The sequence below is a fragment of the Gadus morhua genome, chromosome 17 (genome assembly GCF_902167405.1).
Source record: "Gadus morhua chromosome 17, gadMor3.0, whole genome shotgun sequence".
Taxonomy (NCBI): domain Eukaryota; kingdom Metazoa; phylum Chordata; class Actinopteri; order Gadiformes; family Gadidae; genus Gadus; species Gadus morhua.
Window position 1 is genome coordinate 16,502,445 of NC_044064.1, and position 135,000 is coordinate 16,637,444.

At 46.0% G+C, this 135,000-nt stretch overlaps 6 protein-coding genes, 1 long non-coding RNA gene and 1 other non-coding gene across 12 annotated transcripts in view; 2 read left to right on the forward strand and 6 right to left on the reverse strand.

Moving 5' to 3' along the window:
• Positions 1-11,031: 11,031 nt before the first annotated feature.
• vax2 (ventral anterior homeobox 2) lies at positions 11,032-34,573 on the reverse strand. Its single transcript, XM_030339132.1, is given in 7 exon segments — positions 11,032-16,054; positions 28,086-28,231; positions 28,234-28,272; positions 31,233-31,266; positions 31,268-31,320; positions 31,323-31,631; positions 34,534-34,573. Coding segments are annotated over 7 exon segments (1,134 nt in total). The 3' UTR covers positions 11,032-15,541.
• A 9,800-nt stretch (positions 34,574-44,373) lies between these two features.
• On the reverse strand, positions 44,374-67,253 carry adisspb (adipose secreted signaling protein b). Of its 4 annotated transcripts, none has more exons than XM_030338009.1 (6): positions 64,305-64,472; positions 59,232-59,326; positions 52,364-52,512; positions 49,664-49,793; positions 48,195-48,320; positions 44,374-47,292 (listed from the first exon to the last, which is right to left on the reverse strand). In XM_030338009.1, exons 2-6 carry the CDS (start codon positions 59,248-59,250, stop codon positions 47,192-47,194), a joined length of 525 nt encoding a protein of 174 aa, XP_030193869.1. In that variant the 5' UTR covers positions 59,251-59,326; positions 64,305-64,472; the 3' UTR covers positions 44,374-47,191. The 4 variants fall into 4 exon arrangements, with proteins under 4 accessions (XP_030193869.1, XP_030193867.1, XP_030193870.1 ...); XM_030338007.1 differs by having other exon boundaries at positions 59,232-59,350; XM_030338010.1 differs by lacking the exon at positions 64,305-64,472 and adding an exon at positions 67,179-67,253 and having other exon boundaries at positions 44,378-47,292.
• trnan-guu (transfer RNA asparagine (anticodon GUU)) lies at positions 65,406-65,479 on the forward strand. The gene has a single exon. It is a non-coding gene; the product is annotated as a tRNA-Asn (tRNA).
• A 14,091-nt stretch (positions 67,254-81,344) lies between the features above and the next one.
• LOC115529903 (uncharacterized) lies at positions 81,345-83,995 on the reverse strand. Of its 2 annotated transcripts, XR_003973670.1 has the most exons (3): positions 83,244-83,992; positions 82,696-82,828; positions 81,357-82,188 (listed from the first exon to the last, which is right to left on the reverse strand). XR_003973670.1 is itself a non-coding variant. In XM_030339051.1 (2 exons), the coding sequence occupies exons 1-2, from the start codon at positions 83,807-83,809 to the stop codon at positions 81,436-81,438; spliced, it is 1,215 nt and encodes a 404-aa protein (XP_030194911.1). In that variant the 5' UTR covers positions 83,810-83,995; the 3' UTR covers positions 81,345-81,435. The 2 variants fall into 2 exon arrangements, 1 of the variants encoding a protein (XP_030194911.1); XM_030339051.1 differs by lacking the exon at positions 82,696-82,828 and having other exon boundaries at positions 81,345-82,188; positions 83,348-83,995.
• A 15,775-nt stretch (positions 83,996-99,770) lies between these two features.
• On the reverse strand, positions 99,771-102,968 carry LOC115530021 (uncharacterized). Its single transcript, XR_003973683.1, has 6 exons — positions 102,735-102,968; positions 102,563-102,649; positions 102,332-102,437; positions 102,083-102,160; positions 101,796-101,969; positions 99,771-101,704 (listed from the first exon to the last, which is right to left on the reverse strand). It is a non-coding gene; the product is annotated as an uncharacterized LOC115530021 (long non-coding RNA).
• A 445-nt stretch (positions 102,969-103,413) lies between these two features.
• On the reverse strand, positions 103,414-104,842 carry LOC115530022 (uncharacterized). The gene is made up of 2 exons (XM_030339193.1): positions 104,472-104,842; positions 103,414-104,384 (listed from the first exon to the last, which is right to left on the reverse strand). The coding sequence occupies exons 1-2, from the start codon at positions 104,829-104,831 to the stop codon at positions 104,001-104,003; spliced, it is 744 nt and encodes a 247-aa protein (XP_030195053.1). The 5' UTR covers positions 104,832-104,842; the 3' UTR covers positions 103,414-104,000.
• Positions 104,843-111,747: 6,905 nt separating this feature from the next.
• si:cabz01076231.1 (calcium-binding protein 2) lies at positions 111,748-118,211 on the forward strand. The gene is made up of 8 exons (XM_030338513.1): positions 111,748-111,979; positions 112,299-112,382; positions 112,888-113,017; positions 114,487-114,517; positions 114,634-114,777; positions 115,076-115,185; positions 116,106-116,253; positions 116,413-118,211. The coding sequence occupies exons 2-8, from the start codon at positions 112,300-112,302 to the stop codon at positions 116,439-116,441; spliced, it is 675 nt and encodes a 224-aa protein (XP_030194373.1). The 5' UTR covers positions 111,748-111,979; position 112,299; the 3' UTR covers positions 116,442-118,211.
• Positions 117,227-135,000, reverse strand: part of tdrd7b (tudor domain containing 7 b) — a 26,383-nt gene continuing 8,609 nt past the window's right edge. The window contains exons 5-21 of the mRNA XM_030338514.1: positions 133,613-133,692; positions 131,552-131,751; positions 131,358-131,464; positions 130,985-131,201; positions 129,753-130,090; positions 128,576-128,759; positions 128,142-128,253; positions 127,463-127,665; positions 126,958-127,092; positions 125,786-125,869; positions 125,069-125,203; positions 123,325-123,435; positions 122,839-122,999; positions 121,936-122,171; positions 120,474-120,657; positions 119,454-119,614; positions 117,227-119,124 (exon numbers count right to left, since the gene is read on the reverse strand). Coding sequence (XP_030194374.1) covers positions 118,904-119,124; positions 119,454-119,614; positions 120,474-120,657; positions 121,936-122,171; positions 122,839-122,999; positions 123,325-123,435; positions 125,069-125,203; positions 125,786-125,869; positions 126,958-127,092; positions 127,463-127,665; positions 128,142-128,253; positions 128,576-128,759; positions 129,753-130,090; positions 130,985-131,201; positions 131,358-131,464; positions 131,552-131,751; positions 133,613-133,692 — 2,869 coding nt within the window. The 3' untranslated portion in view covers positions 117,227-118,903. The remainder of the gene's footprint in view (positions 119,125-119,453; positions 119,615-120,473; positions 120,658-121,935; positions 122,172-122,838; positions 123,000-123,324; positions 123,436-125,068; positions 125,204-125,785; positions 125,870-126,957; positions 127,093-127,462; positions 127,666-128,141; positions 128,254-128,575; positions 128,760-129,752; positions 130,091-130,984; positions 131,202-131,357; positions 131,465-131,551; positions 131,752-133,612; positions 133,693-135,000) is intronic.

Genomic DNA, 135,000 nt, shown 5'->3' on the forward strand with positions numbered 1-135,000 from the left:
AAACCGATGCACACAAAACAAGCGCTTCCCATGGTCCCGCAGTGATGACATCACAGTGGACATCAGCGCCCTGCCAAAGCCCCTCAGAGAGAGAGAGAGAGAGAGATAGAGAGAGAGAGAGAGAGAGAGAGAGAGAGAGAGAGAGAGAGAGAGAGAGAGAGAGAGAGAGAGAGAGAGAGAGAGAGGGAGAGAGAGAGAGAGAGAGAGAGAGAGAGAGAGAGAGAGAGAGAGTGAGAGAATACATTGAACTGACGCCTTTTGTGTGAATTCAACGCCCCCCCCCCCCCCTCCCCCTTATTACTGAGGGTCCAGCCAGGCACACCTGGCCTTCGCAAATTAGCGCCGTAGAGCTGGGGGTAGAGGAGGGGTGGGGGGGGGAGCTGGGTGGGGGTCAGTGTGGGAGGATTGGTTGTTTGGATGGATGAATGGACGGATGGAATGGGCTTGAAGGTGGTTGTTTGGCCCTTTGGTGGGTTGGCTGGGTGGAAGGATTTGTGGACGGATGGATGGAGAAATAGTGGATGAGTTGGGTGATGGATGGATGGATGGAGGGATAGGTGGATGAAAGGATGGATGGAAAGATGGGTGATTAGTTGGATGAAAGATGGATGGTTAGATGATAGATAGATGGTTGGATAATAGATGGTTGGATGATAGATGGGTTGATGACGGATGTATGGTTGGATGATAGATGGTTGGATGATAGATGGGTTGATGATAGATTGTTAGATGATAGATGGTTGGATGATAGATGGGTTGATGATAGATTGTTAGATGATAGATGGTTGGATGATAGATGGGTTGATGATAGATGGATGATTGGATGATAGATAGATGTATGGTTGGATGATAGGTGGGTGGATGATAGATGGTTGGATGACAGATGGATTGAGTGATGATAGTTGGATGATTGGATGATAAAAGATGGTTGGATGATAGATAGATGTATGGTTGGATGATAGGTGGGTGGAGGATAGATGGTTTGATGATAGATGGTTGGATTATAGTTGGGTTGATGATAGATGGATGGATCTTGGATGGTTGGATGATAGACAGATAGCTTGTTGAAGGTGCAGCTCAGTCGCGGGGAACTTCAGTCGGCGTAGCGAGAAGTTAATGACGGCTCCATTGTGTGGGGCCCTGCCTGGCGGAGGAAGGAGTGCTGAAGGGAATCAATGCCTGTACCAGTGAGCAGACACAAAAGAGGGCCGGCCGATGTTCACCATGTGGCCTCTTCCATATTTATATCGCTTACGTACTCAATTTATCCGCCAAAGGAAGATCTCCACTCAAGATCGAAAAGAACGTTATTATTCATTTTTTATTGATTGGGTGTCGAAATGCTAACCGCAAAGCAGTGAGCCTGCAGCTTTTACAGGAAGAACAGAAACTGACAAAAACACCCCCATCACCATCCCTGCGCAACCTGACATCACTTCCTGTGATCTCGAACACCAGCAAGTGAAACAACACAGGTGAGGGATCGTAGGACATCTTGATGTGAGACATGCAAGAAATCAGTCCCTGTTCTCTCTCTCTCTCTCTCTCTCTCTCTCTCTCTCTCTCTCTCTCTCTCTCTCTCTCTCTCTCTCTCTCTCTCTCTCTCTCTCTCTCTCTCTCTCTCCCTCCCTCTCTCCCCCTCACCCCCTCCCTCATCCCCTCTCTCCCTCTCCCCCTCTCTCTCTCTCCCGCTCCCTCCCTCTCTCTCTCTCTCTATCTCCATCTCTCGCCCTCCTTAACTCGGCTCCCCATAAAGGGCGGCCCTGACACGCCCGCCTTCCCTACAGGCTCTAATGCGTGGTGACAGCTTCCCTCCGTAATTGCTGATCACACGCAGATGGAGGGGTCCCTAATTTGCCGTTCCCAACACAGCCGGGCTGCTCAGGCGTTTGGGTGGGGGTGGGTGGGGCCTGGGAGGTGGTCAGAGATGGAGGGATGGATGGGTGGGTGGGTTGGTGGGGTGGGGGGGATAAGGGGTCAGTGGGGCTGGGGTTGTTGGGGGAAGGGAGGGACGGAGGGAGAAGGGGTGCCATCGTTGATTTGTTGGTTATAGATACAAGCACTGTAAACACCCTGGACTGTGAGCTGACAGTTTGGCCCAGCTTTTGTTCACACGTCGGCTGAATGAAAGAGGGTCCCCCACCCCCCCCACCACCCACCTACCCCCACCCTCCCTCCTCCGCCTCTTTGTCCGTTCTCCCTGTTGCTTCCGCACATCACCACTTCCCCTTACCACAGACACACACACACACAAGCACACACACACACACACACACTGACACACACACGCACACACACACACACACACACACACACACACACACACAAACACACAAACACACACACATAGCATACATTCAAGCTCACACATGCACGGGCTCAAACACGTGCACACTCACACACACAGACACACACTCACACACACAGACACACAAGGCTTTATGTGGTATTTCTGACCCGGAAGGATACAAGCACTGAATGCCTATTGGAGGACTGGACTGCAGGGCAGTAATGAGGAAGTTAGTGTTATGGGAACAGAAGTGTGTATGTGTGCATGTGCGTGTGTCTATATGTGTGTTTTCCTTTACTCCTCATCATTAACTTCACCATATTGCGGGAGCCCTCCTCAACGGGACCCCCCCCCCCCCCCCCCCCCCCCCCCCCCCCCCCCCCCCCCCCCCCCCCCCCCTTCTCCCAAAGAATGGGTGCTGTAAGGAATCAGGGCTCCTGGGGTTATAGGTTCTGAGACCAGGGGTCGCGGACATGATGACGGCCCCTGTGTGGTCCCGGGTGTTGCAGCTCCATCAGAAAGGCCGACCCAGCTCAGGGAGACCCCCAGGTCTCTAATGAGGGCCCCCTCCTGTGAACCGCCCCCCCCAGGCGTGGAGGGTCAAGCCTGCCCGTCCCCGACACAAGACGGCCACCATCTTGACAGCCTGACACCTTGCCCCTCCCGATACAAAGCCACACGCAGGCCGACCGGGAAGGAATAATTAACTAATTATGGGATGTCCATCAGCGAATGGTCTTTATCCACAAAAGTTACTTGAAAAATGTGTTCGCTAAACGCCTTCTGGTAACGTCGTTGTCAAACGTTGATAGCAAACTATACTTACACAGCTGAGTGACATCTTGGATTCAGTTGGCCGATCCAGCGTTTTTGCTTCTCTCTCAAAATGGAGGCGTTGTGTTTTGAAATGAAGTCAATGCGTGGTAAGGTTAAGCCAGGCCCAGAACACAGAGCAGCAGATTGATCCAGATACAACGGTGGAAGAAGCCCTTGCTTCCTCATTTATGCGTCCCAACCAGTGTGTGTGGCCATGTTTACCTGTTGCTCCCGCCGAATGATTTTACGATAAGTTTATGAATAAAAACCTGCTGACTTATTTATTCAAAAGATAAGTGCCTTTAACCTTTTTATGAGACGAGCCAGACAAAAGGAAAAACGCACGTCATTATGGCACCACGACTCATCGTGCGACTCCAGAAAACGATACAGATTCATATTCAAACATTTCTTCTTTCACGTTTCATCACGTTTCCCCTCAACTCTTTAAAAATGAATGACTTATCTCTGTGGCATTTCCTGTTATCATTAACTGTTTTCTAAAGGACTTAACTATGCCTCCCTCATGTAAACTGAATGTGTAAATGCTTAATTCTAGTAATTATCAGACAGTGCTGAAAAGGATATTGCTACTCAATGTCAACTAGTAATTACCAGTGTTGGACCGATCATGCTCAAGTTTAATTGCAAAGTGACTTTGCATGTTCAACGCCTTTTGTTTAAAGACTTTAGCCAGATGTAAGGATGTCACAACTTCCAGCACACAACCACACTTCAGTAGAGAGAGAGAGAGAGAGAGAGAGAGAGAGAGAGAGAGAGAGAGAGAGAGAGAGAGAGAGAGAGAGAGAGAGAGAGAGAGAGAGAGAGAAAGAGACCTTTAGAATGAAATACATATAATTTGTCTGCCTCTTTGTGTGTGTGTGTGTGTGTGTGTGTGTGTGTGTGTGTGTGTGTGTGTGTGTGTGTGTTTGTGTGTGTGTGTGTGTGTGTGTGTGTGCGTGTAGGTGTGTTTGTGTGTTTGTGTCTGTGTCTCTGTGTGTGTTGCAATAAATTGGGAGAGAGAGAAATGCAGGAAAAACATGAAGTCAATGAAAAAGATGCTTCAAATTTAGTGGAACCCTGAATTCTGTTTGCTACAGATAATGACAATAAAAGCCCCTGTAATAAACCGCGCTGTGCTCCCATGGTCAGACGCAAGTGTCCTTGAAGAAGGGCAGCCATTTGCCTGTGAAGGCCTAGGTTACTTTGCTCCCGGGAATAGGAGGGGTGAGGCAGAGAGCTGGTCGACAATCGTAGCAAAAATAAAACCAATGTTTTTAATGCAAGGTTAAGCAGAGGAACATTCCCTTCCATTAAAGCCACGGCCTGCATGTCTTTGTTTCCACCTTTTCAATTCCCCCCCACCCCCCCCCCCCCCCCCCCCCCCCCCCCCCCCCCCCCCCCCCCCCCCCCCCCCCCCCCCCCCCCCCCCCCCCCCCCCCCCCCCCCCCCCCCCCCCCCCCCCCCCCCCCCCCCCCACCCCCCCCCCCCCCCCCCCCCCCCCCCCCCCCCCCCCCCCCCCCCCCCCCCCCCCCCCCCCCCCCCCCCCCCCCCTCCCCCCCCCCCCCCCCCCCCCCCCCCCCCCCCCCCCCCCCCCCCCCCCCCCCCCCCCCCCCCCCCTCACCCCTCCCCCCTCCCCCCCCCCCCCCCCCCCCCACCCCCCCCCCCCCCCCCCCCCCCCCCCCCCCCCCCCCCCCCCCCCCCCCCCCCCCCCCCCCCCCCCCCCCCCCCCCCCCCCTTTCCCGCCCAAGCGACATCAACGGGCTGCAGCGGGCGGTGGACACATCTACACAAGATCCGTTCACCGACTGTCATTATGCATGGTCGACCTTGTTTGGTATCATATCACAGTCTGGCTTATCTAAATAGAGACTAACCAGCCGCGTAATGAGAAAAAGGTGAGGGATAAATGTGTTTCCTGGCCTGAAGCGACGGGTAAAGGGTTCAGGGTAAAAAAGGAAGGGAAGAGCACTGTGGATGTCCTTGAGTCCAGCGGTGACAACACAGACAACGGTAAATTGAGGTCTTTGAGTCTTTTAATAGGGGGGGATTTATCTGGCAGAAGCTCAGTTATTACTGAATGGGGGTCACCATCAATGCCAATAGTACAAGGGCAGAGTACAATGTCTTCTTGCCTTATGTGTCTCTTTGTCCTGACAGCGAAGAATCCTTTACCTTTATATCCTTTCTCGCTCCAAAGTTTAGCTAATTCAAACAGCTTTTGGTAGTTGGACCACTGTGTGTGTATGTGTGTGTGTGTGTATGTGTGTGTGTGTGTGTGCGTGTGCGTGTGTGCGTTCGTGCGTGCGTGCGTGTGTGTGTGTGTGGATCAATATAGCCTGTTTGCGTGCAACAAAAGCCTCAAACAACACTGGGAGGTTGTACATTTTTATTTTATACCTTTAACTTCTTCCCATCTGTGGGAAGAAGGGGTTTGAAATCATCGCAATTCAAATAGAGAATGGGGCCTTTTGTTGACTTTCTCATTCATTTCATATGTCAACAAATGACAGATCAATTCATCTAAGCGAGGGTGTTCAGAACGACATTCTCATCCGATGAAAGACGTGTCGGGCCTCCATCAATAAAACAACAAAGTATGATTAATAAAGGTTCACAAGGTCCTACAGGCAAATACAACCACAGTTTCTCATTTTGCATAAATATTCCCATGGATGTAGCGTACCTTTAGAGGAGTATGTTGTACCCACATATGTACATCAGGGCTAAAATGTGGTCAGGGTACACAGAGGGGTCAGGGCTAAAATGTCGATCAGGGCTTACATGGTAGACCAGGGCTTATATGGGGACCAGGGCTAACATGGTGACCCTAAGGCCAAGGCTAACATGGTAGACCAGGGCTAACATGGTAGACAAGGGCTAACATGGTAGACCAGGGCTAACATGGTAGAGCAGGGATAACATGGTAGACCAAGGCTAACATGGTAGAAAAGGGCTAAAATGGTAGACCAGGGCTAACATGGTAGACCAGGGCTAACATGAATACCAGCGTTGACCCTAAGGCCGAGGCTAACATGGTGACCAGGGCTAACATGGTCACCAGTGCCGTGTTCCAATATCCATACTATCCGTGCTTACTAGCCTAAGTTTGAGTACGTAGGGCGTTCCGATTCAGATCGGGCAAAAATAAGTGTACTGAAAGGACCCGGATGGTGTACTCAAAACGGTCAAATTGCGAAGTGTGTGGCGATGTACTCTTTTCGTACTCAACGGCAGCCATCTTAGCTACGTAGTGGAAGAGGGCGGAGCCAGGCTCAGCCAAAGTCGGCCAAAGTTTGTCCCAGGCCTGGACAGACGGAGGCCCACTTCAGCCTCAAAGTTATAAAGGCTGGCTTTCAGGTGAAAGAAGATATCCCTCGGTCTCCGCTTGGATTGAGTGGCAGCTTCTGAGTGGGCAGTTTGGGTTGTAGGGTGGGTGGGGGATGAGCTGGTAACGAATGTCTTATTGAAGTCCCCCGAAACACATGTCCACTTCACGGCCATTTTTGTGTTTCCCCTCCCTCTAGTCTCCCTCGTCTTCTCCTTCTCCTTCTCTGCATCGCATTAGAATTAGAATGTGTTTGGGTGTGAAGTTTACCCCCGGTTTGGTTTTATCTTTTGTCTCACGCAGTTTGAAAATCATGACTCAGATGCACTGTCTGAGTTTGGAAACAGTCAGACAACAACATTACTTATGTTCCAGATATTTCTCTGATATTTATTTACATCAAGTCTGTTGAGATCACTTCTGAGTGGTTGTGCTTTGAAAAGAGATCGTCATTTTTTTGGCCGATGCCTCTGTATCACAAGTGAGTTTGGTGCCTTGCTCATGGTCCCACAGTGAGTGGGGGACACTGATGAACAAGTATGATATTCAATGGTAGAAGGCATTGCTGGCTATATACTGCAGGTAAGGGCTGGAACAAAGTAAAGATACAGTCAAACAAACACTGAGGCCAACACCAAAAAGTCAAAAGAGATAAAGGGGAGGCAATGTGTGCAATGATTAATTTAATTCCTTAAAGGTCAACTATAGGAGACATTTTTGGTAGAAAGATGGAAAACCTTACAGAGCTGCCCTGAAGCCAGATTGCAGTCTGTAGTGAGTATTAACGCAAACCAATTTTAACAGCGTTAGAAAATTTTATCGCGCGATTAACGCTCTTTTGACTTCATCTGTTGTCTAGCAACAACTAGTCACGTTAGAAAAACTACAACACCATACTGGATCTAGCTACACCGGAAAAAACAACAACAAGCACGCCGCTCAAACTTGTTGGGGCAAGCAAGGATACGGAGCGGGTGAAAAACTCCTTAAAAGTGTGTGTGTGTGTTTGTGGGTCACTGTTCGAACCTGCTGCACGAGAGTTCTTGCGTTGAGAGTTTGTGAGTGTTGCGTCTGTTGAGTGAGTGAGTGAGAGGTTGCGGGCGCAAAGCTCAGCTGCCGGATGGCGCTCCAAGGAACTTTTATAAACGCAATATTGTTATCCCGCAGTAATCATCCCGACAGTATGTGTGTGTGTGTGTGTGTGTGTGTGTGTGTGTGTGTGTGTGTGTGTGTGTGTGTGTGGTGTGTGTGTGTGTGTGTGTGTGTGTGTGTGTGTGTGTGTGTGTGTGTGTGTGTAGGCGTTATTCGATAGCCTGGTAATGTGTATAGGCCTACGTAGGAATATTCACACTGGTTTAAATAATAAATGCTAGTATTTCCCATCTTTGCTTAGCAAGAGTTTTGTTCGAAAGTTCAAGGGATCAAGGGACATTTAGAATAGAAAGAAATGTGCGATTAATCGCGAGTAAACTATGACATTAATGCGATTCAATATTTTAATCGCTTGACAGCACTAATATAATATATATGGCCTATATTTTGTTATTGCTCTGCCCATTTTTAACATCATTATGGAAATCGTTTCGCTTTAAACTTTTCTAAATGCTTCACATTTTATTTAAGTGGTTGGCCCGACAGCAGACAACATTAAGCCAGAACTGACTTTCTAATAATTTATTACCCAAATGTTTTACCCTACAGGACTATTTACAAGTTGTATACATAAGAAGGGGGTAGTGCTCGTGATAGTAAAGTTATGCATAGGCTATTGACGGTTTTCACACCGCACCATAACATCCACATTCAACCCCAGGTGTCCTCCAGCGTAAGGTTATCCCCTTGTTTCATAAATTCACGAAACGCAGCGTCTCTTACCTTATCCACAGGTAGGCCTACAGACTCACTGCACATTTTAATCTAAAATAATTGGTTTAGACCTATCGTTGTTACCAATGTATGTAACCCTTGCGTCAATCACCGATAAAGGCTACAGTGGAACTAGATGCAAAAGTTGATCTTCGCACGCATTGGGGTATTTTGACAAATAGGCTATCCAATGAATGTGACGTCACTCGTTTAGTGTCGTCAAGATGGCAGCTTCATTTAGGCTCGCACAAATATGAACCTTGTACTGCCTACCAAATAAACGAATCCCATATACATTTGGGATGTATCTTTGCATATATTTAAACACAAAAAGGGTAAACACAACATCATTTGGAGAAAGATCAACGTAAACGTTTTAAGAAAAATAACAACAAATGAAGAATAACACCAATTGATTTTGTTGATTTTTTTATTTGAATCCCGGATTGTCGCAAGAACAGGACCACCACTATTTCTTCTCAACCCCTCCCTCCCCATTCACCAGCCCGCCCCTGCTATGCGACCCTTGACCCCGCGCACCTCTTTCCCTGTCACATGACCGTGCAGGTGTGGAGGGGTCCCTGCCCTCTCCGACCCCTCAATTAGTGACCCTAATTAGCGAAGAGGCTCCCCCGTTGGGCCACTGAGCTGCTTTATAGGAGGAGGGAGGGGAGGGGGGGCATGCCTCAACGCCATGGGAGTTTGGACCATTCACATTGTCAGCACGCACGCATGCGCGCCCACACTCACACTCAAACACAAACGCGCATGCCATTTTGTTGCACCACTGTAATTTGTTTTTTTTCTACGGGATATTTAGATTGGAGTTGTGCATATTAAGAGATGAGCCAAGAGCTGTTCAAAAATGTTAAAAAACATATGAAACCCGCATGGATAATTTTATGTTAGGTCTACTTTTAGTAATACTAAATGCTAATTTATCTTGAATAACCAAGATACTAGTTAAATTATTAATGCTTAAATTATTTTTCGGTTTAATCATGTGGGTATTCAGTCATTCAGAACTAGTTTTGATTCGTTGGGCCGTCATCCCTTCTTTCTACAGTCAAATAATAATTCGGCGATTTCAAAAGGAAATCATATAGGCCTAGCTAGAAAATTTGCAACCACAAGGCAATGCTTATTCTGAAATATTATTCAGTTCTTTCTGAACGCTTTATCTAAAGGTAGGCCTTATATTAGCATGGCATTGGAAATCATGGTATTATCTATTCTAAAACCTTTTTGTACTTTTTGTTAAGCATTGAGGTAATCAATAGTGAGACCCATTGTTCCTTAATATAAAACTAATCCATGTTACGGAATGAATAGGGTCAGGGAAATCATAAAAAAACTAAAAACAAACAAAAATATAAACTTTCACATAAACATCGGCTCAACAAATACATATTCATTTTCCGTTCATCCGTTGATGAGGTTTTTCATTTTAACAACTAACTGATATCCTTAGGTTTAACAAACGTTCATGTGGCCTTTTTTCAGCCCCAGAATGCAGGGACTGTGGTTCAGTCGCCGGAATGAACCGCCTGATGAAAAAGCTTTCTGCATTGAAGAGCAGGCTTGATCAGCCCTTTATTACCTCCTCCTCCATCACATTAAATGGCTGCAAACGAAAATTTACATCAAAACTTTGAGGATTCCACTTTAAGACCTATATTTGATTAATTTTGGGTTTTTCATTTGAGCGTTTCTTCCCGTCTATTCAAATGAAAGGATCATTTTGAATATGTTCTCACTGTATTTGTGGGCCACGTTTCTTTAGATGTCTAAATGTGAGGCATTGCATTATTTATGTTATTCTTATTTTAACACCATGTCGACTTCTGAAACCCAAATAATGAGCTTAATGTTATCGCAACACTTCCCTCTCGCCTAATAGCTGTTTACCCTCCATGGCTCCGGCCTCCCCGCGGGGCAGCCCCGCCACCTCCTCCACACGCACCTCCCTTCCTTCCTCTTTCTCCTCCTCCTGCTCCCTCTCCTCCAGAACAGGCCACCCATCTGGTCTCCCTTTCTGCCGGTTCTCTCGCCTCCTACCCTTGTTCCAGTAAAAGGTGCCAATCACGGTAATTGCCCCCCTATGGCGGCTTTGTCCCCCCCCCCTCCTCCTCTATAGCAGGGCTCTGAACCTGGAAGGAAAAGTTGTGGCGACTCCATAGTTCAGATCTTGTGGCTTTAGAGGTCATTTTAACCCCTAATTGAATCTGGGTTTTTTTTGTAAATACAACGATTTTGATTCATGCGGAGGAAGATTTTTGGTGAAACTAGGCTCTTCAAGGTTTTTTTCTTCATAGATTAGCCAATTCATAATGTTTTTTAACCTCAGCATTGGGTTAGCCACCTACGGTGTGGTCCAAATCACACACCGTTTTACACACACACACACACACACACACACACACACACACACACACACACACACACACACACACACACACACACACACACACACACACACACACACACACACACACACACAGAGACACAGTTGTAATTGAGTGATTTGTCTCTCGTTGCAGCATAAATAAGGCGAGCGTCACGTGCGTACAAATTTGTGGTAGGCTACATAACCTCATCGCACACACGCATTCACGATGCAAACTAAGGATTTCCTCTTACAAGTGCGCCACAACACATAGTCTTTTATCCAATCAGCCAGGCTAGGGGATTCGGCTCAGGAGATCACGAGAAAAAACACACCAGAATCGAATCAAATTACATAGACATATATTTTTGTATGCATGAATAAAATACATATTGTACATTATCTTGACTGGGCATCAACAGAGCCCTCTGGAGCCAACAACAGAACAAAAAATACTCTTCAATAAGTGCAAATGGTTAATGAGAAAATAATAATTATAAAGCATATATGAAGTCTTTTTTTCTGTCCTGTTCATTGAATGTTTTTTAAACTTGTGCAAAGATCCATATAGATACACATGTCTACACCTATGTATACATATATGCAAATAGAGCTTTTCGTTGTTTAAAGTAGACCTATAGCAGGTGCTGGACATGAGGGAAAATAACAAATTACTGCTGCAAAGAATGAGCTATAGGAAAACGGTCCTATAAGGTCATTGCTGAGCATTAAAAAAAGAAGAGCAAAGCATATAGATTTCGTTTGTAAGAAATAAAGGAACTTTTCACCCAAAAACCTAAATTATTCTCGGCCAATCCGAATGCAGCGCGGCCCCGCTCAGCGCAGCGTTGGTGAATAGTCCGCCTTAATAACGTCGATGTTTAGAACAGCAAGCCTCCCGAAGTAGGATACGATTTTTCAGAGGAAGCGATTTTACTAGCCATTCTTGGAGTAAGAAAACCCATCGCTGTATATTCAACGATTCAATTGCGGATGGTTTTAGAACTTTATTTTCCGAGGGAGCGTGTGTGTGTGTGTGTGTGAGTGTTTGCTTCCATTAAGTGAAACCGCCCGATTGATAATGTTATAAAAACAGGTTCAACATCACAAACCATATTACAAAGGGGAGTCTCATGAAAATGTATTTCTTTAAGTATTTGAGTATTTGTATTAAAGGCTGACTTTAAAACTCTCTGGTGTACGCCTGGGCCTAGATGCACAAGTCTCCAAAAAAAAAAACCTACGGAGTGATCGCAAATATCCATCGTTTACTTCTGTTGACTTGGGGAATTCTAACCGATGTATTACAACTGCGGTGTGTTCTCTCGGTAGACTCAGTGAAACGAAATAAATCATGAAATATTCAAGCATAAAAGATGAATGGTTTACAGTGCGTAGGGGCCGAGGCCTTGATACTTATCTTTTCTATTTTTTTTGACAACATATTTAAGATATACTAAATACAAGCCCTTTGAACTCCAGGGGGACCTGCTTTGTGAATTTCAAAGCATTTTTTATCCGAGCCGAATGGAAGATATTGAATAAAAAAAAATGAATAAAAAAACCACCAGTGAGAAAGGGTGGCCCCCTTTTACACAACTGCGGGAATAGCTCTCTGACCTCTCGGCTCCATCTCTCTCTGCTCAATATTTGATGCCAAGGCCTTTGAATTATGTATGGTGCTTATAGAAAATAATACCGTGTTCAAGTAACCAGCGCGAGTTGTACCGGCGTGAAAAGAGAATAAGAGATAACAGGGGCGTTCGCCGCGCCGCCGGAGTCTGTACGCCACAAAGCTCAGGCGCCCATAGAACGCTTACAGGGGCGTAGAGGGGAATGGGCGGGGGCGGGGCCGGGCGGGCAATTCAGCACGAGCATCGCAGACCAATAGGCCTACACGGTTTAAGAAACCAGGGGTCAGGATCCTTTTCATACACTGCTCTAAATTTGCTTGTGGCTCCAAGGATATATGGTGCTGTTCTAAATTTACCTTGACCTTTCTCTTGCAAGCCACCGGAGGGCCAATATTAATTGATGTCACGCTGAACCGGCTTTTTTTTTGTAATTGATGTCACGTCACCTCCCCTGAGCCAAGATGGGCGAATGTGGGGGATTTAATAAATAAAAACAATGAGATGAGACACAAAAAAGTAAATACCAGCAGCACCCAACAGGTTAAAAATGTTAGGAAAAGATTGGGAGAGGGGCCCCTTGCGGACCCCACACACATTGAGGCCAAAACAATGTGGGCCTGCGATGGAGGTTTGGTTCTGATTCCAATTGGACAAGCAGTGCATACAAAAATGAGTATTTGTCACTTTTCCGGCCTTTTATAGAAGACCCGCTTTTTGGTGCCGTTCTTCCCGGACTATGTGGGCGGAGACCAGAACATGGCCCAGCTACGGGTTTGGAGTCAATCCAATTTCGATTTCAATTGATTCCTATTGAAAGCTTAAAGCGAAAATGTAAAGGAGAAATAATTTGCAATCCTTGCAGGTGAAGGAATCTGACTAGTGGAAATTAAAATGACACAAAAAGTTGATCTCGAAATTTAAATCAAAATAGAAGAATTCTTGAAAAGTGATAAAAATGCGGGGGAGTGTGGGCGAGAAATGTGACCACAAAGAAGGCATATGTTGCAGCTAATGCAGGGGTTTAATTAAAATGTTTCTCAGTGCTGAAGGCTGGGATATTTTATGTTAGTGTCAAAGGGATGGATTAAATAAAGTTATAGGGAAGGGTGAAGAGGGTGGAATGTAAAGTCTAGAGATGCGACAACATAAAGTGCTTTCAATCAATAGGTAACAAAGGGGCATGGTCACACTCAGAGAGGACTAATATTTGGGGAGCAAACATCGGTGTTAAATAGAAAACAATGTACATAAAGCAGGTGCCCGACACAATCTTTTTTGTTTGTTTTTTTTTAGGAAAATACAAACACCCTTCAAAAAGAAAAGGAGAAAAAAGCTTATAATTTTGAGGCGAAGTATCAACCGTCCCAACACCCCCTGCCTGTTGCAACCAAAGCATGTGCATAATAGTTTACTGTACAAAAGACATACGCAGGCTCCATGAGATTGTGAATTTGATGTGATCCGTGACGAACAGCACGCTTCCATTCACCCAAAGTGTGCTGAGAAATACCTTGAGAAACCTAAGATGTAAACAACGTTAAAGAAATAAACAAAAGAAAAACAAACCCGAAACACTCAGAACGATCGAAAAACGACGACGGCAACGTCCACGTCAACAACAACAACACATTATTTAGATGAGTCCGCAGTAGAGCGGTTCGCCAGTGCTTGTACGGTAAGGGAATTTGTAAGGTACTGAGTGGAATCTCAATGTGTGTGTGATAAGACACAGCCTGCCCAGGGGAAGATGTCCCCCCCATGTATCCACAATGAAGTCCGCCTGCACTACAATGCTGCTGGTGGGTACAGGCGTTGCCGGGCAACTGAAAAAAAAAGATCCCACAGGGGAAGACATAAAAAAAAATAAAAAAACGTTTGAAACGTTTAGCGCCCACATAAAAAACAACTCGCTTTTGTGGAGTTTACCGCTCGAAAACGGTTGCGTCGTTTCGTTTTCGTTTTTTTGTGTGCTGGAGACGTCGGGAGGGACGGGTGTTGTATTGCAGACAGGTAGTGTCGGTATGGCTGGTGAGATTGATGATTGAAGAAGTACAAAATAAAAGGGGTCCATAGATGTCTCCTTCCTACTGAGGTAATGGGAGGGGAACATTTTGGGAAAAGGGAAAAGCCTAGCACCGCCGAAGAACAACGTGAAAACCCAGGAATACTTTGGCAAGAATTTGTCTACCCAGTCATCCGCCTCAAAACAAACCTTTCCTTTCACAGTCGTTTTTCGTTTTATAAAACCGGATGCTTGATCGAGATCCATCGACAGATTTTCCGATACACAAACAACAACCAAATGAAGGCATTTTTCTAATCAAACCACTATTCCACAACCTGGACAGTCTGGTATGAGAATGCTATGATTCTGTATTTTTTTCTAAGTATTTCCTCCCGGGGGAGGGGGCTCAAGAACTATAATGGTCGTTAGCGATGAATCACATCTGAAAATGGGTAAAAACGTGCTCGTCAAGATATCCCAGGTCCTCCAAATCACACAACTACACACCGCCTCAGTCTAAACTGAACAATCAGGTTTGAGTTTTTTTCCTTCCTTTTTTTTGACCTGAATGGAAAATCAAAAAGTCTATATAGATAAATAATACAACACTCACAAACACCATCAGACACGAAAAAAGTGATACAAAAATCCCAGTCTTCCGAAAATCACGCAAAAAACAAAAGTACATATAGTTATTTAAAAAAATCACAAGCAAGGTTTGTGTAAGTCTGGGTTTGTGTGTGTGTGTGTGTGTGTGTGTGTGTGTGTGTGTGTGTGTGTGTGTGTGTGTGTGTGTGTGTGTGTGTGTGTGTGTGTGTGTTGTGTGTGTGTGTGACCACATTCTGTCCTCACAGCATCACTGAAACAGCGGTTGAGAGATTGAGCCAGTGTGAGATGACATAGAACAGTGCTGCTTCTACCCTCCGCTTTTCTATTATTTTTTTCCTTCTTCTCTTCTCACTGTTCAGTCGAACTCCCTAAGCTCCGCCCACCCTCTTTCTCCCCCTCTCTCTCACCCTCTCTCTCCCTTGTTAAGTCTCCAAACTATTTTAGTAATATAGGGGGGGGGGGGAGATGAAACAAGCAGCTCCTTACCTCCATCACCCCTTCTCTTCTAAAACTCCTTACAAAATCAACAAAACAAGGGGTGGTGGTGGCGGTGGCGGTGGTGTGGGTGGTGTTGGTCATGGGGTTGGTGGGGGGGGGGGGCTCTCACTTAGGACACCGTCTTTTTGCCGCCCAGGTCGGCCTCTTTCCTGTCCAGGCGCATGTAGGGCTCAAAGGCCGAGGAGCCACACCCGTAGGCTGAGGTCAGTTCGTGGTGCGGCCCCCCCAGCAGCGGCATGGAGAAGCACAGCGGGTGGGGGGGCGGGACCCCCAGGCGGGGCGGGGCCCCGTTGCCGCCCAGCGAGGCCAGCGACAGCCCGAAGCCGCCGCCCCCCGACAGGGTGGTTGTGGGGTGGGCCACGCCTCCGCCCATGCCCGACGAGGTGGTGGTGGTCATGCCCCCGCCCAGCAGGGAGCCGCCGGTGGAGTGCGGCGGCAGGTGCCCCAGGATGGAGTTACTGGAGGTGGGGGCGTGGGGGCCCGACAGCAGGCGGCCCTGCTCCAGCAGACGGAGGATATTACACGTGGCCAGGGACTCGGAGGTGGAGGAGCCCCGCTTGTCCGAGTCCTTGGTGGTGTCCTTCTTCTGCTTGGTGCGGCGGTTCTGGAACCACACCTTCACCTGATAGAGAGGGGGGGGGGGGGGGGGGGGGAGAGAGAGAGAGAGAGGAGAGAGAGCAAAAACAGAGAAAGCAGTGTAAACACATAAACATCGGATCTAAATGCCTGCCTGTGGTTATATTGCAAATATCACTGTGTTGGGATTCAGGGTTTGACTCAATACGATTTACCATCCATGAAGGCGCATGTAAAAACCTGTATATACACATAATATATATGGCAGTATAATGAGTAGGAGTACCACATCTGGAAGAGTGCTATCAGAGATGTACCCTCTGTCATTAATATCACATACAACAGGCTCTGCTCGTCCTGCATCCATTAGAGCAGAGAGATTACTGCGGGAGACCGTCAGGGCCAGCCTTCCTCGCAACGCCATCCATTAACAAACGCTGCCACCTGGATTATTGTTCTGGTGCTTCTTAGGTATTTTAGCTAAATAAGCAGCTTTTTATGCGACATGTAATATATCTCTTTTTTGTTTGCGGTTATATACATTTAGAACACTTGGATCACAGAACATGAAGCTACCGTTAATCAATGGTCATTGTGGTGAGAAACTTAACTGCTTTCTCGGCATCCTGATATAAATGACATATATACTAATATGTGATATGTATGTACGTATATAATCGAATTACAATCGAGAGAGAGAGAGGACAGAGAGAGAGACAGAGAGAGAGAGAGAGAGAGAGAGACGAGAGAGAGATGAGAGAGAGAGAAGAGAGAGAGAGACAGGAGAGAGAGATGAGATGAGAGAGAGAGAGAGAGAGAGAGGAGAGAGAGAGAGAGAGAGAGATGAGAGAGAGAGAGAGAGACTGAGAGAGAGAGAGAGGAGAGAGAGAAAGACAGAGAGAGAGGGATGCGGTTATCCCCCGACACAGCTCATTGGATCAGCTCCCGTGGTCTTCTCAGCAGATTTGATCCCGGTTGGTTCCGTGCACTTTACATCTCTCACACATCAGGGCCCTCACAGGGCTTGGAGTGCACAAATGGGAGAGGACAATGATATCAGAGCAGGGACGCAGTGTGCGTGACACTGAGAAAGGCCAACGCGTAACACACAAAGGCGTTTCTTAAAGGCCCGGTAAGCGATTGTCGTATTGGTAACTTCCCGGAAGCGTCTATCGCAGTGGGCACATTCCCCTCCCTCCGACTCACTGCACCATTTCTTATTTATTTTCTTGGTTTTTCCTTCGTGTTTGGTGTAAGTATTTAGAAGCTTCACCTGTCTTTGCGCACAGAGATGGACCACCTCTTTGTGGTATTCTCGCTCCTGATTGGATCAAGTGGGAACGGGTTACCAGAACATTCGCACTATCACTGCAGGGAGGAGGACTGTGAGGACTCCGGGTACTGACAAAACACTCTACATCATTGATGGTTGTTTGGGTAAATACTTCAGCGCCGAATAAAAAAACAGAGAAAACGTAAACATTTATAATCTTCTCCCCAAAGGAACACGTAGGCCGGAACTGCGAGGGTCAAACCAAAGGAAGAATCCATTGTGGTCATCATTATCATCATGCCACGTGCACATTATCGGCATGTGCATCGCCTTCTCTCCCACAGCAACCTATGGCAGCGCAGCGTCGTTGCAAAGCCCATCACAGCGGCCCACAGGGGATTAGCAGGAGATGCGCATTGAACTCTGCTTGTCCTTGTTGCTCATGTTAAATGGATGAGTGCAGAGCACACACAGTACCATTTGATTTGAATTGTATAGGTGTGTGTGTGTGCGTGTGTGTGTGTGAGAGAGGCAGAGTGTGTGTGCGTTTGTTTATGTGTCGTGCGTTGGCGGCGGTGTTGCATCAGGGCATGCCTTCTGATTGGACGGCAGGCAGAAGGGGTACACGGTGGGGTCGGATCGCGGGGAGGACAGCTCTCACAGTTAGCGCTGCGCTGAGAGCAAACCGCGGCGCATCAAATATGCATACGGCCAAGACTGACTTACGAATCTCTCTCTCTCTCTCTCTCTCTCTCTCTCTCTCTCTCTCTCTCTCTCTCTCTCTCTCTCTCCTCTCTCTCTCTCTCTCTCTCTCTCCCTCTCCTCTCTCTCTCTCTCTCCTCCTCTCTCCTCTCTCTCTCCTCTCTCTCTCTCTCTCTGCCGGGTCGGAAAACCGACCACGGCATGACTACAGCTCAGTAGGAGCTGTGTTTTGCCCTTCCTCGCTCGCACATTCCCATCTTTTTTGCAGCACTGTAACGTAAACCATCTATACTCTCAGAAATACACTCGTTAATGAATGCTGCATTTCGACCCTCCAGTCAGGTGAACGAGCTTCGTTAGGACTTCTAGGTTGTGGAGGACAGACTAGTCTCTGGAGACATCCCAGTATTTCGTACCAATCACGACACAGTGTGCATGAAGACACACCCACCTCGGGGAACCAGAGCAGGTGGATGTATCATGACTGGTCGACATTCCTGGATTTCCGTATCCGGTGACTATAAAACGTTTGGCTACATAGTACATGCCAGAATGGTAAAACTAAATGGTGCTGTTTAAATGTTTGCCTAGCATGTGAACTTTGCCCATGTACAGTTAACACATCAATCACATGATGTGGTGGTGATTCAACGGTCAAAGTCCAATTACTCAATCACTTAGTTTAGACTTAATCAGGCGGTTAAATGTGCATACCCAAAACGCATTTTGGCCACAATATTCATTTACTTTCGTACTTAAAGGCGATCGCTTCTGGTCGTGAGAGGCGGTCTGACCTAATGAATTGCACAGCCACGGTCTGAAATAAAAGGCTTTCAAAAGCTAAGGGTTCATCGTCTGGCCCAAGAGCAATCTCAATAGTAGCTGGAGGCTGTAGACTCTCGGATGGACATCTCCGGCAGTGATACCTGAGTTACCTGAGCGTTCTCGCCGTCTCATGTCTGATCTTTGGTCCCCTCTTCCTCTGTTATCAAGTCGAGTGCGGTGGTTAACAATCAAGTGAACTTGGCGTCTATCCTCCCCAACGCTTAAATACACACACTCACAATTTAAAGTGCTGTGGTTGGCTTGAAAAGTGCAACGTAAATGCGATGAACCATAAATTGTCTCGGACCGTTCCGGTAGTCAGATCGGCCCATTGTACACGAGTTCTAAAGGTCTTTCCAGCTAACGTCTTTCCAACCCGTTGTGGTAACTATATTGTCTTTCCTTGATGATAAGCCACAGAGTCGAAGCGTTGTGGAGGTTAGGTGAAGCCCAGTCTGGCAGTGATCACTGTAGACTCACATCTCTACGCATTCATCAAACAGGGATGCCAAGTGAACGCCGAGATAAAACGCTCAGCCTTTCACGTGTGGCCTTGGAAGAACCTCCGATCTACATCCACAGTGCTCTGCTTTGTTCTTACCACTGACGGGGAATCCCATTTACTAGGCGCCACCCAAGGTGCTGGGGCCACTTGACATTGCATTTACATATAATGACTGTTTGCGTATTCCTTCACACAAAAAAACACCCGCAGTCAGTAATGGAAGGCCAGCAGCAGCTGGTCTGAACACAATTCAGGGTCAGGTGGTGCCGTGTCCAAGATTTGAATTGAACGATTGAATTTATGTTATGGTGTGTACGTGTGCAGCAAACACAGTCGAGTCCCGTATCCTATAGAGAGCTTTCCATTCAGCATTTGTGTACTGCTATAACGGCGGCGCATGCGGTTGTCCACACGCAGCGAGGGAAGCTCCCGCCACGTCATTCCTCTCTACCCCACGTATGGACAGGGGGCGCCCTCGCTCATGGGGAAGAGGCGTGCTTGTGGCGCTGCAGGGATTTGAGTAGCGGCGTGAAACAGATGAGGGGGTTGGGAGGGGTTGGATGATGCGAAGAGAGGAAAACAAATCTCCCCTTACATATACACTATTGGAAGTAAATCCTTTTTAATGGGATCCTGGGGGTCAGGGCTGGGGCAGAGATTACCCAAGGCAGCTCTGGATCCGCGGTGACCTGCATTTGCACTTGCTGAATCCTCTCTCTCTCTCTCTCTCCTCTCTATCTCTCTCCTCTCTCTCTCTCTCTCTCTCTCTCTCTCTCCTCTCTCCTCTCCCTCTCTCTCTCCTCTCTCTCTCTCTCTCTCCTCTCCCTCTCCCCTCTCTCTCTCTCTCTGAGCCAGGGCAGGGCCGGGCCAGTGAGGGCCAGGGCAGGGCCGGTGTCGGGCTGATGGCAGCGTACAGAACAACTTGACAGGGGTTACGAAAGGGGGCCAGCGGGGTTAGGCGACGAGCGGCTGTAAGAGGATTGGGTGGGCAGGGGGCAGATGTTAGGGTCAGGTCGCAAGGACAGAGCTAGCTATGGTAGTAATAGTCCTGAATAGGGCACATGAACTGGGGAACGTCGCAAAAGAGGCGCTTTTAAGGCAGTCTCTGCAAGGCGGTTGTCGGGCCCTCCGGATTGTGTGTGAGCGGCTCTTCATTAGACTCTGCTTTATTAGAAACTGTCCACCAAAGATCTGCTGGAAATGGGTTTAGGCTGATGTAGAGTTTTTTACTGTACCTAACCCTAAACCCTATTCCCTTTGGGACCATGGCTCCTTCGGTTACTTTTGTTATCCAAACCCCTTTTAGATTTTAAAGGGGTACGGCCGTCCCAATCGGACGACTACATGTCCAGGGAGTGACAGGTGTAGGAGTCGTGTGCCCCATCCACACTCTAGCCACGGTCCCATACAACCCTTGGCTCAGCTCTATGAACACAGAGCCTCACAAGGGATGCTAAGCTGGGTTACGACCTTGCGGCGCAGGTCGGCCGTGGGTCCATATGTGTGCTAAGTCAGCTAAGCTACACTATTGCGGGGCTTGGTATCGTCACTGTGTTCCTAACTCACCTCGATTTCGTTTCATCCCGGTTTTGGTGTGTTTAACGTTTTATCAAATACATTACATAAGGGCCATTCCACAATAAAACACAACAGCCAACAGGACAGGATACCATCGCCAATACCATTTGGCGATGGTATCCTCCGAAGGGTAATAAACTGGGCGACCTTATGGCAATGCGGGTGGTTGAAGTGGTCTAGCAGTGTTAAACCCTTGTTAAGCAGGACACCTGGTAACACTTTCTATGACCCATCGAGCAACTTAATGCTCAACCTTGACCCCGCTCCCACCCCTGAGCTGAAGCATGTGACCGGGCCCACCAACACAATGGCTTCCCTTCTCCCTTCCCCGTTTCCCCTATGTGCCACTCTGAGGTTTCCAATCCCAACCGGGCATTATCCAGCTGCTAGTTACTAAAACTAGTAAATAGTAACTAGTTACTAGTAATTAGTAACAAGTTGCATCCCAATGCAACTACTTCATTCCACCAACTAGTAAGTAGTAACTAGTAACTAGTCACTAGATACTAGTGAGTCAGTTACTAGTCACTAGATACTAGTGTCTAGTTACTCGTAATTATTCACTAGTATGTGAAGACTAGAATGCGAAGACCTCCACCAAAAGGGACTACCCCGCACAAGCTGTTGTTTTTTTCTGTTGTGTTGTCAGTTGTTTTTTCCGACAATAAAGAGCCATTCAATACCCGAGGTGATTCCATAGACAAATGATCTGAAGGAAAACGTGATAAATCCTGGCAGGTATAAGCAGGATAGTAAAGAGACCACGGTGACTCTGGCAGGGGAATGGGAACTCTAAATAATCAAGGGCAAGGGAAAGCGCTGAAGAAATAATCCTTCACACCTTCTTTTGTGCTGGCTTTGAATGTTACGCATAGGATTGAATATTCAAGGGTTTTAATAAACCGCATCCCATCATCATCATCAACAACACAACTACACGAATCCCCCCCCCCCCCCCCCCCCCCCCCCCCCCCCCCCCCCCCACACACACTTTATCGTTCCCTCCTTAAACCCCGCCCTATCTTCTGACGGGACGCCCCCCTCTAATCTGTCCCGTGTCTGCATTCCCCTCCATACTATCCTCATTATCATAAGCATCCTCTCACTCCTTATCCTCCGCCATCATCATCATCATCTCAATTCACCCTGACCTCCTGCCCCCGACCCTCATTCCCCCACCGACCCCCCCCCACCCCACCCAGACCAATGCCAGGCCATGGCCCCGACCGGAGTTAAACCCCCGATCCAGGCGGGTCGTGGGCGAAGGGCTGCGGCAGCAGAAGCACATGTCCAGCCAGGCTCACCCAGGGGTTAACCCCGTCTTAGGGAGTTGCTGGTAGATAGGCTCCCTAATCCCTCCTTAGCGCAAAAGCACTTGGGATGTATATGAGGCCCACCTTTCTCTCTCTCTCCCACTATATGTCTCTCTCTCTATCTCTCTCTCTCTCTCTCTCTCTCTCTCTCTCTCTCTCTCTCTCTCTCTCTCTCTCTCTCTCTCTCTCTCTCTCTCTCTCCTCTCTCTCTCTCTCTCTCTCTCTTTCATCCCTCTCGTCCTGTCATCCATTCCATTTCCATCCTTTCATTCATCCTACTAGAGGCCAAAACGCATTCGCAAACAGAAGTACACACTCGCACAGACACAGAGACACAAACACACATATGCACACAAAGGTTTTGGACATGGCGATGGGAGGATTGAAACATTTGTGTGGTGGGTCACTGCCTAGCCCTGTACCCGCTCTCTCTCCCAACCTGTGTTGCCCATGGTGATGGACATGAGCAATGCGAGCAGCCGTCAGGGAAAACTCTGTGGTTTGTGTCTTTTCAGTCATGGCTCGCCGTCCGGGCCAATCAGGAAGACCGGTTTCGCCTCGGAATGTTCCCATGAGCCAGACAAATATTATCTATTTTTCCTTTCATATAAAATAATAGCTCTTATACACACAAACACAAATACAAACACACTTCCTATAGAACGTGATTCATTAAATTATTTAAAAGAGGCATGAGATATTAACGCTAAGAAAAAGCTTCTCTAGCAAAATTGATAGGATATATTACCATGCACCTTACACATATTACCATACACGCACACGAGCACACACACACACACACACACACACACACACACACACACACACGCACACGCACACGCACACGCACACGCACACACACAACCACACACACACACACACACACACACACACACACACACACACACACACACACACACACACACACAAACACAGAATGAACTGTAATCGCCACCACTCTAGGGTCTGCCATCCACCCTACATGCCCACCATCTCCATTCATTCTACCCGCACGAAAAGTGTTGGTTTCCGGGGGTCAAGCGCCCCCCCCTGGTTCCCGGGGTGTCTGACTGCTCTGCTTCCTACACTTCTTTCTGAGTATGTCTGGACTGACCCCCCCCAACCCCCCCCCCCCCCCCCCCCCCCCCCCCCCCCCCCCCCCCCCCCCGCCACTATGTATGCCTGCCTCTGTCTCCGAACACATCTGGACGGGCGCAGCATCCCGGGTTGGTACTCTGCGGTGCTCCCAGACAGAGCAGCCAGACGCCGTCTGTCTGGGCGCTCATGGAGAACAATACACACAGCGAGCAGAGATACTCGCTTACACAGACACAGCTAACAGAACCACTGTGTCTGTCTGTGTGTCTTTGACCGACAGTGAGACAGACGCACTCATTGTTGTTTGCACGGAGAAGGGCATTTGTTGAGCTGTCCACCTTGAGCTGGAGGAGGCCGGGCGACGGACCTGTTGTTCACTTCGATACCGTCACTCTAGTGGGAACTCAGCGAGTGTTTGTTTGAATTGAAAATAACGTAATGTAATCAAACGCTACTCGTCGGTTCACAGCATAAAGCCAATCAGAAAAGTAAATTGTCTCTGTGGTTTGATTCGTCCTGCGGACATGATGTTGGATCTTGGGCCACTTTGCATAACAAACGCTGTTCTTCTTGAAACATACATTATACTGTGTTAACATTCCTCAAGATGGGGCGCTACCATCTCGGACCCTGTACCCTTACAGAAGGCCCCCTCTACCTCGACTGGTCGATATTCATGATGAGTTTGCTTTTCACAACAGTGGCACGAGCCCTGGTTCATTGAGACAGCAGGGAAGGGCATTATGGGTTGTCAGAGTATCCAAACAGAGGCCCTTGCTCATCAGCATAGCGCACCACTCCTGGCTGGGCATCGTATGATTAGGAGGTTGATCCAGTGGAATTACTCAGAGACAGTGATCTCATCCGTCTCACAGGGACCAACAGGCTCACTGTTCTGGCTCCCGTTTGGCTATGTGTTCATTGTCTTACGAAAAAACTCAGCTTGTTGTTGGCTGACAGAAACGTACAAGGTAATCAGGGAACATACCGATAACGAACGCGAAAGAACGATTAGAGGGAATGTTATTGCCGGTTTTGCGTGCAAATGATTCACGGTTTATTCACCTGGCTAAAGACCTCAAAGAGGAGATTTTGGAGAATGCTGCAGCTGTACCGGTAGCTGAAACGAAAACTACGTTTCCCATTAAACCTGTAAAGTATTCTAATTTTTGCTGTTATAAAAAAATAATAAGCTCTGTATAAATGTTTGTGGTTTTGTAGAATGGGACAGTGTTTGTGTTTAAGCGTACGTGTGTGTGTGTGTGTGTGTGTGTGTGTGTGTGTGTGTGTGTGTGTGTGTGTGTGTGGTGTGTGTGTGTGTGTGTGTGTGGTGTGTGTGTGTGTGTGGTGTGTGAGAATGAGCGAGAGGGATTGAATGTGTGTGTCCCTGTGCGTGAAGTCTTTTTGCTTCAATGTTCGACCTCGCCACTGGCATACGGGTGAGGACTTGCAACTAACTCACACACACACACACACACACACACACACACACACACACACACACACACACACACACACACACACACACACACACACACACACACACACACACTTCATGTAAGTCCCACCATCTGGGAATAAAGTTTACAAAACTATAGGAAACATTAAATAATCCCCAACGTGTTATCATCACATCATATAATAAACATAACATTTTAGACACTGCGTATTTAAATGCAACTGTTTTTTAAAATGGATCCCGGATGTGTTGGACTCTTACAGAGCTACCTGCTTCTCCATCTTCATCATCAGGCCCTTCTGATCAACATTTACACCCTTGTGCCGAGTAAAGACCACAGTCCAATCAGGATGTGCGGACACACCAAAAGGTTTCTGTATTTTTGACTGATCTTCTAAATTAATTTAGTTTTCAATTAAAAAAATAAAGGCATTGGCACAACAATAAATGCTGGGATTTTAGAGTTAGTTACTTTATTGCTGTTAAGGCAGAGTTGTGTTCACATGTATAAATAGTCCTATAACTTCAACTTTCTTTGAATGGATAAAATCGCAAAAGCAATTAAGGTCTTTGCATGAAAGCCTTAGTCATAGTCACAAAGTTAATATAACGAAAAGTTTTTAAATCCAATAAACATTTCAGGCTTATCTCATGTGTGCAATGGTTCGCGTGCATATTAGAGGGAGGGGGGCGAGAAAGCCCCCTACCGGGATGACGGCCTAATGGTGACCCCTCGGACACATTTGGGTTCAGCTTTCGCACGTCTTTTTTTGTTTGTTTCCGAAACACAGGTCTCCGTTTGACTCAATGGTGGTCGTTGATGGTCTAAAGTTTAAACCATACCAAGCAATGTTTAACATCGTAATGATATGTTTATTTATAACAAATAAAAACATTTTTAAACGAATAAAGAAAGTAAATAACTAGCGTTAGTGTACGTATGTATGCGGGATCCTTCTTAAAAGGCCAGGCTGACGGCACTAATCTGAGTTTCACCTATGGGTCATGGGCCGCGTTCCGAAAAGTTGCAAAAAGTCGCTCGCGTAAAAGTTTTAATTCCCAAATCTAATACTTAATTTGCATGGCTATCTGTATGACGTGCACCAATAGTGTTTGGCCTCCAGCCATCAACATCCTAATGTGCCAGGGTCCTGAATAACATCACTGGTGTAATTTATGTATCTATATTTTACAAATGCAATATATAGAGGGGCGTCCCTAAGAACGAATTGGAACAGCAAAAATATATGTTAATACATAGCAGGCTTACGTTGTAGAATAGGTGGCCCACATAGAACATGAAATAGAAAACGTGCCTATAATAAAGTGAATGCCTTTGCATAGCTTTGATCTGAATTTCGAGCACCACAAAACGGGGCAGAAAGGTAAATGTGTCTTATGCACCCTTAAAAGCATCTGAACAAGGTTACAAGTGGTCAAATGTGTTTTTACAACTTATTCGGCACGACTGGCGAATTGCCTAGCCTCAAGCCACAATACGCTGCATCGTGCAAAAAATGTGCAGGTATATTTTGACTGCAGGCTTAATTCTGATGTATGGCTCCATTTAATGAAGCTATTATCACGCCCTCGCTTTATGTCGTGCCTTAGAAGCACAAGCAGAAACCTCCCGTCTCTCCCTCTTACACCTGGGGTCAAATCAACCGACTTGCACACAGTGGATCTGGTGGGTCTGGGGTTCTGTCGTACTAAATCTGCGTGAATTCTCCTGGGTGGTCCACAGTTTTCCTCTTTAAGTCTACACATAGTTATTTATTTTATCGAATCTTGATTTATCGAATCGAATTATGTTTTGCTCGGAGATCCTCTACCAGGCGTGTCTTTTATGAAGATCGATGTGCCAATGCAAGACTAGAATGTCTGTGATAAACGAACGGATGCCATTACCCTACTCATTCAAATCACTCTGGTCATCTTTATTTCTCAAGGGAAGTGGTTTTGCTGTTTAACTTTTGTTTATGTTATAATCCCCAAACTACTATTGTCACCATGATGATACCATAGGCCTACTAGGCCTACTAATAATAATAACATTGATCCCTTGACGCAAACGCAGGCTACACGCAGCTCGGTGTAAAAGCTCATTCAGTAAATTATTTGTTGGTATTATTATTATTATTAACATTCTTATTATTATTGTAGAAGTAGGTATTGATCATTATTATAAATCTTGAAACCAACATAATTAAAACAACAATAAATATAGGTACTATTGGCCTATTAGGCCTCCTACTACTACTACGACCAATACTAATACTAACCTATTCTCTTACCAATATTCCAAATATTAGGAATACCAATAATGATATTAATAATAATAATTTATAATCCATCAAATAAACATTGTGCTTAAAGGGCTAGCCTATATGAACGGTCATTGCATGACTACTCAAGCGTCCCGAGTCGGAGGCTGCTGGAACGGCTGAAATGTCAACGAAAGCAGATTTCGTGGAAAGCATGTTATATCCTAAGATCTCATTTCTCCCATTATACAGCTCTGTATGGCCTCCAGGTCAGAGGTCAGCAAAGCAGCGACGCGGAGGGATATGAATGTATGGATTTAGCTGTAATGATTCTCGACGAACTGAATATTAAAGGGAGAGAGACGCAGGCCGGGATTTAGGCATTTAAAAAACATAGGTGTATCACATGGCTATCAGCATTGCTATAGTGTTTAAACGTGCAGGCCTGCATCTGCTATTGATATGTATTTTAGGTGAAGTAAAGGGTTAACTTATTTCGTTTGGCTACTTGAATGGACAGGATTGGCCCTACTTCATTTCCCCCGAAATATTTCCTTTCAATACATCCTCAATCCCGAGTTTAATCCACCCGAGCTCCCCTATATAAAAAGGCAGTGGTACTGTCCAGACCTCTGAACGTGGTGTATAATTCAGTAACGGTTTGTCTTCCCGTGTTGCACGTTTCGTCGCGCGCTGTTCCAAAATGACGTGCAAAAGGGTTTCCGTTCTCCTTCTAGATCAGTGAAGCAATCGGCTCACAGACAGTCGATTTGTGATTCTGAAAAATACATTAAAAAAACATCCCCTCGATCCAAACGTGTTCATGTATAATAGAGAGGCAAACAAAAGGCAGGAAACGGGCAAATGGACACAGTGAGGCCTCGATAGGGCCTAGTCTTGTGAACGAGCATGATGTTTATTGGCTGTTTAAAAGTATGGATATATAAATAATTGCATACCATAAAACAAACAAGAAAGAACCCCAATAATAGTTGAAGACACATTATATATCTTGGAAAAAGTTTTTAAAAAGAAGTAAGCATTCTCGTGTTAGGCCTACCTGGGTTTCAGACAGATTCAGCTGCCTCGCGAGCTCGGTTCTTTCGCGCCCCACCACGTACTGACACCGCTGGAACTCGAGCTCGAGCCGGTACAGCTGCTCCGCCGTGAAGGAGGTCCTCGTGCGCTTCGGCCGGTCCAGGTCGAGCCCTTGGGCAGAACGATCTCCCGGATGGTGCCTTTAGCATCTGTTCACAACGACACAAACACAACAAATAGGTTCACGTCGAGTTTGAACGATGGGACAGTGTGCAACGAATTCTTGTAATATCAATGTAATGCAATGATAATTACGCATCACTCGAATATAATTATAAGAAAATAACTTTCCATGAAGCTAACAATTGTATTCTGTTGTATATTTCTGTGGTTTCGTTGAGTGATGTGGCCTCTCTGGTGTTTCTCCGTGTGTTTAACAGTAACCGGCAATAGGAAATCCTCAGGAGTCAGGCCTCTAGGCACGGGAAACAGGGAACGGTTGAGAGGCTGCAGGCCATCTTTAAAGCTTCGTCCGCGCTGGGAGCTACTTTCTCACGTGACACCAGATTCCACAGCTGCATTCACCAATATTATGGTTGGGCTTTTTACAATATTATACTGTTACTTCCTACTAAAGAGGCAGGCGCATTTCATTAAATAATTTCAAATTTGCTAATAATATTTTCAAATGTAACTTCCTACAGGCCACCAGACAGCTGTATAGGCAAAATAAAAAATATGTATCGTCCGAGCCTCGGTGACTGACGTAGCCTATAAATGATGAGTAGCATCGAAGCTAAAATGTCTCGGACCCCGGACCTCCTATGATGTAGGTCACTGATCTGAATTTTGCTAACTGTTAGCGCTCATGCACGTCAGAAGAGTGAATAATGAAGCCTAAAGGCGGTTAGTAGCATGCGTTTATTGTTCGTATTGGGTATTGTAGGCTACATTGCAAATTGTGTGTTGGATTTGATTGTAGGCCTATTAAAAGTCTTTAAAACAAGTATAGCCCAATGTATTGGGATTTGTTTGAATGAACATTTAAGGATATTTCCTTCGACAACCCAAGCTTCTGGAATTGATTTAAATAGAGGAAGTATCAAAGTGTAGGCTTATCAAACATGTCGTGAACAACAATCAATGAACCCCCCTTATAAAGTTAATAAATGTAGGCCTTTATCTGCAAATATATATAAATATAATCAGCCTTAAAACAAGGCTATTTAAGGCCTAAAGTAAGCATAATAATGTGGTAAATGTTATAGCCTACGTACAATTTACAACAAATACGAGTAAAAACAATGTTTATTAAATCTGGTAAATATAAGCATATAAATATAATAATTTTTTAAAAGCCACTTAATAAGAATGCATTATCAATATGTTTATATTTGTCTTATGGATGTGCATGTGCGCGTGTGTGTGTGTGTGTGTGTGTGTGTGTGTGTGTGTGTGTGTGTGTGTGTGTGTGTGTGTGTGTGTGTGTGTGTGTGTGTGTGTGTGTGTGTGTGTGTGTGTTTGTGAGAGAGAGGATATATAGGCTATATTTTTATATATATAATATATCCTATATGTATAGGCGAAATATATATTTATGATTAAAGATCCCTGGGGCAGCGGCCTAAATACGGATTCAACCAGTAGGAAACCTCAGCAATTAAAGCGGAACATCGGCTGTTCGCAGACGCGGTGACCCTTCGTTGACCCCTCCACGCAACGCAGAGTGCATCCAGTCGTCGGGATGAAAAACAAACAGTGACGTGAGGCTGTGCGCTGCAGCGCAGGCAACTAGAAAAGCCAGCGACTATTATTATCATGTCCACGCTTTCTCTTTTTTGTCTGGAGCAGGTCTCGTGCGCGAGTGGATTTACACAAAACCACAACAGGCCGATGGCTAAGGCCTATAGATACATGTCATTCTGCGAAGAAAATTGCGGCGTAAATTGTTTATATTCCTCCATCATTTTCTAACTGTAGGCCTACGACCAAATCTGTGCTACTGTGCTATTTCTCAATAGAAGACAATTACCATTTGGGACAACGTTTGTCAATAATTATAATGCCCCGCATTATACCATTTAGGTTGACTGTTCCCTAACAAACATGTCGCCCATCCATACGCAAAATCTCATAGATTTTTCGATGAGACAACAAATTTGACAGCAGTCTTCGTGCCAAACAGCTATTTTAATGAATACATATAAATGTCGTGTTAATTCCACATTTCAACTGGAAGCCAACTGTTTAATAAATATATATATAGATAATTATAAGCAATAATGACTCCCTTTAAGATCGATTTTTAAGCATAGGGCAGGCTACCAAATAAAGATCTACAGATTTTTACAATTGCCACAGGTCTATCTTAAAAGCGAATAAAATGTTATTTCATGGCAGGATATTTGTATACACTGATGGGTGAATTATTTACTCCTACCCTATTGAAAAATAGAAAATGGTTTAAATCGGAGCTCTTTTCGTCACTCTGGGCCTGCAGGCCTGCTCAGCGAGATAAATAACAGCAATTATTATAATAGCGGCAAAGTATTTTAATTAAAAAATAATCTTGTTTAAGCTCTGACTGGTACGCCTTATTTACATTTATTTTTTATTTCGAAGCAATTTCTGTTGTGGCCTCAATTTCTAAGCTGAGGCCGATATTTATGAGGGTAGGCTATATATCACATTTTATTGATTCACATTTGAATATGGGACTATCTCAAACAATTGACAAGCTTGTCAATTGTTAAGAGAAATACTGAATAACGTCTTTGCATTTATTTATATTATTAAATACCTATTCGTGTTACAATAAAGTAGGCCTAATAACATGCAAACATAGACCTACTACTCATAGTTATTAGGTAGGCTATTATTATTATTATTACTATTATTATGTAGGCTTAAATGTTCTGTTTCAAGTTATTACTATGGCATAGTAAAAAGTAAAAACGACTAATAAAAGCAGCAGAAGCCTACAGACCACAACAACCAACCACTACGTTGCTCAACAGTGGTATTTTCACAGCCGATCCGAAAGCCTCGACGACACATTTTGTGGCCTCAACCATCATCCATTATTGCCCGACTTCCCCTCGCGCTATCCGGTATTTACATCCGCAGTTCCCCACCATCCCTTAAACACTCGCAACCCAACGACACTCACCCCTTACGAGAATCCGGCGACAGTAATCGGGGTCCCACCCCTAAAAGTTTGTCGTGGCCGTCCTCGCTGGAGGACGTGGGCGTGGAGGAGACGTGCCCGGGGTGTCCGTGGTGGTGCTACTGCTGTGCGCTGGAGACTTGCTCCCGATCTCTGCGCGGCACTTGGAGTCCATCATGCGTTCCGCGAGCGACGAGTTGGAGCCGCAGTGGTGCCCCCTCTCCTCGGCCATGGCGTCCCCCATCCTCGTTGCCTGGTCGAACCTCGGAGCGAGCGGTGGGCTTGTCTCCTTCTTCTTCTTCTGCCAAACTGTGAGCGAGAGTAGTCTTCTGGGGGTGGGGGGGGGGGGGGGTTTGTAGGTTTGTTGTTGTTGTAGTGGGGGTGTTTCGCGTCTAGGCCTTACTAACCCAGAGAGATATCACGCAATTCCTCCGCCAGGTCCAACTTACTACAGGGGCCACGGTGTGTCTTGCATGATGCTGCGGTCCCAAAACGCCTGCCCCCCCCCCTCCCAACCCAAGACAGGTGGGCAGATGAGGTGGGGTGAGAGGTGTTTCGTGGGAGAGTGGGAGGGGTGGGTGGCTGAGATGATGACTGAGTCCGTAGTAGTCGACCCTCCTCGGGTTTATTGGATCAGGAGCTGAGCAGGAGGAATGCATGGTACCACAAGATAGGGGGGTAGCACGGGGACTGTGTGCAAGAGGAGGAGACGGGGCGGTGCTACAAACAGAGTTCACACACTAGCGCGTAGATCGGACCAAGAATCGGTCACAGGTCACTGACAACAAACATCAAATAAACCCCAAAAAAGGGGGTACAAAAAAAAATTGTACAGCAACCTCACCAAGAAAAAACTTTCTCTGAGCCAAACTGCAGCCAGGCATCCCCCGATGACTTCCCCCCCTCCCACCCCTCAACTCGGATCGCGGTTGGGGATCCTCGGATCGGATCCTTGCATTGTTCTGCTGGCTCAGATGTGGTCTCGATTGCTCCCCCGGGTTGGTGTGTGGCGAGCAGGCTGCAGGAGCGGTGTGTGTATGTATGTATGTGTGTGTGTGTGTGTGTGTGTGTGTGTGTGTGTGTGTGTGTGTGTGTGTGTGTGTGTGTGTGTGTGTGTGTGTGTGTGGGGGTGGGTGTGTGTGTTCAAACACCCCCCCGGTAAAGTAGGAGACCAGTCAGGTGGGGCTAAACGGTCACGTCTCGTGCAGAAGATGGTCCTGTCATGACTCGTCAGTCGTATAATCACCACGTTCTCACACGATTCTCTCGCTGGTTACTCTGACGCGTTTGTTTTGGAGGGGAGTGTGTGCGGCGCTCCAGTCCGCTGCAGACCGTGGATGTGCGGGTGTATTATTCCGAGTGGGACGGTGTAGTGTGTTCACTTTGCAAAAGGGTTGTAACCTTTCGCGTCACTTCCTGTCTAGGCAGTGCCCGTTGGTGATTGGCCGCGCGGCGCCGGGGCAGGTTTGGACCGGAGGATGAGTGGCACAGCAGCCTGAATAAGTCATGGAGATATGAGATGATTGTTCCATCATCGGACTCTTGTGTTTTAAAGCCATGGGTGTGGCAAGGATTCAAATGGCAGCTTGCGTTTTTACAAACGTAAATCTAATCATCCTAGAGTCCAGAATGAAAATAAACAGATTTGAGAAAATCACAGATTTAATATATCCATTATTATTTATTTATTCGTTTATTCAAATGATTATTATTTTTATACAATTTTTTTCTATCTTACGTTTTTTTTTTTTTTAAGATCTATATGGCCCTCCATTGGTTTTCATGCAGACATTACAGTGTGGCCATTTAAACTTAAAATAGTTAAAATAAAGATCAAAAGCCTTCAAACGTGACCTTACTCCAGGTAATGGCCTTGTTTCCACACGAGCGAATTCAGCCTGATTTCGTTGTTGATATTGTTTGCGTTTTGTTGGGGGACTGTGAGATAATTTCGGTGGCATGTAACGACAACAAACATAGTGGAGTTTTCCCCTTTCCATGAATGGCACACCGATTAAATTGCCTTTGGTGGCGCAGCGAAAAGCATTTTTCATCAGGATTATATAATTATAGTTTTTTCGCCGTGTGTGTTTTTCTGTCGTGGGCCGTAATTACTCCACACAGCCACGGGCCATTCCTCCCTCTCTCCAGATGAACTCATCTCTGAGAGGGCTGAATAGGAGCTGTCAATCACCACCTCCACTCAGCAGCAAGACAAGAGGGGACTGATTGCAGCTGTAACACACGCACACACAGGATCGCATACACACAGATGCACATAGACAAGCGCGTGCACAAACAAATATTCGCACACGCATACACACACACACACACACAGGCCCCCACACACACACACACACACACACTCACACACACACACATATTCGTACACATACACACACACACACACACACACACACACACACACACACACACACACACGCACGCACACGCACACACACACACACACACACACACACACACACACACACTACACACACACACATGCACGCAGAGGGAGCCGGCAGCTCTATTATTTTGCTGCCTCTCTACAACTTTGACACATTTGTCCCCACACGTTTAAGGATGCTGTCCTATGACATTATTCATAAACATGTTTACCTTTTTTCTTATCTTTAATAACAGAAAATAGAGGATAAATAGGGCTATATGATGAAAAATAAGAATGAATAATAAATACATCTCGGCCTAAGATTATGCGTTAGCAAGCAATAAGAAAAAAAACATGAATTCACGGACCGAATAAACAAATGTCTGGCTGATCGTCTTTTTGTCTGTCTGTCTATCTGTCTGTCTGTCTGTCTGACTGTCCGTCTGACTGAATGAATGGATGTCGGCCGATAAATGGTTAGCCTAAAGGAACTCGTATTGTTGGGACAACAACGATCATGCAGACGAGGCGGGACGGAACCGCGGGAAACATCGATGAGCGGACCACCGAGGGGACTCCTCCCGCGGCCCTCGTTCAGCCGCTCCCGCAGGCTGCGCGGTGCAGACCCGGCCTCGAGGAGACGGATCTGATCAATCAGATCAATCAGCAGAGATTACAGTAATCTGAAAGGTCAACGGCCGACCACTGGGGCACGCAGAGTTCACACACACACACACACACACACACACACACACACACACACACACACACACACACACACACACACACACACACACACACACACACACCACACACACACAAGCTCGAGGCAAATCTGTCCAAGAATTTTTTATATCCCCCATTCACCATCTCTGGCCTAGGCCTGTCCATGTACGGTCTGCATATAGGTACTCGTGCAGTATGGAGGCCTGCACTTAGCGGGGGTCCCCATAGTTCCCCATAAAAACACACGCCGTTTTAAGATTGGACTTTTTTTTTTTTAGGGTCTAGATATGGACTTATATATATATATATATATATATATATATATATATATAGAGAGAGAGAGAGAGAGAGAGAGAGAGAGAGAGAGAGGAGAGAGAGAGAGAGAGAGAGAGAGAGAGAGAGAGAGAGAGAGAGAGATTTGGAGACAGACAGATAGATGGGGACATATATATAGACAGATTGATGCATTGATCAATTGATACAGTGATAGATATAGATTGACAGATAGATAGCTAGAAAGCAGTGCAGTTAATGTATTATTTATTATTATTAATGTAGCCTTTTATATGAAATTTGTAGTATACTTTTAGTAGAATAGCTACAGTAGGCCTATATATATATATATATATATATATATATATATATATATATATATATATATATATATATATATATATATATATATAGTTCAGTGTAGGCCTACTGTAGCTGTTATATATATGTATAAATATATATAAAATGAAGTATAAGCGTAGCAATTGTTAAAATAATACACATTATAAACTAATAAACATAAAATATGTATGTATTTATTAAGACTATATTTATTATCTATATATATATACATTAATACATATATACATACATACACATATTATCTATATATGTATATATTAATATATATATATATATATAAATATATACATACACACCAGTGGAGGCTTCTCCATTGAGGAGAGGGAGGAAGATCCTCCCTAACATTATTGAGAATAAAAAATGTAGATTGCCCAGACTATTGTTATGAATTAATGCCCTTAAATATGACTACTTTATTGCCTTTGAATATATAATGTTCGTTTCCCTGGGTAAAGGGATATTAGCACCCCCTATCACCTATTGACAATTACTTCAGGGAGGAACGTCCTCCCTCAGCCTCCGTTGACTCCCATTCATTTCCCCGAAAGTACTGGCGGCCGGTGGATAACATGGGTTTCAATGGGAGAGAGGAGGAAAATCCTCCTCTGAGTGGGTGGGACCTTAAGGGGTATGATTTGCGCAAAAATCTATCCGTCTGCGCTATGAACCAATAAGCAGGATCCCTGGATGTTGAGCAGTGTTGCCAGATTGGTCAGACTTCCCACCCAATTGGGCTACTTTTAACCATGTTAGGCTGGAAAAATTATCATTGGGCGGGAAATCTGCCCAATATGGCAACGCTGTTGATAACAAAGCCGGTCTGCAATGCCGCGGTGTTCAGTCATAGACGCAGAGCAAGTGAAATCGGCGATAGCGAGATCCTAAATGCACAATGGAAGCATTGGAAACGGAGGACATTGTTAACGTCTTATTACAAAAAACCTTCCATTCATTCAGTTACAGTGCTAAGTTAGCGACCAAAGAAAGAGGTAGACTACTTCCCAAAATCAAGGTCACCAGAAGTAATGGCAACGTCAGTGTTGTGAGTGCTACATGGTTTGCTAGGTACGCATGGCTTACTGGTAGCATTACAAGCAATCGACTTTATTGCTGGCCTTGTTTGCTTATGAATAATAGCAAATCTCCAACGTGGGCTGTTCATGGTTTCACTGATGCGAAAAATCTTGATAGGGCAACCAAACGCCACGACAAGTGTGAAGATCACGTTGGTGCTGCTATCCGACTTTCCGCCTGCGCACAAACTGCTTTAGCTCACGACGAAGTGGCCCATCCAGCACATGCTCCACAAACTGATCCCGCAACAAAACCTCTGCATTGGGTATGCCACTGGGTGCACGCTGCTTCACAGAGGTCATGAGACCCATCAATGCGAGGGAAAACTCTAGTAGAGTCTCTCCCTCATGCTGTCGTCGGGAGAAAAATGCCTCTTGTAAAGCTACATATGACTCTGCACACCCATAAAGCTCCTCTAATACCGCAATTATCTTAGATGGGTCTGACCGCTCTTCACTGGAGCGGTACTTAATTTCCTCACGCGCCACCCCTCTAGGTGGTCAAATAAGAAGAATGCCTGATCGGATGCAGACAAGTGGCGTGCTCTCATACAGGCTTGCACCTCCTCCAACCATTCAGCTAACCCTATGCCTGACCTTCCCCTAAATGTGGGACATTTTCTGTCTCTAGGTACAAAAATCAGTCTCTCCGTTGAAGGAGCACTGGCACTGGAGGATGCAGCAGGCGCAAGAAGAACTGGGGGCGCTGTACTATGGCCAGGCATGGCTGCAACCTGTTCCTGTCTCAGCCCCTCGTTGTCTGCCCTTAGCTGTGCGACTAAATCCCTCAGTTCCTGCAACTCTGCCTCCATAACTAAGCCTATACAAGCTACAACCTTCTCTACCGTGGAGAAGAGTCCAAAGGCTGGGTCACGTAGCTCCTGTGCGTCTATTTCCGCTTCTGTGAAGTGATAGGGCTCACTTGGATGTTGCTGCTGGCTGCGCGCTGCTCATCGATACATAGCCGATGCCGCCCACTGAACTGTCGCTTTTGTATAGCGTCCCGTTCCCTGCTCCACGCCACGTTGGCCGGGACTGCCCGATTGGGTGGCCGACAGTAGCGGCGCAGCGGCGGCCAATCCACCTATAAAAACCACTGCTGCTTTGCTTCCACGTTATTACCGCCTTGCCAGGGCCAGCTCGGACCCGATCGCTTTGCCGTTCATTCGGCTAGCGATAGTTTGTTCCTTTTCCTGTTGTGTCGCTATCTCTTTTGTTTAGTTGGTGCAACTACATCTTAAAGGCCCACTATGCAACTTTTTTAGCCAAAATTACATTAAGTATGCAGGTTGAGAGTTATGCTGATGGTTCTGCATCCATTTCTGGGTCGATTGGTGGGTGTGTCATTTACCCATGTCGCCTCTCCAGTGAAAAAGCGCATATGCAACTTGCTCTGTTCGGACCGACACAATCCGGATGTGACGCAACGGAAGTATCCTCGAAAATGTAGTCAGATTGTAGTTTCGAAAATGCTTTACGGCACAGACACACACCCAAACATGGCACCGGCTAGATATAAACAGCCAGTTGCGAGGCAATTGTTGCATTCATCATGGATCAATCGACTATGGTACGGCCACACCAACCGCGTTACGGTGCGGCCACACCAAACGCGTTACTCGCGTTCGATAACGCGAGTAACCTGACGCTTGATCATTGTGTGGTGGGTTCAACGCTTCCAACGCGTCAACGCAGCAAGATGAGTCCATGTCCATGCAAGTGAACGGAGCGTTCCCTCTTCGTCATAACTATCAAACCAAACATCCTTCACATTCACCGAGCGAGTATTATGAAAGTAAAATGCACATTTCTCGCTAAAAATGTTTCCATAAACGCATTTAATGGCGTAACTATGTTACTATTTCCACCCTGAATAAAGATAGTTGTCGGCCGTGGCTGCGCTGGAGTCCGAGGTAGGAAACACAAACGCCGCCGTGTTTGGGTGATAGAGCTTAGATCGGGTTAGATTAAATAATCTCTTATATAAATAACAATAATCGGGTTGAATAACTTCACATGGTGTGTCTGGTGTGTTTCCAGCATTCGTAGTGTTGATCAGGAGAGAAATAGTCCGCCAAGACGTTGAGGTTGCTTAGCATCCAGAGACTCTGTCCATGCAAGTGAACGGAGCGTTCCCTCTCCGTCATAACTATCAAACCAAACATCCTTCACATTGACCGAGCGAACATAATGAAAGTAAAATGCACATTTCTCGCTAAAAATGTTTCCATAAACGCATTTAATGGCGTAACTATGTTACTATTTCCACCCCCAGAATAAAGAAAGATGTCGGCCGTATGCTTCTGTGCAAGGGTCACTACTCTCTGTCGGTGATGTCGGGTCAAGCTCCACGCTGATTGGCTATCGTGGCTAAGCGTCACACGTTGGAGCGTTGAAAGTTCTGAACTCCGGGCGTTGGTGCTTTACGGCACAGACCCCCAAACGCGGAACCGGCTCGATATAAACACAAGTAACTAAGGGATTGTTATATTCATCATAGATCAGCCGACTAAAAAGAGACAGAGAAACCCAATGTCGGAGGAACAGAAGAAGAGAAAAGGGAGACTGACCGACAGAGAGGCCAGACACGAGTAAACGTTGAGCAAGCTTTTCAGGAATAGCGTGAACTGAAAGAAAAAGAAGACTGCAAATCAGACGCCGACTCGGCCGTGTTGCTTTTGAAATTGAAAGTACCTTTGGGTGATCTTTGTCTTCGTGGTATTCTTGATGTTGATAGTCTCTGTACAAATGTGTTTGCTCAACCATTTTGTTGTGAGCCCTGTAAAAATTGTTTTCTCGACCGCTTTGTTGAGCCCTGTATGTTTCTAGCTTGCTTGGTTGCAACCATATAAACACCTTTGTTTCCATGGGTGTTTTGCTGTTCGTCCGTCTCGTCCCCCAGATACAGACTGAATCCCCGAATCCAGGTTCTTGTTTATTTAGATTATTATGTTGGCCAAACCTCTTACACTGATTGTTCTGTTCAACCTAAGATATAACAATTATAATCTAGGATATACATTCTCCCCGTCAACTATAAAAAAGGATGGATTTATGTTTATTGCAATACAAATACACCTTTTTAAAAATGTATAACCTTGCCTACACTTTATGAACATCTACTTCGGACATGGCTCCACGCATTCGCCGGCTTCTTTGAAAACAAATGCCCATGGCTCGCGTAGAAGTGCATGGGGAAGGGTCGTCAACGAGTTGTTACGACAGTGTTGTGAAATATCTACTACGAAGCTGTAGGGGGCGCTGTGTAGAGAAATGTGCGTGCCAAAACCAAGAAAACAGCCAAGAAATGCCCGAAGTTGCATAGTGGGCCTTTAAAGTGTGTATGTTATGTTATGTAAGAGTTTTTGCTGATTTCTCCTTGTGTTTACTTATTATAGATTTTGTTTATTTAATTAATTTCTCTTATTATTATTTTGTTTCCATAATGTTTTCTAACTGGTTGCTCTGCGATCCCCCTCAATTCAGGTGCTGAGCCTACGGTGGTGGACTGGTGTCCTGGTCACGGTGTCCCCTTTGTATTGTGTTTGCATTTGGTTTATTTTTCATTTGTTTTACGTGTGGTGTTCCTGGGATCCCCTTTCCTTTGGATGCAGGTGTTCACAGTAGGTCTCAGCACTGATTGGATCTCAGCACCCAATTTCCCTCCTTAGTGAGTAATTCTTTAGTAGGCTAGTCTTAAGAACAGACATTTTCTATAAATAAAAGCATTTTTGTATGACCGAACTGCCGTCTCTGCCTCATTGCATAACGGACCTCAGTGCCTTTCCTTCATTTGGGCTAGTCCACTTAAAATAAATCTCTGGGTGAAATTCCCAGGGTGGCGTTGTCTGGCAACAATTAATACTATCGAAACTGCCTTAAGAAAAGGGCATCACTCCATAGCTCGTGCTGCCACACTTGCTAGGCACCATGCCTATAGATCAGGTTGTAGATGAGGGTGTGCGGCTGCAAATCCAACAGCACAATGCTAAAGTGCGTGGCAATAGGGAGGTGGTGAAACGTCTGTTAGATGCAACAGCTTACCTGGGCATGCAAGAGTTGTCATTTAGGGGGCATGACGAAGGGGAAAATTCTAACAAGGGAAATTACAGGGAGCTTGTGGAGGTGATTGCTCAGTATGACCGCGTTCTGGCAGAACATATGGAAAGCTCGACTGTCTTCACAGGCACGTCAAAGACATTCCAAAACGATTTAAACGCAGCCATTCACAGTTCGATTAAAACAGAGCTTAACAGGACACCATTATTTTCTTGGCAAATCGACGAGACCACAGACATAAGCTGTCATTCACAGCTGTCTGTCATCTTGCGCTATGTTGATGACTATGGTACCATTCAGGAACGCTTCTTAGGCTTTTTTGATGTCCGATGGTCGAGATGCTAAGTCATTGTTCGAATTCGTGCAGGCTGAGTTGTCAGGTTTCAACTTCAAGGATAAACTTGTCGCCCAAACGTATGGTGCCGCGGTCATGGCCTCGCACTTGAATGGCCTGCAGGCTAAGGTGAGAGAAGTGGCACCCTGTGCAACATTTGTCCACTGCTATGCACATCGCTTAAACCTAGTTTTAAGTCAGGGTGTTAAGGCCATTCCCCAAGCAAAGTACTTCTTTGCTCACTTGGGTGGCTTCACTTATTTTTTCTCCAAGTCAAGCAAGAGGGTAACTTTTCTCGAGGAATTCAGGTGCGCTCGGCTGCCCCGGAACGCTCCGACTCGCTGGAACTTCTCCCGAGTAGGCTAGTGAATACGGTTGCTTCTAATTATGACGAGCTACACGACATCTTCGAGAATATTATTGTGCGTCCAACAATGGACGACGAGACTATTCGTTTGGCTGATGGGTTGAGGTGTAAGATGAAAGAGTTTTGAATTTGTGTTTTTTCTCTTCACATTTGAGCAGTTGTTTGCACACACTGACGTGGTCTTTGACATCTTACAGCACAAGTCAATGGATATTGCTTTCTGCAAACGGCGCATTGAAAACCTCCTACAAATAATTGACGAACTGAAAGTAGAGAGTGTCTTCGACAAGATTTACACCAGGGCTGCCACTCAAACAGAAGACCCTGATGTATCTCACAGGGCAAAAAGAAGGCTGCTAAATCCCCGTCAGGCATACAGAGCGCTTTATGATGCCATCCATGACAGCATGCTCTTCTAAATCTCCCCGCGCTTCCAACACCTCGATCGTTTGGGCTTCTCCGAGCTTTGGGATGAGGCTAAATTTGAATCTTTCAAAGTCTCATTTCCCACGCAGGCACTGGCGAATTTGATGGAGACATATTAAAAATTGACACAGAGATAAACTCCACACGAAAACTTTGTGATGCGCTCGCCTTCATGAAATCCAGCGGCCTTGATGGAGCGATGCCACAGCTGTACAAACGTATGTCTCTGAGCTGAGCGAAGTTTTTTTTTCTGCCTGAAACGAATTAAAACGTACACACGGAATGCGATGGGGCAGGAGAGGTTAACAAATATGGCCATTATTTCGATTGAAAAGAAAATGCTGAAATCACTTAAAAAAAAAAAAGATCAAGTTTGGTATGACCAGGTCACTGATGTCTTCGCAACGCAAACAGCAAGGAGGATTGACCTGATCTATAAATGAAGTCCCTCAATCTGAATAGTTAGGCTTACAGCCCATGTAAATAGTTTGAAATAATGTTCTTGTTGTTCTTTTACTAGTTTGTTACTCTGACCGCTCTGTTTGATATTGTGGAAAGGGTGTTAGTGAATGATTCAGAGCATGATGCATTTTAAATGGCATCACTTTGGTTCTTGAGTCTTTTCTTAAAACAATTGTAACTGAAAATAAACATAGCTAAATAACTTCAGTCAGTGAGGGCAAAAATAGGCCCAATGATTGGCCCAGATTTTTTTATTTTTTTTATTATTAACAAATCAATAGTAGGCCTGATTTGACTAATATGCTTTGCATCCTTTCCTTCTCAAATTACAGTGATGCCACTGGTGGCTTTGTATAAATTTTATTCACATAACTCCCTCCCTGCTATTTTGTAGTTCACCAAAACACCCTGAAACAACTTGAGTCTCACATTCTTATGCCACCATACACCAACAGTGCAAGCAGGCCAATGGCAACCAAGCGCGCACTCCTTCCTCCCTCACTTTAAAAACCACCAGCCACTGATACACACATATGCATATAAAAGAACTGTGATTGAAAGACCCATAGCTAAACTTTCCCTTTCACTGCTTGAAGGTGCAGAATAATGTATTGAATTTTGGAAAGTTCACATATGTCACAATTAATTGTATTTTATTATTATTATTATTAAGGCCCTCATTTATTTATTTAAGTAATCGTTGAAACATTTTAAAGTTAAACACCTTAAAGTTAAACAATTTAAACAAAGTTGAACATTTATTTACTTAGGAATATATTCACTTTATTAACTTTTCAATTGACCTCAAGCTGTGGTCTGTTTGAGTTCGTTACTTCTGCTTTTAGTTTCAGCCCCTCTGCAGCCAGCAGGTCTTTAAGAGGTTGAGGGGGTTTAGAGGAGCCAACACCTCGCTCACACACAGCGGGAGAATCCTTGGTTTATTAAACAGTATATCAATTGATTCAATCTACAGACTACACTGCACTTCTTCAACGTAAGGACTTACGACAACATTATGGCACATTGCGTTTGAAGTCAAGGACAAAACCATCCATGAGAGCGCTCATTTCAACCTGGATAAAGAAATAACAAACTTTTCAAAATAACCCATACCCATAGATGTTGTTGTTTTTTTGCATCACATTATCCATTCGTTACCAGGTACGTATTCAAGACAATATAACATGTATGGACCAAAAATAAACGCAATGCTGCGTTATTCCTTCGTTATTAAAACACTTGAAATGATGACTCGCTTGCTTGCTTGCAGCATGGACGCATCGACTGTATCACAATACAAACAACCCCTATTTTTTTTACTTATATCTTTTGATTGGAAGACTCGTTTGTAAAAGCCTTGATTGCCTATTCGACATTTCTTTCGTAAAAAATCGATGGGATTTGTAATAGACTTGCAGTACAATGGCACGGATGGAATGGACGAGAGAGAAAGGCCTACAAGAACGCCTCGTGACAGGAGGGCTATTCTAGGCCTTTTCCTACTTTTTTTTTTTTTTCTTGAAACGAGATAGGTTGCGAAAGTGGCACAGAGGTAAGAAAAAAAGTTAAAAAAAAAAGTGAGGAAAAGCACAACATGTTATAAACGCTCCATTTTATTATTAAAGTTCAATGCATTAGCATTGCTTCAACATGTATGATGTTAAACGATAAAGATCAACTTAAAGAGCTGGGCATGAGTTGTGAGTTCGATTCCCACTGGAGCCACCACCTGCTTACAATGGAGGACGCTATAGGATAAAATGATTCACCAATGGTAAATGGCAAAGGCAATCAAAATGCTAATCATAATAACATCACTTTATTTTATTATCTGTACGAGGGAAACAATCTAAAACGGACAAACTAGGCCAATGCAAATCGGCTACAACTAAAGACTTTGACACATCGAGTTAGTAGACCACACACTAAAATATGTATTTGGTTACATTCATATTTTAGGCCAACTGCCGCAAAAAACGTAGTCATTCAAACCAAATATATATCACAACACTGACTCAGGGTACATGGACGGTTAACCCGTGGTGTACAATGCATGACAGAACATGGGTATACTGGTCTACAGCGCACTCTAATGGTACAACTGAGACGTTGCTGGCAATCTCTCGGTAGGCACCTCGCTCTATTCACTTCGCTCGCTGAAGAGATCAGTCATTTCTTCAATTAGTGAAGTAATTTTATAATAAAAAAAAATGTGGCTTACAAATCAATGTATTATAGTACATTCTAACACATTATACAGTCGCTTTTAATTAGGAGCTGGAAAAAATAAAGGTATGCATGGTGCCTCAATTATAACTTAATAATATATTTTATATTTAGATTAATTTAGGCGTTTTGTTCATACTATACTACGAAGCCTAATAGATTATGCCTTCGGTTTTTTTATGGTGCTTCAAGGGATCCTATTTCTACAATGTTATTTGGAGCCAAGTTAGGCTGCTGGCTTTAGTATATCGTGTCTGCCCCCTAGCGGAGAGCCTCGATAAAAACACATGATGTAAGTTCAACAACAAGGTCAGTATAATATTTACAATAAATTCAAAGAATAATAAGAAACATAAAACATATTATTAAATATAAAGATAATCTTTTTAAGTTATATCCATATCCGAATACTATATAATAAATATAAGTTAGAAGAAAAAACATTAATAACTGCATGTTCTTTTATTGATATACGACATGACAAAATATTAAAATAACAAATCACACACACACAAAATGAGCAGGTTTATACAAAATTCAACATTCACTAATACCTATACATTCAGTACCTATTGAGTTGGCCTACCTGGATATTAAGAACGAGCTAACTTAACTTTTAACTTAGATTCTAGATTTTTATAAGAATGTAAGACTGTTTGTGATCCACAATCTTATACATTGGTCCAGTATTGTGCAAGATGGCCTAACCCTGGTGTTGCAAGATGTGAGAATGTCAACTGAAAGGGATCATTATTTGGCACTGCCAGGCTCAGACCCAGGCCACACTGTGGCAGTGAGAGGGCATTTAACCAGTCTGTGGAATAATAAGCCATGAACAAGAATTAATCTATGCCTCTGCAGTCCTTCAGAAGTAGAAGTAGAAGAACAAACATTTAACCTGAATTGAGCCTTTTAGGCCTTCAGATGAAACAATAAAGTGTATTATGTTATCACTTCTCATGTCGTTTTGGTCTCATGTTCATGTGCCCAAAACAATAGATTCTTTCAGTTGACAACTGTGATAGGCAGGGTTGAACCAAAATCAGACTTTGACCGATAAAGAATTCTCTAGAAACTTTGAAAACCAATCTAAATCCGGCTCGCGCTGACGCTTCAAAATCAAATATACATAAGAGGGCAAAACATAAAGAAGCATTTCATGATATGCAAAAGCACCACGGTCAAAACTCCCCAAAGAGTCTGTGGGAACACCTGGCGTACAATAGGTGACGACGCAGAAAAAAACAATCATTGCTTATGACTCCATTGACACAAGATCTTAACAGACCTTCAAAGTTAGTTACATGCATGCCTGGCATTCCGTCCACAACTATCCAACCTTTGTGATAGGTCCTCATAGAGTGAAACTGGTAAGTTTGTACGTTGTGGGAAAAAGAGGAGGCAGGGATGATGAGGCGGAGGAATGAAGATCTGTGGTACAAACATCACAAGGACATGATGTGACACTTTATGAAGGACTGAATTGGTGACTCTACACTAGGGCTTTGACTTCGAACTTCGTGATTCGAATATAATTCGAATATCAAAAAAATAAATCAAAATTCGAACGAATATTAGGCAGCCCTTAATATTCGAACCTTTTATGGGCAGGCCAAGAGGGAGAGACGTCGGAGAACCCGATGCAGTCTATTCATAATATTGTAACGACCACGGAAGAGGCAGTGAATGAAGTATTGATTAGACAGGGATTTATTAGAAACATAATAAAACCGTTGGAACACGCAAGAGGCGTTCTACGCATAGCTGTAGAAGACCGTTCTAGGCGTTCTACGCATAGCTGTAGACCGTCAAGTAGTAGACATAGACACTGAACATAAATAGTATGTACTAAGTATTCGGATTCAGCCCAGGTATTACTGAAGGCATTTAATGGTCAAAATATTATTAATAAATATTCGAATATATTCGAATATTAATATTAATAAACAAACGAAATTCGAATATGATTTTTGGGCAAAAGTCAAAGCCCTACTCTACACCCGCCGACACCCCGAAACATCGCCTGTCCTTACAAGGTATCAGGCCGGTGATCAGCACAAGCAAAGTTCAACATGTGTGGATAACAGCGAGTGAGTTGAAATAGTGATTGTGATAAAAAAAAAGAAGGCACTTGTTGAAAGGCGTAACATTGCAAAGCTTACAAATGTGATAGCCTGAGAGTTGCCAAGGGAAACGTAGGTCTGGGGTATGAGGGTCTCATACCAGGACCTTCGTCCAGGGCAGATGCCGACCAACAGTGACGTTCACGTGCACAATGAGACAAGCCTTTTTAGCGACATAAATTTAAATCTACAGACCATTTCATTATAGGTGACATTTTGTACCACCAGGTGTGAGTGTGATTAGCAGTTACACACCCGGTGGTATAATGTGTCACCTTTAAGAGAAGACATCCCTGTATTTTGATTTGGAGGCCAGAACGATTCAGCAACCTTTAGCTCCCTCTAGTGGGCATGACACAAAAAAGACAAACAATAGACACACAATAAAAAGAAGAAAGTTTCAAGAGAATGATTTGGACGCTGTGTCTAGTCTGCTGAGGATGACGACGACGATGATGAAGATGAGGAGGAAGCCAATGCATTCAGTGGGGATGGTTGATTATTCGTGTAGGATGTTCTCTGAACGCCAGGGCTGGCTGTACGTTCCCTTGAAGGTCCCCCGATCCCAAGGACGCTAGCTCCTGGCAACATCAATTACGAGAATGGTATGTGCGTGTGTGTGTGTGTGTGTGTGTGTGTGTGTGTGTGTGTGTGTGTGTGTGTGTGTGTGTGTGTGTGTGTGTGTGTGTGTGTGTATAATATTGTCAATAATATATGGACTATGTCATTTACACTATTTAGAATGTGTGTGTGTGTGTGTGTGTGTGTAAATAAATATGCATATATATATTATCTTATTTGCTTATTAAGTCTCCCTTTGGTTCCTAGCATTGAAATATTCAGAGTTTTGTTTATATTATTATTTATATCCATCAGAACTTTCAGAAAATGTCCACTCCATTCAATTACATTTTTCTTTGAACTAGAGACAGATGACCATGGAGTGAATAAATATTGAACTCAACAAACCAATTGTCTTTTTCATAATAAGATGGAGGCTGGCGGAGAGCTCTTAATGTGTGTGTGTGTGTGTGTGTGTGTGTGTGTGTGTGTGTGTGTGTGTGTGTGTGTGTGTGTGTGTGTGTGTGTGTGTGTGTGTGTGTGTGTGTGTGTGTGTGTGTGTGTGTGTGTGTGTCGTCTAGTCAAATCCTTGCCAGTCGCTTTGTTCCGAGTCGTACTCCAGCTCCACTCCGATACAGCGCACTCCCTCCAATAACATGGGCGTACCGTGATGGCGATCTATAGACAGAGAGAGAGACAGAGACACACAAACCGACAAAGAGACAGACAGAGAGAGATAGAAGGAGAGAGACAGACAGACAGACAGACAGAGAAATTACACTTGAGAGACCATCACATCAGAATGTCCCCTGTCCCCCTGGATGGATTATTGCATTACAGCCGGTCATGTTGATGGTATCTTGTGCACCGGCAAGAGACTGAATATATGTGAAGTTTACCAAAGCCGTGTTCAGAACCAGTGAGAATGCAGCCATGGTTGATAGATTACAGGATCAAAGGGAACAAATGAAGTCCTGAGTAACATACAAGCCCTTTCTAAGTCATCATGGTCAACACTTAGTCCCATTCAGTTCACTAAAGGGAGGCGTATTCATCTGATCACTAAGAAAACTAACTTAATAATATAGTGTCATTTATTACATCCTTCCCTGTCTATGTTGCTTATCAGTAATTTTATATTACACCGTGTTCAATAACTCAATTCAAGTAAAACTAAATGCATTCACCAAATATGTTAAGAAGTTAAGATTAGGTTTAAGTCCACCGTATTATCTTGGTTAGAAAGATAGAGGGATAGATTTCGATTGTCTACAACATGGCAACCTGTCTTGGGCCTCCCTGAGGATCGGTAGAACCAGCAGGATAAAATACGTTGGCAATCACTATTAACATTTGGCAAAAGTGACAGCACTCCAGACTGCACGTTTTAACCCATCGGTACTATCTCCTAATGGCAGCAGGGACAAAAGAGCTTTTAGAAACGCTGCCTTCTGCTCTGGGCGGTGTGTTCATGAGATGGGTAAGTCATGAACCAAACACAGCATCTCCCTTGCCTTAGGAGAAGGATAGAGCCTGCAAAAAGTGATCTTGGTTGATTTTATATAAATTATTCTGGTTACCCATGACTCTGGCGTGAACTTTGACCGTGACACACACGTGGTCGTTGGCCTCACTCAGGAGCAGCAGCTCCTCACAGAGCACCCCCTCCTGCTGGGCCATGTACTCACAGGTCACCCTCAGACCGCCTGCAGAGAGGCATAGAGAGACAGAGAGAGAGAGACAGAGACAGAAACAGAGACAGAGACAGAGAGAGAGAGAGAGAGAGAGAGAGAGAGAGAGAGAGAGAGAGAGAGAGAGAGACAGAGACAGAGAGAGAGACAGAGACAGAGACAGAGAGGCAGAGAGAGAGACAGTGACAGAGACAGAGACAGAGAGGCAGAGAGAGAGACAGAGACAGAGAGAGAGACAGAGACAGAGACAGAGAGTCAGAGAGAGAGACAGAGACAGAGAGGCAGAGAGAGAGACAGAGACAGAGACAGAGACAGAGAGAGAGAGAGAGAGAGAGAGAGAGAGAGAGAGAGAGAGAAAGAGAGAGAGAGAGAGAGAGACAGAGACAGAGAGAGAGACAGAGACAGAGACAGAGAGGCAAAGAGAGAGACAGTGACAGAGACAGAGACAGAGAGGCAGAGAGAGAGACAGAGACAGAGAGAGAGACAGAGACAGAGACAGAGACAGAGAGTCAGAGACAGAGACAGAGAGAGAGAGAGAGAGAGACAGAGAGACAGAGAGACAGAGAGACAGAGAGAGAAGGCGAGATCAAACAAGTTAGAAAGAAAGAATATGAAGATAAGAAGACAAAAGCAATAATGAAGAATAAAAACAGAGAGAGACAGCCAGACGGACAAGATAAGACAAGATAGCACATAATTAATTAATTCCAGACCGGAAGTTGCGGACAACCAGTACAGATCGGACCGACATAACAGAAGAGGTGGGGGGAGGGGGGGGGATGGAGACGGAGAGATTGCATCCAGTTCTTCTCTCCTGCCAGTTTGTCCTCCTCCATATCCCCCACTCTCTTTCCAAAGGTCTCGTCTGGTGTGCTCAGACCCGAGGTTAATTCTGACCCTGTATATGTCTAGGTGTAAATTAACCATGATTTTCCTTCATTTTTCACTCTCATGGTGTATGCACGCTCCGAAAGCGGGCTGTTGGTGAGCCATCAACAAATTGGTCCAACCTTTTGTAATATTGTATTGGAGTAGAGTGGATGTAAACGGCTTCGCCAACTGCCTAATACACTGCCGGACGGGCTTAGCTGAACAATAACAAAAACTATGAACCTGGGGTTGAAGCAAACATGACGAATCCTATGCAAAAGAGGGAAGGGGGCCAGGGGGGACACACACAAACGCACACACAAGCACATACACAACAGCTGCTCAGATAACAATGAACAAGCAAAAGACCCAAAGCCTCAAAATACAAAATACACGATAAACGCGTTGTATTGGCCAGGATCTTAATCAGCGTTGTCCTGTCCCAGGCATGATCTGAGGAAGGGCCGGACACACATTGAGTCTCTTACCGTCTGGGAGGAGGGTGAGGTCGGTGGTCCGCAGGTGGGGGCTGGGAACGGGCGCCGGACACACGGCCTTGCCCAGCGCCGGCAGGGTGAAGACGATCTCATACCTGTGCTGGGCCTTCAAGAAGCCCACCTGAGAGAGAGAGAGAGAGAGAGAGAGAGAGAGAGAGAGAGATACTCGTAGAACTTCTTGATTGTACCTTTTATTTCCATCCTTCAGTGCAGAAGTAATTATTTTGGAAAGTTAGGAATACTTTAATAGCACTTAATTTCAAGTGTCGTGATGTCAGAATAAGACAGAGCTCTGGAGAGGGAAAGAATTGAGAGACCAGGGGGTGCAAAGAAACAAGAGAGAGCTTGAGAGACAGAGAAGGCACAGAGAGGGCACAGAGAGACAGAGAGTGTGACAGAGCGAGAGAGCAATGGTGAGAGCCAGAGAGAAAGAGAGAGTATAGAGCGGTGAAATTAGCAGAATGGGTGGAGGGCTGGAGGGCTGGAGAGGAGGAAGAGTGGGGAGGAGGAAGGCTGGAGAGGAGGAAGGGTGTAGAGATGGAGGGGTGGAGAGGATGAAGCCGGGGAGGGATGAAGCATCGGCACAGAGATAAGACACAGGCTCTCTCTTGGCTGCACTTAGGAATAAAAACGACAGCCCTGTGCGAGGCTGCCAGCTTATTTGGAGGAAGCACAGCAGGAGGCAGTCGACAAGGGACGAGGATTTATACCCGAGAACACGAATGCGATCCCAAGGGCGGGTCCTCCGCTAGTTCACAACCTCGCAGAGTGGAGTGGAGGGCCGCAAACACACCATAGAGAATGGGTTTAACCCTCCGAGTGGGGAGAGGAAACGCACTCGCTGTGACCGTAACATGGCTTACGGTCGTTTTTAATAGACGTTTTAGACCGGTCTGTCGTCATTGTGTGTCAGATTAGTCGCTAGGGAGCTGTCAAGGGCTTTCTATTGCAGAATTTGGTTAATTTTTGGGTTTTTGATTTTGATTTTTTTGATTTTTGAATATGTGAGGCGTCACCAAGTCAATCAACTGTACCGAATTAAACCTTCCTCAGGGTTTTATATAATGGAAACATAACAAAACAACCAAAACAATAAGCTTTTCTTTCAAAAGAGACAGGGGGAGAGACGGAGACTGGGCGAGAGATGATGAGACTGAGAGACAGAGAGACAAAGAAAGAGAGAAAGTGACAGAGGGAGAGATACAGAGAGAATGACAGCAATAAAGACAGAGAGAGAGTCATACAGAGACAGAAAAATAGAGAGGATTTTTGATGAGATAGATGATTGGAGAGACACAGAGAGACATAGCACAAGAGAGTCAGAGAGAGACAGAGACAGAGACAGGGAGGGAGAGCGATGGACTGATCTGTCCGCATGCATTCACACAGTGACTGCATACTGATCACTCACCCACGCACTCACAACCCAACGGTATTCTGGCTACAAGAACTCAGCCCCCCCTCCCAAAACCCCCTGCGCCTCCTCCTCTTCATCGTGGATCCCCATGGCAACCGTCACTCAGACACAAGGCAGAGATGGTCCACTGTGAGCTGTCAGAACTCACTGCCCACTGGGGTGGTCTCCCCAATCAAAAGGCCTTTTGAGAACCATGTAAACATGACGTGTGCACACACCCACGTGCGCATGCGGAGGCTCAGGCACGCATACAAACACACAAAGCTGTAACTCGACGACTGCAGCAAACATAGAAAATAATAAACATTTCAACCTTAAGTCCAGGTTCTAGAGCTAATGTACATGCATGTAGATGTTGGTTGTTGTTGGGGTTTTTTCGGGGGGGTCCAGGATAGGCTTCTGGTTAAGTGATCCCACTGTTTAGTATTAGGGGGATTCCACTGGTTAGTATTAGGGTGATTCCACTGGTTAGGGGTGATTCCCAGCTGAAAGGTTCTGGGTTCAGGCCCAAAAGGTGAAAAGCCTAACCTGGAGGCATCCCTGAGCAAGACGCCAGAAACATCCCCTCCTGGCTCCTGAAATTCTTTACTTACCGCTGAAAGCGTAAGTAAAGAGCCAATGAGTAGTGGATGAAGAGATTGAAGGTATTATCATGTTATGGGTGAATGACAGAAAGAGAGGGAGCCAGAGAGAAATCAGATCTTATAACGGAACATTTTTGGTATCCTTTTTACGCAGGAAGTAAATGTTTGGGGGCGGTTATGGTGGAAAGATTGAATTGATTCCACCAATGATTGAATGTATTGGGAAATGATTTTATTCATGACCAGCTCTAACTTTGGGCCACTTTTTCTAAGGACACTTTGAGACGTGACTCAGCTCAGGCTTCAACACCTATGACCGTCCCACTCGGGAATAATTTATCTAGTTTGGACCCGGTAGTCTAATCAATCACTGAATCGCTGGTGGCGAGATTGATTTATTCTGTGGTTATTTCTCTTTGCCTCTTAGATCACAACTTATTTAAGTGTATCAAAGTACAGAACACATTTTTAGCTCATATCTCGACACAGTCTCACTTAGTGGGATGACCTCCATAACTGACAATTTTTCCCCCAATATTTATCTGAAGACGGACTGAAAAAGAAACGTAGTAGTCTGTGCCAATTGTAGAAAGTTAAACAACATACAGTTGTGGAAAAGTAATAAGGAAAAGGGAGGCAAGGGAGAGTCTCCTAAGTGACTCAGGGAGCAATAATGTTGATGATCTGAACCTTGACCAGGAAATTGCCGTTGGCCTCCGGGGTCACCATGACGACCGAGTCATGCAGCTTCTCCTCAAAGTGAACGTGGGAGGCGGCGGCGGCGGCGGTGGTGGCGTTGGGCTCCTCCGAGAAACGCACCCCGCCCGTTTTCACAGTGCCTGGATAGGGGGAGAGTAACGTCATTTTCATAACCTCATATCTACAAATCTTAGTTTTATCATGCGAAGAATCCAATATTGCATACTTTTATCTTGATGGCACATTGCTGTGGCTGGGTTTCCACATTGCGTATGGGTTTAATTACGTAGTGGTTTGGAGATCATGATAGATGGAGGTCACACCAGGCCAAGATGGAAATAGGATTTCACGGTTCGGACTTAGGAAGTGACGGACATCCATTTCGAAGGAAGAGGCGTCAGTGAAGAGGGCCAGGATTTATTCCTGACACTTCTAATCTGTTAGAATCTGAAAAGAACGATCCGATAATAAAACCGGATTTAACACTGAACTGTATGTGTTTGGGGAAGTGTTTGGATAATATTAATATTAATAGAATCAAGCCATGTGAAAGGAAAACAAAATCATTTTCATGGCCATGGACGTTTCTATTGCCTTTGTTCACATCTCTGTGAAATTAATGAGCTGAAATACGGCACATGAAAGTATAAAAATAAAGAAAAAACACAGAAGCAATGGTGTTAGTATCGGCTTACTTCGTAAATATATGATCTCCCTTTTCACGCAACTGAAAAGAAAATTGTTATTTATTGTGCTATTTTATAACCGTGTGACTGCTGACAAAGCGGACAGCGTCTCCAGAACATTCCACAGTGGCTGGGAAGAACAGAAAAATGTACATCATTGTCTCCCTCAAAACGTCTATAATCGTCTTAGGCCTAAGGTCTAAGGCCACAAGTTATTTGTTGCCGTTCTTTCCTGTAAAGGGTTTTTAACCCTTGAGGTTCTCAGAGCTTTATGAAAAAACAAAACAATAACTCTTGATCCTAATTCTTCTTCTATTCTTCACTAGGATTACCCTGTTGTTCTTCCCTTCCTCCCCTAACGAAAACCACTTTTCAATGAATCTTTTAATAACCTTTTCCTAGAAAACGGTTGCATTAGTTCCATTCTTTAATAATCACACTTAATGGTGTGTGTGTGTGTGTGTGTGTGTGTGTGTGGGTGGGTGGGTGGGTGGGTGGGTGTGTGTGTGTGTGTGTGTGTGTGTGTGTGTGTGTGTGTGTGTGTGTGTGTGTGTGTGTGTGTGTGTGTGTGTGTGTGTGTGTGTGTGTGTGTGTGTGTGTGTGTGTGTGTGTGCTTATGAGATTATAGGGAAAGTGCTAAAAGCTTTGATTTAGTCTGACTGGAAGCCAAAGGTACTTTACAAACCAAGGAGTCTGAGTCAAGGAATCAATCTGCTCCAAAGAAGTGCCTGAACTGGAAAGACGGTACAGCATGACTATGATCAAGAAATAGGTCCATACTTGAAAACATGCAAGATCACAAGCACAAAGACCTCTTGAGCTAATAATCACTGACCCGGCTGACAAAGCTGGGGTCAATTTATATGAAAAAAAAAACAACAGGCGCGATTGATTTGAAAGAAGAATGAGAACATTGGGGGTCCGATGTTGAGACAGTAATCCAGAACAAAGTCAGCAAGTATCAAATGCAGCCCGATGTCTGTGTGTGTGTTTTAGGTGGTGTCTGATCTCACCCTGAGGGTATACCAACCAAAAAGGCCAAAACACTTTGTGTGTTCGATAATCCCATCTTGGTCAGGAAAAACAATACAGACTTTGATCAAGTTTGTTGTTTGCCTTTGAATTGAAGAGGCAATCTGATGGAATCTGACCACAATTGATTTTTTCGTTTACTGATTTGTGATTACAAGTGCAGTGCCCGCTCAAGTCGTGCCTGGTCAGAACAAGGCAAACACTCGCAGCTTTCTTGTGAACCGCTCATCTGAACAACTTCACACTCCACACTGCAGCTGAGTTTGATGTCAGATGAACGTTGGTCGGGAGAATCGACGGACAGGCCTACGTACAGACACTCCTCTGATACTGTGGTAGTTTAACATTCGTCTTCAATCGAAGTCGATCCATTAAATCAGGCGGCCAAACAAAAAAGGGGATTTCTAGACTGATAAGATTATCAAGCAGCAGTGGCTTAGCCATGCATATGGTATCCATTTTATGGGGTTACAGGGTTACATGTACCATAAAAGCTTTGTTGTGCTCTCTTTAGGTGCTGAAAGAGGCTGCCAACTTGTAAGTTAAGACCCATTACCACTGAGCATCTTACAATTACTACTACATTCAAATAATACAACAAAATAGTTAAATAATAAGCCAATATTCAATGCCGTTACACAGGGCTCTCTAAAAAAGACTGCTGGACACATCCAACTCATCTAGAATGCTGCTACCAGAGCTTTAACGAAGACTAAGAGAACAGGCCACATTACTTCAGTGCTAAATCACAGCACATAATATCACTAATAGTTTTCAAAGCACTAGCATCGTTTAGGATCAAAATACGTGTGATCTGCCTGCGTGTTATGAGCCCACCAGAGCTTTTAGCTCACCAGGGACCGCCTCCGTTTTCTGTGTTTTAGTTAGGGCTGTAACGATACACAAACTCACGATTCGGTTTGTATCACGATTTTTGACCCATGGTTCGATACATCCCACGATTTTTTGAAATTTAAAAAGCATTTTATTTAAACAACACTTATATACCAATTAACTTAATGTAACATTTAATAACAAATAATTTGGAACACTGAACAGATTTGAACAGAAAGAATACTATTAAAGTATAGCTAAATGAATAAAGAAATAACGTGTGGGAGGATGCTTTTTTCAACTGTTTGGTTGGTTTAGTCAAATATACTTATTAGCACTTCTTATTAGGCTATGTAGCTTAAATAATGACATAATCAGGCCGTATAGAATGCAACATGTTTAATAGCCTAACTTTCAATAGATGGATAAAAACCTGAATGTCATGAACGTCGCAATAACGAGGCGTTACGAGTAGCATATGTGTGTGCGCCAGAATGGCAATGTGCGTATGCGTGTGTGAGTGAGTGGACGAGCGAGGAGAGCGAGCGGTAGCGCGTGTGTCTAGTGAAGAAGCGAACGAGTCCGGTAGAATAAAGTACCCATCCTGTCAATAATCGGTGGCCGCTTCATTCCAACCTATAAGCAGACAAACTGCCAGTCAAATCACACAAAACACTAGAGACAGGATCACACAGGCCCCCTCTGGATAAATGTCGTTCATATCGCATATGAGCACTTCGACGGCTGTGGAGAAATGCGATCCTCCGTAGCCACGGAGGATTGCAGTCGCATACTTACGGCATCGATAGGAGGGGGCGCTGTCAGCAGACTATTATTTAGACAAATTATTAGCAAATTTCAATCGGACAATTTGACCGCAGAGTTAGAAAGGGCGTATCGCGCTTCTGCCTTCTCACACCGCGAGACAGGTTCGTGGCTTTGAGTATCGCGATTTTCGGTTTGATACGCGTATCGTTACAGCCCCGATCTGAAACAATCTCAAGAACACTCATCTGCCACTACATATTTCGAAATCCTTCCGTTTCAAACCCTAACCCTTTCAATAAAAAATGCATGTCTGCACGACATATACCTGTATTCTCTTCCCAATCATACTTTCATTTTGTAGTCTTCCTCTTTTTAACGATCTTTCAACGATATTCCTCTCCGTGTTTTTACAGGTGCTCCTTTGAAAGCACTAGGAATGGCTTTTTGTTGATGGCATGAATATATCAACTTACCTAGCGTCTTAATGCTAGCATCGGGAACAGAGATAGAAAAGCCAACTGCTCACATGAAATTGCTGCTATGAAACATTATGGACTTATTTTTTAACTACCTTTACAGTGTAAGTGCACCATTATGGGATTTTGTAACGCTTTGTAGGGTGGCTGAGACATCAATGGGCAAAATAAGGAGAAGCTTAACCTCGCTGGTCATTAAACACATGTTTCAAATACCCCAATCCCCTCAAAAACGTACTTTCTGTATTCTGTATTCACTCCTCTTTGAAGCATGGCTTTTAGTATAAACGTATATTTGTGCTGAACTCATCAACAGAGTGCCTTTTCACAGTTTCTACGCCATGATGCCTCAACTGCTGTCTCCCCTGTCTTTTTTAAAACAATTTGGTGCACAAATCACATGAAACAAATTGTTATTCAATATAAAATATCAAGTATACATTTGAAGGGAATAAAACAACATTCTTACAGAATATTTTTGGAGCATCTTGTTCCCCAACCCATCCTTGTTGATGTGTCCCAGGGCATTTAGCAGACGCTTTCATCCAAAGCGACTTACAATAAGTACATTTGTCATAAGAAAGTGAAAACATATATCGCTCTCGGTGCAGTAAGGATTTTCATAGAACCAAGTGCAAAGCACTAACAATCACTAGGTTAACCCATTCCCCGTATACAACGTCTAAGCTGTCAGACAGTGCTTCAGCGAGTCCAGCCGCTCAACATCTGGCCCGACATGCAGGGGGTTCCCCCGCCTCGTGGCCCATGAGCCAATGACAGGCTGATATGTTTTTTGAGTCCACAAACAGAATAAATCCGACTGGCCCGAAAATATCATCACATATTGAAGGAATTTGACTTTCCTGGTTTGTGTATTAAAGTATAGACAATGATTACAATTGCATTAATACACTGTTAAACGTCGCTATCACACTACCAAGGCTCCTTTCGTGTGGACGGACCAGATAATCCACGACCTCGGCCCCACCCCGACCCACACACACACATGTTACCTAACTGTTTTTTTCCAGATTAATCTCCAATTCTCTCCCTCTTACTGATCCATCCATCTGTGATATGTGTGTCAGTGGGATATTAGAGGAGTGGCACGTCAAGTCACGTGCATGCACACACTCACACAAACACACCTACACACACACATTGAAGAATCTCAAAGAAACAAGACACAACCCCTCCTAACAAACACGCCCACCACCCAGTGACATTTCACGAGACCCTAGACACATGAGACCGACGTTGTAGTCCGGACCACTTTGACCTGAAAGTCAATAGTGAGAGTGTCTGTGCAGTCACTCGGCCCACCCGGTAACCTTATCAGACAGACAACAGAGGCTTTCTGGAGCAGCAGCAACAACACACACACACACACACACACACACACACACACACACACACACACACACACACACACACACACACACACACACACACACACACACACACACACACACACACACACACAGACACCCCCCCCCCCCCCCACACCCACCCAGATGGGGGATTATAGTTGTTGGATGTTTATAGCAGGCCACAGGAGGTCCTGTAGGGTAGTTCAACTAAGGTTAACTGCAATCTGCCTTATTCACATACCCGCCCATCTTGGTGCCATCCTCGAACTGAATGCCGCATTCAGTTCCCCCCAAACCAACTAGCAGCAGGAACAAAGATGGCTGCCAGGTCATTGAGGCCCAGTATTAAAAGGGTGTTTTTTTATTATTTTTGGCAAGTGGATAATGCTGGATAATGCATAACGCCAAAGATAAAAGCAGTCCAATGTGGGGCTGAGCCACGGCCGTGACCACCATTCCTTGCCCCGCCTCCGGACTGCAAGAAGTTGCAAGTAAAGTTAACACAAACGTGTCTGTAAAAGAGAGGGGTTTTTATCGCCCTGTTCTTGTGTACCTCCATCCCACCGCTGCACGGTTATGTAATCCGATTGGCTCCCGGGGCTGTCTACTTTGTTGATTTCCCTTCCAGCTATTATTCTTAGAAATGAAATGAGGCATGGATCACTTTCATTCTAGGAATATTACATCATCGGGAGGATTCAGGGAATTCCAATGTCAACACGTCAGGCCAGGACCTGCTACCAGGTACTGTCAGGTGTACCGCTTTAATGAATCACACCAGCCATCTGGTCTGTGAACAGATGATGTAAAACAGTTAACGTAAATAAAAAACATAAGAACTGTAAAACATAAACCTTAGATGGTGCTACTGGTTACTTAAACTTTTCTTACTAAAATAAAAGGTTAAATTGGCAAGATTTGAGAGCTCTCAAGAGAGAGAAAGCAGAAAAAAGGCAAGAGAGCAACATTTTAAAAACATGAAACCCTAAAACAATGCCCCCCCCACCTTCCATACAGTTCTCTTCCATTGAGTGTTGCGTCCTTGCACAGGCGTTACCGCTATGATAATGCTTTGTGTGCGAATTTGATTGACAGGAAAGCTGAATGTCCCCAACCAATCAGGGAAGCGATTTGATGTTTCACCAGTAGTTAGCCGGGAGCGGTCTAAAATCTAAATTGGCTCATACAGAGCTAGGAACGCAGTCAACCACAACAGAGGTTTCACAGAGCATTTCAATAAAAGCTGACCAACTTTTCTGACAAATTAGAATTAAATGATAGCACTTAAATTGTTACCTTAAGCACCTTTAACATTAACAATATTTAGCTGTTATTGTGGTCTACTTCCTGTCCTGGCCAAGTGACCTAACATGCCAAATACCCTTGTACCCTAAAATGTCACATACCCTTACATGCTCAATTACCTAGTACCCTGACATGCCATGTACCCCGACCTGCAAAATACCCTAGTACCCTAACATGCCAAGTACCTTAAGAAGTACCATAGGTATCAAGTATAATTTCTAGTACTCTTTGTACCTCCATTTAGGCAAGCATAAGACAAAGCAATTCACTCATGCAAAATGATGACATGATCAAATGTGAGAACGAGTCTACCAAGACTCAATAATCGGCGGCAGGAAAACATAAAAAAAAAATACAAAAGGGATAATAATAAAAAAAAAAAACTCACTATTTTTAGCCGTTGCCATCTCAGGGTAACAAGAGAGACACAGGAAGACACGCTGGGCCAGACGATCTCACTGCCTTGTCATCTCAGCTGTCGGGCTGGGAGGAAAGAAGGGCGAGGGACTAAGAGATGGAGCAAGGTGACAAAGACAGGGAGATATGTAGCAAGTAGAGAGAGAGAGCAAGTGTTGCAAGAGAGAGAAACAGAGAGAGTAGAGTGTGAAGAGAGGAAGAGTAGAGAATAAAGAGTAGAGAGAGATATGTAGCAAGAGAGAGAAACAGAGAGAGTAGAGTGTGAAGAGAGGGAGAGAGTAAAGAATAGAGAGAGAGATACGTAGCAAGAGAGAGAGACAGAGAGAGTAGAGTGTGAAGAGAGGGAGAGAGTAAAGAATAGAGAGAGAGATACGTAGCAAGAGCGAGAGACAGAGAGAGTAGAGTGTGAAGAGAGGGAGAGAGTAAAGAATAGAGAGAGAGATACGTAGCAAGAGAGAGAGACAGGGAGAGAGAGAGATAGCCAGTAGAGAGACAAACAGAGAGACACATGAGGAATTACACTCAGGGATTATATCATCATAGGAGTAGGAGGGTGGGGACCAACAGAAGTAAATTGGTGACGCAAGTTTTCACAGCACAACCACAGAACAGAATTCACACACACAGCTAGAAACGGTGAGCTGGCAGGAGGTATGTCGTTTCATTTAATGAACAGCCAGATTCTGGCTAACCTGTTCAGCATTTATTAATTCATTATTTTATGAAGACAAAAGGTGCACGGCACTCCGCCAGAGAGCGACTTCAATTAGAAGCAAAATCACAAAACGGTTTAAGATAATTAGTGAGTGAGGTTTGCTGCAGGTCTTGGACAGGCTTCACACACAAACAAACAAACGTGGGCAATTCATGGTGACTCATATGAACAGGAATTTATTTATAATGATACACATAGGCTACAGGATAGGGATATGAGGTGTCAGACCTACCCCTCATTGAACAGTAGTGTGAAAAGATCAAACACACTCCATCACAAATGTTTATACATGATATCTGCACTAGCAAGTTTATATGCCATTGTAATAAGAGCCCCAATATTATTACTATTATGTAATTTGATCAAACATACCGTTTTTCATGTACCCTGTTTGGTGTGAAGTAGGCCTACATTATTTCATTGGTAAAGAGCAGAAACAAAAGTATTACTTTTTTACGTCCTTCTAACGAAGGCTTATTAAAGGCCCACTATGCAACTTCGGGAATATCTTCGCTGTTTTCTTGGTTTTGGCACGCACATTTCTCTACACAGCGCCCCCTACAGCTTCGTACTAGATATTTCACAACACTGTCGTAACAACTCGTTGACGTCCCTTCCCCATGCACTTCTACGCGAGCCATGTGCATTTGTTTTCAAAGAAGCCGGCGAATGCGTGGAGCCATGTCCGAAGTAGATGTTCATAAAGTGTAGGCAAGGTTATACATTTTTAAAAGGGTGTATTTGCATTGCAATAAACATAAATCCATCCTTTTTTATAGTTCACCGGGAGAATTTATACCCTAGGTTATAATTGTTTTATCTTAGGTTGAACAGAACAATCAGTGTAAGAGGTTTGGCCAACATAATAATCGAAATAAACAAGAACCTGGATTCGGGGATTCAGTCTGTATCTGGGGGACAGACGAACAGCAAAACACCCATGGAAACAAAGGTGTTTATATGGTTGCAAGCAAGCTAGAAACATACAGGGCTCACAACAAAATGGTCGAGAAAACAATTTTTACAGGGCTCACAACCAAATGGTTGAGCAAACATATTTGTACAGAGACTATCAGAATCAAGAATACCACGAAGACAAAGTTCACCCAAGGGTACTTTCAATTTCAAAAGCAACACGGCCGAGTCGGCGTCTGATTTGCAGTCTTCTTTTTCTTTCAGTTCACGCTATTCCTGAAAAGCTTGCCCAACGTTTACTCGTGTCTGGCCTCTCTGTCGGTCAGTCTCCCTTTTCTCTTCTTCTGTTCCTCCGACATTGGGTTTCTCTGTCTCTTTTTAGTCGGCTGATCTATGATGAATATAACAATCCCTTATGGCGCATTTCCACTGCAGGGTGCGGAACGGATCGGATCGCAAAGGTGCGGGTCGGATCGCGTTTCCACCGCCAAAAGTGGGCGTGACCCGGACTTCGCCGTACCCGTTCCGACCCCATTTTAGGGACTCCTCCGTTGCGGTACCCAAAACGAGACCAGACGCCTGAAAGGGTACCCTGGAATTCTAGCTACACCCCCCCTCCGTTGATTGGTCGACAGAATCGTCACTTCCGGGTGACGCGGGGATAAAAACAAACAAACAGTAGCCTCGAGGTATTATTCTTTACAATTAACATGTCGCGTAAAAAGCTTGCTTGGGCGAACAAGGAGGTGGAGACGTTCGTCTGCATTCTTGCGGAGGAAGACGTTGTTTACGATGTTTACGTAGCTGCCGCGGAGATCGACATCCGGCCTACCACAAAGGGTACTGTCGGCGGTGGAAACGCGACCTCGGAACTGAGCTGGGCTATACCGCCCCCTCCCTACCGCCCCTTTGCGATCCGATCCGTTCCGCACCCTGCAGTGGAAACGCGGCATTAGTTACTTTTGTTTATATCGAGCCGGTTCCGTGTTTGGGGGTCTGTGCCGTAAAGCAATTCGTTACTGTAGTGACCCTTGCACAGAAGCATACGGCCGACATCTTTCTTTATTCTGGGTGCAAATAGTAACATAGTTACGCCATTAAATGCGTTTATGGAAACATTTTTAGCGAGAAATGTGCATTTTACTTTCATAATGTTCGCTCGGTGAATGTGAAGGATGTTCTGTTTGATAGTTATGACGAAGAGTGAACGCTCCGTTCACTTGCATGGACAGTCTCTGGTTGCTAAGCAACCTCAACGTCTTGGCGGACTATTTCTCTCCTGATCAACACTACGAATGCTGGAAACACACCAGACACACCATGTGAAGTTATTTAACCCGATTATCGTTATTTATGAGTCCTTAGCCCAAGTGAAGGAGTTCAAGTACCTCGGGGTCTTGTTCGCGAGTGAGGGTACTATGGAGCGTGAGATTGGCCGGAGAATCAGAGCATCGGGGGCGGTATTGCGTTCGCTTTACCGCACCGTTGTTACGAAAAGAGAGCTGAGCCGCAAGGCAAAGCTCTCGATCTACCGGTCGATCTTCGTTCCTATCCTCACCTATGGTCATGAGGGTTGGGTGATGACCGAAAGGACGAGATCGCGGGTAAAAGCGGCCGAGATGAGTTTTCTCAGAAGGGTGGCTGGCGTCGCGGGATAGGGTGAGAAGCTCAGTCATCCGTGAGGAACTCGGATTAGAGCCGCTGCTCCTTTACTTAGAAAGAAGTCAGCTGAGGTGGTTCGGGCATCTGGCAAGGATGCCCACTGGGCGCCTCCCTTTGGAGGTGTTTCAGGCACGTCCATTGGGGAGGAGACCTCGGGGAAGACCCAGGACTAGGTGGAGAGATTATATCTCAACACTGGCCTGGGAACGCCCCGGGATCCCCCCGTCAGAGCTGGTCAATGTGGCCCGGGAAAGGGAAGTCTGGAGCCCCCTGCTTGAGCTGCCCCCCCTGCGACCCGACCCCGGATAAACGGATGACGATGAGATGAGATGAGATCGTTATTTATATCCGAGATTATTTAATCTAACCCGATCTAAACTCTATCATGCACCCAAACACGGCGGCGTTTGGGTTTCCTACCTCGGACTCTAGCGCAGCCACAGGCGCGTTGAACCATTTTTGTGACACACAATGATCAAGCGTCAGGTTAGGCGCGTTACTCGCGTTATCCAACGCGAGTAACGCGGTTGGTGTGGCCGTACCATTAGTCGATTGATCCATGATGAATGCAACAATTGCCTCGCAACTGGCTGTTTATATCTAGCCGGTGCCATGTTTGAACAGATCAAGTTGCATATGCGCTTTTTCACTGGAGAGGCGACATGGGTAAATGACACACCCACCAATCGACCCAGAAATGGATGCAGAACCATCAGCATAACTCTCAACCTGCATACTTAATGTAATTTTGGCTAAAAAAGTTGCATAGTGGGCCTTTAAGTTACTGGTGGAGACCCACTTAAAGACTCTTCCACCTGAAATATCTCTTCTCTTTAACCTCTCTCGCATACAGAAATGCAAAGAAGAGATTTATTGACCACACACTGTCCACTGACTGATTAGTTTAACAGGTACTTCGATTTGTTTAAGATATTCACTGATACTATGAAAGTCAGAAGGCTTGTGGGGTGGGATAAATAAGCAAATATTCTTATGGTGTTGTGTTTACAGAACACAACAAAGAGGCTTACTGTTGAGAGACATTAATAAACTTCGTTTATATCAATGTGTGTGTGTGTGTGTGTGTGTGTGTGTGTGTGTGTGTGTGTGTGTGTGTGTGTGTGTGTGTGTGTGTGTGTGTGTGTGAAATATTGCCTTGACAATTATGATAGCGATTTGTTTCGACACCATGCGAATGTGCAATGTTCACCATGTCCATATGAATCCACATTATAAAGTTAATATTGGTTTAGGGTTCGAGACTATACTAATTAAGATGAAGAAACAGAAGCAGAAATAATCTAAAGAATACATACAGAACATGATGGCAACAACACATAACGCTACATATAATGTGACAGTACGTGAAGTAATGGATATCAATAAATAAATCCATACAGGACTACATAGAAAGTTCACTATTAAGTTTCATTTTCATAGGCTTCCTACATCGACTAAGCGATATCACTGTAAGCATCGTGGATACTAATTCATGAGAATAATTTGAATAATGTGGTTCGGTTTTGACGTTTCAGTATACTATGAAGATAAAACGTCCAAAGTCCATGGAATATAATGTTTCTTAAATCAGAAAGCCAAACTAGTAACGCTCCACATGCTGTAATACGTGTACATTGACATCATACCAAGCGTCGCATGCACCTGCTATCTGTCTGTTTCTATGAACTTAGGACTACTTAAGTTTACGAATGTTATCCAATGAACCGTTATTAATATGCGGTGAAGATGTACCTGAAAGCAGATTTAATGACCAAAGTCGTTCAACTGCATTGCAAGCCGTCCATTTTAAGGAAAGTCGTTTTAATCTCCGTACTGTGTGGATTGAACGATACAGGAGCACTCAAGATAGATATACAGCTGGACCAAAACATCGTCGTTTTACGACCCAAGGCTCTGAACGTAAGTTAGAGAGGTCCCGCCTACCCTGCGTTTGGTGGTTGGTAACGCAGAAAGGTACCGCCCACTGTACCTCCGGACCCTTTGGGTCTAGCAACCGCTAACCCGAAATCAACTCCCTCTTCACTGCAAGCCACTACAGCACATTTCCGCATTTGATCACGTGTTCAATGTAGTTTGTTGAACACACGCACACTTTCAGTAGTAGTAGAAAGAGATGTGATGCATCCTTTTCGTATGAATCCCCAAAACACCATATAAATGCACTGAACACAGGGGAAAGTGAGTTTAAAAGCAGTTGCATAACTAACCATCTTGCATACAACTACGATGTATGCAATGTTTGACGCAGGGTCATGCGGGAAATAATCCCACCACATGGCAGATGTATCTATTCGCGTGCCTATACTTTGACCGTTGAAAGTGCATGAATACTAGATACACGTTCAATGCTTGAGGCATCAGAGTTATTCTTGGTTTTGTTCTACTTTTGATCAACACTAAATGTCCCGCTATCAGCCGGTCTTGGGTTCGAGCCCCACGTTCGACATTGATTTGTTCACATGTTTGTGTACGTTTATTCTTGACAACATTTAAAAAAATGTATCTAGGTTTCTTTATCCAGATATACATATATATATGACAATAACCATAGCTCGATAATCATTGAAGTATTTTGCACGTCAGTTCTACTGAAAAATCTCAAATAATCGTTCCGTTTGCTTTTCTGCGATAATAACATGATTTCGAAAAGCAGGGTTAAGTTCTCTATATTCTATCATACAATCTCGTGCCATTTGTAATAAACACGCCTCGTTTGGAGCGCAAAACAGGTTCCAAATACAAATATCGACTATTTCAGATGAACATTTGCAAACAGAACAATCCTTGACATAAGATGAAGTTAATCTAACGCACATGCATGAGGTACCACGGGTCTCTGTGGCGCAATTGGTTAGCGCGTTCGACTGTTAATCGAAAGGTTGGTGGTTCAAGCCCACCCAGGGACGAACCATTCTTTTCTTTTTTAACAGCCCAATCCTTTCATTCATAAACACTTCTTCAGTTCAGATCTCTTCCACACGTAAATATATGTTTCTGAAAATATTTTTTATACAAAGAATCCTGCCCTAAACAACGGTGTTTATGTTAAATATTTCTGTAAGAAAACGCCCAAACAATTTAAACAATCACATAAGCTTTCCAGGCCATTATGTGGCGGTAAACTTCATGTTAAACAACAAAAAAGGACACGAGGAGCAGCAGGAAGCAGGCGCATTGGTGTGATTATTTTTTAACCGATCAGACAGCACGGCGGAGTCATGACGAAGTAATGTTAGGTTGACTTGTAAAGAAGGGTCGCCACCTGACACCTAGCGGTATCTTTTTAAACATCACACTTTTAAATGTAACGACATTCAACGATCAAAAATATACCGCTAGGTGTCAGGATGTGACCTCTTTCTGGCGGATACTGTATTTTATGTTTATATTAGAGCTGTCAAGCGATTAAAATATTTAATCGTGATTAATCGCATTAATGTCATAGTTAACTCTAATTAATCGCGATTAATCGCAAATTCTTTTTCTATGCTAAATATCCCTTGATTTTTTTGTCCCATAATTCTTCTCATTTTAATTCTCTTATCAACATGGTGAAGTGCATCGGCTTGCCTTGTGCAAATGATTTTTATTGATAACAACATTGGCATATACACTGAGCAAAACAGGACGATACAAAAAAAGAGCCTATAGTGCAATTAAACGACTGCTTTGAACAAATGTAATTTGAACATAGCAGTCAGGCTACTGCTTCTTTGTTTTGAGCCAAAGAAAAAAAATAATATATATATATATATTTTTTTTTTTATAAAATAATTACGTTAATCGCGCGATAAAAAAATTAACGCCGTTAAATTTGGTTTGCGTTAACGCCGTTAATAACGCGTTTAACTGACAGCTCTAGTTTATATTTATCTATTAAATTGGATTACGTGTAGATGTCATGTTGTCATGTTGTCATGTCAGGTTGCCATGGCGCCGACGCGAGTAGGACGCTTATCCAGTAGCTCCGTGCGTGTTGCGTTGTTTTTAGTAATTTAAGTGTGTTTTTATAAACTTTTAACTTTATCAACTATTTATATGTGTAGATCTATAGATATTATATGGATACACTGACTTGTCATGGACAGCAAAGCGATGGACATCTTGTTTATTCAAGGGAGAAACTGCTTTCGCTCCAAACAATGGGACGTAACGGCTTTTTCCACCCCATACCTGCTGAGCTGAGGAGGAGGCGCCGAGGCTGCAGAGCCGGAGTGAAGGTGAAGGCTAGGCTAGCGGCTAAGCGGTGGAAGTACAAGCCCTCGGTTCCGTCGATAGTGATGGGGAATGTGAACTGTTTGACCAACAAGACGGACGAGCTGGCTGCCCTTGTGAGGACGGACAAGACGTTCAGGGAGTGCAGCTTACTTTGCCTCTCTGAAACCTGGCTAACCCAGAACATCCCGGACGCTATTGTGGATCTACCTGGATTCACCACAGTGAGAGCGGACCGAGAATGTGGACGCAGCGGCAAAAGCAAAGGAGGGGGACTCGCGCTGTTTATCAACAACAGATGGTGCAACCAGGGGCATGTTACGGTGAAGGAAATCGTGCGCGACCGAGACATCGAGCTGCTTGCGGTAGGTCTCAGACCGTACTACATACCAAGAGAGTTCTCCCACGCCATCGCTGTTGTTGTTTACATCCCTCCGCGGGCGCACGCAGAGACCGCGTGTGACGTCATACATTCAACAATCGCGAGACTGCAAACACAACACCCAGACGCATTCATCGCTGTCTCCGGGGATTTCAACCATGTGATACTGGACTCCACATTGCCAGACTTTCACCAGTTTGTAAGCTGCCCCACCAGGAAGAACAGGACATTAGACCTCCTGTATGCCAACGTGAGGGAAGCTTACACTGCCACTCCTCTGCCCCCACTGGGAAAGTCTGACCATAACCTGGTCCTGCTCTTGCCACAGTACAAAGCACAGATCCAGAGACAGTCTACGACCAAACGCTCCTTCAGGAAATGGTCTCCTGAAGCAGCAGAGGCTCTGAGGGACTGCTTTGAATGTACTGACTGGAGCGTGCTGCAGGGAGCACATGGTGAGGACATAGAGGGGGTCACACACTGCACTACTGACTACCTGAACTTCTGTATGGACGTTGTGGTCCCTATCAAAAGAGTACGCTGCTTCCCCAACAACAAGCCCTGGATCACCAGTAATGTCAAGGACATCCTGAACAGGAAGAAGAGGGCATTCAAGGAAGGTGACAGAGACGAGCTGAAGCGCATACAGGTGGAACTCAAGGTCCAACTGAGAGAGGCGAAGGAGGAATACAGAAGGAAGGTAGAACAGAAGCTGCAGCATAACAACATGAGGGAGGTCTGGGATGGCATGAAAACCATCACAGGCTGCAAGAAGAAGGGCAGCATCACAGGAGAGGGGGATGCTGGAAGAGCAAACCAGCTAAACCTGTTTTTTAACAGGTTTGACACTCCAGCTCCCACAACCAGCGATGGTCCACTTCACACCCACACCATGTCCATCACCTCCCCCAATTCCACCACCTCAGACTGCAGACCACCCCCACCCCCACCCTCCACACCCATGGACAGTTCAACCCCCCTCCCTACCACCATCACCAAGGATCAGGTGAGCAGAGAGCTGAGGAGGCTTCATACAAGGAAAGCAGTAGGCCCGGACAGAGTGTGTCCAAGGATGCTTAAAGCCTGTTCTGCTGAACTGGGGGAGCCACTCCAGCATGTCTTCAACCTGAACCTGCAGCTGGGGAGGGTCCCAATGCTCTGGAAGACTTCATGTCTCATCCCGGTTCCTAAGAAAAAACACCCCAGGGAGCCGGGTGACTTCAGACCAGTAGCACTGACATCACATATTATGAAGACATTTGAACGGCTGTTGCTCCATGTCCTTAGACCCCAGGTCCACCTCGCACTAGATCCACTGCAGTTTGGATACCAGGAGAAGGTGGGCGTGGAGGATGCCATCCTCTATCTGCTCCATAGGGCCCACTCTCATCTGGACAGGGAGAGCGGCGCTGTGAGGATCGCGTTTTTTGATTTCTCCAGCGCCTTCAACACCATCCGGCCCCTCCTGCTGAGAGACAAGCTGACAGAGATGAGAGTGGACCCACTCCTGGTTACATGGATTACGGACTACCTCACAGAGAGACAACAATACGTTAGACTGAAGGGCTGCACGTCAGACACTGTGGTCAGCAGCACCGGAGCACCACAAGGCACCGTGCTCTCTCCCGTCCTCTTCACCTTGTATACATCCTACTTCCAGCATAACTCTGGGCTCTGCCATGTGCAGAAATACTCAGACGACACTGCGATAGTTGGCTGTATCAAGGATGGAAGGGAGGGGGAGTACAGGAGCCTGGTTGAGGACTTTGTGAGGTGGTGCAGGTCCAACCATCTGCAGCTGAACTCCTCCAAGACCAAGGAGATGGTGGTGGACTTCAGAAGGAAGAAACCACATCTCCTACCCGTGTCCATCGAGGGGGTCGATGTGGAGGTGGTCAGGACCTATAAATATCTGGGACTGCAGCTGGACGACAAGCTGGACTGGACAGCAAATATGGAAGCTTTATACAGGAAAGGGCAGAGCCGTCTGTACTTCCTAAGAAGGCTGGGGTCTTTCAACATCTGCAAAAAACTACTGCAGATGTTTTACCAGTCTGTGGTGGCCAGCGTGCTCTTTTATGCTGTGGTTTGCTGGGGAGGAAGCAGCAGGAGGAGAGACGCTGGTCGAATGGACAGACTGGTGAGGAGTGCTGGCTCAGTAGTGGGAACAGAGCTGGACTCTCTGGTGACAGTGGCAGAGAGAAGGACCCTTGACAAACTGCTGTCCATCCTGGACAACACCCACCACCCTCTGCATGACACCTTCACCAGGCAGAGGAGTGTTTTCAGTGGCCGACTGCTGTCCCAGTCCAGCTCCACTAATAGACTAAAAAACTCTTTCGTCCCCCTGGCCATCAGACTGTACAACAGCTCCCAGTAAAGGCAGGGAGGACAATAGATAACAACAATGGACATTTTATTTATTTATTTATTTATATTTATTTATATCTGTATTTTTGCACATCCATCTGCACTGTTTTTATGTGTGTTTTCGGCTGCTACTGGATACTTGAATTTCCCCCGGGATTAATAAAGTATATCTATCTATCTATCTATCTATGTAGATCGCAGAACTGTATAGCTGTATGTAGCCGATTTGTGCAGGGTAACACAGTGTTCTGAATTGTATTCAGGGCTAGACTAAATCAATCAAAGCGGACGCGATGCCAACTCATCTACGAGCCTCTTTGCCGCAGCGCAGGGGCGATACTAGGTTCTTACTTTTGGGTGGGCTCAGCCCCAAGGAAGCCACAGGGGTGTTTGAAGTATAGACAGTTATAGAGTTATAGACAACACTGTTGTAATGTAGTATTATATTATCCATGATTTTTCTTTTGTCCTGTCCAAGATTCTGTGACCATTATTTTCTTAGCTATTATGCTGTTGCATGTCTAAGCCAATGTATGGCAGTGTGAGCTAAATAATGTAAGTTCCGAACCACTAAAGTGATGAAAGAAAAAAATACTGTTTGGATGAAGGGAGGGTAATAGGCCTACTGTAATTACAAATTTGAGGTATATTCAATTTCATTCTAAAACGAGCTAAAACGCTGTCCGTTGAACACCCTACAAGCAAAACAGAATGCAGCATTTCTTCTCAATGAATATTCTAACCAAGTAAAACTCTGGAACCAGTTAGAATGAAAGGCTCTCTTTCGTGTTCCTGAGGCAGCTTCAGGTGTTTAGGACCAGTGTCCTTATCACCTAAATCAAAAGCCATATCTGCAGACACTGTTGCTTCCACTTGCTCCTCTATCTTGCACTATATTCAATACTGTGAACTGTATTTATTTTCAACTGTGAGCTTCATTTGCACTACATACTTATCTACTAATAATATTCAACATCCAATTTATATATTCAAAAACGTCTATATTTCAATGGCTTTCAGGGCCCTCTGCTGTATGCGAACATTGCATATGTTAAACAGCACCTTATATTTAACAGTTTTTGTTTAACTAAATTCTGCTCTTTGGACAGATATTTTTAGTAGTTTAGTTTACTAAACTACTCCCTGCTCTTCTCTTTCTCCTTAGCAACGTAAACATAAATATTTAAAGACGGTCATCCATGAAATGAAGTTTAGATATAATGTTATAATGTTGTTTGCCCCTATAACAATCCATGCCTTTTTCTCACCTGCTTCTTCCAGGTCTCGCACCCTCTGTGTATCCCCCATCTCTCCATCCTGCTCTTGCCCTCTTTGCATTCGCACTCTCTCCATGCTCCTATCTCGCTCTTTACATACATTCAAACATTTAGTAAGGAAGTAGTTATAAACTTTCAAAATAATAAATAAAGCAAACAAACCGAAGGGCAAATGTCTGAGGTAAATACAGCATATGTAGGCCTACACTATAAACTGTCCATGTGCAGTGGGACAGAGCAGTTGGTAAAGATTGAGTAGATAAATATGGGCAAATGCAATAAATGTGGTCAAAAATATGCTTATTTTGGTCTGCTTGACTTCCTGATCATGTTATTAGCTGTTTCATCTTGCTCTCTCTCTTTTTCTCCCTCTCTATCCTCATCTCCCCTTCTTCGTGCTGTCAGCCAATAATACAAAGTAATACAGTATAACAACTAACAACAAAGAAATAAAGGCTTACTCATTATTTGTTGCTAGATTTACATTCTCTCACCTGGCTGACTTCTTTTTAAAAAGAACGCATGTCCATCTATGGAAAGCAGAAATTTGCATAAAGTAACTTATGAATTTAAATGACTATCATTGTAAGCACAAACAGATGATCATGGGCATCCGGGCCATATATGTAGTCATAAAACAACTGGTACAACGTTATGGTAGCCCAGTGTTTCCCCTAGAATTTTTTTTAGGCCCGGTGGTAAGAGCTGATGGTGTGATTTGTTATACATTTTTCACGGGATGCTAGAGTATTTGTTGGTTATTTCCAAATAAAACACTTGCTTAGCCATCACAAGTTGGTTAAGTTATGGACAGATAAAGAACGAGGCTAGTGTTTCGCGGGGGCGGTAAAAATGTCCATGGTAACGGCGGGCTGAACCAATCAGACGTCGCATTTACGCGATCGGTTCATGGTATAGTTCTTCTGCCGGAGAATAAACAGTGTTTTTCTAAAAACAAAGTTGATTTAATATAAACTAATTTCATGTACAGGAGCATAAAGCACCAATACATATTGAGATAGCTGGTGGTGAGCTTGGATGGTTATGATATTATGGCTAATAATAATAAAAAAAAGAAAAAAAAAAATTCATTTTTTTTTTTTTTTCATTTTTTTTTTTTTTCTCTTTTTCATTTCTTTTCATTTTTTTGGCCGGTTGTTGGCCTGGCGGGGGCGCTCGTTGGCCTGGCGGCCCGCCAGGCCTGAACAATGGTAGGGGAAACACTGGTAGCCTATACCGACCATGTGATCTGATTCTTTCAAAACATAATCACAACGGTGCTGCAGCGCGACGCTTCCTATTGGTGCTAGGGGCGGCATTTGACGCGCAAACTGGGCACCGTAGCGCTTCGGCACCGGTGTGTTAGCTTATCATGCTTTAGCTTATCATGCTACGGACCATTACAAGCCTGACTAAAACATGAAGCAATTCAAGAAGAGGCATAGATAGAATCGTCTTGTGGTCAACTGTCATTTAATAGATATCTAACAGATTATGTCAAGGTTTTAAAATGGATTATTACCTGGTCATGTTATAACGGACGAAACAGCAGAAACTATGTTATGTGCGCTCGCCGCTCAAGCTGCATTTCGGTTTTGTCAAACAGGAGACACCCACCCACCAATCACAGGTAAGAGATTCCTGCAGGAAGGTTGCGCTCGATTTCACTAGCCCATTTGAGCCTGTTCATTAGTGTACTGTACAGCATCCATCCTCTCGTTGCTTGTGTAAAAAAAAACTGTAGAATATTCGATTTGAGGACGAAACGATAGGGTGGGCTAAGGCAGGTCTTGCTTAGTCACTGCCGCAACGTCTGTGAACAGATTTTCTGTGAACTCATCGGTTACCACCATTCTCACATTTAATGCATTTCTAAAAATTGTCAAGCTCTCGTTTTGAAGGCTAAGCACCGCGCCGTTCGTTTCAATGGGAAAATGCGACAGTCTGTACTTTCAACATTAAGTTTTACATATTTATACTTTGACATTTGTCCCAGCATTTATACCACAGATTCACTAGGGTCTATTGTAGCTAACTAGGTTGTCTGCTCACATTTAATGTATTTTCACAATGTACAAGCTCTCGTTTTAAAAGCTAAGGCAGGCAGGGACTCGACAACGTGGTGGTCAGACAGGCGAGGGGTCGGCAACGGGAGGGCAGACAGGCAGGCGAGGAGCAGGAAACAGGGAAGCAGACAGGCTGGCAGGGACTCGGCAACAGGCGGGTGGTCAGACAGGCGAGGGTTCGGAAACAGGCAGGATCAGCGTTGTAGATACAGTTCAGGAGTTGCGGGAAAGCTCTCTCCTCCGGACCGTACCCCTCCCAATCCACCAGATACTGGACCCCATGTCCACGGCAGCGGGAGCGGAGGTGACGCCGGACAGTAAACACCGGGCCTCCGTCGACAAGCTGAGGGGGAAGAGGGGGCGGAACGGGAGGAGCCAGAGGTCTTTCCTCGACGGGCTTGACCCTGCAGACATGGAAGGTTGGGTGGATCCTCATGGAATGAGGACGCTGAAGGCGTACCGCCTCTGGGTTTATGATGCAGGTTATGGGAAATGGTCCTATGAACTTGGGGCCAAGCTTGCGAATCTCTACTTTAAGGGGCAGGTCACGGGTGGAGAGCCAGACCTTCTGGCCAAGTTGATAGGCAGGCGTCGGCGTGCAGGGTTTGTATGCAGCAGCAGCTTGGCGATCTGCAGACTTGGAGAGAGCAGTGCGCGCCAGGATCCAGGTGCTCCGACAATGAAGGATCAGGGCTTGAACCAAGGGGCAGGAGGACTCCTTCTCCAGGTCGGGGAATAGGGGAGGCAGATACCCGTAGGCGCACTGAAAGGGAGAGAGGCCGGTGGATGAGCAGGTAAGGGTGTTATGCGCATACTCTAGCCATACCAGTTGGTCGGACCAGGAAGCCGGATTCTGGCTTCTGGATTCTTGCTTCGTCAATCCTGCCGGATTGACGAGCGCTTGGTGCAGGTGTTGAAGGGCGTCTTCCACTCGTCTCCGTCTCGGATGCGAACCAGATAGTAAGCATTCCTAAGGTCGAGCTTGGAGAACACCGTTGCCCCCTGGAGCATCTCGAAGGCAGAGGAGAGTAGGCAGAGGCCCCTGAGTCGACAAGGGCGGTAATGGGATGGGAACCGGAAGGCAACAGGAGCTCACCGGAAAGAGTGGGTCTAATGGGAGAGGTAGAGTCTGCGATGGAGCTCACCAGTATGCCTCTGGTTACTGGTGAGCTCTGAATTTTACCGGGCATCGATCAGCGAAGTGTCCTGGCTGACCGCAGTACAAACAGAGATTCTGCCTCTGTCTTCTCTCCTTCTCCTCCGGGGAAAGATGGGTGCGACCCACCTGCATGGGCTCGGGATCCCCCCTCCCCAAGCGGGAGGTTGAGGTCAGCGGAAAGAAGGAGGGGATTACTGGGGACCAAGGGCGAGAAGGACTGCGTGGCGGGATTCAGAGGTCGAGGCGGGTAGCGAGCTCGATCAGGGCCTCCAGTGAGGATGGCGGGTCGTGGGCAACGAGCTCACCTTTGATGTACCCAGACAGCCCTTGTTGGAAGACATCACGGAGGGCGGGCCAATCCAATCCCACATGGGGGCCCTGGTGCGGAACTCGATAGCGTAGTCCGAGACAGAACGGCTTCCCTGGGACAGGGCCAACAATTCTCGTCCTGCCTCAGCTCCCAGAGGACCGGTTCCGAAGATTCTCCTAAGCTCTTCGGCAAAGGAGCGGAAGGAGCGACAGACGGGGGTCCCTCTCTGCCATTCAGCGGTGCCCCAAAGACGCGCCCATCTGGAGAGGTGGTTTTTGGTGTAAGCCACCCGGGTTTCTTTGGAGGCGAAGGTGAGCGGCTGAAGGGAGAAGATTATGGAGCAATTGCACAGGAAGGCGTTGCAGGTGGTAGGGTTGCCATCGTAACGTTCGGGGGCTCCCACATTCGGCTCACGGGGTGGAGGGGCGGCAGTTTCGGTTACCGCTGGGGCCAGAGGAGGACGTTCGCCAATTCCTGGCGGACTTGTGCCAGGTCTTGTTGTCCCTGAGCTGTGGCGGCCCTGGTGGCAGCCATCACCTGCTGCAGCGCGTTCTCCATCCGGGAGATGCGGTCGTCCGTCTGGGCTGGGTCCATTCTTGGCCAGATCGTGCTGTAACGGGAGGGTTAGGCAGAACCCAAGTGCATGGACAGACAACAGCTGAGGACAGTTTCAAGGATTTAATTCGGTACAGGATCGGGCAGGCAGAGAGCAAACAGTAAAGTCACCGACAAGTGGGCAGGGAATCGTTGGTAGGTCAGCAAGTGAGGGATCGGCAACGGGAGGGCAGACAGGCAGGCGAGGGGCAGGAAACAGGGAAGCAGACAGGCCGGCAGGGACTCGACAATGGGCGGGTGGTCAGACAGGCGAGGGTTCAGAAACAGGCAGAATCAGTGTTGTAGAAACAGTTCAGGAGTTGTGGGAAAGCTCTGTGAGTACGAGAGACGATTTGGCAGAGACTGAGTGGAGTGAGAGGATTTATATAGAGGGATCACAGGTGATGGTGATGGTGGTTGGGTTAATTAGGGGAGAATAGGGTGGCAGGCAGGTGAATGGGAAAACCAGGGGCGGACCATGACACTAGGGTCTATTGTAGCTAGCTAGGTTGTCTGCTCACATTTTATGTATTTTTCACAATGTACAAGCTCTCGTTTGGAAGGCTAATCACAGGCTAATCGTTTCAATGGGAAAACGCAACGGTCTGTACTTTCAACAATAAGTTTTACATATTGTGCATCGAAATTCGTTCCAGCATTTACACCAAAGATACACTAGGGTCTATACTCTATAGCATATAACCGTGTTGTCCGATTACAGTTTAATGCATTTTCCAAGATTTGCCATCTCTCGTTTTGAAGGCTAATCACCGCGCTGTTCGTTTCAATGGGCGTTTCAATGGAAATTGCAATGTACTTTGAACAGTAAGCTTTACATATTTATACTTCGAAATTCGTTCCAGCATTTATACCACAGATATACTAGGGTCTATAGCAGATAACTAGGTTGTCTGCTCACATTTTAATGCATTTCTCACAATTTACAAGCTCTCATTTTGAAGGCTAATCCCTGCGCCATTCGTTTCAAACTTGGATGGCCTTAAATTTTTTGAGCTTCAATGACAGCAAAACGGAGGTCCTATTATTAGGACCAGGTACTACTTGTAACACCAATGGTATGGACTTAAGCACCCTCAACCCAAGTCCCATATAAGAAGCGTGGGTCTTATGGCGCGTTTCCACTGCAGGGTGTGGAACGGATCGGATCGCAAAGGTGCGGGTCGGGTCGCGTTTCCACCGCCAAAAGTGGGCGTGACCCGGACTTTGCCGTACCCGTTCCGGCCCCATTCTCGGGACTCCTCCGTTGCGGTACCCAAAACGAGACCAGACGCCTGAAAGGGTCCCGTGAAATTCTAGCTACACCCCCCCTCCGTTGATTGGTCGACAGAATCGTCACTTCCGGGTGACGCGGGGATAAAAACAAACAAACAGTAGCCTCAAAGTATTATTCTTTACAATTAACATGTCGCGTAAAAAGCTTGCTTGGGCGAACAAGGAGGTGGACACGTTCGTCTGCATTCTTGGGGAGGAAGACGTTGTTCACGATGTTTACGTAGCTGCCGCGGCGATCGACATCCGGCCTACCACCAAGGGTACTGTCGGCAGTGGAAACGCGACCTCGGAACTGAGCTGGGCTATACCGCCCCCTCCCTACCGCACCTTTGCGATCCGATCCGTTCCGCAACGCTGCAGTGGAAACGCGGCATAATACTGGTGGATACTAATCTTACTTTTAAAAACAGGTTATGTCTGTTGTAAAATCAAGTTTCTTTCAGTTAAGAAATATTTCTGAAGTAAAACCTTTTCTGAATGTCACTGACTTTGAAAAGGTAATCCATGCATTTGTAACTACAAAAAACAAAGCCACCCTCTTTCGCTTACAGTTGGTTCAAAATGTTAAGATCCTGCTACTAACATTTAAATGCTTAAATGGAAAAGCCCCCATGTACCTTTCTGACTTACTAGTCAAATACACTCCTATAAGAAGTCTCAAATCCTCTGACCTGCTCTTACTGGCTGTTCCCGACAATAAACACAAATGTAGAAGAGATAGGGCATTTGCTGTTGTTGCCCCTAAACTATGGAACAGCTTGCCACTGCATATTCAATTGTCCCCCTCTGTAGCTATTTTTAAATCAAATCTTAAGACCCATCTCTACTCTATTGCCTTTAATTCAGTCTAACCTTTCTTTGACCTCATTTTTATTGTCTTTATTGTCTTTTGATCCTGATGGCACATTTATTCATTGCATTATGACAACTTCTAGCCTACATTATCATTGTTATTACTGTAATGATTATTATTATTACTATTATTAATATTATTATCTTTGTCTCAAATGTATGATGGTTACTCGTTTTATTGTTGTTTTATCTTTGTTTGTTTTTATAGCACTTTGGTCAACTGTTGTTTTTTAAATGTGCTTTACAAATACATTTACATTACATTTACCAAAAACAAAGGATTTATTATTGTTGTGGTCTAATTACTTATAAGTGTAGTGGTATGAGGCAACACTGCTGCTGCTATCCATTTTGATGGTAGGCTGGTACGAACGACCAGCTTCAGCGAGAACCTGACGTATTTCCCTTGCTCCAGCCTTCCAGTTTGCCATTTGTGTCCGACGAGTTTGGGAAGAAAACTATTTTGGAAAAAAGAAATAATCCAGTATAATGGTCGCCAGCCTTTACAGAAACATTAACATTGCAAGCCTTTTACATTGCAATAATATCTTTAATTTCAACAAGTTCTGTCATGTTTCTGTCGAGCCACCCGTAGTAGCGGACTAGTCATCATTAGCAACATAGCCTCTTTAGCAAACCAGCTTGAAAACACAACTTTACATTGAATTGCACGCAAAGCATGACCGTGCAATGCATAAATTGGTGACCGGATTAAAGCAGCAATGAAATCAAGTGTGTAAGAGGATTTAAAATGGACATTACAAACCCCAACGTGGTACAAATACAAAGAAAATACAGCTCAATCCCCATTGACTACGGGCGCAGCCATCTTCTTTGCTAGTTGTACAGATCTGCTCGCTCTACTTTGAAAGCGACGAGATACTACGACCGAAAGGGGGCGTGCCTCAGTGAAATGCCGCAAGAAAGCTGGGAGATTTGCGACCTCGTACATCCACATGGATAGCAGCATTAGACACAGGCTTCTGTTTCACCACGCCCTCTCCGGCTCGTTCGCCAATCATTGTTTGTCGAGTGGATAAAAATAGGCCGTGCCCTTCCTCCTGAACTCTCTCCACTTCTGGGTCGTTGCCTTTGCCGCTCACCTCAGAGCACAGATCTGCCGAGATCCTCATCGCAATCGGGGCAATATATTGGGGTCGTTTACCGCCGCTGACCAGAGCATAGTCTGCTTGTCGCATGGTGCGTGGTGGCTGTCTCACCCGCTACTAGTGGTGCCGAGATGATGCCTCATGAAACGTCAAAGCCTCTCAGCCAGATGAACCACCAAAGTGGTTCATGCTCGAAGCTTCAATAGGCCTTATGCGCAACATTCTTCCGGGTTCTACAAAACAGTGGTCTTGGCTTCCGGTCGTCCGCTGCTCAATAAGCTGAGTTTATTATGGCGACCTTCTACAGCCGGTGTTTACAGGAGCTACCCCGAACAACTATTACCGATGTGCACAGTATTGCCAAACGGACGTCCAGAGCCCCGGGGACTCTGTTAGACAAGGGATTTAAGTTTTACGCCTCCTCATTTATTCATAATTATGAAGGTATTTACATTTGTAGCTTTTGCTAATAGCGCTCGTTAACTGTAAGTAGCCTAGTTGTGTACTTGTATGCTATCAGTTAGTTTAGCAGTATTTTTGCTCACAGACAATTCAGACAATCAGATGAAGACTGCATTTTAGCGATGGGTTTATACTACCAACAGTATAATTACTACGATGTCCTGTGTGTTTAAGCTGGTCTTTGTCGACGTGGTACGCTGGTCGTATGTGTCTAGTAGACGCATAAGACCAGACACTACTATCCTAGTAGACTCTACTAGGATAGCTGCTAGGTTTAATGTCGACTAGCTGCTACCGTTCTGGCAGGTGTTTCAGATTTCTAAAACATTGATTTGTATAAAGACAACTGTGATGAATGAATGAATGAAATGATGCTGTATCTTCTTTTCCACCAGTTTCAAACAAAGACAGGTTGAGAGGTACTGTCACTGTCAGAGCAGCTTGTCACAGGTCCATGCAGAAGAATGAAAAACCACACAGCTTGAGCGTAGGCTATGTTCAGGGATGGGTTTGTTAAATTGTCTGTTTCAGTTCAATGACTGTACAGAATGCGTTCATCAAGCCTCTCAGAATGAATATATTTACACTGCAACTGCTTTCATTTGGCCACCAGCATGTTCTCAACTATGTAAACACCATATTCACAAATACAACACATTCTTCTGAGACACTTGATAAATGGCTATAGTCTACCTGTTAGTGAAAGAAGGTAATTTGTGCAAAGTTGATTGACAGTAAATATTTCTATCGACACATATTTGGTATACCTCTACTCGTATGGTTAACAATTTTTGTATACTAAACACACACACACACTATACCGATAAAATCATTAGGACACTTGCCATGACATTACATTCGAAAGCTATATATATGGTTTTCCTCCCCTTTTGCAATTGCTACTACTTGCAACTATTGACACCCTGTAGTGGCAGGCATTCCAGTACTGAGCAATATATGTTTATTGTGGTAGACTTGTAGGAAGCCCCTTGTCTTAATTCAGTGGTATCTGTTCTGCCAACTGTCCAATTGTCTCTTTGTGTATTGTATACAGATAGTGCTTCGTGATTCAGATCCCGTCATCATGACCTCAAGTCAGTGTTCATGCAAAGCTGGCACAGCAGTATGCAATCACACTGCTGCACTGCTCTTTCAGACAGCTCATTACTCCGAGCTCAATATCCAGGTTGTCCCCCCTGTTCATGCCTGTACAGAAATGGAACAACAATGGCACAAGCCCAGAACTGCAGTAAGGGTTGAGGCAAATGCACTGTATATGTATGCAATAGTTAGGCTATGTGTGCTGCAGTAAAATAGTAATTTGCTAAAATAAAGTATAGTGATCTAAGGTTAGAAGCATTAGAGGTGCAGCGTAATATAATGGCGACTCTTTACTTCATAAGGGAGTAAAACCCGGGCCTGTAAACAGCATGATTGTTACAAGACCCAGGCTTAACAGGTGCATGGAAGGAGGAATCAGGTGAGGTGTAGTCACTGAGGTCATACATGTAAACATTAGCTGGGGCACAGCAGGTTAGGATTTGTAACAATATCACTGTATTTGGAGGTCACGAGCAGTTACTGAAACCATTAGACTATGCATACCACATATTTTACTTTTATAATTGGAAGCTTTTCATGGTAGAATATTACCTTTACCACTTTGTTTCATAGAAGTACACTCTCCAAGGGTGTGCATGGGCACCCTTTTGATATTGGGCTGCTATGCATTGAGGACACATACGAGGACTTTGCTATAGAAGAGAGGCCCCTCATAGCAACTATGGCAATAAGTCCTGAGAAAACGCTGGTGGAGACATCATTTGGCTTAGCCCAAAAGGGAAGTGTTCTGTCTTATCAGCAGCCTATACTACCCACTAAAGTGATCACAATCCACATGGATGCTCCACCTTTCCCAAAGTTACCCATTGATGACTATCAGCTTCCCCCGACAGACATGCTGGAGTTATCACTAACAGACGAACAAAATTTTCATCTGAAAAGTTTGACTGTTACATTAGAAATGACCAGAAAGATTGAAGAGGCAACCAGAGAGCAGGGTGGAAATGTGGAGTGGCATCAGCTGCGCAGGAGTAGAATAACCTCCTCTCACTTTAGAGAGGTGTGTTTTGTGAGGGGAGAAGGCTCAGCACAGTCACTGGCTGAACGCATGCTGAAGGGAACAAGGCAGACAGCAGAGATGAAAAGAGGTGCACACACACACACACACATAACTGTCCATTTCTAAATGAAATTAACCGTTACCTTTCAATGACATCAATCTCCTAATTACAATAATTTGCATTATGATCACTGTATTGCGATCATTCAACTCAAATTTAGAAACATCTTCTATTCAAACAGGTGCAGATATGGAGTTCACAGCAGCTGAAGAATACAGCAAAATCAGGAACGTGAACTACATGCCTACAGGCCTAATTATTCACCCTGATGCCCCATGGCTAGGCACCTCACCAGATGGCCTTGTATTTGACCCTCTTGCACAGCCACCTTTTGGCCTAGTTGAGATCAAGTGCCCCAATGTTAACAGCTATGTAGATTGCAAGTACCTTAACATGAAAGAGGGAACACTGCTCTTAAAAGAATCACACACATATTACTGGCAGGTGCAGGGGCAACTTATGCTTACTGGAATGACATGGTGTGATTTTGTCATTTGTGCCCAAGAAGACATGCTGGTCCAACGAATAGTTGTTGACCCAGAGGTCACAAAAGTAATTAGACAGAAGGCAGACGAGTTCTTTTTCAAGATCTATTTGGCCCACGCCTTGACCAGTGGTTTGTTCTGATAATTAGATAGAAGGCAGGCTACTGCGAAAAGCTGGTTGATACTACCATTAATAGTCAAAGGGATGATGGAATCGAATAATTTATTTTGTTTTATGCGCCTAATCACTCTCTCCACGTGTATTCTCAGCCTGGCAATTTCCTGAGTAGCTAAAACATCTTCACGAGACAGCTGAGAGTTCCTTCCCAGAAAAGGTGGTCTGTGTACTTTGCCCGGTACTAAATCATCAATTGAAAAGCCTTTATCAACCATTACAGCCATGTTTTCATCTAGTAGAGGGATGATTCCAGATTGCTTGAACAGTTCTTTATCGCTAATGGAACCAGAGTACAGTGTTGACACAAAGGTGACGGCACCGTGCGGGGACACACCAATCATTCCCTTTACTGTGGTATGAGACTTATACTGGGAGTACATCTCACTCTGCAAAAGGAGCGAGGAAGGCGTCTGACATTTTAGTTCAGTGCAGTCTACTATCACCTGTGTGTCAGAGTACTTTTCAAACACGTCAGGCATCATGGCACGGACTGCATCAGGGGACATCCAAATGCCCACAGCACCCAAAACTGTGTAGAGAAAATTAGCCCAGGTCCTAATTGTTCTACTAACAGTTGATTGATGTACGTTGAAGCGGTCCGCTAGATCCCTCTCCTTCAGACCCAGAGACAGATAGACCAGAAAGAGGAACAGCTCATCAATCAGCGGTAGACAGCGGTTCTGTTAGTAAGAATGTACAAAGAAAGAAGTACATTGTGTAAGACAAATGTGTTTGTAACAGCATAGCACTACATCGAAAATATTCAGTCAAAGTGGCTTTATTGTCGTACTTCACATGTCAAGATATACAAAGGAATCAAGATGACGTTTCCCACTCTGCAAAAATGCAGTTCGTAATCTTTGTGACATTGACAGTGCAGAATGACAGTCAGTAAGTATACACAATGTACAATATGGACATGGTATGTACAGTAGGTATAGAGGAAGGGCAGCAGTGTACAGTGCAAGGGGACTAGCTGTAATAGTGCAAGCATGTGGCTGGGGAGTGAGGGGAGAGAATTTATCATTCTAACCGCTTGGTGTACGAAACAGAGTCTGGTGGAGCAGCTGTGGAGGATCCTGTACCTTCTCCTAGAAGGCAGGAGGCTGAACAGACTGTGTGCGGGGTGGCTGGTGTTGCTCGCGATTCACAACATAGACAAACAGAAAATCAGATGGTCTACTTACTGGTCTACGTGGTGGGTCAGCAGTCTCATCAGGAACTGTGGTTCACGAAGACTGTCCAACACGGACAATTCTCCTACTGACAGGTTCAACCTGATGCAACCAAAATGCATTGAAATGGCGGTAGCTGGCAAATCTGGGGGGGGGGGGGGGGGGGTGCAATTGTAAGAACATGTTGGATTGGAGCCATACACCATGAGCAGATTTCTATCCTTTATTGATCAAGTAACTGTCTGGGCCACACAAAATACAATTTTCGGGGGTATTGATCAACTAGAAAAATAGAATAGAATAGAAAATATCACTGCAACATACTTCAACTATCTTGTAGGCATAGCTTTTGGATTTTGAGACTTCTTATTAATCACAGATTCAATAACTTTTAACACACAATACATATACATATATGTGCATAAAATGTGGACTATGTTGATTGCCATGTGAAATTAGCACAACTAGTAGCTTCCTGTGTAGTGAAGCTTTATTGACAGAATAACTGGCACACACAGAAGGAGTAGCAGAATTCACTGAAGTGAATTAACGTTTCCTACCTCGTGTAAAACCTGATGTCCTCATCGGAGGTCTTGTATCTTTCAAGTCCAAACTTCTGCCCCAATGAAACCTCCTCCAGTCGCCTCTGTAGCTCTATGATGACCTGCTGCTGTGCGTGGATTTTTTCGTAGGCCAGGTCCATAAATGCAGGTTCTGGTCTGCTATCGTAGTCGTGACACAAAGCCACGCTGGCATCGATCGGCACCTCACCCTCATCCTCATCCTCCTCCTCCTCTTGCCGCTGTGTCCTTTGCCACACGCTTGGCCGAGTGACCGGCAGGTTGTAGTTGTTCCAGGCGAACAACACCGGAATCGCCCCGGGTTTCAAACGGCGTCGGCCACCTTCAACGACATCTTCTGGCATAAAATGCCGACTGCAGACAGTGGTGTGTCTCCTTATAACGAATTTATCACGCCTAATGTTTCGGACCCATATCGCCCTAACTGACTCATCCTTTGGAAACTGGTGGAAACTTACGCTAGAGTTAAATTTCCCCGACACAGAACAGCTCGGCACACAACAAAAACTGCTGTTCAGATGTTGCCGTTTCTGGTATTTTAACATTTTAACATTTGTGAAATTTTAATTTCACAAATGTTAAAATGAAATTTTAATCACACGAAATAGAATACTAAATACTAAATAGAATACACTAAAGCGAAACTTAGAAGTTACCAGGAGATCACCTACCGCTGCAGTCAACCAGTGTACGGAAGTGAAAAGCGGAAATGATTAGACCCGTTTACACCTGTTTTCCGGTTCGAACGCTGGGCGCTCCGCATAACCCCTATTGAGTACGCTAGGGACATCTAGTGGTGAATGAAATTATGACAACCCAACCCAAAATGTGATTTTTGCTTTGTGTGCCGATACAACATTAAATCGAACTAGCAACCTACCGGTTACAAGTCAACTGCTCTACCTCCTGAGCTAAGCCGACCCACCCTGCCTAATAACTGAGAAGGAGTACCGTAATTAATTTAATAGCCATTAAAGTGTTCTGGACAGTGGTTATTGAATTCTCTTTTTGGCAAACTCCATGATGAATAATATGTGATATTTCGATTGATACTACAGAAAATGCAATGCTCAAACTACTACGATCACAGACTAGTGGTATATTGAATATACCACAAGGTTGTGATCGTATAGGGGACATCTTTATAGTCGAAATCTCCTGCCAATACTGAACCCATATTTCGAAGCAGTAGCCCGAGGCGAAGCCTCGAACGTCACACCCTACGTCATACCGCCAACGTGAATCCTACTCGAAGCGGAGCTTCGCTGGGGGAGGAGCCGACATACTCGACACACGCCCCGATGCCTCGACGCAAAACGTAACATCACTACCCGCTACGCCGATCCTCTTCACCCCTCTCCCTCTTTAGAAGGGATGCAAAATAACCGGACTGAGAACCGGGGTTATGAACGCATAACCGAGAGCTGAGCATTCATGGTTATTTACTAAATCATTGCTACATTATCATTGCTGCTGCTTAGCTGCCACTTCCGCCGACTTGGTTCGGGGCTCTGTCTGCTGCCCCTGGTCGGCTTGCCTCCTGCTGTTAAGGTGCGGCCACACCAGACGCGTATCTCGCGTACTTCGCGTATAAAATCGCCATTTTTTCCATAGGGAACCATTGGTTTACGCGCGTATTACGCGTTTCACGCGTATAAGCAACATTTTACGCGTGTATGAGGCGCGTATATTTACCCTTACGCAATACTGGAAACACACCAGACACACAATGTGAAGTTATTTAACCCGATTATTGTTATTTATATCCGAGATTATTTAATCTAACCCGATTTAAACTCTATCGCCCAAACACGGCGGCGTTTGGGTTTCCTACCTCGGACTCCAGCGCAGCCACGGCCGACAACTTTCTTTATTCTGGGTGGAAATAGTAACATAGTTACGCCATTAAATGCGTTTATGGAAACATTTTTAGCGAGAAATGTGCATTTTACTTTCGTAATGTTCGCTCGGTGAATGTGAAGGATGTTTGGTTTGATAGTTATGACGAAGAGGGAACGCTCCGTTCACTTGCATGGACATGGACTCATCTAGGCGAGTGACGTAGGCGCGTATGGCGCGTATGCGACAATTTTTGACACAAAATGGTCAAGCAACATTTTACGCGCGTATCTCGCGTAAAAATTACGCGAGATACCAGACGCGTATTTTTACGCGAGATACCAGACGCGTATCTCGTTACGCGAGATACGCGTCTGGTGTGGCCGCACCTTTAGCCCTGTGTCCCGCTGCTGCTGTGCGTGGTGCGGTGTGTATGGCGAGTGGATAGTGCCAGGATTCCCTGGAGAAGGATAACAACGTGTGAAATGAACGTGTGGAGAAGCTACGCCGCCGCCGTGTGGAGAGGATATGCACGCCGCCGCCGTTGGGACTGGGGATCGATTCCCAGTCTCTATATATAATTTTTTCTTCATTATTTTCTGATATTAATATATCCAATGACTTGTTGATGAATAAGTTGATGACATTTTATAAAAAACGTTAGTTTTTATGTGTCAAAAAGACAAACTGTTTTAAAACAGATCTCAAAAATGTTTTGATGATTGATGCAGAGGGGTATTCCACAAAGCCGGTTTTATCATATAACCGGGCAAATTAACCCAGGGTTTGCGGTAACCCTAGGGTTTCCGTTCCAAAATGAACACGGTATGTTAGTTACTATAGCAACATATACTCTGAATCAAACCTGGTCGGACCAGGTTTTGTGCAGGTTAAGTTTGGAACATAACCCGGTTTTGGGGATTTAAAGCTGCGTTCACCGCAGAGTCCATGTGTTCACAATGGCATGCCCTTTTGATGAGAGCCCTGTTGATACCGGAGCGCCAATTATTCGTGCAATCCACCGGGAGAGAGACCACGGCTATATCCGGATGACTTTTTGCTGGAGAGATACAGATTCTCACGCAAATCTTTAATATATTTAAATAGCCTTCTCTCTAGTTCAGGCGTTCTCACGGCGACGTAGGGTAGCAGGCGTCTTAGTGGCGACGAACTTATCCACACGTCGAGAGTAGACGTACATTTTGTCTGAATTTCCTTATGTACGTCGCCGTGACACCGCCGTATGGCGAGTGGATAGTGCCATATGGCGAGTGGATAGTGCCAGGATTCCCTGGAGAAGGATAACAACGTGTGAAATGAACGTGTGGAGAAGCTACGCCGCCGCCGTGTGGAGAGGATATGCACGCCGCCGCCGTTGGGACTGGGGATCGATTCCCAGTCTCTATATATAATTTTTTCTTCATTATTTTCTGATATTAATATATCCAATGACTTGTTGATGAATAAGTTGATGACATTTTATAAAAGACGTTAGTTTTTATGTGTCAAAAAGACAAACTGTTTTAAAACAGATCTCAAAAATGTTTTGATGATTGATGCAGAGGGGTATTCCACAAAGCCGGTTTTATCATATAACCGGGCAAATTAACCCAGGGTTTGCGGTAACCCTAGGGTTTCCGTTCCAAAATGAACACGGTATGTTAGTTACTATAGCAACATATGCTCTGAATCAAACCTGGTCGGACCAGGTTTTGTGCAGGTTAAGTTTGGAACATAACCCGGTTTTGGGGATTTAAAGCTGCGTTCACCGCAGAGTCCATGTGTTCACAATGGCATGCCCTTTTGATGAGAGCCCTGTTGATACCGGAGCGCCAATTATTCGTGCAATCCACCGGGAGAGAGACCACGGCTATATCCGGATGACTTTTTGCTGGAGAGATACAGATTCTCACGCAAATCTTTAATATATTTAAATAGCCTTCTCTCTAGTTCAGGCGTTCTCACGGCGACGTAGGGTAGCAGGCGTCTTAGTGGCGACGAACTTATCCACACGTCGAGAGTAGACGTACATTTTGTCATATGGCACTATCCACTCGCCATAGGCGGCGGTGTCACGGCGACGTACATAAGGAAATTGTGACAAAATATACGTCTACTCTCGACGTGTGGATAAGTTCGTCGCCACTAAGACGCCTGCTACCCTACGTCGCCGTGAGAACGCCTGAACTAGAGAGAAGGCTATTTAAATATATTAAAGATTTGCGTGAGAATCGGTATCTCTCCAGCAAAAAGTCATCCGAATATAGCCGTGGTCTTACAAATCTCTCCCGGTGGATTGCACGAATAATTGGCGCTCCGGTATCAACAGGGCATGCCATTGTGAACACATGGACTCTGCGGTGAACGCAGCTTTAAATCCCCAAAACCGGGTTATGTTCCAAACTTAACCTGCACAAAACCTGGTCCGACCAGGTTTGATTCAGAGCATATGTTGCTATAGTAACTAACATACCGTGTTCATTTTGGAACGGAAACCCTAGGGTTACCGCAAACCCTGGGTTAATTTGCCCGGTTATGTGATAAAACCGGCTTTGTGGAATACCCCTCTGCATCAATCATCAAAACATTTTTGAGATCTGTTTTAAAACAGTTTGTCTTTTTGACACATAAAAACTAACGTTTTTTATAAAATGTAATCAACTTATTCATCAACAAGTCATTGGATATATTAATATCAGAAAATAATGAAGAAAAAATTATATATAGAGACTGGGAATCGATCCCCAGTCCCAACGGCGGCGGCGTGCATATCCTCTCCACACGGCGGCGGCGTAGCTTCTCCACACGTTCATTTCACACGTTGTTATCCTTCTCCAGGGAATCCTGGCACTATCCACTCGCCATAGGTGTGTGCGTGTGTGGCTGCCGCTCGGTTCGGCCGCTGCGTGCTCCGCCGGGACTCACCCCTGGTTTGGTCTGTGTGTGCGTGTGTGTGTTTTGAGTTAATCTCATAAATTGTGGTGTCGTTGTTCATTTAATTTCCATTTGGAAGGGGAACTTCTCAATCTGAGCCCTTGTTTATTTTTGTTTAAAACATATGTTATGGTTAGGCTACTTGTTGAGTTGATATCTCTGGTCAGAGACTTGATTTTTACATGTGTTGGTTTGTTATGTGATATTGTTTGTCAGTTGTGAGCCCTCCTAACCATAGACATCTTATAGATAGACGGAGCATTGGCTGCTGGGACGCGAGAAATACGGCCGCCATCTTGGAGTGGTCAACCGGGAGCAGCAACAGCAGCAGAAACAGGATGCCGGGCTGTTGTTCAGCGTATTCCTGCACAAATCGGCGGACAATCCATAATAGGAATCGGGGGATTACTTTTCACAAGCAAGATTTAACATTACCGTACTATTGGTATAATTAGTATTGAATAATAAAACACGCCAAACCATGTGGCCTTTATCATAGCTACACGTATGACAAAAAAACGCATGAAAATCAGTGGTATTCAGTGAGGTATGATTAATTAAATGCGCTGACAGTTCATTGCTCCAGCCAAACGGATTACACCGAGTGGAGCGGATGACCACTCCAAGATGGCGGCCCCGCTTTGTTTAAGATTTTATTCGTATGTACTTCACGTTTTTGCTGTGTGTGTGAGGTGCTCTTGTTTCTTTTGTTGGATTTAATTTTCCCCTGACGACCACTCCTCCAGCCGGTAAGCCTCAGCTTGTACCTACTTCCTTCCCCAGTTGGGCTTACTTCTGTTTTTCATCTTTTTGTGCCAAACCGTGTTCATTATAATACAGTGCTTTATGTTATTTTTGAACTCTGTCTCCCGCCCTCCCTGATTGAATGAACCTGAGTGTCTTATGGTCAGAGGTGACAATCATAATCACAATTATAGTGTATAGGTCCTTGGGCCCTAACCCAAGGTGGTGTTGTCGGTAACATAGAGAAGATACTCTGACATAAAATAGTAAAGCCTCCTCGTGTCGCCACATAAGCTTATAAATGAAATAACTTATTCATGGCTTTAATGGCCTTTGGGATTGGCCCAATGTAATATGATACATTTTCTGTAAGCATTGTGACTTGTGTCTTCATTTGTGTCTTCTATTATTGTTCTTGTTGTGGACTTATTGCTCATAATAATAAATGAGTGTGTATTAGGCCTATACAACAAGTCAGTGTTCTGACCAAGCGGTGTGGCATGGTGAGTGGACCGGTGTTTGTAGCCACGGTCCCGGTCCTTGTGGAGGGGAAAGTACTGTAAGTGTCTGTCGAAATACACACACCAGCATTTATACCGCATGTTCTCTAGGGCAGGGATGGGCAACTGGCGCCCGCGTCCTCACTCAGTGCGGCCCGCTTCCTCACTCAGTCAGGCCCGCACATAATAATAAAAAATAAAAAAAAGAATAATAATAATTGATCGAGTTACAGAAAACTCGGTCAAGAAAGATGAGAAGAATTCATAGAATTCGAAGGCAAACCCATGCATCTAGTTTGCTTAGAAGCGATATCAGTCATTAAAGATATCCACTTAAGTCGCCACTACAACTACTACAACTGCTTGTTGGGTTTGAGTTCATTGAGTTGTTGCACTTAATGTTGGGCCACTGTTTTTCAGTTTTTTGACTTCATTGAATGATGATGTATGTGAGCCCTTTGCACTGATAAAAATACTGACCATTCATGTGGCTGTTTGAGCATGGAAAACATGAAATGAATGTATGTTGGTTCAATTAACATACCGTACATAGGTTATGATTCTGGATGATTTTTTAGGTAGTGGCCATCCCCAAAATGCACCAGAATACAGGAAATCATATCTACCAAATTCAAAATTGTGTAGCTTCTCTCAGCTCACGTTTAATTGAAGTGTGCAGTCATGTGGCCCTCCGATGGTTATGATGAAAAATGTGGCCCTCTTTATCATGAAAGTTGCCCATCCCTGCTCTAGGGTCTATACCAGCATATGACTGGTTTGTCTGATGATTAGTTTAATGCAATTTGCCAGCTCTCGTTTTGAAGGCTAATAACCGCGCCAATCGTTTCTGTACTGTGTACACTTTCAACATAAAGTGTAGCCTACATATTTCGAGAGGTCGCATGCTGACACCTAGCGGTAATTTTTGGAATATCACTTAAAATGTAAAAACATTTAACAGTCACAAAGCTACCGTTAGGAGGCAGCATGTGACCTCTCTTCTGGCTGATACTGAATCTTATGTTTATATTTATATATTTTTTTTAATTATTTTGTGTAGAAGTAGATTGCAGTATTAGTATATCTAACTGTATAACTGTATGAACTTGTGTTGGCAATACAGTGTTCTAAATTATATTCTGGGATAGACTAAATATATGGACAGAAGTGAATATGTTCTCTACTGGAATATAACAATTATATTATATATCTTCGCCTTTCTAGTTTAAATGTGTTTAATTGTCTACAGGCAGAGTCTAGCGTCATCAAACTTTCAAGGCTTGTGGGCGACACATGGGAAAGAGTTTGTTCATTAAACAAAGTCAGGTCAGTTGAATGTGTTTTATTGTATCGCCTTCCGATGAAATGCACAGTGAAATATTGCAAAACTACACGAAAAGAACGCCAAAGGATACGCAACTAAACAGATCTAAGCAGTCTTGTAGAACAAAGACGCACTAAAACACATCCTTGCTCGGTTAATACTCCTGCCGGTGCCCTTTAGCTGCATTGGGCACTAGACCAGGAGTTTCAGAGTCATTGGAGATAACAGGGAATTCGGTTAATTTAATGCAGAAATAAGTTTGTTATGAAACACAAATGCAGGTACAAAACAATAAGCCAGGGGAATAAATGGGCCATTTAAGTAACTCCTCCTGGCGTGAATTCTCCTGGTAAACGGTGGTCGAGGACAGTGGAGGAGACGCTTCAGCTGTCTACTCCGCAACCAGGGGGCGGTGTTTCACCGCTGTAGCGGAGCACTCCGCCACTAGGGTTCAGTGTTTCACCCAAAACCAAAACTAAATATTAAATTGTGATATAAAGAGTTGTGATATTAATTAAAAATTACAAGATAGAACGCTTCACGAATTTGCGTGTCATCCTTGCGCTATCTGTCCAGCGATGTTCTCTCTTTCTCAGCCCATCAGCAACCCGCAAAACCTCAGCGTTAGTCTTCAGCGTTAGTCACCCAAACAGCAACGAAACCCGCAAAACTTCAGCGACCTTCAGCGTTAAGTCTTCAGAGTTAGCAAAACTTCAGTCAGTCAGCATCGTCAGTCTGCATTCGAGCATTTCAAAGATCAGGTAAGTTATGCCAAACCTAGCTGCTATCCTAGCTGCTAATAACCCTAGTGTATCTGTGGTATAAAGGCTGGGACGATTTTCGAATTATAAATAAGTAAAACTAATTGTTGAAAGTACGGAGCATCGCGCTTCCCATTGAAACCTATGGCGCGACGGTGATTAGCCTTCACAACGAGAGCTGGTGAATCGTGAAAAATGCATTACAATTTGAGCAGTCACATCAGAGGTGAGACATTTGCATGTCATGAATATTCATGAATATTTATTCATACTTTTTTTCACCAAAACCGACTCAGAGGGCATAAGCTATTAGTGAGTGACCACCACAAAATCAATGAAAAACGATGCAATGACACCTTTAAGCAATATAACACGAGTGTGAGTGGGGTTGTTTATTTAATTATTTTTATTGGGGGGGGGGGGGGGGGCGCCAGAGGATCAGGGTAAGGTCAGGGGGGCGTTTGCTCAAAAAAGGCTGAGAAACACTGCTATAGACCCTAGTGTATATGTGGTACAAAGCCTGGGACGAATTTCGAATTATAAATATGTTAAACTTATAGTTGAAAGTACAGACCGTTGCGATTCCCATTGAAACAAAGCTGGGGAACATATGTCTTTTGGAGGGGGGGCGAAGGAAGGAAAAAGGGGGAGGGGGGGGAGAAGAAAAGGAAGGAAAAAGAGAGGAAAAAGGGGAAAGGGAAGGGAAAGAGAGAAATGTAGGTCTCCATTACATTTTCCTCCTATTCAATTGTTGTTATTCACTAAAATGAATTAAAAAACAATTGAAAACCCGAGGCTGTTGAGTTTTGTGTTCCATTGTTCAGCATTGCAATGGAACAGAAGGTTGCTGGTTCAAGTCTCACCGGTGACAAACATAAATCTTTTTTTTTTGTGCTTTCATGGATGTATTTAATATCTCTACCCTAAAGTACATATAATTACCCTTGTCCTCCATTTACACAAATATGCACTTATTTTAATGGGAATGTTCTAATTACCATGTAATTCTCTATTCCAGTATTGTTATAGCCAGACAGCTATTCACAGCACACCTGTACACTCTTTAGCAAGCTACTTGTATAGTTATTATAATAGTAGTAGTATAATAGTAGTAATAGTATAATAACCAGTATAATACATTTAGTCTTACAAGAAGGTTGTCTCATATCTGACGGAGCTAAGTCTGCCTGAGCTACCTTGCCCGTTTAAGGGCTAGCTATTATTAGCGTCAGCTATAGCGTCAGGACCCAGCAAAGGAAGACCGGGGAAACAAAGACTAAGGGAGTCTCTCTTTGGCAGTCCCTCGAGGAAGCCCGGGGAGGCCACCTGCCCTATTGCAGCTATGTGTCGTACTTCACTCATTGTCAGGATTTCCAACCGTAGACGGCGTTACCATAGCTCCTCTGCTCGGCGCAGTCACCCGTCTAATCTGTGCCATCCACCTACCCTTGCTTACACTGACCTTGAGGTGATGGGAGGACTCTGGAACTGCCAATCGGCGGTCAAGAAGGCGGACTCGATTTCAGCCCACGCGTCCCTCATGACCCTTCACTTCCTGGCCCTGACAGAGACTTTGATCACTCCAGAGAACTCTGCTACTCCTGCTGCCCTCTCCACCGTCTACTCATTCTCGCACACACCTAGACCATCTGGGCGAGGAGGAGGGACCGGACTCCTCATCTCGCCCATGTGGTCCTACCGGGTCCTTCCACTAGAACACTTGGCCAGATCTGCGTTTGAACTCCACGCTGTCACTGTCACACTTCCTATCAAGCTCTCCATTGTGGTTATCTACCGTCCTCCAGGTCCCCTCCGTGACTTCTATGACGAGATTGATGCCCTCCTCAGCTGCTTTCCTGAGGATGGCACACCACTCGTTATCCGACTTCAACATCCTGCCAGAGAAGTTACACTCACCTGAACTAACCAACTTTTTCGTCACCTTTGACTTAACTCTATCCCCTTCTCCTCCCACACACAGGGCCGGGAACCAGCTTGACCTAATATTCACTAGGTCCAGCGGCACCTCTGCTCTCCCCGTTATCCCGCTCCCCGTGTCTGACCATCACTTTGTTGATTTTTCATCTCCCCTTGATATCCTCTCCCCCCCTCCTCTCTAGCCCCCACATTGTCACCACCCGCTGTAACCTCAAATCCCACTCTCCCTCTATGTTTGCCTCCACTGTTCTGTCTTCACTACCTTCTATCGAACGATTCTCACAACTATCTACAGAGGAATCTTCAGACACTCTGCTATCCTCCCTCTCCTCCTCCTTGGATTCCCTCTGTCCCTTCCACTCCAGACCAGCGCGATCCTCGACCCCCCCCCCCCCCCCTTGGCTGTCCGAACCTCTGCGGACTTGTAGAACAAAGTTGCGGGCAGCAGAGAGGAAATGATGGAAGAGATCAGACTGTCCTAATGATCTATCTCACTATCTTTTCCTTCTTCACCTCCACTGTGTCAACAACCAAATCTGCCTTCTAACGGACCAAAATCAACTACTCCGCCTCAAACGCCAGGAAACTGTTTTCCCTGTTCTCGTCCCTCCTCAACCCTCCCTCACCCCCACCTCCTTAATGCCTCACTGCTGATGTCTTTGTTACCTACTTAACCCAGAAAGTAAAGGACATTATCTCCTCTTTTATCCCTGCCTCCATCCTCCCTCCTCCCATCCCTTCCTCTGTCTTTACCCAATTTATCCCTCTCACCTCTGACGAAATCAACAAAATAATAACATCTAACCACCTGCCCCCTTGACACTATCCCCTCCTCTCTCCTCCAGGATGTCTCAAGCGACATCCTGCCATTTCTCACCTCACTTATCAACTCCTCCCTCACTTCAAGCATTGTTCCAGCGTCTTTCGAGACTGCCAGAATAAAGCGTCTCCTCAAAAAACCAACTCTTAATACCACCGACATCCAGAACTACAGACCGGTATCTCTTCTTTCATTCCTCTCTAAAACACTGAAACGTGCCATTGCTAACCAACTGTCCTCCTATCTCTCATCTAACAACCTGCTTGACCCTCAACAGTCAGGCTTCAAGGAGGCACACTCCACTGAGACGGCTCTCCTCGCGGTGACTGAGTCCCTCCATACTGCCAGAACCTCGTCCCTCTCATCGGTTCTCATTCTCCTCGACCTGTCAGCAGTATTTGACACGGTGAACCACCAGATCCTCCTTGCCACTCTTGCCGAACTTGGCATTGCTGAATCTGCTCTTTCATGGTTCACATCCTACCTGATGAACCGCACCTATCAAGTAACATGGAATGGCTCCTTGTCCAAACCTTGCACGCTTGAAACTGGTGTCCCTCAAGGCTCTGTACTGGGGCCTCTTCTGTTCTCCTTCTATACCAGATCTCTGGGCTCTGTAATTAAATCACACAGCTTTTCCTATCATTGCTATGCTGACGATACTCAGCTTTTTCTATCTTTCCCATCATCTGATAAAGCCCTGATTGCAACACGCATATCGGAATGTCTGGCGGACGTCAGCACCTGGACAACTGCCAATTGTGGTAGAAATTAATGATTATATTCTATGGTAAACTATGATTATTATTAGGTCTGTATATCTAATAATGGAAAACACACGGTGCCTGGGAGTCTGAGGTTAGAATAGATGGTGGAACCCCTAAAAGGAGCAGGGAGCTACGGGGTTAAGGCATGCTGACCTCAGCCTAGTGTCTTGGGCTATCTTTGTTGACCATTTGTTGACCATTCAGGTTAAGATGGATTTATGACTGAATGGAGTTGGACACCTCATCGAGAAGCTGCTCTGTTTGTGTGTATAAAAAGACGCCGCAGTTTGTGAACCACAGTGCTTTGCAAATCATTCGGCTGTTGTCGTTGTTGTATTTTTAAAACGATAAAGTCTATTGTCAATACTTGCTCCGGACCCCTCGGTTTCTTTTACTCTCTCTTAAATTAGTCGAAGTGTTTTATATCATCACCTGAGGCTTAACCTCAACAAAAACAAGCTCCTCCAAATCCCAGGGAAAGATTGCCCACACATGGACTTACTGGTCAACGTTGGGAACATCACTGTATCTCCTTCTCCAACTACGAAAAACCTCGGTGTGGTATTGAACAATCAGTTATGCTGCACCGCAAACATCACTGCGGTAGCCCGATCCTGCAGATTTGCACTTTACAACATCGGCAGAATCCGGCCCTTCCTCACAAGGGAAGCAGCTCAGCAACTAGTCCAATCACTAGTCATCTCCCGCCTCGACTACTGCAACTCACTCCTGGCTGGACTTCCTGCCTCTGCGATTAAACCTTTGCAGCGCATCCAGAATTTAGCAGCGCGCCTCGTGTTCAACCTACTGTAGTTCTCCCATGTGACCCCCCTCTTCCGGGACCTCCACTGGCTCCCTGTAGTAGCTTGCATCAAATTTAAGACGATGGTACTGGCATACAAGGCAGTCGATGGAACTGCCCCTGCCTACCTCCAAGCATTGGTAAAGCCGCACACCCCAGTTTGATCCCTCCGCTCATCTACCTCAGCTGGACGTCTGGTACCGCCATCGTTAAGAGCTAGCAAAGGTCGATCAGCAAAGTCACAACTTTTCTCGGTTTTGAGACCTCAGTGGTGAAACGAGCTCCCTGCCGTTCTCAGGACCGCAGAGTCGCTCACTATCTTCCGAAAAAGACTCAAGACTCACCTGTTCAGAGTCCACCTCGACTCTGCATAGCCACCCTCCCCCTTCTGGCCACCATTGTACATTTGATTGTATTGTGTTGCATTGTATTATAGTACTTAAGTGTGCAGCAACTGCAGTAGCTGCCATCATTGCTGTAACACGGGGAATTGGTTAGCCTAGCGATTGTTGTACTTGCACTTGGTTCATTGAACATCCTTACTGGGCCGACAGCGATATATTGTTGCACTTCTTATGACAAATGTACTTATTGTAAGTCGCTTTGGATAAAAGCGTCTTCTAAATGCCCTAAATGTTAATGTTATTATTTGTATTGTGACCTGTAGGCTCAATTTAGCCTCCATCTTCAACCTACAAGTATTTCAACTATAAATCATTTTGTGTGCATATTATATTGCAGTAGTATGTTGCTTCCTCTTGTGGAGGGGATCTGGCTAATGATTTGAATAAGATGACCAGCAAATAATTCTTAAAACATTTGTTAATATATAAACATGTTTATTTTAACATATAACACGGGTGATCTTTGTTTCTCCTCTCCGCCAACCACTGCTCCTTGGTCAGGTACTCGGAGGAGGGGCAGTAGATCGTCCCATTGTACTGGCTAAGGCCAGTCGCTGCAGTCCGGGGCTCCCCACACCTCCTGCATTTATTTGCCTCCCCAGTCCTATTTTATGTATTTTCTGTTTTGGGGCTTCGGGAGGCACTGCTGAGGGGACAGCAAACATAAAGGGGGGTGGGTGTGAGGGTAGGGGAACAGGGGGTTGACCGGGAGGAATGGTGTGCTAGGGAAGGATTGGGTGAGGGCAGGAATGCCAGAGAAAGCAGGGGCCCGGGGGAGGGCAGGGTAGGCAAAAACAAATGGAGCAGGGGCACGGGGGAGGGCAGGAGTGCTGCTGAACACAAATGGAGCAGGGGCATGGGTGAGGGCAGGGGTGCTGCTGAAGACAGGGGCAGGAGGACGGGGAAACAGCCGCCTCGGGGCTGTCAACCTGGGCCTCACAGCCGGTGCTGGTGCTGGTGGTTGTGCTGCTGCGGTGGCAGTGGCCCTCTGGTTCACTTTGCCCGCCCCGCTGTGCTCTCCGGGAGGTGTCAAGAATAGTTCACCAGGCCCGGGGTTTGAGGAGCCTCAGCGGGGCAGTCCATACTCTCAGTTAAGACCACGATGGCCGCAGGCACGGGGGCAGGCAGGTTCACACCCTGGAACAACACGGAGACACCCTGCCTGGCCACCCTCCTGTTGTGCCACTGGATGAGGGTGGACTGATTCACCCCAACCAGCTGCAGGGGGGTTGTGGACATCACGGCCCCGTTGGTCAGGATGAGCTGCCTGATCCTGCGGTAGTCTCTCAGGATCAGACTCCACCTTGCAAGATACCCCTTCCCCTTCCTGGTAGGGGAAGGGTGGATGGTGCAGAGCCTGACACAGATGGCATCTACCAGGAGGCAGCATGAGGGCCACTGTGCAGGAGATGCACTCGCTGTTATGGTGCATCTCCGCACACTGTCCACACCCGACGTGAACTCATGCCGTGCATGGTACATCGCCTTCTGCTGGTCGTAGGGCAACAGGCTGACAATGATGCCGACGTCCCGGTTGCTGAGGGCCAGGTGGGTCTGGCACCTCAGCCCCACCAGATACTCGGCTAGGCGGTCCACCCTGTCCAAGCCCGGGATGTTGTTTTCATCCACTGCCTGAAAAATAAACCATTTGTTGCTGGACAAATAGGAATCAAATATAAATGTAATGTTTCGCTATTTCTCAAAGGTACTTACCAACTGCTCAACAGGAACCTGTGGGGTGGCACCCGGAGCGGTGACAGCAGCTGACGCAGGTAGAGGTGGTGGTGGAGAAGGAGGAGGTGGAGCAGTGGACCAGGAACCACTGGTGGAGGGCTGAGCAGGTGGTGGTGGTGGTGTTGGAGGAGGAGGTGGAGCAGCGGACCAGGAACCACTGATGGAGGGCTGAGAAGGTGGTGGTGGTGGAGATGGAGGAGGTGGAGCAGCGGACCACAAACCACTGGTGTAGGGCTGAGCAGGTGTTGGAGGAGAAGGAGGAGGTGGAGCAGCGGACTAGGAACCACTGGTGGAGGGCTGAGAATGGATGTGGTGGTGGAGAAGGAGGAGGTGGAGCAGCGGACCATTAACCACTGGTGGAGGACTGAGCAGGTGGTAAAGAAATGAGGGCAGAGATGACCTCCAGACTAGCCTCGGTGTCGTCTGGGAAGCCCTCATCCTCTGCCTCATCGCCCAGGTCCTTCAGGAGCTGTTCCGTCTCCTCCCCCTCCGGATCCATGTCCTGCATGCACTTCCCCGTCTGCATGTATAGGTAGTCGATGCCTATCAACCCTTCTGGGAATGAAAAAAATATTGGAATTAGCAGAATAAGTACATCAACATGTGATGAACCCATATTAAGGTTGTTCTGAATTAAATAGAAAGTGTGCAGCCCACATTCATTATTTGATTATAGCACCTTGTTATGACTTGTTAACATATTTATGATGACAGATTGGACGACAGAATATGCAAATCTAATCCGTTTTGCAGAATTAAAAACATTTTATTTAAAACGTATACAAGCCTGGTCGTCATTTCATGACCCAGTTTGAAGTATTCAGTGCAACTTACCAGTGTACTTGGTGGGGAGACGGAAAGAGGGGACAAACATCTGTCCAAACATATTAGTGCCAAATATGTTCACACAAAGACCCCAGAGTAGCTGAGGAGAGCTGACATATTCTCAGCCACAGCAGCAGCAGCCCGGTCCTGGTTCCAGCGGTTCAGCCCGTCCAAAAGGTAGAGCTGGAAGTTGAGGTTGTTGGCCCGGGTCCCTGAAAGTAGAGAATATTGCATTGTAAAACATCTATTAACAATAAAAGCAAATGGTCGTCACTCGTCAGTGTATTAGACGCTGATGATGCCATTAAAACTCACCAAGGACTCCAGGGACATTGAACCTCGCGCACACCTGTACTTGGTGAGGACGACGCCCTCCTTGGTGGAGGTGGTGCCGGTCTTTGTGTACAGAGGCACACCTGGCAGGTCCTGGATGCACTTGACGTGCCTCTTCTGAACCCACCAGATGTGCTCCATCCTAACCCGGTCCAGGAGGGGAACACCCAGCAGGTCCCTGTCTTTGTCCCCTATCAGCTCCTGCAGCAGGGCCTCCACCTGGCGGTCGGGGGCCTCCTCTCCGCAGGTCCTCCGCCTGCAGTACAGTGCCAACTGAGCCTTGGTTAAACGAATTTCAACCATAGCCTCGGAGATGCTGGGCACACCCTCCCTCCGAAGCTCCTCCCTCATGGCGTGGCGCAGAAGGGCCACATCTTCAGGGGCCCACTCAAAAAGGCAGACAGAGAGCTTGGCCATGGATATGGGGCACAGGGCGTGGGCGTCTGTCGTGCATCCGGCCGCAAGCCGCCGAAAGAAGTGCCAGATTTCCAGCCGGATGACGAGGCCTGGCCAGCCGTTGAATCTGGCCTTCAGCTTGCTCTCCCCTCCTGTCTCCTTGCAGCAGCCACAGTCCACATAGAGGAGTATAGGGGGAGCTATGCTTGCCTCGCTGTAGCGCCTGATTAGGCCTGACACCATCCAGTCCAGTCCAGGTCCATCCTGGGCTGTCAGGACGCTGTTCAGGACCTGCCCCTTCTCGTTGCTGACGAAGGACACCCAGAGTGCCGTCCCCTTGGCGGCTCCAGCCAGCTTTTTGGTCATCTGGAATTAATCTGAATAAACAAATTCGGAGGGCTTTCAAAACAATAATAGAAATTAGAATAAGAACAAAACAAGACAAATATATACACGAAAGTACATCTAGGAATAGACATATAAAAAACATATCAAATATAAACAGCAACATATAAAAAAGGCATTTACACACTGTGGCGACCCGGCCCCAGGAATGTCTCTCACGTCAGAAATACCACACTCTAAGATGCGTTCAAAGCCCAGTGGGGCGTTTATTCATTAATAAGAAAAGTAAACTGCGGGGTCGATACCCAACGCAGAAAAACAAAAGTCATACAAGTGACTCCGTGAGCCACGCTGGCGTCCAGGGAATTGTCTGGGGCGTGCCTTGTCGGCGCACGTCGTCCTGGTGTGCGCCTCCGGGGAAATCCGTTAGATCCAGCAGTCTGCTTGGCCGTATCAGGTCCTGGGGTTACTATCGGCCGCTCTGTCTCCCGGTTCACCTCTCTGGGAAAACAAACAGCTTTTTAAAGGGTGCCTCACCCTCCGTCGCAGGTGTTCTCCATTCTGCTAATTGGCGTTACGCAATGGATGCTCTTTGGCTCCGGCTGGTGGATATCGGCTGTATATGCCCTCCACCACCTCTCCCTTGGGTCGCCTGGCCGGAGGGTTTGGGGCCGGGTTGCCACAACACGCAAAAATGCACATCAAATAATCATTGACACATTTGTGACTATAACTTAAATTGCTCATAAGCTGGGATATGTTGTTATAAGAAAACCCATTTCATGCATTGTTGATGTCACAACTTCAGCAAGGCTTTAGTTTTTCAGTTGTTTGTTTCCTGTTTTGCCACACTAACTCCTGTCATTTCAGACTCTGCCACTCCCTCCTGCTCTGCATTGTTGGTGATCTTCTTTGTGGAATCCATTTTTAAAATGGAGCCAAAGGTGGAGGTGATGTTGGCCTTGATGTGGCCCATACGGCTCATCAAGTCCTTCCCGTAAACCGTTAGGAGACACCTGTTGGTCGGGACAGCCATAGGCTCGGGGGGCCTCTGACAGACCACAGGGAAGAAACTGGGCCTGCTCGCAAAGTCATTGCACAGCTCGATGTAGTGGGTCGAACTCTGCAGCCACTCCTCGCTGTGGTTCTCCCGCAGCTCTTCGGCCAGGCGTGTTGAGCTATTGCCGAGGGTCCTCTCCCATAGCATCCGGATGACACGGATGTCACACGCATACCATTGTGTACAGGTATAAGTGTATCAAATTATTTAGTTTTGTTGGACAAAGAGCTTTCTATTGGCAAAATGTTATAAATATTTTTTATTTAATATTGATATTCTATGGTGTTTAGTGTGATAAAATATTGCTATTTGCTAGATTACTGGCCGGATGAATTTAGATACATAAAAAAAGATATTTGCTTTCATGATCTGAACTCACTTGCAGGTCAGGATGATGCGGAACTCCCCGCTGAGAGCCAAGCTCAGCTGGTCCAGGACGGTCTGGATCGTGGACAGGTAGTTTGTAATGCAACTGGAGGAGTTGCACCTGAGGGTCTCCTTCACCATCAGGTAGTACCTGTCCACGTCCAGGACCTTCCGTGCCCTCTTTTGGATGCTGGCCCCGGTGAACTGCCTCTTGCACTTGGGGCAGGACAGCCTCACCTTCCACAGGCGGTAGGGCATCCACACCAGGAGACGGTGCATAAAACAGCGATCTGGTGACGGGACATGATTATAAATGAGGGCTGGAACCGGTGGCTCATACCAGAGCTTGACGTCTGGCTGCAGCCGCTGGTTCCTCCACAGCGTGGACGCAATCCAGCGCTGGTCCTGCTGGGGAATGGTCTTCTTCATTTCCACCGGCAGCCAGAACTGATCTGGAGCCGGAGCTGGAGCAGTAGGGGAGGAGCAGGGAGGAGACCAGGAGGAGCAGGGAGGGGACCAGTAGGAGCAGGACTCCTATATGATGCAACCTACATAAAAATTAAAAAGATCATAAATCGGCTATCCGCTACACGCTACAGTATGTAAGACCTGTATAGAGGATATTACAGTTGCACTAACCAGAGGGGAAGAGCTGGTCCTCACAGGGACCGCCAACAAGACAGGGCTGGATGGAGGCAGAGAGAAAGGGGAGACAGGCCTGTAGAATCGCAGACTGGAAGACGGCGTCACTCGAGGTGGGGTAGCTGATGGAGTGCTTCTCCCAGCCAGGGCAGTGGCAGGGCTGGAGGGACGCTGGGAAGAGGGGGAAAAACGGAGCTGATGAAGTACAATTACAAAACAAGGATAGTGTTGGCTGTATGGCTGTGTTCTTATGCATCAGGCACAGCTATAGGTACATCAATTACCTCAGCAGGCATCCTAGTCACATTGACATTCGGCCTGGCTGCAGCAGACAAAGTCCCACCGAACCGCACTTTCTCAAACTGAAAGTCAAAAAAGAATAGTCTTAATAAAATGGTGTTGAAAATAACATTATAAACACTGATACCATACAGTGATACGCATGATAGTTATGTCAACACACAGATCTGAGATGAGTTGATCATGGCTAACCAGGTGAATGACATGGTAATTAATGTGATGGAAATATTCACCATGCAACGTCAATGCAGGCCTCTCAGGGCTCCGTGCAGGCGCAGCAGAGGTGGAGGCTGAGGTAGCTGAGGTTGAGGCCGAGCTAGCTGCAGGACTTCTCACAGACTGAGAAAGAATAAAACATTAAACAAGCTTTAATACTAATCAATATTATTCAATGTGGGATTTTGTCCACATCACAAATTGTAAGCCTACAAAATGGATTGATTTCACCAGGCTCTCAATATTACCTGCTGGGGGTGAGAGCCACAGGTACATGTCTGCGCTACCCTTAAGATTGAGGTCTGCCAACGCAGCATCATGGGACATTTCTCAATCTGTAATTAATTGAAATGCATGATTTACTTACAGACACAATCGGTTCACTTTGGAGTTTTGGTTTACTGTTGGGGCAAAGTTTACCTTCTGGTAGAGGTTGTGCCATTTGGCCTGTTTTGGAGATGGCCTGTTCCCTGCACTGGAGGGCAAAGTGCCAGAAGAGGCAAATGCCTTCAGGCGGCTCACCTACTCCTCAGACCCCATGGCTCTATGCTTCTTAGTAGACATCTGAAGACAAGGGGAAGAATGGCAAAGTTACCACTCATTGTCAAAGACATATGCTATACGTGTGTGTGTGTGTGTGTGTGTGTGTGTGTGTGTGTGTGTGTGTGTGTGTGTGTGTGTGTGTGTGTGTGTGTGTGTGTGTGTGTGTGTGTGTGTGTGTGTGTGTGTGTGTGTACAAACTAGGAGTCATCATATTTGGTATGGGACCATTACCTTTACCTACCTTTACACTTAATGAATCATATCATAAATACAAAATAAGACCTAGTATATCCCCATGTAATTTAAAATGGTCGTTCACCGTAATCGTACTACTAGGTCCTACTGAGGCTAAAATGCAATAAGTTAACCCAAGTTAGTAAAGTTCAGGGCTCTCGGGGGGGGGGGGGTATATTAACATGTGACTGCATACAAATGTATCCACAGACATGGTGACTAATGTATGATAGTAGCATTATTGGCCCTTAACACTAATATTCAGAAACAACACTGCCTCAAAAGGCTATTGGCTTAAGCAACACCAGTAGAGGCATATACTTTTCCCTGAACTTTTAAACATACAAAAACATAATTATATATTAATGTGGCATTCAGTCCAATGCTTGAGTTTCCTTTCTCCCTGAGAAAGGACACTCATCTCCTGGTTCTTCTGATGCCGTTGAAACCTGAGAGAAGATCATGTGTTAGATATGTATGCATTAGAGAACTATTCAGTCACTTTGCGGTAAATCATTTATTAAACAGCATTCTGTTGAACTGTGTGTGTGCATGTGTCCATGTGTGGTTGTGTGAGTGGGTGCGTATGTATGAGTTTAAGTGTGTATGTGGTGAAGATGTCATACATATGATGGTTTACTTGCACTTGCACTCTTCAATTGATTCCTAATTGATTTTTATATAACTGTATTTACTGTTACTATGTATTCCTCTTGTGAAGCACATTGAGTCGGCCTTGTGCATGAAATGCGCTTTATAAATAAAATTGAATTGAATTAAATAATGTGCCTGACCGACCATTGAATGAGTGTCCGCTGATTAATCTCAAAGAGCTGGATCTTTGTGCCCTGTATAACCCTTGGACTGTTGAGCACTAAATCCCGGATGTGGTGGTAGTCGCGGAGAATCTTAGACCATCTGGGGTTGGAAACACTTGGTTGTCTTGTGCAAAGTGCACAGCGTTTTGCACATGGCCTCAACCAAGCGGCTGGTGGCAGGCCACTGAGCTGGCCCCCCAGGATGTCCTATCAACCAGCGCTTAACACTCTCCACACCCGGTGTGACTCCAGACCGCTTGGGAGCCTTAAAACTGCCATGTAGCAGTCGCTCCTGATGACAAGGCTGATAGTTGACCCACCTCTTGTCACAGTCAGAGAGAGTTGTCCACAGCTGGATGACCTGGGTCACCTGCAGTTGAGTGAGGTAAGATGCCTCACGGAAACCCACCAGGTAAGCAGCGAGGTCCTGGACTTTATCCCACCCAACGACCCCATTCGGTCCAATGACTGCTCCCTAATAAATGGATTGATTAGTAGTAACAGTAAATGGGAAATAAAATGTAATTGTGTTTAATTTGAAATAGCCATTAAAGTGTCTTACCTGAGCCTCGTTGGACAGATTGGTTTCATTGTCCAGTGCAGCCTGAGAGGTGTCAGGCAATACTGAAGGGGCAGCGGCAGGATGTTGTCCTCCATCACATGACCTGGACTGCAGATCATCAGGAGATGCAGGGGCCTGAGGTGGAGAGGCCTGAGGAATCTCCGTCAGCGATGAGGGCAGTTGACGGGAGGGGTCATCCTCGTGGAGCACAGGAACTGTGATGTCCTCTGTGGTCTCTTCTTCAAATCCCTCATCTTGAATGTCATCATCATTGATCTCCTCCACCAGTCTGGCCTCCTCCACTGGGTTCTGGAGCACCGAAGTCAATGCTTTGCCGGTCTGGCTGTACAAGTACTCCATCCCCAGCAATTCACCTGCAAAAACAAAACAGAAAAAGAGAGTATTCTTAATATTTTTAAGCAATATAGCACTCATGATCGTAAGGTTGGTGAAGGATAATCCACCGATGTTGATACCTCTGGCCTCATGGATATAATATCTATTACATTAAAGGTTAATTTGATTAATGAATGGTCTTATTTAAGAACAAATTAATTAAGTTTCTCGCTCTCATGTTGAATGAGGAATCCTTTCTTGCCTGTGTACGCTACAGGAGTGCGATAGCGCTCATCCCAGCATGTCCCTAGCACCTTTCGGCTGAGCTGGTGCTGCCGTAAGAGGGGACGGAAGGTGATCCTTTCCCGGCGTCCTCCATCCGGTCATCATTCCGGCGCATCAGCCCTTCAACAAGATACGCCTAGAAATGTGCATCACTGGCACTGGTTCCTGAAGGATATATAAACCAAGAAGCATTTGAAATGCTATGAATAATCTGTAACATTGAATTACGTTCAAAAATAATTGTCATTACAATCAGACACACTGAGAAAAAGTGTTCTTAAACTAGGGTAGAAAGGACTGTAATACTACTGTAAAACAGAAACTAGCAACCCATATGTATGCCAAACCTGGAATAAACCTGTTTAAGTGGAGGTGGAAGGACTCAAGCGAGGTAGAGCCACGGGCACACCTGTAGCACACCTCTCACCCTCCTTGGCACGGCGAAGAGCAGCAACATCCTCCGGATCCCACTCAAAAAGGCATGTGGACAGGCGTGCCATGAAAATGCCGAAGCCCGTCCCACTCGGCAAACATGGTCTTCGTCCGACAAGGGCCATGCTGACTGCAGCAGTTTCTGTCAACATACAGAATTTTTGGTGGCGGCTCTCCTGCCTCCCGGTACCGCTTCATTAGGCCAGCTGCCATGGCGCCAAGTGCTTGTCCCTCGGCGGCTGTCATAACGGAGACAAGAACCTGACTGTGCTCGTTCCGCACATCAAGCAGCTGTACCTGCAGCAGCACCAGCCAGTTTCTTGGTGACTTTTTTGGTGGAGTCCATCTTGAGCCCAGAGCCAAAGATGGAAGTAATTTTGGCCTTCACCAAATGAAGTTTGGCAAGAACATCCCTGGCATACACGGCCTACAGCCACTGGCTTCCCGAGGGATCTTGGGAGGCTTAGCGAAGGCAGGGGGGTGCACGAGAGAAAGCCTTGTGAAAGGCTAACAAGCCGTCAAGTACTGCAGGACACGCTGCAGCCATGCCTCGCTGTGTTGCTCCTGCAGCTTCTTGTACAGCTGTGTCACGCGGTTGCCCATGGTCCTCTCCCTCATCATCCGCAGCACCCGGATGTCACATGAGTATCTAAGGAAAGAAGAGTGTAATGTAGACAGCAACACAAACAACACAAATAGAAGCACCTAATAATTGACATTCATTTTTATGAATTACCTGTAGGTCAGCAAAGCTGGAAACTGGCTGCGATAGCCCATGTCCAGCTGTCCTAAGATCTCCTCGGACCAAGCAGGATACTTCTTTGAGCAGCCTTTGCATTCCAGGTACTCAGTGGCAAGGTCATACCACCCGTCGATGTCCAACACCTGGCGAAACTGTCTGGTAGAGTCCTGCTGCTGTTAGCTTGTGCTTGCCACAGGCTGGACGAACACAGACAAGGGGAAACATAAACATCTTGCGTGGCATCAGCTAGAACAGCGGCCGGCTGGCCGAAGAAGTGGACAGGTGAGGCGGGAGGCTGGGTGTGAATGAGTAGGGGCTGAGGAGGAGACCACCAAAGTTTCACATTGGACACTAGCTCTCGCTTGCCGGTTTGTGGGTTGGCTTGGAATAAAGCCTGCCGAATCCATTCCTGCTGGAAAAGTGGAAGCAGATCCTTCCAGGTACCGGGAAGATCAGCTGGTGGATGATGATCATTAACATCTGGTATGGCTGCTGGAAGGGGATCAGCACAGGACTCTACATGCGCAGTCGTTGCAAGAGCTAATAAAGGAGAAACTAAGCAAACAGGCAGCAAAACAATATTAGGTATACATCTTAAATGTAGACATTTTCGATTAAATAACACAAAACATTCTCACAATATTTGCATTTGCGTCACATGCCACACCTATATTTAGCTGTGCTTCACATTGGGATACAGCAGATATCAGCACCTCATCATCATCATCAGGGGTTTTTCTCGAAAAAAAAAGTAGCAAAAAAAAGCCGAGGGTGCAACGCGACCGAGGCGGGGGATGGTGTGGAAGGGGGGTCTCCCCCTTCCACGGCGCGAAGCCTTTGAAAAAATAATGATTAAATGGTACATTCTGAGGCTATCTTGGAGAGAAATTCTAGCTCGTGTGGTCATCCTGAAAAACTAAAATACTATCAACTTTTGGTAGACTTGTACAACTTTACCCTGTGAATAAACACGACAAATTTCAAAAATATTGGCTAAACTTTTATTAAGTAGGACAAATCACAACAGCAGCCCCCTCAATACTGATCCTGAGGAGGTGGTTCAGGGTAGCGTTAGTCATGGTAGACCTCCTGTGCCATGCCTCTATGGACCAAGTTTTGAGGCTCTAGAGTCAATAATGGCGACGCTATAGAAATGTTACTATTGTTGTCGTTTTCAGTTTTGCACTTTGCAGACGGTCCCTAAGCTCGCGGCTGAAAGCCGACTGCTCGTAGAAGCCAATGCAATTCAGTTTTGCACTTTGCAGACGGTCCCTAAGCTCGCGGCTGAAAGCCGACTGCTCGTAGAAGCCAATGCAATTCACCGTTCGCTAAAGACGGCTCGTTTGGATGAAAACTATGTTGTAGCTGGTTCTCTGGGTTACTACACTTTTATTGGGCTAATTCGGCCGTGCAGCTGCCATTTAGTTCCCTGCTACGGGTTCGACTGTTCGTTTTGCTCTCGCAAAACTCTTGATCAACACTCAGCATTTGTTTATTTCTGTCGTTCATTGAAACCGCTTTGTGCAGAGAGAACTGGAATGGTCTTGTATACTTGCTTAGCATCTTAGTGCCTAGACCAAAAACCCATTCAAATACATAGTAGCTAGCTAGCTTGCTGCTAATAACTTTAACGTTAGCATGTCGACTCGGTCTGGGAAACTCCAATTCGGATCGGAATATTTTTGGAGTAATTATAAGTTATTTGAGGATCAGACACATTGTCAGGTGGTGGTGTTGGGATATTTTCGCGGAGAAAAGATCGTTTTGAGAAATAGTGTATGTTGTACAGCAGCATGTAAGTACAGATCCAAGTCTGACAGGTTCAGTCGGCATTTCGGTAGGATGGCGCACGCCGGGAGTATCGGGGCGCAGCGCCCCTGTTCCCTTGTTTAGAAAAAACCCTGATCATCATCATCCTCAAAAGCACCGAAAACCTGCAGTTAGGCCGAACCTTTGGACCTGGTGTTCGCAGGTGTATTCGGAGCTGGAGCAGCTCCAATAAATACAGAGCAAAGCCAAGGTTGTTCTCCATCAACCACCTGAATCTCTGGCCCTGGTACATGCCAAACTGAAGCTGGCAGTGCGCCAGTGTCAGAAAGCTATCGTTGGGGTCCCCTCCATTGTTGGCGATGAAATTGCGGGCCTCTGTCATCACCTCCTCTTTGGGTTTAGCGCTTCTAGGCCCTATTCCCACGCCCTTTGCCTGCTCCGACGGTGCCATGAGCCTGGTCGACTGTGCCGATTGGCGTCGAAAGACTGAGTATGCATACATTTTCTGAAAGAAAATAAGAAAAAAGAACAACAAGTACCTGTATATTCAAGTGTCTACATTCAACTATACATTCAAGTATAACAGAGGTTGCCTCAGGGCAAAGGCCTAAATCATTATTTGTCTGTGTGCATTATTTTAAAGAGGGGGGGAAACCTATACTACAGTGATTATCTACCATTCATACAGATAAAACAAAACTATCACATCATTTATTGTAAGCCTAGGCTAGACAGGATAAAACAAATAGCCATTATTGACTGTAAGCCTAGGATCACATAGATTACTGTCATTCATTAGCAGGTGCTATTTTTCAATAGCGCCTGCTACCGAACAACACCTAGATAGATTCTTTATTGTCCTTTAAGAAATGGTAATGAACAACAATTTACCGTTTGCAAGCTATCCGCAATGTCAACAGCAACTGATGTAGCAGAATTTTTCTCAGATGAAATTAAAATCCCAGAAACAACGTGATAGGTTCAAAATGTAAATCGAAAGTAAGCCCCCGGTAAGTAACGTGATTGGCCATCCGCAACGTCTACAGCAAGCAGATTTTTTTTTCCGTTTAAATCCCCGAAACGACGGGATTGGTTAAAAGTAAGCCCAAGTAAGAAACGTGATTGGCTCATTTTGGGCTTACTTTGGCGACACTGGCAGAACACAGTAGGCGCAAGTGAGAGGTGCCTGTATCGATGTCTGCATTCTCCAATGTCTTCCATTCTTCACAGATATTCCATTTAAAGGACGACGAATAAGAATTGGACTACAGTGTGTGGAATGAGGCGGGGGGTGAAAAGCCTTAAGCACAATATTCCTCGACTGTAAAGAACTATTAATGTTCTTCGGGAGGAACGCAGGATTAGGTCTGAGCAACGTGAAGGAGCTGTCCTCGTTTAGCAACAAGCAACTCGGGCTGACAAACAGCGGTTAGCTCACCCGCCCGCTTGGCAGAAACCAAGGCCAACAAGAGCACCGTCTTAAAGGACAGGGCATCCAAAGGGGCCTGAGAAAGGGGCTCGAAAGGATCCCTGGACAATCCGCGCAACACGGTGGGCAGATCCCAGCGTGGTGTAAACACGCGTTGTACGACGGTGGCGGTTGTAACCCGGGAGCGGGAAAAACCGGACGCCGAGTCGCCGAAGACGTCGTCCATGGAGGCGTCGTCGTCGGCGTCGATGATGCCATCGTCGTCGTCAGGGCCGGCCCTGAACAGGTCGATGGCGTCAGCCAGGTCCACCGCAGGGGAAAAGAAGAGATGCCTGGAGAGGATCCCCTCTTCAGGAGATCCTCTTGGAGAGGATCCCCTCTTCAGGCTGCTCCCGGCAGGCGACACAGGAGACGGGGGCCGCCATAGCAGCCGCGGCGTGGTCGGCGCCGAGGCACCGAAAGCACGCCAAGTGCCCGTCTCCCGGTGCCAGGGAGGCGGGACTGGAGGCGCATAGGAGCCCTGAAAAGGACCTAGCTCCAGGAGCGCTCTCAGGTGGCCCTGAAAAGGGCCGTTTGTCCGCGGCCTCGCCCGAGCCGCTGCCACCGGCTTGGGAGATCCGTGTAGAAGTCATCTTCTTCTTAATATTAGTTATTTCGCTAATAAGCACAAGTGCTGAAAGAAAAGGGAGGATGAGCGACGCTATACACCTCGTTATATAGACACAATACCGTGGGAAATGTGGGCGGTGCCCACGCTGATAGGCGCATAGTTTGAATTTTCAGCGCAAGCGCGCGCACGGGACAAGCCCATAAGGCGAAGCCTAGACGGCGCAGCCTACATGAAATATAAGAACCCTAACTGCTCCTGACGAGCTGGCTGTTGCCTTGCATGGTTGACTCTGCCGTCGGTGTGTCAATATGTGTATTAACCGATGTAAGTCGCTTTGGATAAAAGCGTCTGCTAATTGTAGTAGTAATAGTAATCATAAGATAAAAATCAGTACCCTACAGCAAGCATAGCTTGTGGCTTTGAATTCCCTGCAGCTGGTACAGGTACTTTTAATGGAAACTTAAAAAACATTTTTAATACGCAAATATTACAAAAGTATTGAAGCTGGTAGAGCATCATATTATTATACTGCTGGTCCAGGGTTCATGTCAATGTTCTGCCAGCATTTCAATTGTAATAGCTTCATTGCCATAATATCTTCAGCATAGGTCGATGGCTTGTGGCTTAGAGGTACCTGTATTTGACATTGTTAGCTTTAATGGAAACGTAAAATACTTATTTTTATTGAGGGAATCAGCTTTTCGAAGCCTGGATAGCTCTGTCTGTGTTTAACTTAGCACTTGGTAAGAAATGGAATTAGACAATTGATGGGAAGATGTGATTAGTCAACATTTGGAGAAGAAATACTTCAAAATGGAATGGGAACACTTTATTTGACAGATAACACTCAAGAAAATGTGTGAACATGGTTTAAAAAGGAGTCCTTTCCAGAGCAAGTTTTCTGTTCTTGGCTACTGTAGAAACATGCTGGACTCTGCGGCCATAGCACTCGCTTTGTATATTTGAGATGATCATTCTAGGAAATGAAAAGCAAAAGCTGATAATTTTCATTTGATCCTAGACTCATTTAAAGCTACTTATGAATTTCATTTTGCGTGTCTGACAAGTCTCTTCTATGCAGGCCTATGTTGTTTTTTCGTCAACTAAAATGTTAATCGACATTTCAGTACTTGGATTTTATTAAATAAAAGCTCACTCCAATTCTGTGAGTCTGTGTTTGGGTACAGTCTTACTGGAGCAAAGAAGGAGTTATTATGACTCAGACTTGAGAGCCAATGAACTACTGAGATGTCTTGAAAATAGGAAAACCAAGCGCTTAGGCTAGGGGGTTACCTTGGCAGCCTAGCAAAGTGCTCGGACCCTCGCCCAGCATTCTAGCAACCAGCACAATGCAGGCCAATGTTCAAACACACCCTCAAGAATAGGAATTTTTTTATAGAGATCATGACAAATATCCATATTAATTTGCATGACTTGTGTACAGGATCGTTATTGTAGTATGTTTTGACACCCAGCCGAAAAGTGCTGGGTTCCTTTAGCAAGATAGCAAAAAATTGTCATCTGCTAATTGACACACTGCTAATTGCCCTGACATTTAAACCTCAAATCCAACAATGTGTTTTATACGTCATACTAATCGGATGTGTCCGTACCTGGTCTCTCACGTGACGTCCTGCTCTCTAATCTCTGACCGCTCCATGAGCCAGGTGAGGTCATTAACACTTTAAGCCTCTCAGGAAGGGAGAGTTCAGAGCTCCGCAGACCAAAGAAGAATAGAAGAAGAAGAAGAAGAAGAAGAAGAAGAAGAAGAAGAAGAAGAAGAAGAAGAAGAAGAAGAAGAAGAAGAAGAAGGGAGAGAGTGAGACCTCCGTGGATCAGAGAAGAACAGAAGAAGAGGAGGACACCGTTTCCCCTTTCTCTCTTTTTCAGGAGTTGTGAACCAGGTGAGCAAGGCCATGTTAAACTGTTGCTCCTCTAGGCTAACATTTGTGAGCTGGATAGGGCGATCTGACAATAAAGGGATAAAGTTGTTAGTGCTAGAAGTAGGCCTATGTTGGTTAATTTGTCAATTAAAATGTAAATCGACATTTCAGTAATTCGATTTGATCAACTAAAAGGTACTGGGAAACGTAATCAGAAGTTTAATGAGTGGAACACCTGACCCCATCCTGTGTACTGACAGCCAGTCCAGTCAGCTCTGAAGTGCTGTCTCTGTATAACTCTGTGACCTATGAAATATTTCTCTCTGCTCCCCCCCTGTAGCATGCCCAAGGCAGCAGAGAGGACTCCTTCGACCACCTCCTCCCTCTCAATCACCTCCAATGTCTCCACCTCCTCAGCAGAGTGGTAGGATTAGTTTTGCCCACCCCTTATCTTTGTTATGATTGACGCTGTCAATCCCAACCGATACTAGAGCCTGAAAATGACAGTACCAGGGTTATGGGTTCAAGTCCCATGCCAAGAATGAACTCAGTAATTGCATTGTAAGACTCTTCGGATTCCAACAAATCAAAGTACAGCTCGTCGGGAGCAGTCTGGGTGAGGTGTCTTGCTCACCTCGACACTCTGCTAGGAGGAGCCAGGGATCTAATTAGCAACCAGTCAACCCGCTCTACCTCCTGAGCTACTGTCGCCCACAATATCCTTGAATAGCACTTGCCCTTAACCTAACCACTCATCAATGAAATGCATACATGTATCATGTGTCTGAATACGCAGTGAATGTAGAATCGGATCACTATTTATAATCAAGGTGACTTTGACTATGCTTTTGTCATTAGCAGCAGTTTCCAGTTGTTATTTAAAAGTTTAGTCTCATTTGATTTCTTGATTTTGGTCTCTGATCCTGTAGTCCGGAGAGCGGCTCCCAGTCAGGCTCGTCTTCCGAGCCCCCCAAGAAGTCCAAGAAGAAGACCAAGAAGAAGACCACGGAGGCCATGACCGTGGTGTACACGTCGGTGCTCAACAGCGTGTTCGGGGCGGTACGTAAATCGCACACCAGGAACACCCAGGTCTATAAACGAGGTGTTTGACTCAGTTTTGGTTATGTGTTGGTAGGATATTGGACATGAAAGTACTGTTTTTTCAACTGGTTTTATTATCTCAGTTATGTATCCTATTGTGTTCTATTACATTATATCAAAGCAACTCTTGACTTTATAAACACAACACTACTCATACAAAACATATACTTAGAAACAAAGAAAAGGCAATCGAACTCATGCAGCTTACCTCTGACCTTTTGAGGTTGTTTGTGTGTGTGCCTGCGTGTGTGTGCGTGCGTGCGTGCGTGCGTGCGTGCGTGTGTGCGTGCGTGTGTGCGTGTGTGTGTGTGTGTGTGTGTGTGTGTGTGTGTGTTAATCCACTCCAAGGTTAAGAGCTCTTAAGCCTACCGTGGATTTCTGTTTATCTGCCTCATTAGTTTGCTTGAATGCATTTCAAGTGTGTCGTCTAACAATTCACAAATGGGATTCTGCATGACGTCAATGATATGAACAGTGGAAGGTTTAAGTGATTACAGGGACACGTTCAGAATGTCCTCATAAGTCCCTCCTATCCTACACACATTCGGTGAGTGGTTTCACCTTTAAAGAATATCAATTTAGTCATTTCTTCTGAATTCTTGAAATTGTAATGGTTAAAAAAGTATTGCTCCGTTTTTCTGAATTAACGAGATACCTCAAAATCCCAAGAGAAGCCCTCATTCACTTAAAGAGCCAGTGAGCCCACTGTTTCTGGTGTAGCCTAATTCAAACACTATTTGGTTTAAGAAAGAGAAACCCGCCTGGGTTATCCCCATGGTAACGACCCATGGCAACTTTAGGATACTTTTTTCGTACCGTCGTTGTGAAACTGTAGCATTTTAATAAGCAATGATGCAATGAAATCTACGGTTGCGCTGAGCATTCACCAAATAAAAAAAAGTTTCACACCTTATCTAGCCGTTAGCGCACCAGGATCTCGTAATTACGACATCAATATCTCGTAATTACGAGAAAAGATCAGGATCTCGTAATTATGAGAAAAGATCTCGTAATTACGGCATCAGGATCACGTAATTACGACATCTGGATCCCCCCTCATTCATCAATAACGTGGCTGGCTGGCTGTAGGCTGGCATCGATGACGCTATCCGACGCTATCATATTTTATTTCTTTGTCGGATTGAGGCATTGTGAAATACTAAACTACTTAAAAGTGAGGAGGGCATTTCTATGAGGCCTATGTCAACATTGCTCAGGCAACTGAAGTCACTAGGACTGTTCCGGAGAAAAGCCCAGTCGGACGTGCTACAAGTGGCTCTCTTCCTGCAGGAGCAGTTGAACCAGTACGGTATGCTTCACGGATACAAATGTATGCATTTGAAATGCATCCAAGCAGGCTTGGTAGTCCAAAATCCAACTGGTTTTTATACATTCTGTTTGTGTGATCATTTGATTTTTGAATGCAGGAGAGAGAATTGGCTCAGGCCGAGTTGGATGGTGAGTAACAACAAAGGGACACCTCATGTTTTACTAAACATAGATTCAAATTTTCTCTGGTCAGTCCATTCTTTTGTTGTTTGCCTCAGTAACAATTGATTCTGCCACCCCCTTAGAGTTGGCAGATGCCTTTAAAGAGTTTGACTACGACCAAGATGGCTACCTCAACTACAAGGACGTGGCGGAGTGCATGAGGACCATGGGCTACATGCCCACCGAGATGGAGCTGCTGGAGATCGTCCAGCAGATCAAGATGAGGAGTGAGTAGAAGGAAGACAAACGTTAGTAAGGGAAGCTTCAATAATGAGGACCCTGGATTCAAAAGTAAAGTCCTTGCTGACTATAATAAATGTTTATACAGTCATTGGCGTATCAATGTTCTTTTATGTTTTGGTGTGCATTCAATTCATGTTGTTTTATTTACTTTATTTTCATCTCCCCTCCCTTCCCCTCCCTTCCCCTTCCTCCCCTCACCTGTCCTCACCCCTCCTTACCCTTCTCCTCATCTCCTCCCCTCATCTCCTCCCCCTCCCCACCCCTCCAACCTGTGTTTCTCAGTGGGGGGGCTGATGGACTTTGAGGACTTCACCGAGCTGATGGGTCCCAGGATGATGGGGGAGACTGCGGACATGCTGGGCCTGAAGGAGCTGCAGTCCGCCTTCGTTCAGGTGGGCCCACACAGCACCTCTCCCCACAGCGCCTCTCCCCACAGCGCCTCTCCACACAGCGTCTCTCCACACAGCGCCTCTCCACACAGCGCCTCTCCCCACAGCGCCTCTCCACACAGCGCCTCTCCACACAGCGCCTCTCCACACAGCGCCTCTCCACACAGCGCCTCTCCCCACAGCGCCTCTCCACACAGCGCCTCTCCACACAGCGCCTCTCCCCACAGCGCCTCTCCCCACAGCGCCTCTCCCCACAGCGCCTCTCCACACAGCGCCTCTCCCCACAGCGCCTCTCCCCACAGCGCCTCTCCCCACAGCGCCTCTCCACACAGCGCCTCTCCCCACAGCGCCTCTCCCCACAGCGCCTCTCCCCACAGCGCCTCTCCCCACAGCGCCTCTCCCCACAGCGCCTCTCCCCACAGCGCCTCTCCACACAGCGCCTCTCCACACAGCGCCTCTCCCCTAAGCAACTCTCCCCACAGCGCCTCTCCCCACAGCGCCTCTCCCCTAAGCAACTCTCCCCACAGCGCCTCTCCACACAGCGGCTCTCAACACAGTGCCTCTCCACACAGTGCCTCGTCACACAGTGCCTCGCCACTCACCTCACCGTCCTCCGAGTGTCTCTGAAAGGTTGTCCTTCCCCTGTTTGATACGGTTAATAGTTGGCATGGTTAATATTGGACTTCATTGTTGAAAGTTAATGTATCAGAGACAGAGTTTAACTAAACAAATAGAATCATATCTATGTCAACCAATATGGAGTCGGTCGTTCAGATAACTGATGTTGATCTAAGGTATTCATGTTTTTGTTCAAACTATTAACTGTCGTGGAGAACGGAAACTCTCGTTCACTGTTATCCCCATGTCTCCTTACCTCTTTATCTCTCTCTCCCTGTCTCTGTCTTCCTTTCTCTCTCTCTCAGTTCGACCTGGACGGGGACGGGAAGATCAACCAGGAGGAGATGAAGGAGGCGGTGAAGACGCTGCTGGGGGAGAAGCTGAAGAAAGGAGAGCTGGAGGAGATCCTGAAGGAGCTGGATATCAACGCCGACGGAGACATCGACTTCGAGGGTGAGAGGAGACTTCACATGATGTGGCTCTGAGTATCAGAGTATAATGGACTATATATAATGGACTATATATTTCTCTTGGGGCTTACTGAAAACAGAGGGGTCTGACTCGCGTGTCGGCGACATGGGATGATTCTGTCTGTCTTTCATTCCTCTGCAGAGTTTGTGATGATGCTGTCAATCCGCTAGCCGCCAGGAGATGTTTTGGAGTAAGGACATCGGTGGTTCACTTCCTCCTCTTTATGATGCGTCTCACGTTCACGCAGAGTGAATGGACGGGTGCAACACTGTTGCAATAGTAATGCTACTAGCGGTGTGTGGTTGCTATGGTGTCCATTTGTGATAACCTATAATTGACCTATGAATAACATTGCATGTTTTTCCCTTGTGTCCGTGGTTGTCATGGAGACGTATCAAAGAATAAGTGAACACATAACAATTGAGTTTAACGTTCCAGATAATGTACATCACAGATGCACTTTATCACTAATATAACTATAGAGTATATTTGTGATCAGTTGAGAAGAATGCTATCTTAACTTAAAGCATAGACTGCGTCATCCTATGGTATATTCCAGGAACCATATAAGGAAGCTGTACTTTGTCACTGAGAAAAATAGTGCCTACATTTGTGAGAATATGAACCCCTTACTGTAATACCCATTACAAAAAATGTATGCTTTGCTATTTTAATAATTTGAATTTTTGAAAATTTGAAACTTTGAAAACAATGTACTTTACTATTGTTGTGCACTAATAAAAGGTGATAAAAAAAAGAATCCCGCGACCACAACCAACTTATCGTGTTAACCCAAAAATGTTTCTCACAAGGCCTTCAGAGAGATCGGAGGCCCACAGTCAGGAGATTCTCATGTGTTATGGGCACTGGCCTTTAGACCCAGGATAAACTTAATGAGCTGTTTCTCTCTGTGGTTTAGTCTTACAGCCTGTACCACTCATGGTTAACAAATGGAAACCATTAAATAATGGGCTTTTATTCAGAGAATAAATGAACACAGCAATTCAAACTCATGTCACTATAATCTCATAATTTACTAACCATAATGCAGCTTAAAGCAGCTTTGTCGAGGACTGTCGTTTTAAAGAATGACAAACATTTGCAGTTATCAAGCCGGGGGGGAAATAACACAATTATACTCATTTATTCACGCATGCTTTCGTGTGACAACACGTTTGCAAAAGGTTTAACGTGTTAAGAGTTGTAGGAACAAACCGAATCGTCAAACGTATTCATATATTATTAATTTCTAATAGTAAAACTATCTGTAACACAATATATTTACTATTAAGTTATATGTGCCAATTCTGCTTTCAAAATTGTTCCATAGAGCATTCCTAAGCATAATTTGTGAGTCTTGAGTCTTAAGACTCCAGCTTATACAGTAACGAAGTAATTCACATCATTTGGAGAGACAGTTAAGTAATTTGAGAGAAATACAAAGTGGATGCCGAATTGGCCTTAGTGTTGAAAGAGAAAAGGAGGTAAATATAGTGGCAATATAGATACAAAGTGTGGAAATGGGCTTCAACACACATTCACAGCAAATAGGGTTTTTTTTAACCCTAACACAGCATATTCTTTTCATTTTCTTTTACAAAACAAGGAGATTTTCTTTGCACATCCTGGTCACTTAAAAACAACTAATATTGATTTTGCAATTTACCTTGAATTGACTGTGTATCCAATTGTTCATCATGCATTTGCTTAACAAACTACAATGTATATTAAAGGGTAAAACATAAACTAAATGTTATCTCATCTTCTAATCTACACCAAAGCAAAACTACGGACATAAGCTCCAATCCGTAAAACTCCACAACTGACATTGTGTCCAACGGCCATTTTAAAACCCTCAACTCGTCATTAACGTCCATCCAACACATTCAAACACGCGGAAATATCTTCTTTCTAGTTAGATAAATGAATGCGTTCATATTCAACCAGGTAAACAAAGCGGGCAGAACAGGACTGGTTTGCAATAGTGGAGAAAGGCTGAAAGTGGTTTACAATCATGTCTCCATCTTCCTGGCCGGTGAGATGTCTGTAAACGGAATCACTCAATATCTCAGAGGCACCTCTTTGTCGCTTTATTCTTTAGCCCAGAATACCCTTCTCGCTATGTCCTGCATTTGGTCCGGCGTTGTCTGGAGTCCACAGTGGTCCCAGCAGTGGGGAACCCCTCTCTCCCACAGGCTCAAAGGGTGGCTGAGTCCTAGTCAACCCCCACCAGCATGACAGCCAACACATTACATGGATGCACCAACCTAAGTCAGCTTTTGGAATAGAAGCCTCATCTAGCAGAGGTCTCGCTGTGTGGTCCACGTCAAGTGGATAAATGTGCAAAGCAAAGCATGTGTTTCGTATCAACAATGACAAGATAAGCGGCGCACAGCCCAGAACACAACTAGAAAGCAGGGAGGACCTCATCACCTTCAGCCATAGCTCCCTTCCACTTAACACAACCATACCCCGCCCATAAAAACCCCTGCTTCCTTTCGTCCATGTTCAGCGGTGCACAAGAAGCAGCTCAGACTTCCATCTCTTCTTTTAAGGATCAAAACAAGCAGCACACAAACCAGTGGGGGACACGGGGCCCGGCGGTGGCTCTCCGGCCGCGCCCGCAGCCTCCTCACGGCGCGCTGGCCAGGTCCTCGGCCACCTCCGTCATAATGTCATGCACCCAGACGTCGCTCTCCTCCCGCGACGTGTCCACCAGGTACACGCTGAGCCTCCGGTCCCAGGCGCACGCTGCCTCCGTCACTGACTCCAGCTGGGCCACCAGGGGCCGCTTCTCCACGTGGTTCCTGAACACGATGGAGGCCTCCTCCGACCACTGCCGGGGCCGCACGCCTGGGGGTGGGGGGAAGAGGGAGAGGGAGAGGGAGAGAGAGGGAGAGGGAGAGGGAGAGGGAGAGGGAGAGGGAGAGGGAGAGGGAGAGAGAGAGAGAGAGAGAGAGAGAGAGAGAGAGATTAAGACTGACGCCATACACTCCTCCATATGGTATGACACAGAACGACTCCTTATCTTCAAAAAACATCTGGAAATTCCCCTGGTTCATGAACTGACTAGAGCACTCGGTTTGACCAAGTGTTAAACATGGGTCGCTCAAAAGGTCACTAGAATAATCAGGACGCAGGTTAAGTCCCTCAACTACACTACTCCCCTCCCCCCTACTCACCCGCGAGCTGGGCGGTGACCCCCTGGAAGGGGAGGCGTCTGAACTCCGGGGTGAGGGTCCGCAAAAGGGCGCGGCCCACCAGTTCATGGCGGCCATAGTCCAGCTCGTACACGGACACTAGGCCATTGGTCAGCACGCTCTTCACCAGCACCCGGTGCCAGCTGGGGGGGGACAGCATGGGGGATTAACAGGGACAGCATGGGGGGGACGGGACCGCATGGGGGGGTTAACAGGGACAGCATGGGGGGGTTAACAGGGACAGCATGGGGGATTAACAGGGACAGCATGGGGGTTTAACAGGGACAGCATGGGGGGTTAACAGGGACCGCATGGGGGGTTAACGGGGACAGCATGGGGGGTTAACAGGGACAGCATGGGGGGATGGGAGAGCATGGGGGGTTAACAGGGACCGCATGGGGGGTTAACAGGGACCGCATGGGGGGGACGGGACAGCATGGGGGGGACGGGACAGAATGGGGGGTTAACAGGGACAGCATGAGGGATTAACAGGGACAGCATGGGGGGTTAACAGGGACAGCATGGGGGGATGGGAGAGCATGGGGGGTTAACAGGGACCGCATGGGGGGTTAACAGGGACCGCATGGGGGGGACGGGACAGCATGGGGGGGACGGGACAGAATGGGGGGTTAACAGGGACAGCATGAGGGATTAACAGGGACAGCATGGGGGGTTAACAGGGACAGCATGGGGGGATGGGAGAGCATGGGGGGTTAACAGGGACCGCATGGGGGGTTAACAGGGAAAGCATGGGGGGACGGGGACAGCATGGGGGGTTAACAGGGACAGCACAGGGGGACAGGGACACGGAACAACATGAAACAGAGTAGAAAGAACACAGACCAAGACTTTTATTAGCGAACAGCGGTATTTTATTTTATTGGCTGTATTTGTCAGATTGTTTTGTCTCATGTCTTTTTATATTATTTGTGTCTTTACCATTGCTGTAAACCAAATTTGCCTTACAGGACAAATAAAGTACTGAACTGAACACAGACTCACTTGTTCTCCACCTTGGCGGCATAGATGTGGTGCTTCTCCACCTGCATGGGGGGGTCCTCCGTCTGGTTGTAGTGCAGGATCATCTCCCCCATCAGGGCCACCAGCTTGTACAGCTCCCCCCAGGGCTGCAGCACAAAGTGGCCCGGGTGGCAGGCCACCGACACGTAGGCGTCCATGTTGCTGCCTGGGGGAGAGGAGGAGCAGTTAGGGCTTATTGAGGCGTCCATGTTGCTGCCTGAGGAGAAGATTGTAAGAGGTGGGATAAGTGCGGCCGCTGTCACTGTAGTTTGTTTTGGTTTGACCACAGACAGCATGGAGGCAGAACGGGCAGAACTCATCGCGTTCATCATAAATGGTACAGCAACGATGCATCATATATTCTGTTGCATTCACAACATCCAAAGCATTGATCGATGAATGGATGATTGGAGCATGAGTTAGAGACAAATAGAAGAAACAACAAAGAAGAAAGGCGTCTTGAACCACTGCGTTACCGGAGAAAGAGCGTATTTTCTTGCTACATTTCACATGTAACAAACACTGGGAAAATTTCTGTTGATTTCTGGTTTTAACTGAGAAAACAGTGAGGTGGAAGGACGAGACCCTATAATGTTCAGCTAACTGTTGACAGTGATAATAATAAAAAAAAAGGTTTCCTCCAACGTGTACAGCTGTGAAATCATGCATTGTAATTTATTTTATGATGTGTACTTTTAGGGTTATGATAAGACATAACTATTAGCGTTCAGAACAAATGACTCTGAAAAGCAGTGGGAACAAATGGCAACAGTCTGATTATCATTTAGTGGGCCACTCAATGACATGCAAATGCAGACCGAAGCGTCATTAACACGCGGCTGGCACACGACATGGCAACTACTATTGGCTAAATTTGAATTGGGGATATCAATATCGCAAGACATTGCAGGATGCTCAAGGAGGTGCGTAATATTAAAAAAAAAAAAAAAGTGTTGTCTATAGACACAACGTCTCAGCTGGGAGAGTGTGTCGAAGGCGTTATGTTGATCCTGTGCTGCCGTTGTCATGAAACGTCTGTGTCAGCGTGCGTGTGTGCGTGCAAGTGTGTGTGTGTGTGTGCTGCAGGCTGCTTGGCACATTCTCAGTGACAAAGTGTGCCGGAGTAACTTGTCCGACAGGCCTGCTATTACATAGTAGTAAGATGTTGATGATGTGTTCTTCATCAAGCTTTCAAACATATTTGATGTTCCCTTTTTAAATTAAGCATATGATATGATATTTAATTTTTTGTAAAAATTAACCAAATAAACGTGTTAATGATGAAAGTCCACATCATTTACGAAGACCTAATGAATATATTTAATGAGATTTGAGGTAAATGTTAAGGGGATGTGATCAGCATGTCGCGGCTTATGAACTCATTTCAAACCCCCTTAACCTCCACCAGCGAGGGTCTGAACTGGCACCTCAAGTATGTCCTTACCCACTGGGGGGAGCTCCAACAGTGGGGGCAGCTGGAGAGGAGTCGGAGAGCCAGTACCAAGGGGGCTCATCCCCCCTCCTCCTCCGCCTCCTCCGTCCCCTCCTCTTCCTCTGGAGCCCAGCCCAGATAAAGTCCTCCTCAGCGGGGGCTGGGCGGGGGGCCCGGGGCTCCCGTTGGTGGCCTCCACGCTGCCCTTGGTGGTCGAGGATGCCGGGGGGGAAGGTGCCTTCACGTTGCTGTGAAATCAAGTTCTGTATTTAATTTATTTGTGGGCACTTTTATTTAATAATTCCACATTTATTTAGTTCAGGAGACTTATTTCATACTACCATTTCTTACATTCCATCCGTTATATTCAAATGAATTGTGCTTATCTCACAGGTTCAGACCAAAGAAAAGCACCACAACAGCACTGAAAATACTGCAGCAATGAATGTACTATGGCCCGATCGCTGCCTCTAAAAAATAAAGCTTTTAATGAATTGGTGAATGATTAAAACATCATAACGGCAGTGGGCATCTTACCTACCAACGGTAAACCATTTAAAGATCCCATACTATGCTTTTTTAGGGTTAATAATTGCATTTGGGTTAGAATAAAACTTGAAACTTTAATCTTGATGTCGAACGCTTTGCGCATGTGTCGGCAAATTCACCCCCCCGAGAAGTTGTAAACATTGCGGGTAGCCAGGAGGCTTGACTTCTGCACTACAGCACCGCCAACTGCAGTCTGACGTCACACTATTACGGGAGTAAATGCGTAAACAAGCTGTTTCACATACTTATTTAGGGGCGTTCTCGGTGGGCGTGAACACTCCCCCTGGCTCAGACATGTTGACTTGATGTAAAACATACATGCATACATCTAAAGCAAAATAAAAAGTTGAAAAAACATGATATCACCCCTTTAGAGACCTGTGGCTGGTGAGGTAGGCGTCCGGCTGCTGCCTAAACAGCTGCGACTGCAGCATCTGGCGGTTCAGGCTGTGCTCGTTATCAGTGGAGCTCTTGTCGGTGAAGAGGTGCACGTGAACGCAGCGCTTGGCGCCATCCACCTTGGCCACCTGGAAAGGTAGGGAGGGAGGGAGGGAGGGAGGGAGGGAGGGAGGAAGGGTCAAGAAGGAAGGAAGGAAGGAGTAGTGGAAAATAATTAAAGAAAAACGGAAATACAGAAAGAACGAAAGAAAGAAACTTACTGTTACAAATTTGAATAATAACTAGTTAACAACATGATTGTTAACAAGGAGAGAGTTAATCAGTTAATCAGAGATGTATTTTTTAATCCTCAACATGAAATCCATGTGAACATCTTCAACCCCCCAGTAGTCCTGAGGACATGGAGAGTCCTCAACCAGGTCCCCATGAATGGTGAAGTCCGGCCCCACCCACCTTGATGGAGCAGCTCGGGGAGCTGAGAGCCCTCTCTCGGAGCCACTGGACGGCCTCAGGGCTCCAGGCCCCCAGACCCAGGTCCAGCTCCGCCAGACGGCAACGTACGGCCTGAACACACACCGTGGGAGAACATGAGGGTCTGGGACTGTTGACCTGCTCGGTGGCATTTTGCTGCCAAGAACCGCCAGCTAAAATAACTTTACGCACGCACACAGCTTATGCATCAGTACACAACAGTTTGATGACGATGATGATGGACATTTACAGCGCTTTTCTAACTAGTGGCCACTCAAAGCACTTTCCAATACTGCCTAACATTCCCACATTCATTCCCACAATCCCACATTCAGACACCAACGGCGGAGCCAACCACGTGTGGCGACAGCCAGCTCGGCAGGAGTAGTGAGGGTAGGGTGTGGTGCTCAGGAACACTTCCGATCCGAAGCTTGGAGGAGCTTGGGATCGAAATAGCAACCTTCCGGTTACCAGCCAAACCGCTCTACCTCCTGAGACACATGCCGCCCACTTAATGCCAGCACACAGCTTCAGTACAGTTCATCAGTACACAACAATTAATTTTTTGGGGGACCCTGTCGCACCAAGTGGGAGGAGCCAGCCATGGTCAATGAATCCCTGAATGTGATTAGTTACATTTTCCGGACAAAGTCCAAGAACCTCTTGGGAGAGCCTGGACGGTTTATTTAGTACATCAGGCAAGCTCAGTGTAACAAGGTCAAATGCAACAATCCACCTAGGGGGCTTTACAGGGCTCCTCCAGTGCTGCGGTGCAATTGATTGACAGCGTACAAACCACCTTCTTAGTATTTCATTGAAATACCCCTCTACATTCAAAGCACCGTATCTTCATCTGAACTTAAGTTGGTCATGTTTCCAATGAGAGATCAAATGCCGGCATACAGCCGAGCTCATCGCAGCTCCAAGCCATTACCACTCATCATACCAAGACCCAGACCCAGACCCAAGAGGGACACTGCCTGACGCGGCGCTCCGTTGCTCATCTGGTCTGTGTAGTGTGTGAAGTGTAGTGCTTGTGTATAGTGTTGTGTTTCTGCTGTAACAGAGTTCGACTCGGACCAAGAGCGGATCCCAAAGCCGCGGATCCACACAGCACTTTTGTGATAATGCAGTTTTGCTTTTTAAAGCAAAACTGCATAACACTTTTTGAAGCGTTATTCCGATACCACATGTGTTCTGAGGGCACTATGGTTTGTTTTTGTACCGATTAGACAGTTTCAGAAAGGAAAGGTCCTTGTGGCGACAGCCACAAAGACAAATGATACATGGTGGCAAAGTGCCACTATTTAATTGTTTAGGGAGAATTAATATATTTATTTCTGCTTTACCAAAGACAAACTGTAACGAAATAAACAAAACCCCAAAACCAAACTGTTAATTATGTGAACTGTTCCACTATTAATTATATATGCACATGATCAAACAAACCAACCATGTTTAGCAATACACTCAGTCCCTAAGGGAAACCACGAGCAGGAAAGCACTTTAGGAGTATTAGAGAAAACCGTTGGTGAACAGAGGGGCCTCATCTGGTCCTGCGCTATTACTGCCTTCGCCAGCAGAGAAATACAGTCAAAGTGCTCGCCATGATAAGATAAAGCATCATTTAATAAAACAAAGTGATTTATGCTCGCGATTTTTGGCAGTGTTGCGCTGCCATAAATTGCTCACTCACTCCCTCACTTACTCACACACACACACACACCTGTGGTGGGATGGTAGTGAGGTCTCGAAGGAACTGCGGTGGGATCTCTCGGAGCTCGAAGACCTCCACGGACGCCTGCACCCCCAGGTCCACGAAGAGCAGGTCCAGCACGCGGCTGCCGTGCAGGTTGGTGATCTGCAGCCGGGGAGGAGAGGCAACGTGTACCACATGCTGATCACAACTAGGGGCGGTGGGACACATATATCGAGACTTCATGCGATCAGGAATCGATACACTGGCGCCAAATATCAATGTTGTATTTTTATAAAAAAAATTGGGGAAATTTTTATTTTGCTTTTTTATGCTTTATACCTGAAGAGATAGACATAAAATAAGGCGCTCTAAACAGATTTCCCTGCTCCTCGAGGTGGCGCTCAACACATGAATGAAGAAAACTATAAGACGAGTAAATGAAATACTCAGTTTGGACCATGAATAAAGACCGAAATCCAGCACTTTGCCTTTTCACAGCCATTTTGTATTTATCGGCATATATCGTGGTGTATAGTTACAGGATTATTCGATTATTGCGGAATCGCTGTATCGTGGTATTATCGTATTGCGGGCCATTCATCTTCTATCTTAAATCGTGAGGTACTCTCGTGAGATCCCACCCCTGACCACATCAGCCCCGTTCTGCTCAGGATCAGCATGTCTCTGTTCCCAGTCAAATGGTTGTTAAAGAAGAGCTGTGTGTTTAAACCCCCCCAGCCTCACCTCCACGCGGGACCACTTTCCTTTGTAGCGTGCCAGGCAGCGCTTCCCACAGAAGGGCCTGGAGACCAGGAAGTCCGAGGTCACCTGGAGCACAGAGGGATTCACCGTACATGAAGATGTTAGAACTGGAGCCTGTTGACGGAGACTCTGATAGTGGTCAGGGATTTTAATAACATTTACATTTTGAAAAAGCGACATACAAATTCATTCACTCATTCACACAGCGACGGCGGAGTCAACCACGCAGGGCGACAGCCAGCTCATTGGGAGCAGTCAGTGTGAGTCCCCTTATTCAGAGACACCTCGACACTCAGGACAGCTAGGAGGAATCGGGGATTGAACTAGCAATCTTACGGTTACCACTACAGACAACCCGCTCTACCTCCTGAGCTACTGCTGCCCCTAATAACCAAGTTAAATGTATACATTTTTTGTCAGCAAGCTCATAGCTGACATCCATAGCACCTAACCAAGTCCTTCATGTGAAGTAGAATAAACCTTGTGCTCCCTACAAAGATATGACTTCATGACAGATAAAGCCCAAATGTACATACTATCATTATTTGTATTCACCGCTGTGCTTTTACAAAGGTCCGCCTGGGGTGAGCATTGTGACTGAGTCTGTGCTACAGTAAGGTTGACCTCAGCAGAATAACGCCAGCAACAGGCTAACCAGGCAGTGGGGCCAGCCTGCAGATTAAAGGGTTTGGCCAGGCCTCCCAGACAGAGATTATAGGGCTAATCTCAATCTGTTCACAGCTTTGTTGAGGGAGAGGCAGCCTACTGTTCCTTTATACATCAACACAGCCTATTTCAGGCTGGATGTCTTCTTTGAGGACTGCTTGTTCGTATTGACACTTGGCAATATTGATGAGGCAATATTACCGATATTATCAGAATGAAAAAACATATGATGAATTGATTTATGGGGAAAATATATGTATGGGATTCCTTTAAAGAAAAGCCTTTATCATATTGATGACAGAGTTGCATGTTAAGGTGTTCATGAGTTATTGAATATCTGGAAAAATCATGTGTGTGTGTGCGTGTGTGCGTGCGTGCGTGCGTGCATGCGTGCGTGCGTGCGAGCGAGCGAGCGAGTGAGTGAGTGAGTGAGTGAGTGAGTGAGTGAGTGAGTGAGTGAGTGAGTGAGTGTGTGTGTGCGTGTGTACCTGTGAGTGCAGGTAGGCCTCGGTGCGCTCCAGAGTCTCAGTGAGCAGGGTCAGGCCCCTGGAGGGCGGCTGGCAGTAGAGGGTCCCGTCCGAACACACGCTGCTCACCACCACGTTCGTGTAAACCTTGTTCCCCTGGACACACACACACACACACACACACACACACACACACACACACACACACACACACACACACACACACACACACACACACACACACACACACACACACACACACACACACACACACACACAAAGGGGGTTAGAGACCCCAGTGGAGGTGATTGTGGCAGTAAGACATGCAAGGTGACCAGGCAGATGACAGCAGATCAAAAGAGACGATCCCCATTGTGCGTTAAAGGTGACACCTGTGGCTGTTCTGAGATGACACCTGTGTTACACACGCACACGCACACGCGCGCGCACACACACACACACACACACACACACACACACACACAGACAGACGGACAGACAGATAAACAGACAGACCAACACACACCTGTAAGGGGCTGGCCAGTGTCTTGTCCCGCAGAGCCTTGAGACAGGCGGCGTTGATGTTGACGTCGTCGTCCTGAGACGTGTCGTACAGGACGATCAGCGGCACGGGGCCTCGCTCCAGGATCTCGGCCAATAGGATCTTGCCGCCGGCCATGGCCTCAAAGGTCTTGAGGACCAGGGGCTCCTGGCTGAAGGGCTCCAGGCCTGGGGGGACCGAAGTCACATGGCACACGTCAGCATGGTGGTCCTCGAGAGGTGGACAGCGGCAGTAGCTCAGGAGATGGAGCAGCTTGACTGTTAACCGGAAAGCTAATAGTTCAATCCCCGGTTTCTCCTAGCTGAGTGTGGAGGCCTCCTTGAGCGAGACGCCTCACCCTGACAGCTCCTGATGAGAAGGCTGTCGCCCTGAGTGGTTGACTCTGCCGTTGTTGTGTGAATGTGTGCGTGAATGGCTGTAGGTCGCTTTGGATAAAAGTGTTGAGGCGGCTAAAAAATCGTTGCCGCCTGAATTCAATTATATTCAGTAGCCATTTACCTGTTACTAGGGAGCACACAGTTATGACTATGTACTTTGTGTGTGCCGACAGTTTCCCGTTGTGTTGTGATGTGGTGGAGAGCTATTGATAAATGGACTAAACAAGTTGTATAAACATAATTATCGGACAGGACACAGGACTTACCCGCTAGCTGACACTTGGTGGCCTGGAAAGGCAGCTTGGAGAACTTCTTGTGGAGTTCAAACACTTTGGTTTTACTGATCACTTCCGAAAAGCCGTGATCTACGTAGAAGACCTAAAGAGACGCTTACATCGTTACAATCCATTTATAACGGTATGTTGGTTTATAATGGTTATATTGCTATGTGTGCTGGCAAAAATAATTTCTATAAATTTAAATATGAACACCTCTATGATTGAAATTCTACCTCCTCCACCCCAGTTTTAAATATTCAGTATCAAACACAATTGTTTTGGGTAAAACTTTTGAATAAAATGAAGGATCATTCGATCAAAACAAAATGCAAATATTGTTTCAGACAAAAAACAGACGACATCGACAAACACAAAACACAACAGTAGGCCAAATTGAAGAAAGTTGACCTTTCGAACCTCACCTTGACCTTGTCTCCCATGACCTCGCAGACCTGCGCCCGCAGCACCTCCTCCTCCTCCTCGGCCAGCACGGCGGCCAGCTGCCCCACGGCGGGGGCGGAGCATGAGGAGGAGGAGGAGCCGTAACACTCCCTCATCTCGTCCTCCATGGACTCCTGGGCCAGGGAGTAGCCTTCTCCGATGTACCTGAGGAGGAGGGTGGGAGAGGGGCGGTGGGAACGGGGAGAAGAGTGTGGAGGGCGGGGGGGGGGGGGGGGGGGGGGGGGGGGGGGGAGAGGGGGTTGAGAGAGAGGAGGTGGAAGGGTTACCAGGAAGAGAAGGGGGAGAGGAGGGAGTGGGGAGGTGGAAGGGTTACCAGGAGGGGTGAGTGGAGAGAGAGTTAGCGGCTGTTTAGCTGTCTTTCTAAAGCCCAGTTCAGACCAAAGAATCACCTTGCAACGGCTTGCAACTCGCAACTCCTTGCGACTCCTTGCGACAAGATGGGCTGCGACTTTCTAAAACTGGGCCGTTCACACTTGCTGCAACGCGCTGCAACGGGCTGCGACGCTAGGTGGTTGCCCTAGCAACTGTGAACGCTCTGGCACAGCTGAGAGCCGCAACAGCATCATTTGCGTAGGTTAGGTTAGATTAGTTAGGTTTGCGATTAGTTAGGTTTGCAATTAGTTTTATTTTTATTTAGCTTGAGAGTAGGCTAGAGTTACTGTGTTTTGTCATTCTCCGGATATCGGATATTTAAATCGGATATTTTTATGCTGGAGTGGACAGTACGGTACCGTGACGGAGTAAGGCCGTGACGTACAAGTTGTTCTGTGCTGTGATTGGCTGAAGAGAAATAGTTAAATCGCTGCGTTCTAAAACTGGACCTTGCGATTTGACATGTTCAATCTCTGTCGACTCCTTGCAACTCCTTGCAACACCTTGCGACTCCTTGCAATGACCCGTTCACACCGCCCCTGCGACGTTCTAAAACCGTCTCGTTGCAAGCCGTTGCAAGGTGAATCTTTGGTCTGAACTGGGCTTTAAAGTACAAAGAATCCATGATGAGAAACTGGATAGAAAAAATGACCAGAAATGTATTTCATTGCATTCATCCATAAGAATATATACTGTAACATAACATGAAGAACTTCAAATCCCCTGTTTGACACTTTTCCACCCACGAACCGAGGTGTTCCTCACCTGAGCAGCACTGTGTTGGTGTTGCTGGCCTCCACCACCAGCACCGAGGGGTACTCCTCCCGGGGGATTAGGAGCGGAGGAGGAGGAGGAGGCGAGGCCTGGCCGCTCAGCCGAGACCTCCCTGCCTCCCTCTGCTCCTCGCGCTGCTTCCCCTCCTGCTCCTCGCCTGGTGCCGAGCCCTGACGCCGGGGGTCCTCACGGCCTCCTCCTCCTCCCCCTCCTCCACTGCTCCTCCGGTACAGGATGGCCCGCTTTGGGTTGTCCGGCATGGGGTAGTCGATGGTGCAGAAGGTGGAGAGCAGCTCAAGGTTTTCCAGGATGTGTCCGGGCAATTTGGTCTGACGAGGAAAGACGGTTGGTTGTTGTTTGCCGAGGATAACTAGGACCTGGCCCTAACTCTGACCCTGACCCTAACTCACTTGATCCTGACCTTGACTCTGACCCTAACGTTTCGTTAGGGTCGCTATGGTCGTAAGGGTCATCTACATTTTAATCCTAACCTTTCGTTAGGTTCAGAGACGTTAGCATTTAGCTTCTACCGGGCGGCCATTACGTTAGCATTTAGCTTCTACCGGGAGCACATCGGATATGTCAGAAGCAGGTAGCCTCTAGCCGTATAAATGGGGGTCCCGACACACAAACGCCCGATTTATAATATTCATATTTCAAATTGAATAATCATTTTAATCGATTGGATGTCCGCGACGTCCGAAATGGTTAGCTTTGCGATCGCCAAGCTTGTGGCTATCACAAGAGCTGTGATCCGCTGTAGCCGAGGTTGGTGCGTGTGACGTGATGGCGCGTGATGGCGCCTCTCCTCGGCAACAACCGAGGAGAGCAGCCAGGCCCAGGCTGTTGCACTTTTTTCTTCTTTAAGGTTGAAATACAGCCACACTGCTGACATGTTTTTTCAACAGGAAGCTCTCATGCATTAGCTCTCATGCGTATGCACCTAATTGACGACTAACTGTCGTTATCCCGTGAAAAGCTGCGCGGATCGGATCATATCTTTCTCCCCTCCGATATCCGATCCAGTGTAATTGGCCAATATCGGACCAATACCGATGCCGTGGATCAGATCGGGACATCCCTTATTAAAACCCTGTGTCTTTAACCTATTCAACCTGAAAACTGACCTGAGTTCTTCAATACGCGTATTAAAACCCTTTGTCTTTAACACTTTCACCCTGAGATCTTCCATAGGCGTATCTAAACCGCTGGTGAGAGCTGACCTTGTAGGTGTCCTTGAAGAGCTTGGGAAGTGCGTGGGTCCACAGGCCGCTTGGGTACTTCTGCAGCAGCTCCTCCAGCCGCCGCCGCAGCTCAGGGGTGAGGCCTTGGGGGGTGAGGCCTGGGGGGGAGCCGGGCCGGCCGGGGGAGGAGGTGGATGGGGAGGGGGAAGGGGAAGGGGAGGGAGAGTGGGACTGGGGTTGAGGTTGGTGTCGGGGGCTGGGGCGGGCTGGGGGGGCCGCGGAGGGTGGGGTCCGAGGAATGGGATGGGCGGTGGAGGTGGGGGTCCGGTGGTTGGGAGGGGCGGGAGGGCGCATTGGGGGCCTGTCGGTGCGAGTGTCCACGGGGGTGGCGGGGGAGGATGGGGGGGAGGACGGGGGGGAGGAGGAGGAGGAGGAGGAGGGTGGTGGGGTGGGGGTAATTGGTTCCTTTGCGGGGTAGAGGAGCAGCTCGGACCGGTTGCTGCTACAGGGTCTCTCTACCTGGAACACAGGGGGGGGGGGGGACAGGTCAGTGCAGTACAGTGAGTTTGGCTCCTCAACCACAACAACCACAGCAGGGGGCCATACAGTGCAGATGTGCGTCCAGGCCTCCAGGTCTTGGAGCACTCCGGCGGGGAGCTCCTGCTGGTACAGCTCCTTGTAGGTGTGGGGCAGCTTGGAGGCCCAGAAGCCGTTGCTGTACTTGGCCAGGATCTCCTTGAGGTGGGCCTGGACCTGCTGCGTGCCTCCAGCCTTCAAACGGCCGCCCTCGTTGGGGCTGGATGGGGCTGAGGAAACACATATCAGATCTAGATTCAACCTGCACCACCACGACGGGGTCACATTAGACGCCTTTAGGGCACGGGTCTGCAACCTTCACTATCAAAAGAGACATTTCTGGTCCCTCCCGTCAAATAAAATGTATCTGGAGCCACAAAACCTATTCAACCCCTTAAATTAAGATGACACAGCATCTAACGTTTTACAAATAGTTAAACTACATATAAAATAACTAATAGCCTATAGTTTCTTTGTTACATTTATGAAATGTGTGGGTGTGTGAAATGGGGCATTTACTTTGTCAAATATTGAAACACTTTATTTAGCTTTTTTAGTGTCACAGTATCTGTCATGGTCCGCCCCTGGTTTTCCCATTCCCCTGCCTGCCACCCTGATCTCTCCTAATTAACCCAACCATCTTCACCTGTGCTCCCCCTATATCAGTCCTCTCCTTTCAAACGTTCCCTGCCAGATTGTCTCTTGTGTTTCACAGTGCTTTCCCGCGACTCGTATCCTGACCCACCTCCGATCCTGCCTGTCTCTGATCCCTGCCTTTCTGACTATCCTGCCTGCCGCCCAGCCCGTCGGCCTGTCTGCTCCTCTGCCCCCGACTCCTGATCCACCAGCCTGCCTCCCCTGCTTTCGATCCTTCGCCTGCCTGACATCCCGATCGCCGTCGAGTCCCTGTCGGTCTGTCTGTTCCCCCGTTCCCTGCTGCCCATCTGCCCTCCCGTTGCCGACCTCTGCCTGCTGACTACTCTCTGCCTGCCGATCCTGTATCTGAATAAACTCTTGAAACTGTTCTACGCTCGTCGTCAGTCTGTGCACTTGGGTTCTGCCAAACGCCCACGTTACAGTATCACCTTGATCTCCAAAATAAGAGTTGGACCCTTTGAAATAAAAAGTAAATAGCTTTTATTATTTAGTTAAAAAAGTTACATGGAGCCACTGCAGAGTCTTTCACAGCCTCATTCAGCTTCAGAGCTGCGGGTCGCTGACCCCTGCCCTAGAGGCTTGAGTATAGGAGCTAAAAGTATAGAAAGAAAGCTTGATGTTCAATTAACTGCATTCATTTTAATCCAGAGTGGGGCTGAAAGCAAACCAAAAGAAGAAAGAAAACCAATCTTCCAGTGTGAGCACTTAGTTATTCTCCCGTCACCATGTTTTAATTCACTTGTTCTTTGCCTTCTCTCTACCTTTACAACCGGAAAACACCCGTCTTAATTTCATGCCATTTACTCCATTGTATTCCTCTGACTTCCTGTCCCCCGACCAGTGCTTAATGAACAGGAGGAAGAGGGGGCTTGCTAACTCATTCAGAAATAGCCCATGTTTCAGACCTTTTAGCGTTCGTGAGTGTGTTCTTGTAGACGAGACGTCTTTTGTGAGATGCTTTTGCAATTCATGGGGAAGGAGCAACGATGATGTGGTGTGAAGTGTTATGCCTCATGCCCACTGCACCGTCAGTCAAAGGACTCAGAAGGCGTGGCTGACAGATGGGGGAGCTTTCCAGGGTCATCAGAGCCCGAGTAGTGTCACAGTGCCTACATTTGCATACGCGATCTGATTGGATGACGGATCCGTCGCTGCCGAAAAAGGTGAAAATGTTTCAACTTTTTGACGGAGCCTTCAACGCACGGATCCACAATGCATTGCGTGTCCATCCCCATTCAAAGTCAACGGGGATCAGTCAACGGACGGATGCAGTGGGCATGAGGCGTTAGGCTGCCATGTGGGTCATAAGGTAGAGAAGATAACCGGAAGGTTGCTAGTTTGATCCCGGGCTCGATCCCGTGTGGTAGACTGTGCGTCGCTTTGGATAAAAGTGTCAAGTGCGTGTAAAGTGCCAGTGAGTGGAGGCGGGCCTACTGGGTGGCTGAGGGTTCCTGGAGAGGTGAGCATTGAGCTCCTTCTGGAACCGGGACGGTAGGGTCATCCTCCTGTCCAGCCTGCTGGCACGACCAGAAGAAGATGAGCGAGCATCAATACATACATTCAATACACAATGAAAACAATACGTGAAAAAGCCTCACCTGGCCCTGTCTGTTTGGACTCTTGGGCTGGGGTACATTGAGTCATCGGTGTGCTTAAGTGTTAAAGATCCCATGTCATGCATTTTTTGTGTTAATAATTGCATTTGGGGGTGCTACTAGAATATGTAAAAACATATCTTGCATAGCAACATGGAGCACCAGCAGCAAACTCTACAATAAAGCGTCTCAGCACCTCCGCTATCCCGGTCAAAGACCCCTAGGTGAGGCTACAGTTCTGAAAGGCTGCCACACATTCTCCCTTATATTGCGAATCCTTGTAGACTTAAGGCCCAGAATGAGAATTCCCCAGGATAACAAATGATTGGAAATGCCACTGCCATTATACATAAGGGGTTATCAAAGAATCATTAACAACATTTATGGAAGGAAAGTGTAACACAGTAAATTGCACACAAAAGATTTTGGCCCAATAAACATTTCCTTTTACAAGCTTGGCAATGCTGTGATATCATTCATTCACCCATGCTCCCAAGGGGACACTTGGCTGTCACGCACACAACCAGACGACTATTAGAGATGACGTCCATAAAAACAATCTGACATTTGAATCATCAAAGTTTCGAGGTCACTCCTAGTGTGTATCTATAGTGTATATATATGTGTATCCGCATTGTGTATGAATGTGTGTCTGCAGTGTGTATGAATGTGGATACAAGTGCATACACACATGCATGTGTGGATATGCACTCACGCACACACACAGAGAGGGTGTGATAAATACCCTAAACAGAGAGATGTGCTGATTCACTCAGCAGAGGGTTAGCGGCGCTAAGCTAGCAGAGAATAAAATAGGGATTAGTTCCAGCTCCACTCGCCATGGCTTCCAGAGACCCCCCATTGTGGTTCAGAATGAGAGAGACACAGACACAGAGCTAAAGAGAGACGGTGGGAGAGAAAGTCCCAGAGTTAGAGAGATGTCGATCTCCCTCTTAGAAAGGGGAGCGACATAGAGATAGAGAGAGGGAGTTAGAAAGAGAGCTCGAGACAGAAACACATTTAAGAGAGAGAGAGTATTGTCATAGAGTTGGCGAGAAAGGAAAAGAGAAAGAAAGAGAGGAGTGATGTCCTTTTTTTTTTATAATGGATGGCAGAAAGCTACATGCTGAGTCTTTGGAAGGGGAGAAGACATTTGCAGCAACCAAAATGTTTCCATAAAATGGTATCCAGGATGATGTATGTTAGCTACATAGCACAATGACTCAA

Coding starts and splice junctions, on each gene's coding strand:
- adisspb (XM_030338009.1), bottom strand. Junction 49,794..52,363: donor ACGGCAATTTCCTGGTCAAG/GTTCAGATCATC, acceptor TCTCTCTCTCAG/GTGGGCTTCTTGAAGGCCCA. Junction 48,321..49,663: donor CCTCACCCTCCTCCCAGACG/GTAAGAGACTCA, acceptor GCCTCTCTGCAG/GCGGTCTGAGGGTGACCTGT.
- LOC115529903 (XM_030339051.1), bottom strand. CDS start 83,809: ATGTTAAAATACCAGAAACGGCAACATCTGAACAGCAGTTTTTGTTGT. Junction 82,189..83,347: donor AAATCCACGCACAGCAGCAG/GTCATCATAGAG, acceptor TCTTACTAACAG/AACCGCTGTCTACCGCTGAT.
- LOC115530022 (XM_030339193.1), bottom strand. CDS start 104,831: ATGGAGTACTTGTACAGCCAGACCGGCAAAGCATTGACTTCGGTGCTC. Junction 104,385..104,471: donor ATCTGTCCAACGAGGCTCAG/GTAAGACACTTT, acceptor TCCATTTATTAG/GGAGCAGTCATTGGACCGAA.
- si:cabz01076231.1 (XM_030338513.1), top strand. CDS start 112,300: ATGCCCAAGGCAGCAGAGAGGACTCCTTCGACCACCTCCTCCCTCTCA. Junction 112,383..112,887: donor TCCACCTCCTCAGCAGAGTG/GTAGGATTAGTT, acceptor CTGATCCTGTAG/TCCGGAGAGCGGCTCCCAGT. Junction 115,186..116,105: donor TGCAGTCCGCCTTCGTTCAG/GTGGGCCCACAC, acceptor TCTCTCTCTCAG/TTCGACCTGGACGGGGACGG.